The sequence below is a fragment of the Trachurus japonicus genome, chromosome 21 (genome assembly GCF_045865225.1).
Source record: "Trachurus japonicus isolate A0001 chromosome 21, Traja_1.0".
In the NCBI taxonomy this organism is placed as follows: domain Eukaryota; kingdom Metazoa; phylum Chordata; class Actinopteri; order Carangiformes; family Carangidae; genus Trachurus; species Trachurus japonicus.
Genome location: NC_140927.1, coordinates 36,096,483 through 36,240,661, shown reverse-complemented (window position 1 = coordinate 36,240,661; position 144,179 = coordinate 36,096,483). Strand labels below are relative to the sequence as shown.

The 144,179-nt window shown below is 42.8% G+C and overlaps 5 protein-coding genes across 5 annotated transcripts in view; 4 read left to right on the top strand and 1 right to left on the bottom strand.

Annotated features, from left to right (window-relative positions):
- The first annotated feature begins 35,180 nt into the window (after positions 1-35,180).
- Positions 35,181-37,742, top strand: LOC146965734 (GTPase IMAP family member 2-like). The gene is made up of 3 exons (XM_085765113.1): positions 35,181-35,197; positions 36,059-36,162; positions 36,961-37,742. The coding sequence occupies exons 1-3, from the start codon at positions 35,181-35,183 to the stop codon at positions 37,740-37,742; spliced, it is 903 nt and encodes a 300-aa protein (XP_085621239.1).
- Positions 37,743-54,593: 16,851 nt separating this feature from the next.
- Positions 54,594-58,779, top strand: LOC146965733 (GTPase IMAP family member 8-like). Its single transcript, XM_085765112.1, has 2 exons — positions 54,594-55,155; positions 57,911-58,779. The coding sequence occupies exons 1-2, from the start codon at positions 54,603-54,605 to the stop codon at positions 58,777-58,779; spliced, it is 1,422 nt and encodes a 473-aa protein (XP_085621238.1). The 5' UTR covers positions 54,594-54,602.
- Positions 58,780-65,698: 6,919 nt separating this feature from the next.
- Positions 65,699-73,975, top strand: LOC146965732 (GTPase IMAP family member 8-like). Its single transcript, XM_085765111.1, has 3 exons — positions 65,699-66,264; positions 66,466-67,253; positions 73,874-73,975. The coding sequence occupies exons 1-3, from the start codon at positions 65,709-65,711 to the stop codon at positions 73,973-73,975; spliced, it is 1,446 nt and encodes a 481-aa protein (XP_085621237.1). The 5' UTR covers positions 65,699-65,708.
- A 9,445-nt stretch (positions 73,976-83,420) lies between these two features.
- LOC146965731 (GTPase IMAP family member 1-like) lies at positions 83,421-126,304 on the top strand. Its single transcript, XM_085765110.1, is given in 4 exon segments — positions 83,421-83,470; positions 119,150-119,721; positions 124,225-124,925; positions 126,278-126,304. Coding segments are annotated over 3 exon segments (1,290 nt in total). The 5' UTR covers positions 83,421-83,470; positions 119,150-119,159.
- A 16,160-nt stretch (positions 126,305-142,464) lies between these two features.
- The window catches only part of LOC146965730 (GTPase IMAP family member 7-like), a 12,431-nt gene continuing 10,716 nt past the window's right edge, over positions 142,465-144,179 (bottom strand). Inside the window, exon 4 of the mRNA XM_085764758.1 lies at positions 142,465-143,419. Coding sequence (XP_085620884.1) covers positions 142,644-143,419 — 776 coding nt within the window. The 3' untranslated portion in view covers positions 142,465-142,643. The remainder of the gene's footprint in view (positions 143,420-144,179) is intronic.

Genomic DNA, 144,179 nt, shown 5'->3' with positions numbered 1-144,179 from the left:
TGCCAAGCACAAGAATGTTAACTGGGAGTTGTGTCAGTGCAAATACAACAATTGACAGCAATTTAATGGATGCATTTCAGCTGCAGTGTCCGAGGGACCAGACAGTCGCCCGCCATCATTGTTGGTGTTGATATGTGATGTCTAGCAGTGTGGTTCAGGCTACACATTAGAGAGGTGGGGCCATGAGATCATCATTTCATTAAGATTCATTTTGGGTGTCTACATGAAAACTCTGTTGAGATTTACCCACTCTGGGACCAATTTCCAAAAAATACTGTGTTAGGGTTCAAAATGCCATTACCGTGGGGACAAAATGCTGAAAAGAAAACAAAAAAAAAGCAGTCATCAAATCAAAAGTTGTTTTTCTGAGTGTTTTTTGTTTCTCTGTTTCTAAATATGTAAATGAATGGGGAAATAAGCTGATTTTTGTTTTGGTCGGTCACCGAGTACACAGACCAGGAAGTATCACCGGCTTACTGTACCCCCCCCTTATTTATTAATTTTATTTGTCTAACTGTGTTTTTAACTGTGTCCTCAACTTTTTAGTGTCATTGGGCAAGACACCTTCCCCACCTTGCTCCTGATGGGTTGTGGTTAGCGCCTTGCATGGCAGCTTCCGCCATCAGTGTGTGAATGTGTGAATGTGATGTATAATGTAAAGCGCTTTGGGTATCGTTACATGTATAGTAAAGCGCTATATAAATACAGACCATTTACCACTTTACCATTTTAACTGTGTTTTTAACTGTTTTCAATGAAATTTGTATCTCTTTTACAGTAAGCCTGAGGCAATTTTCCACCATGGTGGACAATAAAGATTTATTGTGTTACATTGCCATAGTTTCTCCCTTTTCAAATTCCAGTGGTACCGCTACTGGAACCAGGGCTGAGGCGTTACCAAAATAGTACCTGGTACCAGGTACTAAGCGCTAGTGGAAACACGCAAATACCATGCCGTACTGTGCCGTGACTGTGTAGTGCAAAAGCGCCATTACCGCACATCGGGGTGCTAAAAAGTTACTTTCTCGCATAAAAAATATTAAAACCTTATAAAGTGATGTAATAACAGCACTACAGAACAGCTTTTCGTTTTACAGCTACCGCTGCCGCAAGATGCATTCTGGGTAACTTTTGATACCCCTCCGTTTGAAATGTGCCTCTGAAAAATCTTCATTTGAGGGGGTATAAAGCCCTACCACTTCCCCCTACCCCTATACGAGAACGCACAGAACAGAGGGATAGGGGGAAGTGGTAGGGCTAACTGTGCGTTCACACCAAAAGCATCAAAAGGCCGGGAGTCTATTCATTAGTGTGACTGAAGCAGTCACACTATTGTTCTTCTGTTTGGCCATTTTCTTCCGCCTTTTTACGGTCTTCTTCTAGTCCTTCATACTTTGTGCTATTTCAACAATTCATATATCAAAACGTGCAGCTTTTTTTTAACTTTATCGGCATTACTTTTCTCTTTTTAACTATTTATACTTTTTCAAATATTTAACTTTTTCTGATTTTTTTCAGCTTTATAATGTGTGTGTATTGCGTCTAACGAGCAGAGCTAGAGTGGTGTCAGAGTGGATAGAGGCAAAAAAACATTCTAGAGTTTTTCTGGCTAAACTGTCAGCACGGCCACAAATTAAACTCTAGACAAATTATTTTCTCCAGTTTTGTAGCCACACTTGTCTTCTGGCTAAAATTCTGGTCAAAAATGCAAAGAGACTTAGATAATAACTAGAAAAAGCATTTCCAAGAATGGAAATGGTGTGACTGCTGACAGCAACTGAACGCTGTTGCAGAATTAGCAAATAGTGCAAGCAGTGATCACCATACAAATGTTTGACCAAGGTCGGAATCGAACCCACATCCTCATGGTCATTAGACTTCCACTCTGCCTCTAGGCCACAGTGCACACACAGTTGCAGAGACTGTTGTCTGTTAATGATCTGCACACTGTCAACATCAAGAAAGCTTGAGAGTCAAGCTTGAATGACTTAGAATGAAAATGTCTGTGAATTTCAGGCTGAGCACTAACCATATGGCCACAGAGAACCTGAGTTACAATGAGCTTTATACTATGAGGAATCAAAGACTGTCCAATGACAGCTGAATAATTGGAATCAAAAGTCAAGCAATGAAGTGAAAAGACTGAGGCAGGAATCGAACCCATGACCATATGATCACTAAACCTTTACTCTGCCACTCGGCTACAGAGAGCACACTGCTTTCAAAACTGTTGTCATTCATTGTAATGTGATGATGTGCTGCAAACTGGTATGAGTAATCAAGGAGATAACAAACACCTGTAACCAATTGAAGGCGGGGGAGGAGAGCAGAATTCAACATAACATAACAAGAGTTCTTCCCTTGGATTCGAACCAGTGACCTTAGGGTTGGCAGGCAGTTACCCTAACCCCTACACTACAGTGAAGTTGTGAAGAAGAGAGGTTGAGACTTTGATGAATGTGAGATTTTTTGTGAAAAAGTTAAATATTTGAAAAAGTATAAATAGTTAAAAAGAGAAAAGTAATGCCGATAAAGTTCAAAAAAGCTGCACGTTTTGATATATGAATTGTTGAAATAGCACAAAGTATGAAGGACTAGAAGAAGACCGTAAAAAGGCGGAAGAAAATGGCCAAACAGAAGAACAATAGTGTGACTGCTTCAGCAGTCACACTATTGTTCTTCTATTGTTCGGAAGAAAATGGCCAAACAGAAGAACAATAGTGTGACTGCTTCAGCAGTCACACTAATGTTCTTCTGTTTGGCCATTTTCTTCCGCCTTTTTACGGTCTTCTTCTAGTCCTTCATACTTTGTGCTATTTCAACAATTCATATATCAAAACGTGCAGCTTCTTTTGAACTTTATCGGCATTACTTTTCTCTTTTTAACTATTTATACTTTTTCAAATATTTAACTTTTTCTGATTTTTTTCAGCTTTATAATGTGTGTGTATTGCGTCTAACGAGCAGAGCCAGAGTGGTGTCAGAGTGGAGAGAGGCAAAAAAACATTCTAGAGTTTTTCTGGCTAAACTGTCAGCATGGCCACAAATTAAACTCTAGACAAATTATTTTCTCCAGTTTTGTAGCCACACTTGTCTTCTGGCTAAAATTCTGGTCAAAAATGCAAAGAGACTTAGATAATAATTAGTGTGACTGCTGAAGCAGTCACACTATTGTTCTTCTGTTTGGCCATTTTCTTCCGCCTTTTTACGGTCTTCTTCTAGTCCTTCATACTTTGTGCTATTTCAACAATTCATATATCAAAACGTGCAGCTTTTTTTGAACTTTATCGGCATTACTTTTCTCTTTTTAACTATTTATACTTTTTAAAATATTTAACTTTTTCACAAAAAATCTCACATTCATCAAAGTCTCAACCTCTCTTCTTCACAACTCCACTGTAGAGTAGGGGTTAGGGTGGATGTTTGCCAACCCTAAGGTCACTGGTTCGAATCCAAGGGAAGAACTCTTGTTATGTTATGTTGAATTCTGCTCTCCTCCCCCGCCTTCAATTGGTTACAGGTGTTTGTTATCTCCTTGATTACTCGTACCAGTTTGCAGCACATCATCACATTACAATGAATGACAACAGGTTTGAAAGCAGTGTGCTCTCTGTAGCCGAGTGGCAGAGTAAAGGTTTAGTGATCATATGGTCATGGGTTCAATTCCTGCCTCAGTCTTTTCACTTCATTGCTTGACTTTTGATTCCAATTATTCAGTATAAAGCTCATTGTAACTCAGGTTCTCTGTGGCCATATGGTTAGTGTGTTAGGTGTTGTGCTATTTCAACAATTCATATATCAAAACGTGCAGCTTTTTTTGAACTTTATCAGCATTACTTTTCTCTTTTTAACTATTTATACTTTTTCAAATATTTAACTTTTTCTGCAAATTAAACTCTAGACAAATTATTTTATTTTTATATTTTATTATTTTATTGACTCTCAAGCTTTCTTGATGTTGACAGTGTGCAGATCATTAACAGACAACAGTCTCTGCAACTGTGTGTGCACCGTGGCCTAGAGGCAGAGTGGAAGTCTAATGACCATGAGGATGTGGGTTCGATTCTGACCTTGGTCAAACATTTGTATGGTGATCACAGCTTGCACTATTTGCTAATTCTGCAACAGCGTTCAGTTGCTGTCAGCAGTCACACCATTTCCATTCTTGGAAATGCTTTTTCTAGTTTTAAATATTTTTTAAATGCAGCCAGGGAGCTCTCTGCTCTCATTAAGCTCAATGCATTTTTTTCACATCAGCAGGAGAAGGAGCTCAACTTTGTAACTTGCTGTTAAGTGCTTTTTAATTCATTTTAATTCACCAAAAAATAGTCACAGGTCACAAAAAAGTCCTCTTCTTACTTGGTGTGGCTAATTTATATTAATTTATTTTTGTTTTAAGCATCATTGAAAAATCTCACATTCATCAAAGTCTCAACCTCTCTTCTTGACAACTCCTCTGTAGTGTAGGGGTTAGGGTAACTGCCTGCCAACCCTAAGGTCACTGGTTCGAATCCAAGGGAAGAACTCTTGTTATGTTATGTTGAATTCTGCTCTCCTCCCCCGCCTTCAATTGGTTACAGGTGTTTGCTATCTCCTTGATTACTCGTACCAGTTTGCAGCACATCATCACATTACAATGAATGACAACAGTCTTGAAAGCAGTGTGCTCTCTGTAGCCGAGTGGCAGAGTAAAGGTTTAGTGATCATATGGTCACGGGTTCGATTCCTGCCTCAGTCACTTCACATCATTGCTTGACTTTTGATTCCAATTATTCAGCTGTCATTGGACAGTCTTTGATTCCTCATAGTATAAAGCTCATTGTAACTCAGGTTCTCTGTGGCCATATGGTTAGTGTGTTAGGTGTTGTGCTATTTCAACAATTCATATATCAAAACGTGCAGCTTTTTTTGAACTTTATCGGCGTTACTTTTCTCTTTTTAACTATTTATACTTTTTAAAATATTTAACTTTTTCTGCAAATTAAACTCTAGACAAATTATTTTCTCCAGTTTTGTAGCCACACTTGTCTTCTGGCTAAAATTCTGGTCAAAAATGCAAAGAGACTTAGATAATAATTTAAAATATTTTTTAAATGCAGCCAGGGAGCTCTCTGCTCTCATTCAGCCCAATGCTGAGAATTCTCCACAACTCTGTCTGAAACATGCTTATGTCTGTGCTCTCTGTGGCGAAGTGGCAGAGTAAAGGTTTATTGATCATGAGGTCATGGGTTCGATTCCTTACTTTTTTTTTTAAGCAGAAGCCAGTGATCCTCTTATCAAAGGTTTTCTTTACCCCTCACACACTGTCTCTGTCTGTAGCCTAGTGGTTAGCTTGCTGGTCTGGAGACCTGAAGGTTGCTGGTTCACAGAGCCGGCCCTCCCTATAAGCGAACTAAGCAGCTGCTTAGGGCCCCGCAGCCACTAGGGGGCCCCCAAACTTTGCTCAATCATTTGTCTAACCGTCTCTGACAAAGTGTAACCCTTGACCCAACTGGCAACAATGACCGTGACACGCATACGTAAACGTAACGCAGACTGTGGCCGTTGTCCGGTAACGAGCGCGCACCACCCCTTCCCCTTCTCTCCCCCCTGGCCCCCTCCCTCCCTCACTCACTGAGATCGCGATTTGCGAGGAGGTGATTAGCTTTTGGACAGCGACGATGTCCAAAAGGACATATCCGTCAGGTGCGGAAAATAGGAAAAAGAAGGTCAAGGATGAAAAAAAAAAACAAGGACAAGGTAAGGCTAATTAATGTTATGTTTACTAGATGTACGTTTAGCCGAAAAACATGTTGGTGCTTGTGTTAGCTCACTTAGCTGGCTAGCTGCTACATACCAGCCTGCTGCAGTTAACATGTCCTGGCTGATTTTAAGGTCTGTTTACAGTGAAAAGATAACAGCTGTTTTCCTGTGAGGGGATAAAGGATCAATCACCCATTTATTAATGGCTGTCATGTTGCCACATCCTCATCCCCTGTGGCTGGTTCCAGTCATACAGTTGGTAAGTTTCTTGTTTGTTGCCACAATATGTTTATCTCTGTTGGAAAATTAAATTGTGTGTAAAGTGGCAAAAAAATTCTACTAATCTTCTCCACAGCTCCAATGGTTACTGCTGATGATGCTGCTGACCAACCAACATCCTCTATCTTCTTCTCAACTGAAGTTTTGTTTTAAGGGTTCTAGAATTTAGCTGTACAGATAATTTAAAGAAAATAAATCTGTTCAAACTGTAATCTTTTGTAGAATCTTTTATCTTTCTGCTACATCAAAAGTACTGCCGGTTTGGAGCCACCTATTGCCATTCACAATATTAACATTAACATTCAGACAAAAACAAAGTAGAAGAAAAAATGACAAGTGCAATTAGACAGCTTTAAGTGTTTAGACTCTAATTAGTAATGAAATATCTGCTCGCCATCATGTTGATAGAGGTACAATAAAATATGCAAGGGTTGCATACGGTAGCTGGTTTTATGAATATGTGATGATACACTGTGAGGCAGGGCCCCCAATTTTATCCTGCTTAGGGCCCCCAGATGTACAGGGCCGGCCCTGCTGGTTCAATTCTTGCCTCAACAACAATTATAGTGAATTATTTTCCCAGTTGTCCTCTGTTGACTTCTGATAACTTGCTTCATGTTGAAACTGCTGCTCTCAGCCTGAAATTCACAGAAATTTTCATTCTAAGTCATTCAAGCTTGACTCCCAAGCTTTCTTGATGTTGACAGTGTGCAGATCATTAACAGACAACAGTCTCTGCAACTGTGTGTGCACTGTGGCCTAGAGGCAGAGTGGAAGTCTAATGACCATGAGGATGTGGGTTCAATTCCGACCTTGGTCAAACATTTGTATGGTGATCACTGCTTGCACTATTTGCTAATTCTGCAACAGCGTTCAGTTGCTATCAGCAGTCACACCATTTCCATTCTTGGAAATGCTTTTTCTAGTTAGTGTGACTGCTGAAGCAGTCACACTATTGTTCTTCTGTTTGGCCATTTTCTTCCGCCTTTTTACGGTCTTCTTCTAGTCCTTCATACTTTGTGCTATTTCAACAATTCATATATCAAAACGTGCAGCTTTTTTTGAACTTTATCGGCATTACTTTTCTCTTTTTAACTCTTTATACTTTTTAAAATATTTAACTTTTTCTGATTTTTTTCAGCTTTATAATGTGTGTGTGTTGCGTCTAACGAGCAGAGCCAGAGTGGTGTCAGAGTGGAGAGAGGCAAAAAAACATTCTAGAGTTTTTCTGGCTAAACTGTCAGCACGGCCACAAATTAAACTCTAGACAAATTATTTTCTCCAGTTTTGTAGCCACACTTGTCTTCTGGCTAAAATTCTGGTCAAAAATGCAAAGAGACTTAGATAATAATTTAAAATATTTTTTAAATGCAGCCAGGGAGCTCTCTGCTCTCATACAGCTCAATGCATTTTTTTCACAGCAGCAGGAGAAGGAGCTCAACTTTGTAACTTGCTGTTAAGTGCTTTTTAAATCATTTTAATTCACCAAAAAATAGTCACAGGTCACAAAAAAGTCCTCTTCTTACTTGGTGTGGCTAATTTACTCATTTCTCTTTATTTTAAGCATCATTGAAAAATCTCACATTCATCAAAGTCTCAACCTCTCTTACTCATAACTCTGTCTGTAGTCCAGTTGGTAAGATGTCCGCTTGCCAACCCCAAGGTCACTAGATCGAATCCAGGCTGAGCAATCTTGTTATGTTATGTTGAATTCTGCTCCCCTCCATCACCCTCAATTGGTTACAGGTGGTCGTTAAGAGACGCATTAATTGCCAGTGCCACATCATCAAATTACAATGGCAACATGCTTTAGTCTGTGCTCTCTGTGGCGAAGTGGCAGAGTAAAGGTTTACTGATCATGAGGTCATGGGTTCGATTCCTGCCTCATTCATGTAGTACTTTCTGCTAGAGACTTCATTCAAATTCTGATTTGTAGACAAACTTCTAATGGCTCATTTATGATGCTTTTATAAAGACCCACTCCCGTGAAAATCGTGTTTTTTGAGCTTTTCACATGTTCCTGTGGCATTTTTCTTGTGTTAGAGCACATATCAGCAGAAAAGGAAGTGCAAAATTGCATTTCTGAGTTTTTCTGCCTTCAAACTGCTGTGAACCAATGGCAGACTCAAACTGGCAGTTTCAGGGAGACTGGAGCTGACGTGTCACAGCTCCAGGGGAGGGCACTAGTGCTACAAGCTGCCGCCCCGTTCTTCATCTGGCTCAGAGGTGAAAGGCTTGGCAGCTCAGTGTAGCTGTCAAGGTATAATAGGTATAGCTCACCTGGTAGAGCAGCTATCACTGTGAGCAAGGACTATGCTCCAGTCTGTGATCGAATCCCAGTGTAGAGTTTTACACTAAATGCGCTGAATCTGTAATTATACAATGTCCAGCTGTCAGCAACCGGGGGGCAAAGTCAAAGTCTTCTGACCATGAGATTGTGGGTTCAATTCCTACCTTGGTCAACCATTTGTATGGTCATCACTGCTTGCACTATTTTTACAAAAGTGTCCTCTACTTACTTGTTGTGGTTAATTTCTGCACTTTCCTTACTTTTTTTTCTAAGCAGAAGCCAGTGATCCTCTTATAAAAGGTTTTCTTTGCCCCTCATATACTGTCTCTGTCTGTAGCCTAGTGGTTAGCTTGCTGGCCTGACGACCTGAAGGTTGCTGGTTCAAATCTTGCCTCAACAACAATTATAGTGAATTATTTTCCCAGTCGTCCTCTGTTGACTTCTGATAACTTGCTTCATGTTGAAACTGCTGCTCTCAGCCTAAAATTCACAGAAATTTTCATTCTAAGTCATTCAAGCTTGACTCTCAAGCTTTCTTGATGTTGACAGTGTGCAGATCATTAACAGACAACAGTCTCTGCAACTGTGTGGGCACTGTGGCCTAGAGGCAGAGTGGAAGTCTAATGACCATGAGGTTGTGGGTTCGATTCCGTCCTTGGTCAAACATTTGTATGGTGATCACTGCTTGCACTATTTGCTAATTCTGCAACAGCGTTCAGTTGCTATCAGCAGTCACACCATTTCCATTCTTGGAAATGCTTTTTCTAGTTTAAAATATTTTTTAAATGCAGCCAGGGAGCTCTCTGCTCTCATTCAGCCCAATGCATTTTTTTCACATCAGCAGGAGAAGGAGCTCAACTTTGTAACTTGCTGTTAAGTGCTTTTTAATTCATTTTAATTCACCAAAAAATAGTCACAGGCCACAAAAAAGTCCTCTCCTTACTTGTTGTGGCTAATCTATACTCATTTCTTTTTATTTTAAGCATCATTGAAAAATCTCACATTCATCAAAGTCTCAACCTCTTTTCTTCACAACTCCACTGTAGTGTAGGGGGTAGGGGGTTAGAACTCTTGTTATGTTATGTTGAATTCTGCTCTCCTCCACTGCCTTCAATTGGTTACAGGTGTTTGTTATCTCCTTGATTACTCATACCAGTTTGCAGCACATCATCACATTACAATGAATGACAACAGTCTTGAAAGCAGTGTGCTCTCTGTAGCCGAGTGGCAGAGTAAAGGTTTAGTGATCATATGGTCATGGGTTTGATTCCTGCCTCAGTCATTTCACATCATTGCTTGACTTTTGATTCCAATTATTCAGCTGTCATTGGATAGTCTTTGATTCCTCATAGTATAAAGCTCATTGTAACTCAGGTTCTCTGTGGCCATATGGTTAGTGTGTTAGGTGTTGTGCTATTTCAACAATTCATATATCAAAACGTGCAGCTTTTTTTGAACTTTATCGGCATTACTTTTCTCTTTTTAACTATTTATACTTTTTAAAATATTTAACTTTTTCTGCAAATTAAACTCTAGACAAATTATTTTCTCCAGTTTTGTAGCCACACTTGTCTTCTGGCTAAAATTCTGGTCAAAAATGCAAAGAGACTTAGATAATAATTTAAAATATTTTTTAAATGCAGCCAGGGAGCTCTCTGCTCTCATTCAGCCCAATGCTGAGAGTTCTCCACAACTCTGTCTGTAGTCCAGTTGGTAAGGTGGCCGCTTGCCAACCCCAAGGTCACTAGTTTGAATCCAGGCTGAGCAATCTTGTTATGTGATGTTGAATTCTGCTCCCCTCCCCCACCCTCAATTGGTTACAGGTGTTCGTTAAGAGACGCATTAATTGCTTCTGCCACCGTTTGCAGCACATCATCACATTACAATGGCAACATGCTTATGTCTGTGCTCTCTGTGGCGAAGTGGCAGAGTAAAGGTTTAGTAATCATGAGGTCATGGGTTCGATTTCTACCTCATTCATGTCGTACTTTCTGCTAGAGACTTCATTCAAATTCTGATTTGTAGACAAACTTCTAATGGCTCATTTATGATGCTTTTTTAAGCATCATTGAAAAATCTCACATTCATCAAAGTCTCAACCTCTACTTCATCAGAAGTGTTGGAATGGCCTAGTGGATAAGGTTCCTGCCATCTAACCACAAGGTCACAGGTTCAAATCTCACCTGAGCAGTCTGTCAGTGTGTCAGCCACTTTGAACTTTAACCAATACCACTTGGTCTGGTCACATGATCAAACTTGATAATGCATATGCACCCCCACCTATTCTCTTTACCTCTTTCAATCTTGGTTTGTGTTAACATGTTTCTTGTTTATACCACTGCACTAAGATTGATTTGCACTGGAACTACAGCATTGTGCCTGTTAACTTCAGAGTGAGACAGAGTGCAGTTCATCAACAGACAACAGTCTCTGCAACTGTGTGTACACTGTGGCCTAGAGGCAGAGTGAAAGTCTGCTGACCATGAGGTTATGGGTTCGATACCTACCTTGGTCAACCATTTGAATGGTGATCACTGCTTGCACTATTTGCTAATTCTGCAACAGCGTTCAGCTGCTTTCAGCAGCAAACTTTATCTAGTTTTTATTTTTATTTTTCATCTTCCGGACGATTTTCGATTCGCTACTAGTCGAGTTGCAGGACAAATTATATATCAAAACGTGCGGTTTGATCGGGATCGGTATGCTATTACTTTTCTCAACAGTTTACAAATTTTTCGCGAAAAACTGCCCAAAATTTTGCATTGAAGTCAATGGGACGGGCGAAAAAAAAAGAGCGAAAAAGACCAATCATTGGAGTTTAACAAACGTCTACTGCTCAGGCATACTTTCACCTAGAGACTCCATTTAAACTTTAAACAGTAGACACAAGTCTTGTGTATTGTCGTATTACTCCATGTTTTGATAGGTCATATAGTTTTTGATCAATCCCTGATCAATGACCATGATCATTTTTGGAGAAATTATGAGATTATAATGGTTGTGTATTGCACGGAATGTTCGTGTCAGAGCGCGTGACATCATCAGTTAGAGTGGGAGAGATGCCAGAAAAACTCCAGATTTTTTCTCTTTCCACACTCGGCCCGGCCACAATTTACACTCTACACACATGATTTTTTCAGAATTTGTAAGACAAACTTGTTATCTCTCATATCATGTGCTCAAAATATCAGAGAGACTTACAGAATTGACAGAATCAGCCTCTGAGTGCGGCCACGTCTGTCTCTGCTCCTCATTGAGTCCAATACAAATATTTTCTGAGAGGAGCAGAACGGCCTGATGTTTTAAAACTGCCAGCGTCGCCAAAATATTTACTGTAGAAACACCAAATCGTACCACATTTTTCAGTAAGTCCTTAGAGCAAAGTGATCTGTGTTTTGTTCTGATAGGAGTTACCGTTTTCCCATGCTAGGCCTAATTGTGAGACCGGTTTAGAGGCAGAAAATGGCTCTTTTTCTCCACGTTTCTGTCTGTCTCAGCCTGCGGGGGCCCCTATCGCCGTGGTAACCTCTTTGATCCTCAGGCCAGAGCTCGTTAACTTCATAAACAATCCACCTGGCGCTCGTTTAAATGTTTATAAACACAGACACAGCTAAATCAGACTGACACAGGATGCAGCTCATAGTCTCTCTCTCACACACACACACACACACACACAGACTCTAGAACCAGCTTCATGTGATTACAGTTACAGACACACACACATCAAAACACACAGGTAACATACAAATACACACATACACTCCTCTCCCACACTCTAACACACACAGGTAACTTCATGTGATTATACACACACACACACACACACACACACACACACACACACACACACACAGGTATGTGCAGCCCAAGACCCTCTGCAGTTCGCTTACCAGCCCCATGTCGGAGTGGATGATGCTATCCTATACCTGCTGCAAAGGGCCTACTCTGCCTTGGACAAACCCAACACCATGGTCCGTATCACTTTCTTCAACTTTTCATCCGCCTTCAATACCATCCAGCCTTGGCTGCTGAATGAAAAGCTGGAGAAAATGGACGTTGATGCTCCTCTCATCGCCTGGATCACCGACTATCTGACGGGCAGACCACAGTCTGTGAGGTTACAGAGCTGTGTGTCTGACCGTCTGATAAGTAACACCGGGGCCCCCCAGGGAACTGTTCTCTCTCCATTCCTCTTCACCACCTACACTGCGGACTTTAAGTACTGTTCCAAGTCGTGTCACCTGCAAAAGTACTCAGATGACACGGTTATAGTGGGGTGTGTGGAGAAGGGACAGGAGGAGGAGTACAGGAACCTGGTGGCTGACTTTGTGAGCTGGTGTGGGGAGAACCATCTACAGCTGAACATCAATAAAACCAAGGAGATGGTGGTCAACTTCAGCCGCACAAACACATCACCACTGCCGATCTCCCTCTCGGGAACAGAGGTGGAGCAGGTAACATCGTACAAGTAGCCTACCTCGGTGTGAACCTTGACTGCAAGTTGCAGTGGTCCCTAAACACCGAGGTACTGTACATAAAAGGCTTGAGCAGGCTTTACTTCCTCCGTAAACTCAGGTCCTTTAACATCGGCAGTAAGATGCTCCAAATGTTTTATCAGTCGGTAGTGGCAAGCACCATTTTCTTCGCAGCAGTGTGCTGGGGTGCGGGTATAAAGGCGAAGGACTCCAACAAAATCAATAAACTCATAAAAAAGGCTGGATCAGTCGTGGGGACCAGGCTGGCTCCACTGGAGGAGGTGGTGAGACACAGAATGCTGGGGAAGATCAAATCCATCATGGATAATGTCTCCCACCCCCTCCACAGCACCCTGGACGGCCTGAGGAGCTGCCACAGCCAAAGACTCCGGCAGCCAAGATGCGCACGGGAGCGCTACAGTGCGTCCTTTCTGCCTGAGGCCATCAGACTTTACAACACATAGCCTCCAGACCTGGGCAGTCTAGCTGACCATATTTTTAATGAATGACTGTTGTGTGTGTGTGCCGGTAATATTTATCTGTCTATTTTTATATTGTGTATTTGCTTTTATTGTGCTGCTGGGACAAACAAATTTCCCTCTTTTGGGATTAATAAAGTGAATTGAATTGAATTGAATTGAACCTAATGTGGTTACAGCTCCTCCATATCAGTGCTTATAGAAAGATGATCATGTGTCTGTCTGATCAGCTCTGTCTTGACCTTAAGATCGTGGGTTTGATTCCCATGTTGACAGAGATGGTAAAACCGGCAGTAGCCTCGTGGCCCGTTCACCATTATAATGGTGCAATTACCTTCATTTCTGCTGTTATTGTGGTATATTGTGGTGGGAGGTTGACCACAAACATTATAAAAGTACACAGTACCCAGTGCACACCACGTGCATCACACAATTTCAGTAAAAAAAAAAAAAAAAAAAATTACATATACATATACATTACATATGTGGACTACAAAGCCCTCCCCCGGGTCTCCAGATGCACTTTGAGGAATAAAACACTACTCCAGAGTATTCATCAGCATGAGGGTGAGTTGATAATGACTGAATTTCATTTTTTGGTGAACTATTCCTTTAATGCTACAAAACCTACTAACTGCAATCTCAAAAGATCAAATGTTTTTCTCTGTGGTTGATGAATAATTAAAGTGTGGACCTGCAGCCTGGGAGGTGAGGGGGAGGGAGGAATGGGCTTATCTGGTTTTGATGTTCATATTGTTAAAGGGTACATTATGGCACATTTAGCTCAAGGGCTGTTATTCTTCTTCTTTTTTTTAATTCAATAAAAACAATATTGGTGTGGACCAGCAGCCTGCAGGAACTGTTCAGGTCTGGAAAACCCACAGACTGAAAACAACAGCTTAATAAACGAGGAGGAAAAACTTAGAGGTCAGAGATCAGTCAGCTGGTTGTAAAGTCGGTCTCTACAGCTGTGATATGAATCAATAAACCAGTTAAACTTTTACATACTTGAGCACTTGAGTTTACAGTAAGAAAACAAGAACAAAATGGCAACCACACCCTCTCTGTTGTCAGAACAAACATCATCGTTAGTCAATTTCAGACTTTCTTGTAGAAAGAAATCAGAGCCACAGTAACTTTAACAGAGCAAACACAGGAAACCACAGGGTGAAACCAAAGGTCCTGACAGTGTGGGGAAGTATGTTGAGCTGTAATAATAAAAAAAAAGAGAGAGAGAGAGAGACAGACAGACTGACAGCAGCTCTGTTAAAGGACAAGTCCGGGCAAATTCAACTCGGGCTGTATGTTCCTAACATTTTAGGTGTAAAAGAAAGAATCTGAAGATTTTTAGTTTAATGGCTCCTGTTTTGCAGTAGTTATGGTAGTAGTTATACTAGTTATTACTTCAAGCAAGCCGACATGTTTGTAAAACTATCTAATCATCTAATCTAATCTAAGATTAATCTAATCTAAATCTAATTTAAAGTCTGGCGGAGTCGAGACCCAAGTTGACGCTCGGTGTGTTCAGGTGCAGTGGGAAGCTCCCGTGTCATAAACACAGGAATATCAACTCTGGACTTGCTTGAAGTAGCCTAAATAAACTTCTGGCTGCATGTTTGAGTCTCCATCTGACGCTGTCTGTGGCTTTGAGGGATGGAAACAGCCTAAGCAGCAGAACTTCAATCCGCTCCCATTCATTGCTGCCGTGGCGATGCAGGGACAGACACAACTACCGCAAAACAGAAGACATTAAACTGGAAACCTTCAGATTCCTTCTGTTAGACCTAAATGTTAGGAACATACAGCCCAGAGTTAAATTTGCCCGGAATTGTCCTTTAACACTGATGTCCATACCAGTGGAGTTCATGATTGTAGGCCTACATGTGGACATCAGTAACACAGCACTTGAAAGGACTGTCAGTCTCAGTATTTTCATTTATCACCACTGCTCCGTCCGACGTGGTGGTCGTAGCCCTGAGGAGCGGGGCTCTGCTGTAGCCGCCCTCCTTTGTCTGTAGGCTACAGAAGGCCTGGTCCTGTCTGCAGGGTTACCTCTCTGAGGACGGAGACACCGTGTAGACGTAGCTACCGAGTCTGACCTGTGAGAGGCGACAAAGTGGCGGAAGTCATCCAGACTCAGACTGACTGAACAGCGAGACGAGAGCGGAGCCTCTTCAACAGTCTACAGCAGCTGGACCAAGACCCGGGACCGGGACCGGAGGAAGACCCGGACTGAGCTACAGGTGTCTACTGCTGTCTCTGTCTGTCCAGCTGCGTCTGAGCAGGTAAGAACAGGACTGTCTGTGTTTGTGTAAGATTATTCATGGTGACGCAGTATCAGCCTCGCGCTCCTGTAACTTAGTTGTGTGTTTTTATTTCCGTGCTCGGTTCGTGTGTCGCGGTGGAAGTTGAACCAGTTGCAGTGATAAAGTGTTACAGTGATAAAGTGATAAAGAGTTACAGTGTTAATGTTCCGCTGTTTGTACATGTCTGTCACTTTGATGGACGTTTGTGTCGCAGCTCGCGACGTGAAGTAGAAACCGAAAGTGTTTTTACACACACACACACACACACACACACACACACACACACACACACACACACACACACACACACACACACACACACACTTAAGTTAAAGCGCAAATAATAATTTAGCCTGACATCCCCTTTAGCCTGACATCCCCTACCATTAGCTCCATTTCACCACATTTCCTCCCTCTTTTCCAACTTTCACTTTGTAATTCTTCCCTAGCTTAATCTGGGATCAATTTATCTCCCAGCCAGAGCTGCAGCTCAGTGGTAGCCTAGTTTAACTAGCAACCCAGAGGCCGAAATGCCACAGACTCTGGTTGGGAGAGAGAGAGAGAGTGGAGAAAAAGGCCAAAACACAAAATCAAAACATAAACATGATTTCAGGGTACAAATAAAATGTTTAAATGCAAATATTCTGGTTGTAATAATGTTGTTAGTTAGATCAGTATTTTAAATTAACATGATTCATAGTCTCTGGTGACACATTAGGGATTTTATAATTACTTACCATATGTTCCTTAAATACAGCTCCTTTAAATGGAAACGTACAACTGAAAGTTACAACTGGAAGTTTTATAACTGTAATAAAGCATTCTGAGGTTACATTAGTGACATTGTTTGTTTTGTCTTTGTCTAGCCTATATGCTATCACTTTAGATGCCATGAAAGGAAACCCAGTCTGCTCTACCACCTCAGATGCAGACATAGCACAAGCTATCAAGTGATGGCCTGTGCCCACTTAGTGCTAACGCCGTTGTCCTTTTTTAAACAGTACTTCACAGTTTTCTTGCAGTTTAATCAATCAACCAATGTCTTTATTTGTCCCTAGGGGGACAATTAATGTTGCACCAGCAGGAGCACACAAAACAGAGTATACAGGACACATGGCATAACAAGTGTGTGTGTGTGTGTGTGTGTGTGTGTGTGTGTGTGTGTGTGTGTGTGTGTGTGTGTGTGTGTGTGTGTGTGTGTGTGTGTGTGTGTGTGTGTGTGTGTGTGTGTTGTGTGTGTGTGTGTGTGTGTGTGTGTGTGTGTGTGTGTGTGTGTGTGTGTGTGTGTGTGTGAGATTCAATTCAATTTTATTTATAAAGCGCATTTCATGCACAGGGCAAACAACAATTATAATACAATGCAATAATAGTGCAGACAATCAAGAAAGTGCAAATTTAAAGACAAAACAAAGAAACATCAAAACAGTATCACATACACTTATATAAATGCTCAGGGGACACACTGGTACACACACACACACACACACACACACACACAATCACATGAAGAGTCTCTACAGCCTTGATTAGAATCAGTAAACCAGTTCAAACCTGTTGCTCCCATACCTCAGTTCACCTGTGGATCAAAATGGCCGATATCAGAAAACCAGAACAAAATGGCGCACACCCTTATATCTGCTGCCAAAACAAACACCACCGTTAACAGAGGAAACACAGACAGGAAACCACAGCACAAAGTGAAAGTAAAGACAGAGACAGTAGAAACAGATGGTACTGAAAACAGTATGGGAGTGTGTTGATAGACTGCATGTCACTGTGACTGCCACAGAACAAAGTAACACATCAATAAATGAACCAAAATAATGGAAGACAAAGATAAGATAAACTTTATTTGTTCTTTAACAGGAAACTTGACTTGGGCACTGGGCACAAGTGCTGGCACAGCTGTTTCTAAAAACCACACATATGCATAGCGGACACATGGTATACACATACACAAGCATACAGTATGTATACTAGAGATGGGATTTATGGCTCTTTGAGGGGAGCTGGATCTTGGTGAGCTGTTCCTTTCAGAGAGCCGTTCAAAAAACTTTTTTGACTGATTTTTATAGTTATTAAGTTAATCACTGGAAGGTATGATGGTGTGAGACTTGGAACAAAATAATACAAAATTAGATATTCCACCAATATCTGAGTTTAAATAAATCAAAAATATTGATAATAACCTCATTTGATATGTATGGACTAGATTTTAAAGTCTGAAATGGATTCATTGTAAATATTAAGACAGCTGCAGCTGATCTTTTTTTTTTTTTTACTGGAGCACTCACGTGAAGGCAGCGTGCACAACTCAGGTGGCATCATCCAATAAGCACTGTGTCCTGCAGCTGGTCTGCACTCCTCCCCATGTAACAGGGGAAGTACACTGAGAACAGCCGCGACGTGATACGTAAACGGGGCGGAGCGGAGTCAATTAGGAGGTAGTTTGTGTTTCTTTTTAAATGTGACCTTTGAGGGTAACATTTATGCTTTTTGTAAATGTATGTTTTTTGTATTTTGTTATTATTTGTGTGAAACTTGGACGTCATGGGACGCAAGACAAATTTCAGAGTGATCTGACAATAAAGTATAATCTTATCTTATCTTATCTTATCTTATCTTAATTACCTGCTACACCAGGTACGGATGTGACGCGACCAGGATGTGACAGTTCTATAGTTTTTACCTGTTGGAGGGCCGCGTAGCCGCACATTGAGGAACTAATAGACCAGCTGTGCAAAACAACGATGCCCGCGCGGGTGCACGCCACTTACGTGGCCAGTGGAGCAGCTTCAATTGACTGTTATGAACACACAGTGATATAAAAGAAAAAAAAAAAAGAACGGTTCCCAGCTCCCAGCGCCTTGTAGAGGGAGAGCGGAGCAGGGAGCGGCATGTGGGAGGAGAGCGAAGCAGCTGAAGAGAGCCACATAAATTTCATAATAACACACTTTTTTATTTTTATAAAACAGCTGACACCTCACAGATCCGTCCTCAAATCACTTGCAATTAAAAGAGCAAAACAAAACAAAACAAAAAAATCTCGGGGAGGGGGGGGGGGCTAACACATAGACATTCACATATACACAGAGAGCATGGTACAAATAGTGTTCACTTACAACTATGCAACAACCAGAAGAAACTGCAGTATGGTGCGCCTGGAGCACATAAACAACCATCAACACCGGCATGTTGTTTACTATCACCATTGACTGGCCCAGCTTAGCTAGTTTTTTTTTTTTAAGACAAAACGTTTTCTTGGAATAATGCATTTATTTACTGTAGCCTACTATTCTTTTTATTTTCATTAGTGCCTGAGCAGGACAAAGTCCTGTGAGGACCCTATTGAAATCGTACTGTTTATTATTATTCTCCCGAACATGTAATCCCCAATTTGGCCCCTTTGCCAAGTTTAAAAACTCACCAAATTTGGCACACGCATCCAGTCTGGCGAAAAATTTGATATTTTGGCACCGTTACATGTGGGCGGGGCAAAATAGCTAAATAGCGTCCCCTAGAAAGTTGCAAACGGCGAGCCCCACTTCTGAGTTTTACCTACATGCGTGAACATTGGTGAGCCTATAGAACATGGCGAGGTGCACAAAACCCTTTTGGAGCCATGCCCTAAACCCAACAGGAAGTCAGTCTTTTTGATTTTAATGTTTTTCGTATTTGAACAAACTCCTCATAGGGATTTTGCCCAACCGACTTCAGAGACGTTCTATACTGTAGGAGACAGACCACTCAGATCATTTTGAATGGGGAGGTAATAGCAAAGATGGCGCATATGTCGCCCCTTTCACGAACAGCCAAAAACCTGCCAATCAACAGCTGAACAAAAAAATTGTAGGCCAATCTTGTTTCACCAGTGCATAAACACTTTTATATTACAACATAGTATTTATGGTATGTGGTCAGTTTATCCAAATGACACCTGTTTGGAAATTTGCTTGGATGTTTTCAGAGAAGTGCAGAGTCACAACAGTGCTTCCCACCTTAATCATAGCGCCCCCCGGTGGTAACAGGAAGTGTCCAGTGATTACACTAACATGTAGTAATCTTACATAATTGACTCCATCAACTTTGTTCCACTTATGATGCATGCAGAACAAGTTGGTGAAGCTACATTATGAATGCTATGAACCTACGCCCCTGAGCACACCTGCCCACATCTGGTTACACTCCAACGCCACCTGGTGGATGAACCATCAACTTGTCACAACTCCTTCATGCATTGTCCAATTTGAGAAGCAAGGAGTGGAAGAGTGTCCCAGAGAGAGTGGGAAGCGCAGGGAGTAGGGAGGCATGGGAGCGCGAGACCAGGGTGCGAGGGCCTGATACAGCCGCTTGCGGCTTTAATTAGGGCCTGAGCGACGACGACAACAAGTTCCGGCGAAGGCCCTATTATAATCGCTATGTTTATTATTAGGGCCCAAGCTGCGACTAAGAGTCTACGGCAGGGGTCGGCAACCCTAGGCATGCGTGCCACGGTTGGCACGCCGAGGCATAATCACTGGCACGCTGGCACCTCCACCGCTAAATTTCTCACCGCTATAGGAATTTCCAGCTCCGGAGTCAGAGTTTTTTTTTCCCGGGCTTTCTGCGCATTTATTTTGAAAGGACAGCGGGAGAGAGACAGGGAGGGCGAGAGAGTGAGAGGGGGAATTGACACGTAGCAAAGTGTCCGCCGGGCCCGGGTGGAACTGAACCCAGGGTCGCTGCAGTAGGCATACAAGACGCTCGCGGCTCGGTGTATTTAATCAGAGATTCAGTCAAGCGTTTCAGTGATGGTGAGCGGCCTGACGCTGCGTCATTAACGCCGCCGCTGTGTCGGGGAAGACGCACCGTTACCGTACCGACGAGCTACGTGTTAATCTCCTCTCCTTCGCCCTCACGTTCTCACACAGCTGTTCTGTTATCAATAAACCTGGCGATGACGCTGCAACCCAACTACACAGCTGTTAAATGATTGGCTGTTTGTCTGTCACTCATAGCGTCAGGGATTGTCCAGGTCTGTGAAATGTTGTGACCGTTTCATTCTGATGATATTCTGACAGATACACTGTAGTCTCTGTTTCAGCATTTTCCTCCCACTGCAATATGCTTTAATAGGCCAAGTTTCTGAAAAGCAGTGTTGTGAACTTGGATCAAGCTAGGTCCCTCTTGTGAATAACGGGAAAATATCTTCAAAATATGATTAGTTGTGGGCTATATAGATTAAATGATTTTATCTATCCATATACAAAAACAACATAACCAGTTTATGCTGTTTTTGTATTTTATGTCACATTTTATTGTAGTGGCACAATCATTGACAAGAAAATTTAAAACCGGCACTCCATGTCACAAAGGTTGCCGACCCCTGGTCTACGGGGTTTCTGCAGAGACATTCTATGTTTCTGACCATAGGCATAATACCTCTGACAAGCAGTCAGACCCGGTCAGACCCTTTTAGAACAAATTTCAGCATCTTTATGCATGTAGAGGTGTGTCTGAGTATGTGTAAGGGTATTTCTGATTTAAGAAAAAAATTACCGCTCGAGTGCGTTTACTTTCCGACGATGAAAACAGGTTCTTGAATGTAACTCGGTCAAAGTCAGACGTATCCTCATGTAGTGCTGGGCGGTATACCGGTTCATACCGAATACCGGTGATTTTTTTTTTTATGATATGAATTTTTCATATACCCCAATACCGGTGAGTGTGTAGCGTACAAAACGTTGGGAACACAGAGCGGCGGAACGTCGCGCCGCGGGACATTGTTTGAGAGGGGGACTGTTTTGCAGTTGTACCAAACAAGCTGCATGCCTGGGCTGAGCTCAGCCCATGGATGTATTATATTAACGGCTGAGCTGGTGAATAACATGCACGGAGAAAATGTCACAGCCACAGAGAAACTACTCCGGCTTTTAAAAAAATCTCACGCTGATCAAACAACCATAATCTGTAAATGTTTTTTTTTACTTAACCGAGCCCCCCCCGGGGAGCATACGTCAGTCCGACTGCCCACAAGTCCGACGGCTCATTTCTCCGACTACCCATTCTACAGTGTTGAGGTTAGGTTTAGGGTAAGGTTAAGGGTTAGGGCTACTTAAGTCGGAGAAGTGGGAGGTCGGACTGATGACGCAAAAATAAAGAAATGTATGGTCGGAGTCGGAGAAATGGGTGGTCGGAGAAATGGGTAGTCGGACAGACGTCATGCGCCCGCCCCCCCCCCCACCAGATGGTTTAACCCAATCTGGCATTTGCCGGCATCGCCTGTCAATCAAACAACGGAGTCGGGGTTGACGTGAAGCAGCAGCGCTGCTAAACCACGGAGGGATAAGTGATTAAAAAAAAAAAAAAAAAAAAAAGGCGAAACCAGCGCCGGTAAAATCCCGACATTTACGTCCACGAGTTGCAGCCCACTCGAGCCATCGTGTTTTGTTTTTTTCTTCTGTGGGGAGAAGTTAGCAAACAGTGGCATGTCGGTGAGCCTCCTGACTGCTTCATGAGGAAACTTTATGAATACAGGTTGGTGTTACATGAGATTTTAAACGACAGCATCAAAGTGATCAACTTCATAAAGTCAAGGCCACTAATGCAGGTGTGTTTCACTGCCTCAGTTAACACAGACAGAGAGAAGTCCTCTGGCTCTCAACCTGTTGTTATGATCTGAAGCCACACAGTCCCCCCATGCCACCGTGTTACGAGTCACAGACTGACTTGCAAAGCAGTAGCCCTATTGTCTGGACTTTTATTGTGTGTGAAGAAATGTTTATTTGATGTCATGAATTCATTTTGAGAACAGATATTTATTAGATAGCATTTTAGATGATTATTCTCACGTGCAAAAATCTTTATATATAATCAAGTTGATAATTTTTTTAGTCTGTATTATATTAATAAAGGCTTCTGTATTTTGACTGCAACAGTCATGCATTCTGATTCCTTCACCTCATTACAGTTATGAGTGCCACTGCCACCTCTTTGTGAACAGCAGCATTTTGTGGGACCATTCAAACCCGTGTTAATACTAGTCTGGATACTAATGTTCTTCGACAGTATTCACTCCTCGTGACAGTACAATAGGTCATTCTAAGCCAATTTTAATTTACTGCAGTAATTATTCTCTAAATTATTAGAAAATGGGGTTAACACCCAGTCATGCATGAAAAAAAAAATACCGTCAAATACCGTGAAACCGATATAATTATGAAAAATACCGTGATATAAATTTTTGGTCATACCGCCCAGCTCTATCCTCATGATTTTTTGCAGTTCTGTTAGGTCATGCATGATGGACATGCTGACTGAGTCAGACATGTAAGACTTTTATGGGCTCGGAGAAAATCGCTTTGTTACTTTCATCCCGCGTTACTTTCCACTCCGCTCTCCCCTATAATATCACAAATGTGCAGGAGAACCCAAAAAACTCCCAAGGGAAGTTATGTAGTGATGCAGAGGTGGTAATGCATTGCTCAGCTGGGCCAATAAAAATGATTTATTTTCTTCTTGAAAGAGTTTACACTTAAAGCAGTTTCTAATGTGGACTCGTAATGTGTTCCAAAAGTGGGGACCTCTGAATCTAATTGAGAACTGACAAAAAGTTCGACCCAGTAGAAAAGTCGCTTTTTAACTAGTTTCTATACCCTTCTAAGTTAATATAAGTACACGCTATGCCTTCTAAGTTGTGTCTTTTCTAATCGGGTTATTGCTTTTAACAATCGAAAAGTCAGATCGTCCTATTTTCCTCATCTGAGCGTGTGCAGCTCCCAGCTCACCGCCACCTCCGTGACGCCACTGGAGTGATGCTGCTTTTTCGCTTCTCACTCATTTTACTCTGCTTACACCGTCACTGTATGGACAATTCCTCACATCATTGCGTGGATAATATCCTTATGGATATTTCGGCATACGGCTGAAGGCTGTTTGAATAACACCTGCAATCGAGTGACTCCGGAGAGTGCGACCACCGCAAGCGGAAGCTACCTGAATAACACCTGGCTGCAGCGATTGACTCCGGAGAGCGGAGGCTACCTGAGTTTTCCAACTTCAGCCGTAAGTCTTCGCCTACCTCCGGCTGCTATTTTCGCCCTTTCACCGGCACCTCGACTCTCCGTCCTCGATCAGCTACTTAGTCCTCGTGCTGTCTCTGGCTGTTTGTTGCTGGTTGCTGTTTCTTCCTCTGTTTCAGTGTATCTGGATCACATCCGCATCAATGCCGCCGCTCACCTCGCCACCAGGCTGTGACAACTGTACCCTTCTGGCCGGAAAGATCCGCGAACTAGAAAAAAGAATCTCCAACCTCTACCAGATCCAGGAAGCGGAGAAGTTCATGGACACTATCGTCTTCGGACCAGCCCAGCATGGAACCGGCAGCACGCTGGGAGCAGAGATCACCGTCGCCATGGATACGGCCCCGCCCCCCTCTGCTCCGGAGCCTGTCACCGCTCATCCTCATCCTCTGGCTGTCTCTCCTTTCCTCCCTGCCCCAGGATTACGCCTGGGGGCAAATCTCAAGGCCCAGGCCAGCTCTACCCCGAATCAGGAAAACAACTGGATCCAGACTAGTGGGAAAACAAGGAATAAACCCCCCGAACCTCATCATTTCAGTCTCCACCTGGAGAACAAATTTGACATCCTCAGTGAACAGGATTTCCCTCTTCTGCCCACGCCCTCTCAGTCCATGTCCCCTTTCTCCCAGCTATCACAGGGTTCCTCTAAATTTTCATCACCCCCCCCCCCCACCACCCGCTAGGCCAAAGCACTTCCTCCCGGGGTCCCGTCGCTCCATACCTGTGTTCACCCCAGCTCCCCGGGCAAGTCGAGCAGCCCGTACTGGTTCTGGCCCCGCTTCCTTTGTCCAACCCACGTCTGTTCCCCCAGTCCAGCCCAGGCAGCTGCCCTCAGGACAGCCTGATCCATCGGGACGTCTCTCTCTCTGCCAAGGCAATCACACGTCTGCACCTCCTCGCCCGCTTTTTGATCTCACCACTCTGATCATTGGTGATTCCATAACGAGGGATATTCGTTTTCTAAATGCAGTTACTCACTGCTTTCCTGGTGCTACGGTCCCCATCATCTTAGATAAAGCCCAGAAGCTCCTGCCCTCATTTCCACACTCCATCAAAAGGATTGTACTCCACGTCGGATCAAACGACACCTCCCGGCGTGAATCGGAGGCAACCAAAAATCATTTCAACCTTCTCTTCAACTGGTTAAAAAGCTGTGGCAAATCTGTCTTCATCTCCGGTCCAATTCCCACGTTTGGCCGGGGCGTGGAGCGGTTCAGTCGCATCCTCGGCCTACATTCCTGGCTCCAGTTCACCTGTAGATCCCGTGCCGTAAACTACATTGACAATTTTGATTTATTCTGGGAACGCCCGTCACTGTTTAAAGGTGATGGAATCCACCCAAATAACCAGGGTAGCCAAATGCTATTAGCAAACATCCAGCATGCTGTCCAGTCGGCCCCATGACTATCACCAAAACATGCACCCCGTCCACTTACTCAATCTCAGCACATTATTCCCTGTAACAGCGCCCCCCACTGCCCATACAGGGTATTAACTGCTCCACTGGAGACTCACTCGAGCTCCGTGGTCCTCGCTGGCAGTAGCTTAGTACCTGTTGCCGGCACTAAAATTGTGTCTTGTTCTTCCCACAAAAGGTCATCTCGCCCCCGCAAAGGTGGCGCTAATCACCGCTACCTTCGGCCTCTGTGCCGACCCCCCACACTGTCCCCCCTCCCGGTTTCCGCCAAGTTTGCGGTAGTGAACGCAAGATCACTAACAAACTAGAAAAAACATTTCCAAGAATGGAAATGGTGTGAATGCTGGAAGCAATGCTGAATGAGCTGAAGAAATTGTTGAAAGAAAGAAAGAAAGAAAGATTGAAACAAGAGAGAAAAAAGAAAAGGACAGAAAGAAAGAAAGAAAGAAAGAAAGAAAGAATCAAACAAACAAAGAAGTAAAAAGACAGAAATGGAGTGAAAGAAAGAAAGAAATGGAGTAAAAACAAAGGAAGAGAAAAGGAGAAGAAAGAAAGAAAGAAAGAAAGAATCAAACAAAGAAGTAAAAAGACAGAAATGGAGTGAAAGAAAGAAAGAAAGAAAGAAAGAAAGAAAGAAAGAAAGAAAGAAAGAAATGGAGTAAAAACAAAGGAAGAGAAAAGGAGTAGAAAGAAAGAAAGAAAGAAAGAATCAAACAAACAAAGAAGTAAAAAGACAGAAATGGAGTGAAAGAAAGAAAGAAAGAAAGAAAGAAAGAAAGAAAGAAAGAAATGGAGTAAAAACAAAGGAAGAGAAAAGGAAGAGAAAGAAAGAAAGAAACAATCAAACAAACAAAGAAGTAAAAAGACAGAAATGGAGTGAAAGAAAGAAAGAAAGAAAGAAAGAAAGAAAGAAAGAAAGAAAGAAAGAAAGAAAGAAAGAAGAAAAAGAGAGAGGGGGATGATAGATAGAAAGAGGTAGATGGATGGATGGATGGATGGATGGATGGATAGAGAGGGAAGGATATAAAAAGTTACGTAAAATACAAATGAAGGAGTAGAAGAAAGAAAGAAAGAAAGAAAGAAAGAAAGAAAGAAAGAAAGAAAGAAAGAAAGAAAGAAAGAAAGAAAAAAAGGAGACAGAGGGGTTAAAAAATAGGGAGGGGTATAGATAGATAGATAGATAGATAGATAGATAGATAGATAGATAGATAGATAGATAGATAGATAGATAGGACACATGTTAAAAGCTGCATCCTATGTCCTAGGCTCCACCTGTAATTGTACTACTATTAATAGAATTGGAAAGACTAAACGTCTGAACTTAAATTCATGAGAAAAATATAAATTGTTGGAGATGTTTACATCAAAAGTATAAAATAATTGAGAGGCTGATGAATTTGAGCTGAAAACCTGTGTGTGTGTGTGTGTGTGTGTGTGAGTCTGACGGTCTCTCTGTCTGCGTGTATGTGCAGAAAGTAAAACTGTTAAGCGCCACAAAACTCCTCTCTCCCTAATGATCTGATTGATTGGCAGCCTGCCCTCAGAAGTTGCCATGACGACTACCATGCTTACATTTTACTGTGTGGAACAGTGTTGTGTTTGTGTGTTTGTCTGTTTGTGTATGTGTGTGTGTGTGACTGTGTGTGAGCGTCTGTGTGTGTCTGTCTGTGTGAGTGTGATGCCTGTGTTTGTGCGTGGACATCCTCTGTCAGTCTGGTTTATCATGTGTGTGTGTGTGGGGCTGTGTTTAAAAACATCTTAACGAGCGGCCAGGCTGCAGCTGCACTGTTCTAGACTTTGATAACGAGCTGTCCACTAAAGCTGGACCAACTGCACACAGAGCAGAGCAGAGCAGAGAGATTTGTGCTCTGAGCAGCTTCCCAAAACAGCCCAGAAAAAGAGAACCGTACCTCTTATTAGAATGTGGTCCTCCTGACCATCTGGGCAAGCAGACCTTCCTGAGCACATTGATGTGCATTAAATGTTTGTAGGGCAAAAACTTTTCTCAGGGTCGCAAGGTAGAAAAGGGGGGCATTTCTGCTTTTCTAAAAAAATCAGCTCCTACTTTTATATTGAAGTGGATGAGCCACTGGAGTGGGTCTAGCTGCACAATTAGGCTCACTGAGACAATTCTGTAAGTCTGTCTGCTGTTTTGAGCACATTAAATGAGACACAACAAGTGTGGCTACAAACCGGTGAGGAAATCATGTGTCTAGAGTTTAATTTGTGGCCGTGCTGGCAATTTATCCAGAAAAAATCCTGAATGTTTTTTCGATCCCTCTCACTCTAACGATGATGTCACTCACTCTGACCCAACCCCATACACACTCATTGAAAAGTGTGAAATTTGTCAGAAATCCTCATGTGCTTTTAAAGGATTTATCTCAAAAACGGTGCAAGCTATGAAAAAGTTGTAAATACAGGATGAATACATTAGAAGTTTGTCTACAGCTCAGAATTTGAATGAAGTCTCTAGCTGAAAGTATGTGGACGCTTTAAAGGCTGAAAGAAGTAAGAAGATTTGAAGAGTTTCAAGACTGTTCCAATGCATTCTCTATGGGGAAAAAAAAATCAGAAATAGTTGAATATTGCAAAAAGTATGAATAGTTGAAAAGAGAAAAGACATAGCACACCTGTCCCGAAAAGGCTGAACATTTTGATATTTGAATTGTTGAAATAGCACAAAGTATGAAGGACTAGTTACATGACAAAGAAAGGCAGAAAATGGCCGAACCGAATAACAATAGTGTGAATGCTTCCAGCATTCACACTAATAAGACGTTCATTCTGAAGGATTTTTTCTCCTCCAGGGCCCTGGACTTTCTCCTTGTCACGGAAACGTGGCTGAACTCCGGTGAGTTAAGCTCCCTCTCGGAACTGTTACCACTTGACTGCTGTTATTTTAACGCCCCCAGGATGTCAGGCCGAGGAGGTGGTCTTGCGGTTATTTATAAGGACAGCTATAGTTGCAAACAGCTTCTATCATTTTCCGCTTCATCATTTGAATTGTGTATCTTTGAATTGGGACGGGCTCAGCCTATACTATGTGTTGTTATGTACCGCCCTCCTAAATATAATAAGGACTTCATTAGTGAATTCTCTAATTTACTATCTGAGATCATGCCCAGCTATGATCGGGTTATCATTGCTGGTGATATGAACATTCACGTGTGCTGTCCTTCTGCTCCACTGACAAAAGATTTTTTAAATGTCATTGATGCATTTAACCTGATTCAGTGTGTGTCTGTACCTACTCATAGGGGACAGCTCTCCATTCCGACACCCCTCCATTTCGACACCCCGCTGTTCCGAAATACCCCCACTTCGAAACACCGCTGTTCCGACACAGTCCCCCCCCCCCCCCCCCCCCCCCGCAGCTGTCCAATGTCGAAGGTGCTGAACCGCGTGACGTTGTTTACACTCTGTGTTGCGGCTTGTCTGTGAAACGTGCGCTGCTCAGGGACTGGGCAGATCTGTCCCACTTGCTTTCTCCCCGACTCCGTTATTGGAGATCTCCCACACAGTAATAGAAATACACTTTTTTTCTCCCCCCCCTGCGCCGCTCGTGCTGACGGCTGACTGAGGGAGATGCTTTGGTTGGGCTTTGGCAATGAAGAAAGGAGTTGGTTAAGTTTAGTAAAAAGACCAGGTAGAGGCTAGACAGGCCAGAAGCATAATGAACATAGTGGGCCCTAGTTTCGTCGACCAGGTGAAGTCTAACATCAGCGCAGCTTCGCCACGCCAACGGGGTGTGGCCCAGGTCCATTTCGCAAGTTTGCTGGACAGCGCAGTCAGACTTAGACCAGCGTAAACCCTCCCCTCGTCCCTCCCACCGGCGCAAACGGTGAAGAGGGAGGAGAGAGGGCGGGAGGGAGACAGGAGGAGAGAAAGGCGTGGAGTGGGTTTGACACAGCCGAGTCAGATCTTCACCAATCAAAGGAGCTCCTCTCCTCACCTTTAACTGCGCGGCGGGTGATGCGCGCTGCAAGTTTGTCATTTTATACTTGGACATGGACGGAGGAAACAGCGACGCCAGAGGCCGAACCTCTCCCAGGAGGAAACAGCTGTTTTGGTCCGGAGGTCCGAGCTCAGAGTGACCAATAATGAGTTTACTAATATACTTAACCAGGATTGATCTGATACACTGAGAACGGCTGCCCATTGTAAAAAAACAACAACTAATAAACTAATAAAGAAACTCACATTTATTCAAACCCTGTGTATAAGATGAGAGGTGTAGGCTACACTAATCACAACATAAACAAACACCATGTGGATTAAATCAGCGTAAAGGACGCTCTCTCTCTCTCTCCCTCTCTCTCTCTCTCTCTCTGTCCTCCTCTCTCTCTCTCTCTGTCCGTCTCTTTTTTTCTCTTTTTTTTCTGTGATAGAGATGCTGAGTATACTGTAGTAGGCTATATACTGACTATCTGATACCGAGGCTGTTGTGGTGGACTAAGAGAGATGATGATTTGTGTTTTGTTTTTCATTACGGCTGCGTGATGCGGTCGCACGCGCTTATGAATTAATAAGTAAATAAATAAATAAAGCGATCATCACAAGGGCAGAGTGGTATGGCAGTGACATGCAGTCATCCACCCTCAGTCCTGCTTGGGACATCCACAGCTGCTTTTCAGTGCCAGTTCGTCCCTGCTGTGTTAATTCAGGTGGAGTTTCCTTTACGCGCCGACAGCCTTTGATCTCTGCTTTGATCTGACGTCAGATGTGACGGGACAATCTATATAGATATAAATTCACGTGTTGATTCCGTTAGTTGCATTAAATAGTGGTTATTGTGGATATTTATTGCATTGAAATGTGTCTGGAACTGTGGAGATCTGCCTGTGAGGTCTTGGTGACGTGTGTGCACTGCAGGTCAGTCAGCCAAACTTCCACTGCACCTGCTGCGCTCCGCCCTGCGCTGAGATTAGACCTGGTCTCTGAGAGTAGACCTGGTCTCCGCCCTGAGAGTAGACCTGGTCTCCGCCCTGCGCTGAGAGTAGACCTGGTCTTCGCCCTGCGCTGAGAGTAGACCTGGTCTTCGCCCTGCGCTGAGAGTAGACCTGGTCTTCGCCCTGCGCTGAGATTAGACCTGGTTGGAGGTGGCGAGCTTTCAGCGCAACCTCGGCGGGACATTTTCCCACAAAACTTGCACTGCACCAAGCTGAATCTGTGACGCCTCCCCCTGCTGCGCGGCCACGCCTATCTCAGCGCAGCGCGATCTGCCAATCTTCCAATCTGACTTTGCGCTAGGCTGCGCTGGTCGAAACTTGCATTAGACCGGCTGCGCTACCTTGCGCCACCTGCGCTGCGCCAGCAAACTAGGGCCCTATGCCATTAATATGAAGTATTTGCTTGTTTTGCAGTTAATTATGCACATGATCCGTTTGACCCCAAAAAGGAAAAAAGGATCAATGCGCACTGCGCACTGGGGGTTTCCCCCAATAGCCTTTTCGGAATAGCGGGGTCTTTAGAAAAAATAGAAAACCCCGCTATTACGATGAATGGAAGTCTATTGTCGGAAAGGCGGGGCTTCGGAAAGGCGGGGTGTAACCCTACTCATATACATGGACACACACTTGATCTGGTTTTGTCTTATGGAGTTCCCATCTCAAATGTTCTAGTGAATGATGCTGTTTTCTCTGATCATACGCCTGTTATATTTGATGTCTCTCTGCCCTGTCGTGATGCTTCGGTGCGCGCCCCAGTCCGTAGGACACGTTTGGTAAAACCAGCTACTGCTCCGAAATTCTCTGCAGCTTTTATCCATTCTGTCCAGTCAAATAGTGTCCCTGACTGCCCTACTACAACGCAGTTGACGGCGTCTTTTTTGTCCACCTGCAATGTTGTCCTCGATACGGTTGCGCCGATTAAATGCTTGCAGCCCAAGCGTAAACATGAACCATGGATGAACGAGACAACGCGCTCTGCCAGGCAGGCCTGTAGGAGGGCTGAGCGCAAATTCAAGAAAGATAAACTACAGGTTTCCTATGACATTCTCAAAAGTAGCTGGCAGAACTACCAGAGAATCCTTAAAAAAGAGAGGTGTAAATATCTCTCTGATATTATATCTAGAAATAGCCATAAACCTTGCGTTCTTTTTAATACAATTAATGCGATATTACATCCTCCCCAATCCACGTTTTATGAAACTTCCCCAGAGATCTGCGAAAAGTTCTTACAATTCTTTGTAAATAAAATTGATAAGATAAGAGCCAATATTTTAACTCCTCTATCGGACCCATCCATTACTCCCCAGTCCCCTGCTGCTTTTTACCAGTTCGAACCAGTTTCCCTCTCCTGTCTCTTTGAAGTTGTTTCCAAACTCAAACCATCAAACTGTCCGTCTGATATCATCCCTCCTCGTCTTTTTAAAGAGGTTTGGGACACAATTGGCATGAGTATTCTTGAGATTATAAACAGTAGTCTGACCTCTGGTGTTGTCCCATCTTATTTTAACTCATTGAGTGCCGCGCTCCTTTCCAAAGTTTTAGTCAAGTGTACCGGCAATTTAGACCATTTTTGACTTTTTATGTAGAGCCATAGTGTATTCTATATTATTGCCACCAACACATACTGTAGCTCAATTGAAAGGTTTAACTTTATGCTTCAAATGATCACAAACCGTTTGTTTCTACGTGCCTCCGTTCCTGAGAAAAGTCAAGCTAAACATGGCTGGGTTTCACCAAAATCCCTCCTTTTTTTCTAGAAAAGGAGATAGAGCGTCTTTTATGAAAGGTGCTCTGTTTGTGTCTGTCGCTCTTCTGACACTCGCATTTCTGGATCAAAGGGCTCGTGTAAGATAAATATATACAACAATTGTTGTTCTATTCACAAAACCACCATCGGGGGCGGGGGGGGCGCCACTAAACAACAATAACACAGACGCACCGTGCCGTGTCACAGCCTCTCGCCGCAGAACGTGAGGGTCTGTCGGCCACAGCGGCTCGGAAACACCGGTCCCACCGGTGGTCGCGGTCCGTCTGTGGTTCGGGTCGGTGGTGCCGGTCTGCTTTGGCCCAGAGACCATCAGATTTTACCGCGGGAGGACTTTGGGGAGGACACGGTGTTGCTCCAGATGAAGACCGGGCGGGACTGTGGGCTGAGAGCTTCCTGTTTCAGCTCTGAGCAGCTCGAGCAGCTGGAGCAGCAGCGCAGGTGAGAGCGGAGCAGCTGCGCTGCATCTGCATGCAGAACTCCGTTTGCAGAAGCCGAGTTATGATAAAAACTTCCAGATCATGAGCTGTCATGTGACTTTGATCGTCATCTATTTCAGTTCTCCTCGTCGTAGAGTCCCCAAATTTACATATAATGTGTATTAAAGTGTCTATTTTCATAATTTAAAAAAAAAGCAAAAAACGAAAAATTTCGTTTTTGGCACTCAACGCATGGGAACGAAAAACGAGAAATTACGTGGTTGGCACTCAATGAGTTAAGCAGGTGATAGTACAGCCTCTAATTAAGAAATCAAATTTGGACCCGCTGGTGCTCTCCAACTACCGCCCCATATCTAAATTGCCGTTTATTTCAAAGATTTTGGAGAAGGTGGTCTTTTCTCAATTACAGTCGTTTTTAAATGAGCATGACATTCTTGAGGTGTTCCAGTCTGGTTTTAAATCATTTCATAGCACAGAGTCTGCTCTTTTAAGAGTTTTTAATGACCTTCTTATTTTAACTGACACTGGTGACTGTGCCCTCCTCATGCTTTTAGACCTAACAGCAGCGTTTGACACAGTAGATCATCATATACTCATCTCCCACCTTGAGCACTGTGTTGGCATCAAAGGAATAGCCCTGGATTGGTTCAGGTCCTATCTAAATGACAGGAGTTTTCAAGTGAGCCTTGGGGGCTCTACCTCGTCATCAACCCCACTTTCATGTGGAGTCCCCCAAGGTTCCATACTTGGACCTATCCTGTTTTCCCTGTATCTTCTTCCGCTTGGCTCAGTTTTAAGGAAATATGGCATTTCTTTCCATTTTTATGCTGATGATTCACAGATCTACTTGCCTCTTAAAAACAATGGAAGCCCTTTTAATTTGCTTTTAAACTGTTTTAATGACATCAAAGCCTGGTTGGCCTTAAACTTTTTAAATTTTAATGAAAGTAAAACAGAGGTCATCATTTTTAAACCTAGTGGCAGCCCAAGGAACTTTACAATGGACCTAGGTCCCTTTGGACCCTTTGTCACTCCAGTGGCCACAAATTTAGGGGTAAAAATGGATAGTGATTTTAAACTAGATACTCAGATCAATTCTGTAGTAAAAGCCGGGTTTTATAAACTAAGAATGCTTTCAAAGGTCAAACCGTTTTTATCGTTTTTAGACTTTGAGAAAGTTGTTCACGCTTTTATTACCTCAAGACTGGACTATTGTAATGGTCTATATATGGGTGTTAGTCAGTCCTCACTCTCCCGCCTGCAGCTGGTCCAGAATGCTGCAGCCAGACTTTTGACTGGTGCACGTAAATTTGACCACATAACCCCAGTCATTGCATCGCTGCACTGGCTCCCAGTTCATTTTAGAGTTGATTTTAAGATTTTAATGTTTGTTTTTAAAGCTCTTAATGGGCTCGCCCCTTTTTATCTGACTGACCTTTTAAAGCCCTATGTCCCCTCTCGGTCCCTCAGGTCCACAAACCAACTGCTCCTGGAGGTCCCTCAGACCAGACTCAGGGGTAGAGGGGACCGTGCGTTTTCTGTTGCTGGCCCCAAACTTTGGAACTCCCTCCCCCCTCACGTGAAACAAGCCCCTAGCCTAGCTGTTTTTAAAACACGTCTTAAAACGCACTTCTACTCCCTGGCTTTTAACACAGTTTGAAATCCTAATATTTTAGCAACTATGGTCTTATTATTTATTGGTTGTGCTGTTTTTTATCTGTTGTGCTTTCTTACTGAATGTTGATTTGTTCACTGTTTTTTGTGTAAAGCACTTTGGTCAACTTGGTTGTTTTTAAATGTGCTCTATAAATAAATTGGATTGGATTGGATTGAAAAAGTAGAGATGAAAAAAGTGGGATGAAGATTATTTGCTGACCTTTTGTTGAAATTTGCCAGATCAGGTGTTTAATCTGCTGCAGCTGGTTCAACAACTGACCTGAAGTCCTTTGTTGTCTCCTCTACATAGTTTTTGGTGCATGTTTCTCCTTCATAGATTACTTAAAGTCTCACTGGAAACAGTGTCTTAAAGCATATTTTCCTCTTTTTTTCTTTTTTTACACTTTTCTTCACCTCTGGTCAGTAGAAACACTCTCCTCTCAACAGACTTTTTTTTCAGACTGTCCATTTTTGTAATTTACCGTCATCTCTTTGTTGACTTCTACAGGTTCCTAACCATGGATCCAGCTCTCACCATCGTCCTCCTTGGTAAAGCAGGAGCTGGTAAAAGTGCCTCAGGAAACACCATCTTAGGACGACCAGCATTAGAGTCCAGATTGTCCTTCACACCCGTCACTAAAGAAATCTGTGAGAGAACAGGACAAGTGTTTGGGGAACAGATCAGAGTGATCGACACTCCAGGAATATTAGACACAGAGGACACTGAGCAGAAAATCAAAATCTTCTGTGAGGACCTCATCAAGTCCTCCAGACCCTGTCTGTTCCTGGTGGTGATCAGAGCTGGACGCTTCACCAGAGAGGAGCAGGAGGCCATGGAGGCAGCGATGAGAGTCCTGGGTCCTGAGGGGATAAGGAAGAGCTACCTGCTGTTCACTCATGGAGACGCCTTGAAGAGCATGAGACTGATAGATTTCGTTTTTGGACAGGAAGATGATTCACTTCCAATAGTCCAGTCATTTTATGAGAAAAGGTTAAACAAATTGCAACAGAAGCAAACTCATCTGATTTTGTATCCTCAGCATGTCCTGAGTGAGGGAAAAAAAGCCCCGAAGAATCCCATTAGGGGAAAGTTTAGAAAAACACCCAAACATATCCCATTCATACGCATATAAAAACATTTTTTCACGTGAATAGGGTAAAATTTTTAACCTTTAGATATCTCCATGAAAATTACTGAGTTGATTACTTATATTAAGACAAACAAAAAATGTATTACAAGTTTTTTGAAATTCTTTGTTAACATGAGCACATTTGCATAAATTTGCATAAATTCCACCGTTTTGACGGCACATGTTTATATGAAGTTTCTGTGGTGGTACCGGCATGAAAATTGGAATGAGTTGACTCCATCGGTCAACCGACAAGTTGACCACTTTAAATTTCAAGATGACTGCAATTTTTCAAGACATCCCTTAACCCTTAGTAGAGCAGGTATGACATGCTCCGTCTCTATTAATGCTCATGGGCCTAAATTGGTTCCATTCCTTTTTTAACTGTAATATCATATTACAGTTAAAAAATGTCTTGTTCAATCTTGTTAACATATTATATGTTAACAAGATTGAACAAGACATTTTCACCTGCTCTACCCAATGTTTAGATCAGGTGCTGTATGTATGCAAATTAGCCATACGTAATTGGATTATGCACTGTTGGCTCATGTCATACCTGCTCTACTAAGGATGTGGCTGTCTTGAGAAATTGCAGTCATCTTGAAATTTAAAGTGGTCAACTTGTCGGTTGACTGATGGAGTCAACTCATTCCAGTTTTCATGCCGGTACCACCACAGCAACTTCATATATACATGTGCCGTCAAAACGGTGGAATTTATGCAAATTTATACAAATTTATGCAAATTTGCTCATGTTAACAAAGAATTTCAAAAAACTTGTAATACATTTTTTGTTTGTCTTAATATAAGTAATCAACTCAGTAATTTTCATGGAGATATCTAAAGGTTAAAAATTTTACCCTATTCACGTGAAAAAATTTTTTTATATGCGTATGAATGGGATATGTTTGGGTGTTTTTCTAAACTTTCCCCTAATGGGATTCTTCGGGGCTTTTTTTCCCTCACTCAGGACACGCTGAGGATACAAAATCAGTTGAGTTTGCTTCTGTTGCAATTTGTTTAACGTTGACCCCTTTTTTGGCCTAAAATTACTGGACTACAAGTGTTGTTAAGAAGTTTGGGGGGGGCTATCACCTCTTCAACAACGAGAGTGAAGACAAAGAACAGGTCAGAAAGCTGCTGCTGAAGGCAGGATACCTGAGAACAGGTGAGTCACTGTCTCTATCAAGGCAACGTAATTGTATTTGTATAGCCCATTTTTACCACCAGTTTGTCTCAAAGTAGGGGTGCACCAAATGGCATTTTTTGGCCGAAGCCGAATACCGAATAAAATCAAAACGCTTGGCCGAATAACCGAATAATACCGAATACCAAAAGTGGTTATAAAGTTTTTAAATAGAATATTTTTTCAAACTTAATTTTCAAAGAAAGTAAATGTTTATTGACCATTTCCTGCCACATTTTAATCCAAATAGTAAGCAAGCAAACACCTTGTGTGAATTATTCAATGTACCTCTGGAGAATCATTTCTTTATGTCTCTTTTTAAACAGAATTACACTCGAAATGTTTTTGATTTCAGTACTCATTTCATTTCAGTACTGTACATCCTTATTAAACCTGACGGGCAGACAGGTATAACAGATGTGAACAATCGTCATATTCAGACGCCTTCATGAACAAACAATAGTTAATAATGACATAAACAGGTGAGGATCAGGTAACCAGGTAATGAGAGCTGTTGTTTGGATTAACTGGTTATTAAACCATACTGTAGTTCATTGGTGATGCTGACTTACAGTTTATCTGAGAACTTGTTCTCTGTTCTGTCTCAGCACCAGGTTGTTCCACATGAACATGAACCTCCTCAATCCAGCAAAATATCTGTTTTCACAGCTCCACTGGTTCATTGAGCAGCTGATGTGAAGAACAAACCTCTATGTTAACTGGAATTACAAATTTAAATAGCAACTGGTACTATTTTTCATATGCGTGTCCTTTCTCCAGATGTTCCAGTGGTCCCATCCAGGCTGGAGGAGAGGAGGATCATTCTTCTGGGTCGACCTGGAGTAGGGAAGAGTTCATCAGGAAACAACATCTTTGGATCTGAGAGGTTTACATCAGGATGTGGCTTTAACTCAGTCAGCGCAGAGTGTGTGTCTGGGTCAGTAGTGGTCGAAGGTCGTCAGGTCACAGTAGTGGACACTCCTGGGTTCACTGATGAAGACCTGACTCCTGAACAGCTGTATGAGGGGATCAGGAGATCAATAGTAGAGGCCAGTCCAGGAGCACATGCCTTTGTTATCGTGGTCAAACTGGACAGAGTCTCTAAAGCAGATAAAAAACTGTTTAAGATTCTACCAGAACTGTTTGGTTCTACTGAAGCTTCTAAATACACCATGGTCCTGTTCACTCATGGAGACGGACTGAAAGGTCACTCCATGGATGAGATGATCCAGTCTAACAGACATGTCTCTAAACTAGTCTCCATGTGTGGAGGGAGATACTGTGTGATTGACAACACCCAGAGAGGAAACAGGCAGCAGGTCAGAAGGTTCCTAGATGCAGTAGATCAGATGGTCTCAGATAACGGAGGAGAACACTTCACCTCTGATCTGTTCAGGATGGCTGAGACCTTCATCAGGGAGGAGGGGAACAAGCCAGGAGCATGGGAAAGATTCATTGAATTTTTAAAGCGTTTGTTTAGTAAAAGAATCAGGGGGAGTTCACAAAGTGACAAAAACTCTGACGAAGAACCTCTGCTCACTGACGACAAAAAGGAAAATTGAAACTCAAGTTGAAGGGGGCAGGGTGGGGTGGGGGGTCTCTGAACTTTATGTTAGAGACCATTAAGAGCCCTGAGCTGATAATAATCTTATTAGAGTTTAGTCTCTTTAATTTGTTCTCCATAAGTGGAGACTTGACCTCTGCCCTGAGTGTTGTCTGTGAAGTTACATACACGGTGTCCCACCCTGCAGACTGATTTATATAGTCAATATACACAGAGACTAGAATTAAACATGTTCATGTAATAAATATGTCTTTTTCAGTTTTCCATCTCTCTTCTATCTGCACTGTATTATTCAAATCCAAGAATATGTGGTAACAACAGCTTATTGATTTTATCCCAGTTCCTTGTTTAAATTTTATCAATTGTTATTTGACTCATTCTTTATGTGTTAATAAGACTGTCTTCGGGAGCTTAACTTCCTTCAATAACTCTTTAAATGATTCAAAGCTGTCATCATCATGGAGTTGATGTATGTTAGTGAATTTTTACTTTGACCCATATCTAAAACCTGTATCTATTTTAGAGGTTTAAGAATCACTTATGTCATTTGATAATTATGATCATATTATCAGTGTTGAAATTGTGTGTATTTGTTAACTGTATATTTACTTTAGTTGATGTTATGTTTCCTTTTGATGACTGTATTTCCCAGCATGCCTCAGTACCTCATGAGGTGGAGGCTTCAGTTGTAAATACAACAGTAGGCTAATAATTATTTTACAGCTCACTTTATTTGTATTAACTGTTAATCACAGTGTAGCTCATCATGAAAACCGTTGTATTTTAGATTTATTTACTGTTCCTCTGAACTTCCTGTACTGAGCACACTCCAGAATCCTTCAGCTGCTTTGTTGCTGTGTCTGTCTGTAATAAATATAAAGGTGTTGCAGTTTCAGTGTCACCGTCTCTGGTCTGTTGTCAAGCTGAGGACTAGGTACGATGGTGGAGCTGAAAGTTGTTTTGGTTTTTTGTGATCAATTTTTTATTTTGTTTTATTTCATTACATTTCCATTCACACCCCTTGCCCCAACCCTTGTCCCAGGGGTAACATTAGAACGATTACAGAGGAGAAAAGAAAAAGAGAAAAAAAGAGGGAGGGAAACACACATCAACAACATCAACAGTACATAACAAGCATATTCATTTGACTTTCTCAGCTGCCTTTTGATCACGGGCTCTGGAAATTTCTATTGACAAGATTTTATAAAATGATAGAGGAGATGAAAGCTGTAACATTGTTGTATTTATCACTTGTTTCGGTTCTGCTTTCACACATGTTTCTGAAGCGCACCGAATTACGTCACACAGGTGAAAAGGGCACTCATCCATTGAACAAAATTAGTGCAAAAACAAGCAGCAAACATGGAGCAGCGCGTTAAATTAGCTGTTGAAATATGCCACATGCGTTTTTAACCTTTCAACTTAAATTATCGTGGCTCAGCAGCTGTTTAATTTGACCATCAGGTCAGAGGCAGCGAGGCAGCTGCATTTCACTCTGACAATGAGAAAAAGAAAGGAAAACAGCACCGGAGGAAAATAGGGTCGATGACAGACGACAAGGTGTTTGTTTTGCTACGTTACAGATTCACTGTGTAGGCTACAGAGACTCTCTACATCTGGTCCTGTGTTTGGTCCACTGAGCCTTCACACTGCAGATGTCCCAGGTGACCCAGGTGCTCAGGTGTTCAGGTGGACCAGGGTTTACTTTTTGGTTGCTCCAGAGTTCAGATGAACTCAGGCCCGGAAGCCCCTGCCAGATGGAAGCAGGGTGAAGAGGTGATGTGATGGATGGGTGTTGTCCTGCAGGATGCTGTTCACACAGCGGAGGCAGAGCATCTGAAAGATGTCATCCAGGGAGGGAAGAGGAAGACCAATGATTTTTTCAGCTGTTTTGATTACTGTTTTAATGATATCCTGTTACTGTCTGTGCAGTTGGCATACCATTTTGTCGTGTATGTATTTTCATGAAGGACAGCAAATGGACTGTTTGTCCCTCAGACAGAAGGCTGAGGAGCATTAAGGACTGGACATCATGACTATAGTCCAGCTTCCATCCAGAGGCTGTGAGATTTACAACAGAACCTCTATCCCTCTGCTGCTGGGGACTTTATCTCTTTATTCACTTGTTTACTGTCAGTTCGTCTCGAGCCAGAGAAGAGGACAAATGTTGTTCTCTTTAGGTACATCAACATGTTTAATAGTGGCAATAAATGAACCTTCACCCTTATATTCAGCTGACAGTATCTCTCTCCCAGTCTCTGTCGTAGTGTCCTTGGGCAAGACACCTAACCCAACTTGCCTCATGTGAATGTGTATGAATGAATAGGTAATGGTTACTGTACGTGCTTTGGGTATCAGGTATAGAAAAGCGCTATATAAATGTAATCCATTATTATTATTATTATTATTATTGACAGAATAATTCTCTCTGGGTCATTAGATCATAAAATAGTTTTGTATGTTGCTATAGAGGGTTACTATCTCATTTAATGAGACGTTTGCTGACGTTTCCTCAGATCAGGTAAATCACATCCACTAAAAGCAGTTGTGAAAAGTAAAGCATTCATCTGTGTTTATTTTTATTAGTATGTAACTCAAGCCAAATGATCATCAGATCAACACAATAAACCAAACCACCACCAGACAGAAACAGGTTTAATAATCATGTTAATAATCAAGAAACTCAGACATCCTGTCTCTATAAGGATGTGACAGACTATGACACTGATGGAATCAAACCAGGAAAATACAACAATTCCCATGATGCCACACTGCTTCATGACATCACCTTTGAGTACTGTCGTTGTCCAGAGACCCCTAATAGCAGAAGTTACAGATTGTGGCTTTTATTGTATTTAAATCTTTGGGATAAAATAACATGATTTAGTAAACATGAAAAATAATGACTTTAAACACATTTTAGTGTACAGAAACCAAACAATCCTCACTGTTTCTCAGTTTAAAACTGAGACAACAAAACAAGAATACATTTACAGCTGAGCCTCTGAAGGAAACTGCAACCAATTTTTCAAACTTACTACAAAAACACAAAAAGAAGATTAAGGTGAAAACAGAATCAACCACCTCACTCAAAGAAAGGACCAAAACCAGTTTTTAGAAACACAAAAATACACAAAATCTGTGTATTATTGACCAAAATGTGAGATTGGTCTCAGGAGTGACGTCTCTATAGCGACTTACTGTAAGGAGTTTTTAAATCTAAACATGATTGAACTTTGTCTTAGCTCTGTGTTCATGTTCAGGAATAACTGAGGTTTTTATAGTCAAATATTGAAGAAGTCACCACCAGGGAGAACCTGAACCTGAACCACCACAGGAGCTGATTAACCTGTTCTCCTGCTTATGTCTCCACTCAAGGGGAACGTTCTGGCACCATTTAGTTTTGACACGCAGATGTCATTTGCCTAACTCCACTGTTGTCTTCACTGATTGCCGTGAGCAACGGTATGAACCACACAGAGATTTCATCCCAGATTATTTCAATGATCTCATCCCATTTGAAAGAAATCTTCATTTTTAGGATTCTGTCCCAATCTGCACACTCGATCACACTTACACACTTGGCGTGTGCGTTCATGTTCTTAGTGTCAGTGTTCAGTGTGTCCCGTTTCTCCAACGACTGAAAGTGCAGCGTGTTGATTTGCACTTCACCCACACTTAAGGTAAGACCGCATCCCAGCGGTATTTGGCCAAGTATAAATCCCACAATGCACCACGGTGAAGTCTGCTGTCACCGGGAGCAACAAGCCACGTTTAGGAATACGATTGAATTAATCTCAATAAAATGAAACTAACTTTCCATGTCATAATTCTGACTTTTTAATGTCATGTTTTATATTCATCATCTCTGTTCATGGTTTTATTTTTTAGTTTTTCTTGTTTGTTTTATTTAATTAAAAACAAACAAACAAACAAAATTAATCAGATGTATGATCTGAATCTTGCGCATAGAGACACTTTAGGAGCAGATGAGACTGTGATCCAGCAGCACTGTTGATTAAAACTGTTGCTGTGTGTGTGTGTGTGTGTGTGTGTGTGTGTGTGTGTGTGTGTGTGTGTGTGTGTGTGTGTCGTAGTTGTGCTCCTGTGCACAATGGCACAGGCTGCACTTGTCAAGTGTGTCCCGATTGCTTTTAAATCTACCCACACACGCTTGGCCACTTAATCCATGCTGCACACTATATGTAAATATACGTTCCGCTGGCAAAACGTGACCAAAGTGTGGTAACCAAGCGCACTGAGCCAAGTGTGGAGAAATGGGACAGGCTCACTGTATCTCCCTCCACACATGAACCCTTGAACCTGTGGAGACACCTGCTGGTAGAAACATGGAACAGCAGAAGTCAACAGACAGATACAGTAGATAGAGCACTCATGTGGGTTGCAGTAATAGTATCCAGGAAGGTTTTCAAGGTCAAGCTGTGTAATGAAACAGGATACAAACAAATTTAAAAGCCTTTGTTGAAAGGTTAGTTCAGGCGGCGATATGTGTCGTTCCAGTGGGTTAATACGGCCCCCTGTCCTGTTGACTTTTCTGTCACAGAGTAAAAAACTGAATATAAAGTTAAGTCATTAGTTTGCAATGACTTCATAGTCAGCCCTTCAAAAAGCACCTACTTTTTTACAATAGGCCTACTCTTAATGACAGGAAGTGCTTCTTTCTTATTGTGTTGTTTCATATTTCAAACAACTTCCTGTTTGTACTGTAGCTTTTTAAAAAAAAATTCACATCAGGTTGTAGTCGTTTTGTAGTTTTATTTCTCTTTCTTGTACATTGAGGTATCTCCATCCATATACATCCAAGCTTCACTTAGATTGCTCACACATGAAGATATTCCACACAAGGTCCACAGATGAAGCTTAAAGGGACAACTAGGAGTTTTGGAAAGCAAAGTGTTTTCATACTACATTTACCATGAGCCTCCGCGCGCACGGTAATATTCTTGGACCGGCGCAAGACGGACGTCTTGCCCAGAATGTTTTTAATAATCGAGAATTAAAGTCAGAGGTTCAAAGACGATCAGATACCGTCGTAGTTCCCACCATAAACGGCGATTCGGCGGCGTTATTCTCATGACTCGCCGGGCAGCGTCCGCGAAAGTAGGAAATGCTGGTCGGCTCGCCCAGCATTTCCACCACTACTAATAATAACAAAATAACCATAGAGACAAAACCATAGATTTATCTAAAATGGGCCCATTAACAAGTGGTAACGGAGATTCATCCACATTAATATGAGACTTTTTTATGCTGCGTTCACATGGAGTCCGGTAAACGGCAGACCGGAATGGTAAAAACAAACAAACTGACGGTATGGCACAACTGCGGGTCGGATGCGTCACCATGTTGCTATGACAATGTCAACATACTCGTACTCACACGTCATGTTCGGTTGAGTTTACCGTTGCGGCAGACGGCAAAATTTTAAATATTTGAACTCGGGACAGCATTGCCGTTTGCCGTTGCCTCGTCCACTAACATGGAGTCCAGCATGCCGTCTGCCGTTTACCGGACTCCATGTGAACGCAGCATTAGAAGCAAATACAAACTCCTCGTTGTCCCTCTAAACAACTACAATATCCTAATAGTCACATAACATAGTGTAATGGTCAAAAAAACCTTTTTGCTCTGTACGTAGCACTGCTGCTAATCCACATTCTGACCCCTGAACTGCCCTCCAGTGTGTTGCAGTGTGCATGTGCAGTGCCTACTTCAAGTGCTATAGAACAATTGGAAACTAAGCAAAAAGGGCAGTAATGGCAGCACACAAAAAATACCAAAGTATAAACACACCACCTACACAGGTTGTCAGCCTTTACTTTTTGAACTTCCTGTTCAGTGATAATTATGTTTCTCCAGGCCACTAATTTATTTATTTATTTATTTTAACATTTTTGCGGTGGGGTATTTCACGGTGTGAGGTCGACCATGAACATTATCCCTGCACAGTCTAATATGCGTTTAATTAAATCATTGTCATTCAATGTATACCCTCAATGGCAAAACGATTTTTATGCACTCCAGCATCATCTGTGTCTTATGAGCGACTATTGTCCAAGTTGTGAGCTAAAGAGAAACCGTCTCACTCCAAAAACTCTTGAAAAAATAATGTAGGCTACCTCAATAAAAATCTTTGAGTGTTCCCCATCCCACATAATAACCCCCTGCCATAGTTCCCCAGCATTCTCCTCAATAACACAAAACACACAGTCATTAATCTTTATTTGTAAATACAACATGATATACAGTCTTAGTGTGTGTGTGAGTGCGTCAAAACATTTTAAAACAACGTTACTTTAAATCCAGGGCTGATAAAAGCAAAGATGCTTCAGAACAAAAAGTGTTTTCTACAAAAGAAGTTTCTCCAACACTACTCATTGAGGTGTGTGTGCATGTGTGGATGGGTGTGTGCAATTACAGTAAAACCCTCCAGTCCCCCCCCGAGACTGCCTAATTCTGACTGCAGCCTCGCACTTGGCCAGCAGAGGTCGCTCTTAATAAAGCTTTGAGTAATTGAAACAACTGGCTCAAGTGGTTCAATTCAAGTGTGGACCTGCAGCCTGGGAGGTGAGAGGGAGGAAGGAATGGGCTGATCAGGTATTGCTGTTTATATTCTTGTTGTATGCCTACATTATGGCATTATTCAGCTGAAGGACTGTTCAGAGCAGAAAAACCCACAGACTGAATCAAACAGTTAAGGAAACGAGTATGCACATTTTGACCACAGGAACCAGGAACTCATTTCCCGGTGGTATATTCAGTTCCAGCAGAGTCTCTACAGCTTTAATCAGGATCAGTAAATCAGTTAAAAACCTGTTGGTTCACATACCTGTGCACTGTAAGACCATCAAGAAAACAAGAACAAAATGGCAGCCGCACCCTCTCTGTTGTCAGAACAAACATCATCGTAGTGAATCTCAGACTTTAACTTCCTCTTTTGTAAAACAGAGCCACGGTGATTTTAACAGAACAAACACAGACAGGAAACCACAGAGTGAAACTAAAGGCAGCTCTGGCAGTATGGAGAAGTCTGTTGGGCTCTAAATTAAAAAAAGAGAAGAGCAGCTCTGTTAACACTGGTTTCAATACCAGTGGAGTTCATGGTTGTAAAGCTGGAGCTTTTCATCCGTGGCCCTACTGAAGCCGCCCTTCTTTATCTGGATCTGACTGCACCTCTCTGTGGAAGAAGACACCGTGGAGACGTAGCTACCGAGTCTGACCTGTGAGAGGCGACAAAGTGGCGGAAGTCATCTAGACTCAGACTGACTGAACAGTGAAGCGGAGCCTCTTCAACAGTCTACAGCAGCTGGACCAAGACCCGGGACCGGAGGAAGACCCGGACTGAGCTGCAGGTGTTACTGTCTGTCCATCTGCGTCAGAGCAGGTATGAATGAGGACTCTGTGTTGTCTGTATGTGAAATAAAGTTGTATTATTATTGTTAGGGTATCATTATTATTATTATTACAATCTGATTATTATTCATGGTGACTTTTTTTTCTTTGCACACCAAGTCCGTTTTTTTCGTATGTTTTTTTTAATCCTTACACACAGAGTCCGATGTTGTGTTATTACAAGAGTTTTTATTTTCTGTTACAAACTTCGGAGACAAAAGTGGTCACACGTTGAGAATTAACATGATCACATCAACAGTTTATTTCAGGATGTCAATGGTCCAGATTATTGATTATTAGCTCTACTGGAGCCACATGTGAAAAACAAGACAACCAATTTCCATCATCATGAACAGTGGATGACGCACACGCACACACACGCACACACACGCACACACACACACACTCAGTGCAGGCAGCTCAGCTGGGATGTGGTCAGAAAGAAAATCAAACCTGTTCTGAAAACTCTAATCACGGATGATTCAGTGTAAACATGATCGACACAACAAGAGGTCAAATTTATTTTGAATGAAAACGGGCTTGTTGTGTAAAGGCCTTAGTATTGAACTCTCACAGAGACAGAAACCATCCAGACACAGAGTCCTGGAACTTCTTTAGTTTTAAACATGAGGGGATTCATTTCAGATTTTTTTATTCATGTACTTAGGAAAATATGATCCACAAAAAATACAGTTAACAAGCAGATGTACATGACCATCAACCAAGCAACAGGAGCATCATCACCCACACCCGCCCCCAGGTTATTTGTCCTGTCCGCTGTTTGTTCATATATCTGTCACTTTGATGGACGTCTGTGTCGCAGCTCGTGATGTGACGGAGAAACTGAAAGTGTTTTTACAGGAGTGGTGACATGACCTTGGAGAGGAGACACACACACACTTACATGTGTGTTACATTTACATTTCCTGTATTTACAGTTTTATTTAACAATAAACCAACCAATCACATCACAACAGAGTGGCACCACACATGAGAACAAACACTGTGTGTGTGTCTGTGTTTAAAGTCAGAGTCTCTGTGATTAGAATCAGTAAACCAGTTCAAACCTGTTGCTCCACATAGCTTACCTGAATTCACCTTTGGATCAAAATGACAGATAGGAAACCAGAACAAAATGGCGGCCACATCCTCACATCTCTTGTCAGACCAAACACTGTCGTTAACAGAGGGAACACAGACAGGAAACCACAGCACGAAGTGAAAGTAAAGACAGAGACTGTAGAAACAGATGGTACTGAAAACAGAGTGTGATATGGGAGTGTGTTGAAGTGTCTGAACATCACTGTGACTGTCACAGAACAAATAAGCCAAAAATAACACCCGTTAAACAAGGTAACAGCTGTTTAAAGGTCAGACTGACACTGACCTGAGGTCTGTGACTGACACCTCTCAGCAGCTTAAGAACAGCAGCACTGATACCTGACAGAGGTTAGGAGGTGTATTCTTTCCTTCCAGTAGGTCTAACATCATCATCATCATGAAGACGACTTAACAATGGAAGGAGTGTGTCCAGTCCTGTCAAAGATTCAGACCCTCTGGCCTCAGAGCTGCTGTCCACACCTTAACCTCTGTTCATCATTTAGGAGTCTGTACACAGACCATAATAACAACCCAGGGACACAAGGTGATAGTTAACATACTGTGAAAAAGTACTTCTCCCCTTCCTGATTTATTTATTGGCATATTTGTTAAATGTTTAATATCATCAAACAAATTTAAATATTAGTGTTTTTAACTGAAAATGATTAATAATTAATTCAAATGAACTTAAATAGTATAACTGACTGATGGCAGCTATATATAGGCTACTGGAGCTAAAGGCATTTCCTCCACGCCTAATAGTCACAGTGTTTGCCATAAATCATCATCGAGTATTTGAAAACCAAGTGAGAAGAATGAAAAAAACCCTGCTGGGAGCAATAAATAAAAACGCTGATTCATTCACACCTGCAGATCTTTTCTGAGTTTGCAGGTGTTGTGGTGTTTGCATATGTTGTGACCCTTCTCGGCCACCGTCGAGGACCTTCAAAACTTATGTCAAATTTCAGCCAAATCACGCAATGCATGATGGAGTAATAAAGACTTGATGTTCCATGGCAAGGGATCAGAAGTCACCACTGCCACGGGCTATTGTATTTTGAATTAAGGTCCAGTGAGGTCTGCCCCTTGCCCCTGCTTCTTGTTGGGGCATGGTTCAGGTGGGTCTGGATCACAGTTTCATTGTCTGCATCTGTGGCCTTGATATTCCATCTCTTCACAGCAGCTGGAGAGAGGGCACACGAAAAAATTAAACATTTTTACAGAGCGTCGATTCAGATGTTAAATGCACTTTATAGATGGCAGGAACCCTTTGTTTTGGGAGCTGAAAGAGTAATGACAGAACCACTTCTTAGTCCCACACAGTAGCCTGAATCTGATGTTTCCTATGAAGGCAAGGCGAGGCGAGGCGAGGCGAGGCGAGGCGAGGCGAGGCAAGGCGAGGCAAGGCAAGGCAAGGCAAGGCAATTTTATTTGTATAGACTGTTTTTACAAACAGTTTGTCTCAAAGGGCTTTACATGGCATCATAACATCATCCTCTGTCCTTAGACCCTCACATCCACTGAGGAAAAACTCCATGGAAAACCCTTTGGAGAAACCTCAGGGTGAGCAACAGAGGAGGGATCCCTCACAAATGTTAGCAAGAGTTGATGAAGGCAGCTTCTGGTGGGGGGTGGGGTGCTCTCTCTTCCTAACTCCTGTCATAAAGCCTATAGGTATTAACAGTCTGTGCTATGGTAGCCCAGCTGAGTCCAGGATAGCCACATGCAAATGAAACCCATTCAGTAATTTCAGTAATGCCAATCTTAGTTTCTTACACTTGATCATATGACACATTAAGTTCATTTTTTCTTTTTCAGGACAAAGTGGGTAACATCAGCTGATAAAGCACGTCACTGTCTGACATCACAGTGACAGTTCTGAGGAAGGCGGAAGAAAACGCAGAAACCGTCAACAAGGTATGAAAAAAAGTTAAAACACTTGAAACACACCTGAAAAAGAAAAAAATAACTTAATTATTCCATACGGACATAATGAACTTTGATAGTATCATATGACAGTTTTGTGGCCATAAAGGGAAGTTTATTCTGTTGTCCCCCTCCATGCATGTTGTAATTTGACATAACTCCATCTGTCATGAGCCTGTAAGACAAAATCCCTGTTATTGTACATATGTAACAAAATAAAAACAGCACCAAAAGGCAAGGCAAGGCAATTTTTCAGATAGGTTGGAGCTTTATCATTAAGAGCCTTATAAGTCAGCAGAAGGATTTTGAAGTCTATTCTAGATCCTACAGGAAGCCAGTGGAGAGAAGCTAAAGTGGGAGAGATGTGCTCTCTCTTCCTAACTCCTGTCAAAACCCTCGCTGCGGCATTCTGGACCAGCTGGAGACTCTTTAGAGAGTTTTTCGGACATCCTGACAGGAGAGAGTTGCAGTAGTCTAGCCTAGAAGTGATAAATGTTTGTGACACTCTGCTCTGAAAACACAGTACGTCTAACTAGATCTGTTACGAGGGGTGAGTGCAGTATTCCTCAACGTAGAACTCAGTTTGGCAGCACTTCTTTTTCCTGTGTGGCCATGAGTCAGTGGAATGTCCTTCCCACAGAACTTATTCTATGTACAAATCCTCACACATTCTCATGCTTGTCAAAGCGCTGGTTACTAAGTAAGCAAGTTTGCACACATTGTTGAGTATTATGTGAGTGTGTGTATGTGTCTGGCTATGAGTGTGGTTATTAGAGGAGGAGGATTGTAATCTGTGTATTGTATGTTACATGTGTTTGAATGTGTGATAAGAGTGAGAGAGAGTGTATGTGCTGTTGGTCTCTATTGTGCACTTTATGACTTGGCGCTCCTGTTTCCCTGCTTTTATTAGTGCATTCTGTCAATTTTTTTAAATATTATGGTTATTATGTCTTATTTCAATTAATCTTAATATTGTATCTGTTTTGCACTTTACCTGCCCAGGGACTACAGGCGGAAATTAGCAATTGTTGCTATAACCTGGCTCAAAGCATCTCTTCTTGTTTTACAAGATTAATGTTTTTTTTTGTGCATTGTCCCTGTTTTAAATAAATAAATTCAATCAATCAATCAAATGCATGCACCAGTTTCTCAGCATCACTCTGGGAGAGGATATTCCTAATCTTAGCGATACTGCGCAGATGGAAGAAGGCGGTCCTAGTCACGTGCTTTATGTGGGAGCTAAAGGAAAGGTCCTGGTCAAAAATGACTCCAAGGTTCCTCGCGGTTGTACTCGGGGTAAGGGTGATGCCATCTAGAGTAGCGATCTGATTAGAGAACGAGTCCCTGAGATGTTTAGGTCCAAACACAATAACCTCAGTTTTATCTGAATTCAGTAGCAAGAAGTTAGAGGACATCCAGGATCTAATGTCTTTCAGGCAGTCTTGCAGATTGATGAGGCGGCTTCTGTCATTTGGTTTCATGGACAAGTAGAGTTGCGTATCATCCGCATAACAGTGAAAATTGATTGAGTGCTTCCGGATGATGCCACCTAATGGGAGCATGTAAAGAATGAAGAGGATTGGCCCTAAGACTGAACCCTGTGGTACACCATACGTAACTCTGCTATACTCTGAGTGGTCGTTATTAACATTAACAAATTGAAACCTGTCAGATAAGTATGACTTAAACCATTTTAGGGCAGTTCCTTTAATCCCAATTTCATGATCTAGTCTCTGCAGCAGGATGCTGTGGTCGATGGTGTCGAATGCAGCACTGAGGTCCAAAAGTACAAGAACAGAGACGAGACCTCTGTCTGAAGCTATAAGAAGATCATTAGTAGGGGTGTAACGGTATATGTATTCGTCCAATGCCGTCACGCTACAGGGGTCACGGTTCGGTGCACACAGTCGCACGAGGAATACGTCTTAGTGAATATTTTTTTTAAAAAGTCGAGTCCTCACTCCAATCTAGGTGGCGGTAATGAGCCTCAAAGCTGCCTGAAACTGTCATAACAGACGAAGAAGAGAAGTGATGAGAGTGTGAAGTTAGAGGAGCTGCTGCTTCATTTATGTCACCGTGGCTTCTCAATGAAACACAATGGCGACGGCTCTCGACCATAGACTGTGTAAAGCAGCTTGCGACTGGTCCCGGACAAAGTCCGTCAGCGCTATTTCACGGATGCGCGGCACGTCGCTAGAAACACATCAAAACTTTAAATATGGATTATTGTTAATATAATTCAATTTTTTGTGGTTTTATTTTTGTATTTCTTTCATCTTTACAAACCCGATCTTTTATTTTGAAAGTCTGCGGATATGACGCACGTCGCTCCCTTCTCTCTCGTCAGTCTGTGGCTGTTCCTGACTGAAAGAGGTATGTAGTTGAGGCTCCGGGACCGAAAAGTTACATTTGTTGAGTTTTATTGCCAATTTAATGAACAAATGTTAATCTAAAACTGTTTGGAATGGTGTTTTCTGTCGTGTAGTGTGTTTTAAGAGCTGTTTTGAGCAAGAGAGAGACAGTTATTTTGCCGCGATTTCTCCCTGTGTGTGTGCGTGCGTGTGTGGTGTGTGCATGTGTCAATGCGTCCTCCATGTACTAGCCTACATGCTAAATGTATTTTATTTTTTGTGTGGTAGGACTTTTATGGAGAAGATGACCATTTCATTCACATCCATTTAGTTTAATGTGGCCATCATACAGGTATGTGTGTGGTTGCTCAGCCTCCATTGTTTTGTTAGAGATGTTTACTTGTATGTTTTACCATGTGAAGAAATGTGATAGTTTTTTGGGAGAAATAGTGCTGCATTTGTCAGTCTGCACTGTTCCTGACTGAGAGAGGACTTTTATGGAGAAGATGACCATTTAATTCACATCCTTTTTGTTTTATGTTGCCATCATACAGGAATAAACCTGAGTGTGAACCCAGCCCTGCGTCCCGTGTTATTGTGCACAGAACACAACGCAGCCCCGCCTCTCGAAAAGTAATGGCTCGATCAGGACCAAACACACATCTACGCATTCGTCTTGGGCCCCCGAACCATATATTACAAAATCAGAACTGCACGACTTTTGGAAATGTGTTTTGTCTATTTCGGCTTTTCTGACTAAGAGGGTCTCTCAAGCTTTAAGTCTGACAGACTCTGAGTCAGAAAAGCCGAAATAGACAAAACACATTTCCAAAAGTCGTACAGTTCTGATTTCGTAATATATGGTTCGGGGGCCCAAGACGAACGCGTAGATGTGTGTTTGGTCCTGATCGAGCCATTACTTTTCGAGAGGCGGGGCTTCAAACAGTCGCATTCCTCTGTATCCTTGAGGCCGCCGTTTCCATAGAAACCGACCAAATCACTTGAAACTTGGCCTGTGGACTCATGGTGAGGCCCTTATCCATCACCCTGAGACCCAACTCTGTGGGAGCATGGGAAAGCCAAGTGGCCCCCCGGGGCCCCCTGGGGCCCCTAGAGCAACGGGACCAAAATATTCTGATAGAGGACTCTCTGATATACAACATATTAATATTTCATGATGATAACTTAAAGCGTGTATGTTTTGTTGAGAAAAAGCAGGAATGGCTGGATTCACTTTGATGTTTGACCCCTGTGACCTTTGACACTTACCAATTGGCTTTATGCACAGCTCCCCTACTTCCTGATCGTACACCAGCTCCTTTAGCTAAAAATTCAGCCTGATAGGCCAAAGCATCTGGAAGCTCTTAAAGAATTGCATTTCTCCTTTAATATGAGGTCAGAGAAAGGAGCATTGCTTTTTGGCTATTTGTGACCCTTCTGAATGTCACAGAGCTCTGAATCTTTTGCACACACAATCTACTAGACATTCTGGACAACCTATCAAAATCTCAGCTTCCCGCATCAAAGTCTTGGTGTTTTATTCAAGGAAACAGGGTCAAAAAGGTCACAAATCAGTGACCTTTGACACTTGTGAAGGTCGCACGGGTTTGAAATTGCACATGGTGGATGGCCTTAGGCCCCCGGACAAATACATGAAACTTTCAGCCTTATAACCCAAAGGATGTAGACGTTATTAGACAAAAGGCTTCTAAATCTAGGCTTTGAAGGCCGAGAAACGAGCCTGGACAGTCAGCTGTGACCCTTCTGGACGTCCGACAGGTCTGAAATTCTACAGAAACTTTGTCCCTAGTGCTCTGAACAAAATCAAATCAAAATCTCAGCTTCCCGCATCAAAGTCTTAGTGATTTATTCAAGGAAACAGGGTCAAAAAGGTTAAATTTAACACTAATCAGTGACCTCTGACCCTTGAATTCATAATAATGTTTTTCAGATAAAAAATAAAATGTCACTCATTGAATTAAAAATTACAATAAATATGATGTGATGTGGACCAGAAAGATGCTGGTGAAAATTATGAAAAAAAAGAAAAAAAGAAAGAAGTCAAGCCAACTTTTATGCACTTTATTGTTGAATTTTAACAATATAGCACCATTTTTTTATTCAATGTTGAAAACAAAAAAGATGTTAAGACCTTTTAGTTACTAAGAAAATAATATAAGCTCAATTTGTTTTATTTTTTCATTTGCTGGCAACAGCAAGCTCAACCAATCAGACACGTCGCTGATAAATATGAGGATTATGGGTAATGTAGTGCTTCTCCGTGATATGACATTGGAAACAAAGCGTGTTTTCTTAAAATAAAGTTGATATTACAAAGGGCTTTTGGACTCAGCAGAAGCACATAATATTGTTACACAGTCTTCCTTGGATGGTTACAGCGTTATGGCTAATAATCAGATCTTTCTTCAGAATATTGATTAAACAGAGCAGCTTTTTGAACGCGGAAGTGGTCTTCACCTGTAGAATCCACAACCCCCCCTCCTGGTCTGACGCAGCTTCCGACAAGGACGTAATTTATTTATTTATTTATTTATTGATTATTCTGCACCAAACACCATGATCACTAAATAAATAAATAAATAAATAAATAAATAACCGAAAGGACGTCCTTGCCGAAAGTTACATCAGACACAGCAGCATCAGGTTCAATAAAGATTTAAGGAAAAGTTAAAAAAAAAAAAAAAAAAAAAAAAGTTATTCTCTGCTCACAGCGTCCGTCAGTGCCGCAGCCGGCTCGGCTGGATCACTTGCTCTGAGCGTCACATATCGCCGCGAAGGGAACTGCATTGGAATCAACTGAAAGCCGAGCGCGTCAAAACCTGACGAAAAACGGGCACCTAATGAGTCAGGCATGTGACGAGGAGGGACAGTGACCGTTCGTCAGGCTGTTGACGCACTGGGAGTGAGGGAGAAACGGCCCCGCCCCCCTTCGTCAAAATCCGACGATGAGGGATTTGCATTCAAGTCTATGAGTGGCCCTATTCGTCGAGAAACGACCTCGAGGGTACCCCCTCCACGTCAGTATATTGACGTAAGGGGCCTTGACCAAGCGTCAACCGTTTGACGCAAAGGGGTGAGACTGTGTTGTTGAAACCCACTCAGGGCAGGTCAGACAACATCGGTCACATCTGTACTTCCTTCTTCTCCTCCCTGCTTCCCCCTGACTTAAACAGGAGCTTTTTCTGGTTGAGGAGTTGTTTTAGCTCTGGGGGCACCCAGGGCTTGTTGTTCGAAAATACTTTAATTGTCTTTTTGGGAATAATCATGTCCTCGCAGAATTTAATGTATCCTGCCACAGAAAACGCTGCGTCATCAATGTTGTCACTCCCATCAGTCACTACATCCCAATCTGTGCACTCCAGGCAGACCTGAATCGCAGCGGAGGTCCAGCTTTTAATCTCCACCCTTTTAGCCTTCTTGCGTCGCAGACGGGGCCCATAGGCAGGCATGAGTCTGACCATGATGTGATCTGAGCTGCCCAGACTTGGCAGTGCTTTGGCATAGAAAGCATCCATGATCTTACCGTAACAAAGGTCAAGGCATGCTTCATTGCGGGTGGGGCAGGTGACGTACTGCTGATATCTTGGTAAGGCCAGGCAATTTTATTTGTCTAGTTTGTCTGAAAGGGCTTTACATGGCATCATAACAACATCTTCTGCCCTTAGACCCTGTAGGCAGATGTTCATCCAGCCTGCACGAGTTGAAGTCTCTTAAGATGATTTTCGCTGTGTCAGTTGCCATTTCACGTCTTTTTTATGTTCTATGTTGGATTTGTTCGCCAGGTTAGGTGTTTAATCTGTTTCAGCCAACTCTCTGCTGGTTCAAGAACTGTGACCTGAAGTCCTTTGTTGCCTCCTCCACTGTGTTGTTGCTGCATGTTTCTCCTTCATAGATTACTTATAGTCTCACTGGAAACAGTGTCTTGAAGCTGCCTCTGGTCAGTAATGGTGGTCCAGAAATACTCCCCTCCTCTCAACATGAGGCCTTTTTTCTCCCATGTTTTTTCTTATTTCCTGTCATCTCTTTGTTTCTACAGGTTTCTAACCATGGATCCAGATCTCACCATCGTCCTCCTTGGTAAAACAGGAGGTGGTAAAAGTGCCTCAGGAAACACCATCTTAGGACGACCAGCACTGGAGTCCAGGTTGGCCTTCACACCTGTGACCACAGCAATCAGTGAGGCAGCAGGACGCGTGTTTGGGAAACAGATCAAAGTGATCGACACTCCAGGAATATTAGACACTAAGGATTCAGAGCAGAAGATCAAAACCCTCTGTGAGAAGCTCCTCAGGTCCTCCAGACCCTGTCTGTTCCTGGTGGTGATCAGAGTTGGACGCTTAACCAGAGATGAGCAGGAGGCCGTGGAGGCAGCGAGGAGAGTTCTGGGTCCTGAGGGGATAAGGAAGAGCTACCTGCTCTTCACAGGTGGAGACATCTTGAAGGACATGACACTGATTGAGTTCATCTTTGACCAGGAAGATGATTCACTTCCAAATGTTGTTCTGAAGTTTGGGGGGGCCTATCACCTCTTCAACAACGAGACTGGAGACCAGGACCAGGTCAGAAACCTGCTGCTGAAGGCAGGATACCTGAGAACAGGTGAGTCAGTCTGTCTCCATCACCAGGTATTGTCTCAGTCCTCACCTGTTTGTCCTGATTAAACCTGACTGCCAGTGATCAGATGTAGAGTAGGAGTCAGGTCTTAATCAGCTCTGACAGATGTGAATCATCGTCATCATCAGAACAAACAATAGTTAATACTGACATAGACAGGTGAGGATCAGGTAACCAGGTAATGAGAGCTGATGTTCAACTGGTTATTAAACTATACTGTAGTTTATTTATTTATTTATTTAAAAGTTAGTTAGAGTTAGCAGCCTGCTAATTTGCATCCACAGTCCCTTGGCAGGTAATAAACAAACAGACAGAGCAATACACAAGAATTATACAGTGATTCACAATCATATACACATTCATACATATACATAAAGTGCATGTCAGCATGAGATCTATAAAGCGCCAGTTTCTAAAGTGCAAGTGCAAGTTTAAATAGATAAAGTGCAAGTCTAAATGGATGGATCCAGAATGTGATGGCCCTCACCCGCCGCCTGGGGTGGACCAAGACATTGGAGACTACAGTAGCAGAGTTATATAAGTACCATTCACACACATACTTACAAAGACAAAGTGCAGTATAGAAAAAAATAAGACAAATGCAGTGCATGCATGTTGCGTATATGTAGGCATGCACTGCACAATAACAAGAAAACCAGACGAATGACCACACAAAAAAACAAGGCAAGTGCAGCGCACGCCTACATACATATATGTAGACGTTGTTCGCCGGACCGACATAACGCTGGACCGACGGAGCACCGGAGCTCCGGAGCTGCCGCGGCGCCTCACACAGGCAGAGCCCGTCTGCAGGCCTTCTTGGCCGGGCGGACGTCCGTGCTCATCGCGGTAATGAAAACCATCGCTAATAAACATACCCGCAGGTTTTTTAGACGTTTACCACCGTGTGGTTATTCTTTTTAGGAGATAAATGTTGGTCTCATTGATGAAATCTTACAATTGTGGCAGTTGAATTAGTTTGAATGAAAAGTGAAGCTGTGAGAAGGAGGAGGAGAGGAGCAGTGCTGCTGTAGTCTATGTGCACAAATCACCACATTTACATCAATAAATAACTGTTTTACAATGAACTGACCAGTCTGCATATATTTTAAATTTATTTTATTAAGTTATATTACATGTTACATGGTTACAGTAGCCTACATGGCAAAGACTACTCTATACCATCTTTGGTTAGGGTGAGACTAGGTCATGGGCACATTTCATTACACAATGTAGACAGATAGCCCACTGCAGATTTTGCTTTTGTTTGCATACTACATTTTGGCCAAATCAGTATAGGTACAAGTAGTAGACATCGTCATGGTAACACAATGCTGAGGGAGGGGTTCATTTGCATTTAAAGGGAGGGGCCACTGAAACAGACCGTTTTGCACAGCCCTGTTTTTGAGAATGCTGTGATTTTTGATCTTTGGGGTATTTTGACCGAAGCACATCACAGACATGTCTTTAAGACACCCAGGAACTATTTTAGTTTGTGCAAAAAGGAGCATAATAGGTCCCCTTTAAGAGGTTGTGTTTCTCAAGGATATGGCAGTGGTGATAGGAGGACGATTTATATAATGATTCTTTTGGTTTGACTATGGTTACCCAAGTAAGAGAGCAGTTAGTGAAACAATATTCAATGTGGGAAAAAATCATGATATGCAAAAACATTCTGGTTGCATCTACTGTCAGCGATAGCCCCTCTCTGTTTAAAATCAAATAGATTAAATTTGATTGTTTTGGAGATTTTAACATGATTTTTGAAAGTAAGAGATGAGTCGAGAATGACTCCAAGGCACTTGAATTATTTTACCAGCTCAAGTTCCTCCCCTCTCAGAAATACATTTGATTGTGTGACCTTTACTGGTTGTTTGGAGAACATCATACATACAGTTTTTTTGGTGTTTAAAAGGAGACATGATTTTGTGAGCCAAGCCTGGATATGGGACAATGCTGATGTGAGAATGAAGGCAGCTTCTTGGGTGTTTTTTGCTGGTAAAAATTACAACATAATTTGCGTACATTTGTATGTGAATGTTTTTGCATGCATCCGGTAAGTCATTGATATAAAGGGAAAATAAAACTGGTCCAAGTATGGAGCCTTGTGGGACACCTATTGCACACTCCAGGTATGGTGATTTGACTCCGTTGACAATGACACACTGTTTTCTGTTGGTTAAGTATGATTCCATCCACTTGATAGCATGTTCAGAAAAGTTATAGTGGATAAGTTTGGCTAATAGGATCTTGTGGTCAACGGTGTCAAATGCCTTTTTTAGATCTAAAAACAGAGCACCAACACAACCATTTTTATCCAGGAAGTTTTTAGTTTTCTCTAAAAATACAGTGACGGCCGACTCAGTTGAGTGGTGGGCACGGAATCCAAACTGCATGGGATGCAGGGGGGTATGACCCTTGTTCAGATGTTCAGTTAATAGTTTTACTACCCATTTTTCTAATATTTTTGACACTACTGGTAAAATGGTGATTGTTCATTGTTCATTGGTGATGCTGACTTAAAGTTTGTACTCATTCTCTATCTCTGTTATGTCTATGCTATGTCTGTTTTCTATTTCAGCACCATGTAGTTCCACATCAAATGAACTTCCTTCATCCAGCTAAACTCGTTCATGAAGCAGCTGATGTGAAGGACAAACCTCTGCCTTAACTGCCATCATAAAATCGAATAGCAACTGGTACTATTTTTTCACATGTGTCCTCTCTCCAGATGTTCCAGCTCTTCCAGTGGTCCCAGCCAGGCTGCAGGAGAGGAGGATCATTCTTCTTGGTCGACCTGGAGGAGGGAAGAGTTCCGCAGGAAACACCATCTTAGGTTCTGGCAGGTTTACATCAGGTTGTGGCTTTAATCCAATCATTACAGAGTGTGTATCTGAGTCAGCAGAGGTCGAAGGTCGTCAGGCCACAGTGGTGGACACTCCTGGGTTCACTGATCAAGTCCTGACTCTTGAACAGCTGTATGAGGGGATCATGGGATCAATAGTAGAGGCCAGTCCAGGTCCACATGCCTTTGTTATTGTGGTCAGACTGGGCAGAGTCTCGGAAGCAGACATCAAACTGTTTGAGATTTTACCAAAACTGTTTGGTGCTGCTGATGCTTCTAGATACTCCATGGTCCTGTTCACTCATGGAGACGGGCTGAAAGGTCACTCCATTGATCAGTTGATCAAGTATAACAGACAGGTCTCTGATCTGGTCTCCATGTGTGGAGGGAGATACTGTGTGTTTGACAACAACCAGAGAGGAAACAGGCAGCAGGTCAGAAGGTTCCTAGATATAGTAGATGAGATGGTCTCAGATAACGGAGGAGAACACTTCACCTCTGACCTGTTCAAGATGGCCGAGACCTTCATCAGGGAGGAAGGAAACAAGCCAGCAGCATGGAGAAGACTCTGGGAATTTTTAAAGCGTTGGTTTAAGGAAAAATTCAGGGGGAGTTCACAAGGTGGCACACACTCAGCTCATGAGATGACAGAGAGGAGTTCACAAGGTGGCACAGACTCAGATCATGAGATGGAGATTGGGGAGACGGCGAGTGCCTCTGACATAGAGCTTCTGATCCCCCGTAGACAGAAAAAGGAAAATTAAAGCTCAAGTTGAAGGGGGCGGGTGGGGTGGGGGGTCTCTGACCTTTAGAGACCATTAAGAGCCCTGTAGTAGGGAGGTTAAGACCAAAAAATAGGCCTTTGACTTCAAGTCATGATGCAAAGGTCCCCTTTGGCATGGAAGTACCTTAGGGTCATACAAATAAATCTATCCTAAGACACAAGTGAGATCACACTTTGTATCCGAAATAAACACGTTTTTAAAATGCCTTTTTTAAATTGAGAAAACACATGTTAAAAGCACATTTCGTTTAGAATGTCCATATAAACTCAGGCAGATCCCCTGATGTTTTCAGCTCCTGGATGTGATCTACAGCTTCTGAGACAACATGGAGCTGCTTGTTTGACAGGATATTGGGTTTTATTAATGTAAAAACATTAATAAAACTATACTGATACTGATTTGTTGAACATCAGACAGAGTGCAACAAATATAGCCTACAATAGTTAAATAATAAGATGTAATTCATATCACAGTAGTGTCAGGAAAGACCAATTAGCCAAATATTGTGTTGGTCAAAATATAGGCCTACCTAGAACTAGTTACTGTCTGTGTATGTTGATTTAAAAAAGTTGAATTTACATGTATGACCCATTCTGGGTCATATTATACGTCAACTTAAAGTCAAAGGAAAAATGTTTTTACTGTTCTCAAATGTAAAAATGGATCACATTGGACCCTCTACATTATTTAAGGCTTATATAACCTAATACTGAATACATTTTACATTGTGCTCCTAAAGTAAACTAACAAATTTTAGTGTAGAGCGCCCTTAATAAGGAATGTTCAGCTTTTATGTACATATAGGGAAGTTTAGGTTCGCAGCTCTCACATAAAGCATATGATTAGGACTGACTTATTTCACCTGTGCAGTATAGCTGGCTAAGATCCTCTCTTAGAGTAATGTTGAGAAACTGGTAAGCTTCATTATTTTGGTAGATTTTTACTTTTGTGAATACTTGTTAATGCTCATCTTATCAATCTCATGATGTTACAGTATCTTTATTTCTTATTTCAAATTAGCCATAATGGAATGTCGTGACTGGACTTTATGCTTCTTATGTCAGTCCACCCTACAGATTAAAAGGCATTAGATCCCTGTTCATCATTCAGACTGAGAAACGATCCTGAAATATTGCAATCATGTCACAAATCCAGGAGCTGAAAACATTGTAGTTTATTTCGGATACAAAGTGTGATCTCACTTGTGTCTTTGGATAGATTTATTTGTATGACCCTAAGGTACTTCCATGCCAAAGGAGACCTTTGCATCATGACTTGAAGTCAAAAGTTGCTTAACCTCCCTACTACTGAGCTGATAATAATCTTATTAGAGTTTAGTCTCATTTCATTTGTTCTTGATGAGTGGAGACTTGACCTCTGCCCTGAGTGTTGTCTGTGAGGCTACATACAGGATGCCCCACCCTGCAGACTCTGCCCAGGCCTGATTTATACAGTCAATATACACTGAGACTAGAATTAAACATCTTCATGTAATAAATATGTCTTGATCAGTTTTCCATCTCTCTTCTATCTGCACTGTATTATTCAAATCCCAGAATATGTGGTAACAACATCTTATTGATTTTATCCCAGTTCCTTGTTTGTATTTGTACCAATAGTTCTTTGCTCCTTTCTGTTTTAATTAAAAATTAAAAGATTAAATCTGTGTTTGGGAGCTGAACACTGTGTTTTGGGAGCTGAACACACACACACACACACACACACACACACACACACACATATATATAGGAACTTATGGCTCTGGAGGCTCAATTCTGGAGGGGCCTCAACTTATGTCACAACCCAGCTTCTGTTTTAGGGGGAAAAGGAACAGGGTAAAGTGAATGCTGTCAATCAAAGACCCAAACCAAACCATCAGGAGTTATTTTATGACCTCATACAGGAAATAACTGCTCTCGCTGCACGTTAAACCACAGCAACCGTGATCACAAAGGTCACAGCAAAGTCACAGAGACATCAACAGTTCACCACAGACTTACAACTCAGAGCTGCACTTTACCACTTTAATATACAGTTAAATATTAACATAAAATATATATATATCCAATATAGCTAGCTTTATTGACAACAACACAGGAGTATACACACAGATGAATTCAAACAAAAATAAGTGTTTAGCCTAATATATATATATAATCATAAACACACCACACAATAAGTACAATTCAATGACTTTATTGTTTCTTAACACAGAGACAATACAAAACACTAAAACAAGACCGACCATCAGACAGCACGTTTTACAGAGTTAGATAAGAAGAGGTGCAAAATGGTCAAATTGACCAGACAACGATAATAATGACATCATGAATAATAATAGATAGATAGACTTTATTATTAGACTCAAGGTCCATTAAAAAAACAAAAAAAAACGAAATAATTATAATAATAATAATGAATGAATCTGGTTCATTTGTCACCATGGGGAAATTTGTTTTCACAGACTGCACATTACAACAAAGGACACAGCATCATACATCACAAGACAGACAACGATGGTATACACAGCAACAGTAACAACATGCACAGCACCAGTGACAACATATATGACGACACAGTGAAACAGCAGACAGACAGATAAATGTTAGACAGACAGATCAGCGGGGCCTGCTGTTCAGGGCAGCTATAGCTGCAGGGATAATAATCAGGCTTTTTCCCAGGCGAGTCCTCCTGAACTTGAGGGTTCTGTACCTTCGTCATGAGGGAAGTGGGGTGATGCCTATTGGTGCAGTGGGTGAGTGGTGTCTTGAACTATGGAGTTAGCTAAGCGGTTGATGGATTTTTCGTTTATTTCTGTATGGTTGGGTGTGGGGAGACCAATAATAATAATAATAATAATTGTATTAAATTGTTTTTTTTTTTTAATGCAGCTCTAATGTAGGTCATTGATGATGATCCCGTAGTGCCCAGTAGGGATCGCACCCTGTTCGGGTTATCAGGGTTCAGTTAGTTCTGCCTGCTAGGCTAAAAGTAAGGCCCAATTCCGATTCTATTTTTTCATCCCTAGCCCTACCCCTAGCCCTTAACCCTTGCCCTTGAAACGGAGCTACAAGGAGTAGGGTTGAAAGTCAACCCCTACGAATTGGGACACCACTTCAACCATCACATATGTCATCAGTCGTCTCTGCTGGCTTTCACATAAGCAGACGTGACGAGCTTTTGCCACAAATCCTCTATTCAGAACCACGTTAACTTAATAAAATAAAATAAAATTTAATGAAGAATGATCGGTTCATTGTAAAACATTTATTTATTGATGTAAATGTGGTGATTTCTGTATAGGCTACAGATCCCCCAGGCAGTGCTGCTCCTGTGTCCAAAACACATGAAGCTTCACTTTTAATTCAAACAAATTAATGCGACAATTGTTACATTTCATCAATGAGACCAGCATTTATCTCCTAAAAAGAATGAAACCAGCCGGCGGTAAACCTTTAAAACCCTGCGGGTAAGTTAATAAGCGGTCGTCTTTTCTACCGGGACGAGGTCGGGAGGTTGGCCGGCTGACCAGCTCTCTGGACGGGTGGTGTCTCTGTGACGAGCCGCTGATCTGCTCCACAGGTGGAGGCTCCACCGTGGAGCTTCACTTCTCCCAAAAACATGGGAGCAAACGTCTAAACAGCCTCATGTGGATAAACCGACCGCACATTGGGGATCTAAACAGCTACTTTCTCTCATGAAAAAATATTAAAACTTAACAAAATGACGTAATAACAGCGCTACAGTGAGAAATAAAACAGCTGACGGTTGCCGCAAGATGCATTCTGGGAAACTTGCCATAGCCCTCGGTCCGTAGTGTGCCCCTGAAAAATCTCCGTTTCGAGGGCGAGATAGCCAGACCACTTCCCCCTAACCCTCGTCTGGACCAGAATTGGGACACCCCTACCACTTCACGTGAACGCACAAAACGAAGGGTTAGGGCCAAGGGCTAGGGCTAAGGGGAGAATCGGAATTCGGCCTAAGGCTTCCACTCTATGCCCTCGGAGTTTAATAAAAATACACTCTCTGGAGATATGTGTGATCCTTGAACTCTCTCTCTCACACACGCACACACACACACACACACACACACACATACAGACGAATCTACATCTAATTAATTTTGTTTTTTAATCATTAAAATACAGCTGAGTGAAAGAAGATGGATGGAGCTCTAGTTTGTTTCCAGTCTGCAGTATGTAATCATGACTTGAGGGTAAACAGTCATCAGCAGCCTGTTATTCTGCGTCTCTGAATTTGAGGGTTGCAAGAGGAGGCCTTATTCCATTTAGAAAACAGTCTGTCCATCAATAGTTTTCAGATCTGCAGCCTATATAATCTAGGAAGGGTGTCCAAAAATAACTAGTCCTTACTGGCAACTTCTCATGAGGGAGGATATTAAAGATCTACTGTACCAGAGGGTGACACTAGGCAGAAGAGTTTTGATCCAGTCTTGCAGGTCTATACACTGTTGAGCAACTAAGGAGTTTTTCAAAGAGTTTATGATGTGATGCAGTGAGATATAGGTCCCTAGAGGGAAGGCCTAGGAAGAAAACCCCAGGGTCTTTATTAATTTTTATTTTAAATATCACTGACTACCTTTGAAATAAGCGTCTAAGACCTGGAAATCAGTTTACATTCCGAAAAAAAATGTAAATAGCCTACATCCCCTTTTCTACGTTATTCAATGAATAATAAAGCTTCAAGAGATACAATGTTTTAGAAGCTTTTTTTATTTTCACAAGAAATGTATTGTTAAACATACACAGACATTTCTATAAGTTTTGACTTTTTGTCTGAAAATGTTGATTTATGTTTGTGAAATTTGAATACAAAACAAATAATTAGGCCATCTCACTGTGTGTGACGTCGCCGTCTCTGTGAAAGTGAAAGTAAAGTGACTACGTGACAAAGACCGAAGACACTCCGCCTCTGTTTGTGTTCAGGAGTGGAAAGCGAACCAGACTCTCCGGACCGCCTCCTGTCTTCACCGCGGCTCGGTTCCAGCTCTCACTTCCTGCTGCTACTAACACCAGAAGCCAGAGACGGTGAGAGCACCGACTCAGAGGACGAACACACACACCACGACCAACCGAGAGTAGGCTTTTATTTTCATGTTCAGCGTTTCTCCTCTTCTTCCTCTTCAGCTAAACGTCACTTGATAAAACCTGTCACATCGGACACGAGACGCGACGAGACGGTTCAACTTCACAGGTGAGTGTGAAACTACCCCCCGCACGCACGCACGCACACACACACACACACACACACACACACACGGCTCTTTTTCTTTGTTTCTTCATTGTCGTCGTGATCTGAGTGAATCTGATAACTCCAGGTCCTCGTAACGAGAAAAATATGAGTCTGGCGGCACCTGGCGTATATATAGGATATATATATATAAAACATATATAATGTTATTATATTTCTTATTTAACATCCGGTGACATTTAATCATTGAGCTCCGTCCTGTGTTTTTCTAAAAACGTGTCAGCAACCAATCAGAGAAAAGAAGGAAAGACTAATCAAGCTGAAAGCCAGTGGTATGGAGGACTAATGTGCCAGACAAATAGATAGATAACCCCTCTTTATTTATGCCACACAGTGACAGGGACAGCTTATTGTATTTATTAGTGGTTTCCTGTAGTTATAAATACAAAATAAACAAACAGTATATGTAATACCACACAAAGGAATGCTGTGATCAACATTTGAGATCAAAATAATACACAGAACCTTGGCGTGGGAGTGCATCAGACCACAAAATCACAGTAGAGCACGGTGCTATATCATTGGATATTTAAGTATTATTAGTTATAGTATTAGGCTACATGTCTAAAACAGGGGTGAGAACAAAGGTGAACATTAACTAATACACAGCAATATATCGAACATAAACAAAGTCTGTGTAAACAGATGAAATAAAGTCACGCACAACTGATACAGTACAACGACATAAGTAGTTTGCTCCATTAAAGGGATAGTTCACCCAAAATTCAAATGTCCCTCATTATCTCCTCCCCCTCACGTGGACTAAGGGCTGGGAGAAGTTTCAGAGTCCTCCGTGGCTTCTCTGAGTTACAGGGGGTCTCGGCGTAGCAGTGCATGTCCATATGATGGTTGAAAATGGATACCAACTGTCTTCGTAACAAAAAGACACACCAAAAAACATCCAAATACCTCCATGCTGCTCGTATGTAATGTCCCTGGGCATCAGTGGGCAGCAGTCCCCACGCACTGCCCCCCACCTTCCAATGTCAGCTGCAGGGTATTTAAGATCAGCCGCCCAGGTGAACCTTGTGGAGCTGTGAGGGAAAAGGGAGAGAGAGACATACACACACACACAAGGCCGAACCCCTTTCGGCCGTAACAGTCCTTGAGAGACTGGTATGCAAACATCTGTCCAGCATCACGCTTGACCCCTATCAATTCGCTTACAGAGCTAACAGAAGTGTGGATGATGCAGTTTCTCTCTGTGTACATTCCATCCTCCGACACCTGGAAACCAGATTCACATATGCTCATGTTCTTTTTGTAGACTTTAGCTCTGCATTCAATACCATCGTTCCTGGGGAATGATTCACTTACAAAGTTGTTGGGGCAAGATTCGAACCTGCAACCTTCAGGTCATCAGCCCAGTGAGCTAACCACTTGACTTTAATTACATTCCATGAAAGACAGATAAAAGAAATCCCTGTCACTGACTTCCGCTTAAAAAAAGCAGAAGTCACCTGAGTCAAGAGGAATCAGCTGAGCTGAACTTGGTTTGAGCAGAAACATACAACAACAGGGAGCAATGGGAAGTGATCGTGTTCAGTAAGAATAACTTGCTGAGGAGCTTTTCAGAAATATAAGCATGTGCAAAGGAACTGAACTTTCTTCTGTCTCCACAGGTTCTTCTGTTCCTCATGGATCCACACCTCACCATCGTCCTTCTAGGAAACACTGGAGTTGGTAAAAGTTCCTCAGGAAACTCCATCCTGGGACGACAAGTGTTTGAGGCAAACTCAAACTTTAAGGCAGTCACAAAAGAAACCTCCAGAGTAACAGGACTTACTGATGGAAGACAGATTGAAGTGGTGGACACTCCAGGAATATTAGGGTCAGAGCAGAAGATCAGAGACATCTGTGAGGAAGTCCTCGGGTCCTCCACACCCTGTCTGTTCCTGGTGGTGCTCAGACTTGGCCAGTTCTCCGAGGAGGATCAGGAGGCCGTGGAGGCAGCCATCGACATCCTCGGTCAAGATGGTCTGAGAAAAAGCTTCCTGCTCTTCACAAGGGGTGATGCACTGATCCACAGATGGTTGGAAGATTTCATACGTACAGAAGGGGGCGGGCCACTTCAGGCTGTAGTTACCAGGTTTGGAGAGAGGCTTCATGTGTTCAACAACCGGCATGGAGGACAGGAGCAGGTCAGAGAACTACTGGAGAGGTCAGACCATCTGCACAGATCTGCCTCAGCAGGTAAGAGTGTGAGAGGATCCACAGCTCCCTAAGGCCTTTACACAGCTGATCCCTGGAGAAGCTGCTGTCGCTAAGGTTTCATATTGTAGCACATAGTCACACACATGGTGGTTAATGTTGTTACTGCTGGTATACATAACTTGACCCTTTGGAATAAAACTGGAAACTGAGGTTTTGATGAAACTGTCTCCTCATTTTCAGATGTTCCAGTGCTCCCAGCCAGGCTGATGAAGAGGAGGATCATTCTTCTTGGTCAACCTGGAGGAGGGAAGAGTTCAGCAGGAAACACCATCTTAGGATCTGACAGGTTTAGAACAGGTTGTGACTTTGTATTAGTCAGTAGAGAGTGTGTGTCTGAGTCAGCAGAGGTCGAAGGTCGTCAGGTCACAGTGGTGGACACTCCTGGTCTCACTGATCAAGTCCTGACTCTTGAACAGCTGTACATGGAGATCATGAGATCAATAGAAGAGGCCAGTCCAGGTCATCATGCCTTTGTTATTGTGGTCAAACTGGGCAACGTCTCTGAAGCAGACAAGAAAATGTATAAGATACTTTCAGAGCTGTTTGGTTCTGAAGCTTCTAGATACGCCATGGTCCTGTTCACTCATGGAGACGGGCTCAGAGGTCAGTCCATTGATCAGTTGATCCAGTCAAACCAGCAGGTCTCTGATCTGGTCTCCATGTGTGGAGGGAGATACTGTGTGTTTGACAACAACCAGGGAGACACAGAGAGAAACAGGCAGCAGGTCAGAGAGTTCCTGGGTAAAGTGGATCAGATGGTCTCAGAGAACAGAGGAGGACACTACACCTCTGAGATGTTCAAGAGAAACTACAGACTACTACAAAAACAAAGACTGCTGGCATTGTTGATGTTTGTGGCAATAGCTGGAGTGATAGGTGGAGAGAAAGGTGGAGTGAACGGTGTAATGGTAAGTGCAGCAGTAGCTGGAATTCTAGGTGGAGTGAAGGGTGTAGTGAAGGGTGTAATCGTAAGTGCAGCACTAGCTGGAGTGATAGGTGGAATGATAGGTGGAATGATGGGTGGTTTGAAGGGTGGAGTGAATGGTGTAATGGTAAGTGCAGCAGTAGCTGGAATGATAGGTGGAGTGAAGGGTGGAGTGAAGGGTGCAATGGTAGGTGCAGCAGTAGCTGGAATGATAGGTGGAGTGAAGGGTGGAGTGAAGGGTGCAATGGTAGGTGCAGCAGTAAGTGTAGTGATAGGTTTAGTTTATTTAAAGTTTATGTGAGAACCAAAATGACAACCATTTTCCCACCATATGGATCAGAATTGATCAATGAGAATCAGTGCAGCAGGTGCAGTGTGATTAATCAACAGTTAAAGGAACAGAATCAATGCCAAAGCAGTCAGTTGTCAGTGGGTGTGTCGTCTGTGACATCACAGACTCAGAGGTCACAGTGAAGTGTAGAGAGACCACGTTTGCTTGTCTTCGATAGTCTGTCCTGGTTCTGTCTCTCTGGTTGGAGCTGTGTGTTAAACTGAGAGCTGCTTTGTTTGAAATATATCTGATCAATAAAGTTGATTCGAACATTCCTCTGTGGCTATTGTACTTTTCTACATTGCCCCTTCTGTGACTCCAATTAGTACAGTAGTATGCTAAACCAGGGGCACCGCTAGGGATTTTGGGCCCCATGAAAACAATCTTTACAGGGCCCCCAACACAGCGGCAACATTTTCTGATTCTATTTTACATACAATTATGCATTTTAATGGTATTTTTGACTATTGTTTTGAGATTGTAGTAAATGTATTATTATTATTATTATTATTATTATTATTATTATTATTATTATTTCAACACACACAGCTGCTAAACATTTGTGAATATATGCAGTGTTGGGAGGGTTTCATTTAAAATGTATTCCCCTACAGATTACTGATTACATGTCCCAAAATGTAATCTGTAATGTAATTAGATTACTCAAGTAAAGTAATGTAACTTCATTACTTTCTGTATTACTTTTAGATTACTTTAAAATCGCCTGCCTAAGCGCCTTTGACTGGGACACTGAATTTGCTTTGAATGATCTTACACATGATCTTACTGTAGGCTACCGTGGCTTTAAACAAAAGCATTAATAGGCTACATGTGTTTGAATTTGTCAAGCCACAGTTTAATTTGTTATTGATCATCCAGCCACATTTAAATGTTTTTTTTTATCGCCAAACACATTGAATTAGTGGGCTTAGGCTATATTAAAACTGAGCAGCTTTCTCTGCTCTACAGTTCAGACTACAGCCTCTGAACCTCCTACTCATGCAGAATACCCTAAAAAAAATACATGTTTTTTAAAATAGGTTTTGTTTGTGAGTGTAGAAGCACGGGCGATTTTAGAAAATTTTGGGGGGCCCGTACAGCGGGGGCCCCTGTCGTGCCAAGGTGGTCTAGCTTGCAAGCAAAAAGACATACAATGTCTAGACATCCAGAGGTCATACAGACTGCAAAATAAACCCCAATTACACCTACTTGTGTAGTGTGTGTGTAGTTGTATTCTTTGCCACTTACATAAGTGCATATCAAACTGACATCTGACACCACAGCACCTCTGCTCTGTCAATCTTGCTTAACATTTAATTTTTATAAGATTAGAAAACCCTCATATAGATATAAATAACAATCAAGCTACATTAGTAGAGCAGAATCAAAATGTACTTATTATCTTTTAAAACCTACAATAAAAACAAGCAAATACTGTAGAAGCGATATGCCTCTGTTTTGGACATATAGCCCCATTTCTCACAACCGGAGCATGTATCTGAAGCACACAGACCATAATTTCACCGATCCATCAAGTATCAACTATCCATCCTCTGCTGTCTCTCTCCTCTGCTCTCTGGTCTGGGCTGCCTGGTTCTTTTGGGCTAGGTGATGGACTGTCCAACCCGACCGGACGCGCTGGTTTGACCCTGGTTCGTGCCGAAAATCTGACTTGTCAGGCCGGGCTGGGCCTCGGGCGTCATCTCCTTTTTTATTTTTTCTGTATTACCATTTCATCATCATTAGGGGCCTCTCTGGGCCCCCCTCAATCATGGGCCCCTAGAATCCGTCTCCGTCTCCAGCCGTCAGTCCAGCAAAGATGGCTTTTTGAGTTTAGAAATATTGAGGATTGACAGATCATTGAGAATCAACACACATGTAGTCACAGGCACTAGTTCATCTATCAAATCAGACAGTTTGGATGCAACATTGCCCCAGAATTGTGCGACAGGAGGACAGTCCCAGAACATGTGAATGAATGTGCCCCAAGCTTTCAATGAGCAAAGATTACAACATGGTTCATTAATAATTTTCATGTGATGGAGTTTAAAGGAGTCATCACCCGGAAATCGCATTTTTCCTTGTTAAAACATGTATGTTGGTGTTGGACCTCAGTGGAAACTTGCCTGAAAACCTGGGGTTTGAAAGTGGCTGAGTTTTTTCGTTTGGGCTCTTTGTTTAAGCCAGAGTAGCTCATGACTGAGGCTGCGCACCTCAACATTACGAGATTTTGATTCGTCACCGTAGGGCTTACATGCTGCTATTCCGACATGCCGCTATTTCGACATTGACTTCTAATTGTCGGAATAGCGGCATTAACATTATTTTTTAAGCGTCCCACTATTCCGACATTTTTTTTTTAATTGTCGGAGTAGCGGCACTTTACTATTTTTCAAACATCCCGCTTTTCCGACATTGATTGATTACGTTATAGTCAGACGTGTCCTTCTGATTTTTTTTTTTTTTTCCCCATCTGAGACACTGTTTCTCATACACAAATACATAGGCCTATAAGAGAGAAGAAAAAACAAACCCGCCAAGTTTAAAAACCGGCAGCAGCAGTACACTGATCTGCAGCTACTGAGGGGCGCATGGCGTCTGTCCGACTACCCATTTCTCCGACCATACATTTCTTTATTTTTGCGTCCATTAGTCCGAGCTCCCATTTCTCCGACTTAACTAGCCCTAACCCTTAACCTTACCCTAAACCTAACCATAACACTGTAGAATGAGTAGTCGGAGAAATGAGCTGTCGGACTTTTGGGCAGTCGGACTGACGTATGCTCCCCGCTACTGAGACTGTTCTTATTCTGTCACCTGAGTTAATGAGGTGCACGTGTGTTTGGAGCTGACGAGAGAATAAAGAGCGAGACAACGCGGCCCTGAGGAGGAACTGTGAAGGACTCGGTTCCAGGGTGCCATTCCGAAGGGCCGCCACTCCGAACGTTTACTTTAATTTGTCGGAATGCCGACCCTTAATTATTTATGGGAAAAGGGTGCCATTACGAACCTGAAAGGTTCGTAATGGCATTCGGTGGATCAGGGTTCGACTCCCGGGGGAGATACATATTAACTGCGATTTTATTGGCCTCTACCTAACCTTTTTACTAAACTTAACCAACTCCTTTCTACATTGCCTAAACCTAACCAAAGCACAGAGCAAGGACATTTATTTTCAGCAGGAGTGCCGCGGCTGCATCAGACCATGGATGTAATGCATCAGACTCGCACCTGGGTGAAACTTTGGAGGCGGAGGGGGAGGGGGAGTGGGAGGGGCCGGTCGGGTGCTGTCCCCGCGGCGCGTCGTGTCAAGCCGGGCAGGAAGTCAAACCACGAGAGAATCCGGTCAATTTTCAAAATAAAACACATTCGGAACGGCGGCCCCTCGGGAAGTTCGAAATGACGGACCTTCGGGAATTTTCGGACTGGCAGACCGTCGGAATGGCGGTCCTTCGGAATGGCGGTCCTTCGGAATGGCGGTCGCCCCCCGAAGGACTCAGCTGTAATGGAAAATGACCTAAACCGAGTCCAGTAGAGCTGTAGCCTAACTGTAAAAGACAGACAAAACATAGGTAAAAGAAGAAAAAAAGATTTTCTGGGATAAACGGGCAGATTACATATGATTCTTCTTCTTTCTGCTCCCTTTTGTTGAGATTTGGGAGGTTTTTGTTTTTATTGTAGCTTATTAAAATGCAAGATCATTTTTCTGACTGATTTATTGCCCGATGCCATGTATCTCGCTTTCTTTCCCCCGCCCTCCGCCCGTTGTCTTTGTTGTCACTTTGTAGCCGCTCCACAGAGCGCACATGGCTTATTAATATGCACGTGCTGACCATATATGGTTGTGTTCCGGTGGCGGAATATGAGGTGTGTTCAAGTGCGCACCATTCTTGGATCCAGTTTGATTTAGAGAAATTGCGGAGAGTTGTGCACGCACTGTTTGATAGATCTGAAAAAGGTGTAAATATTTTGGGTGTCTTTTCGCCGTAGGCCTAAGCAAAACATTTAGTAGCAGCAGTTTTACACTGCTTACTTACAGTTTTGATAAATGAGGCCCCAGGCCCTAAGCCCAGAGCCCAGACGCTCACAGCTGCAGCTCCGCGGCTCATCCGCCACGCTGTCCGTGGTGCTGAAGGTGACAGGTTAACTTGACAAACAAACTGCAGCATAGTTCTGTTTGTTTATCATATGTGTCAGTTTTGTTTGCGACTTGATAGTTTAGTTGTTGAGATTAAGAACATCACTCCCTCATCAAACCGGTGATAGGCATGCTGAAAAGAAAAGAGAGAGAGAGACGCGCTTGGGTATCGCAGCTGTGTAAAAAAAAAAAAAAGATGACGTGTCGGAATAGCGATACCAAAAAGTGTCGGAATAGCGGCATGTCTAGATAGAGACATGTCGGAATAGCGGGATGTCTGAATAGCGGGCGGACCCCCACCGTAGGAGCCTGCTTTCATAAACACACCTCTCTTCCACCACCCCAACTTCTGCCGCGCCGCCATTACGGGTTGTTTTATTTCCCACTGTAGCGCTGTTATTTCGTCACTTTATTAAGTTTTAATATTTATTAATGCGAGAAAGTAAGGGTTTAGATCCCCACTGTGCGGTTAGTTTATCCAAGTGACGGCTTAGAAGTTTGCTTCGCGTTGGGAGAAGTGCTGCAGCGAGGCAGAGGAGCGGAGAGTGACTCGTCAGCAACCCGCCTGCAGCTGCTCGTTAACCGGTCAAACTACGTTGTCATACCCGCGGAGGAAACGGTCGTTAATTAACTTACCCGCAGGTTTGTAGAGGTTTACCGCCGACTGGTTAAATTCTTTTTAGGAGATAAATGTTTGTCTCATTGATGAAATCTAACAATTGTGGCAGTCGTATTAGTTTGTTTGAATGAAAAGTGAAGCTTCACACAGAGCAGCAGCAGCTTTGCACCGGGGCTCTGTAGCCTACGTACAGAAATCACCACATTTGCATCAATAAATACATGTTTTACAATGAACCGATACAATTTTGTTTTATTTTATTAAGTTATAACATGGTTACGGTACACGACAGAGCAGCATAGTATGCGGTTTCCAATACAGCCTGCATGTAGCCCACTGGGCCAGGCACCATTCCGGCTCTGTCCTCCCTGCGTCCAATCAATGCGCGCCTCATTACATATTAATACAATGAACATCCGGACCAGTCAAAACCTCGCGCCTACTCTCACGAGAGAAAGTTGCCATATGAAAAAGTGTCAGAACAAGCTCTATGTTTGATTTAAAAAAAAAAAAATTCCAATAAGTTTTAAGAACTGATTCAAAGCAATTTAAGAGGGTTTGGATATGTTAAAAAACTAGGTGATGACTCCTTTAACAGGGGTGAGGTATTGTAGTGGCAAACGTAGATTTTAATTCCAAAGCCACTCGATTTATTAGCAGTAGGCTGGTACAGCTGGCTCGACTCGTATGTTACTGTCTTGTGTTCCTTAACTACTCACAAACCACCGGAGAGTCAGCTCGTAGTTTCGTTGTTTTATTTCTCATTGCAGAATCCAGGTATTTGCATTAATACACACCATTCCAAGCTTCTCTTGGTTTTCACAACGGTCCACAACATCTTAACGTAACGGTAACATCTGAAAGTGACGGTCAAAAAACCTTTTTTCCCTGTACCTATTACTCTGCTAATCCACGTCTTGTACTTTTCACAAGTTCTTCAAAACAAAACAATGCGCATGCGCATGCATGAGCAGCGCCTACTTCAGGTGCTGTGGTAAATTTTACCTCTATGCAATAAAAGGCAGTAATGTGATAACACAACCAAACTAATATAAAACACGCTATAATCTACAGTAAAACTCTCAACTTTCTTTAACATAATATTGGCTCCTACATATTCCAGCCCCTAATTGGAAGGCAGTAAGGCTTTCAATTACTTACACAATAACTCAGAGGAGCCAACAATATACAGTAAATATAAACACACAAAGTGTACATTTTTATCCCCTTTTTTTTGTATTTCAATGTGTCACATAGGAGTCTTTATGAGTCATTTTCACATACAAGACACAGTTTTTCGACAGGTCTTTCCAGAGTGTTTGATTTTGTTTTAACCAACACTCTGCGCACGAGTCCTTTTGCATCTGGAAGGGTTTGGATGACACGACCTAAGACCCAAGAATTTCTTGGTGCAGAGTCATCAACAATCATTATTACGTCTCCAGGAGTGAGGTTCTGTTTCACTTGGGTCCATTTTTGACGCTCCTGTAGAAGAGGGAGGTATTCACGTACCCACCGCTTCCAGAACAGGTCCGCTAGGTACTGTACCTGCTTCCACCTTCTTCGTGAATACAGATCCTCTTTGTCAAACAGTCCAGGTGGCAGCAACGGCTGCCTTTTCAGCAAGAGGAGGTGATTAGGAGTCAACGCTTCAAGGTCGTTGAGATCATCAGATGATGTTGTGATCGGCCTGTCATTTATTATTGCTTCAATTTCACACATAAGTGTCTGTAGGGATTCGTCATCAATAGTCTGTTCTTTGAGTATGGACTTTAGGAGTTTCCTCACTGACCGTATTTGCCTTTCCCAAATACCTCCAAAGTGTGAGCCTGTAGGAGGATTGAAAATCCACTCTACTTCCTTTTGTCTGAGTGTGTCTTGTATTTTGTTTTGATTCCAATGTTGTATGGCATCGCGTAGTTCTCGTTCTGCAGCAACAAAGTTGGTGCCGTTGTCTGAACGAATTATGGATACCTGACCTCTTCTGCACATGAATCTTCTGATTGCATTCAAACATGAGTCAGTGTCTAATGAATGAGCAATCTCTATATGCACAGCTCTTGTAGTTAGACATGTGAATAATACTCCGTATCTCTTCACAGTCGAACGTCCTCTTTTAACCAAAAACGGTCCAAAATAGTCTGTGCCAACATGTGTGAATGGTGGCTTGTCTGGCTGAAGTCTGTCTTTGGGCAGGTCAGCCATTTTTTGTTCCTTTCCCCTTGATTTGACCTTTCTGCAGATGACACATCTTGATAGAAATTTTCTTACAGTGGAATTTGCAGTGGGGATCCAAAATCTTTGGCGCAGCTGGGATAACATATAGTTTCTTCCACAGTGTCCAATTCTTTCATGGGTATCTCTCAGTATCAGAGTGGTGAGAGTCTTTAGGTATGATAACTGGGTGCATAGCCTCTGCTGGCATGCAGGACTTGCCAAGACGGCCTCCGACTCTTAACAATCCGTCTTGAAGCAATGGATCGAGTTTACACAGAGGGCTGCTTTTCTTTACGTTATGGTTTCCTTTTTTCAAATTTGAGACTTCATCTTTAAACTTTTGGTTTTGACAGAAACTGATTATCTCATGCTCTGCTTTTTAAGTCTTCAACAGTTAGAGCTCTTTTAGCTGCTGTTGCTTTGTAGGCTTGTATCTGCTCTTTAGCCTGTTGTCTCTCTTTGTCAGTGCTGTCTTTGTTAAGCAACACCATTTTCTGTTTCCTGATTTGCATGAGTATTTCCTTCAGCTTGAGCATCCATGCCACCGCCTTTTTTAATTTGTACCAGCTAGAATAGTGGTGAATGAGCTTGTTTACAGGGTCTGTGCTTTCAGCTGCAGTGATGAGGTTAGTGGTAACTGACTTTCTTACCTCTGTATCATCCTCTTTAACCTCCAGCTGTTGCGGTTTCTCTGGCCACAGACACTCTGGTTCTTGCAAAAATGATGGACCTTGAATCCAGCTGAGGTTGCTCATTAGCTTGGCTGCTGTTTGGCCTCTGGATGCACAGTCAGCTGGGTTTGTTGCTGTACTGATATAGCTCCATTGTGCTGGCTTGGTCAATTCCCGAATAGTGGAGATCCTATTGGCTACAAAAGTCTTGAATCTACGTGTGTTGTTCTCAATGTACTTCAAGACAGTTGTACTGTCTGTCCAGTATGCTGATTCCTGGAGTATCATTTGAAGTTCTTTTTTCAGCATTTTGTCGATGTTCACGGCTACTACTGCTGCTGTTAACTCCATTCGTGGAATTGTCATTTGTTTTAAGGGTGCAACCCTTGATTTTCCTAGCAGGAATGTGCAGTGTACTCGTCCTTCACTATTTGTTAGTCTGAGATATGATACGGTCCCGTATCCACTCTCGCTTGCGTCTGCGAAATGATGAAGTTGGGCTGTTACAACATCTCCGAATCCTGCAGGCTTTAAACATCTTCTTACAGTGAATGTAGACAGCTGCTTCAAATCATTTAGCCATGCAAACCACTTCTGAGCAAGCTTGTCTGGAACAGGCTCATCCCAGGTGAGTTTTTCTTTGATCAGCTGCTGCAGCAGTGTTTTTGCAGGGAGGGTGAACGGGGACAGAAACCCTAGAGGATCATAGATGGAACTCACTGTAGATAGGATTCCTCTTCTTGTGACAAGTTTATCCTGTACTATGATTCTGAACCTGAATGAGTCTGATTCTATGCACCACAGAACTCCAAGCGCTCTTTCGATTGGAAGTGCATCTTTACTCAAATCAACTGCTCTTACCTCCTTGGCTCTCTCATCTTCTGGCACAAATGCCAAAAACTCTCTGCTATTGCTTATCCACTTCGTTAAGTTGAATCCTCCTGAAGAACATATTGCTTTGAGGTCTTTGTACAAGGAGATGGCTTGAGCTGCGCGCTTGACAGACTGCAAGCAGTCATCAATGTAGAAGTTATTGAGGATAGTATCCACAGCCTCTGGTGATGCTTTGATGCAGTTGTCTTGTGCTGTCCTTCTTAGGGCATAGTTTGCACATGATGGGGAGGATGTAGCGCCAAATAAGTGCACAGTCATTTTATATTCCTCCATGTCCTGTTCAATATTTCCCTCAGGCCACCATAGGAAGCGCATGAGGTCTGTGTCTTCTTCAGGGACTTTTACCTGGTAATACATCGCTTCAATGTCTGCCATTATAGCGACGTCCTCCTTCCTGAAGCGTGTTAACACTCCAACCAGGGAGTTCGCAAGATCTGGGCCCTGCAGAAGCTCATTATTCAGTGAAGTTCCTTGGAAGCCAGCCCCGCAGTCAAAGACCACACGTAGCTATCTCTTTTGAGGATGATAAACGCCGTGATGCGGGACGTACCATAATTTACCATCCTGGCGGCTTAGCTGGTTCTGTGGGACTTTGACTGCGTAACCCTTTTCAATCATATCCTTCACGAAGACGCTGTACTCTTGATGGAAGTCAGGATTCCTTTTGAATTTCCTTTTCAGTGTAAGAGCTCTTTGTACAGCAACGCTGTGATTGTTGGGCATTGTGACAACAGCCTTCTTCTTTGGTAGACCAATGACATAATGACCGTCAGCGTGGTAAGTAGAGTCTGTCACACAGCTCATAAACTGTTGATCCTCCTGTGACATTTCCACCTTTTCATCACACAGACGTTCTGGAAAATCATGATTGTACTGCTGTAACAAAAGCTGCTCTACATTCTCCACTGATATGCGGTTTACTGTAGCTTGTGAATGTCCACCATTTTCTAAGTCAGTGTTTGTGTGATCTCTCAGTGGACCATTGACTGTCCATCCAAGAGCAGTTCTGACGGCATATGGCCCATTGCCCTTACTGTTGATCACATGCCATGGCTCTAATGCTTTGTGCACATTGCTCCCGATGAGAAGTCCAACATCTGCATTAATGCTGGGTATTCTAACCTCGCTAAGATATGACAATTTTTCTATATCTTCCTGTGTTGGAATGTTTTCTCTTGACACCGGGATGCTTTTCTGTGTATATACTTTGGGCAAGTCAATGAAGTTGTTGCTGTCAATCCCACTGACTTCCAGATCTGTGAGCAGATAGCTTTCCACTTGATGCTTAGGGCTCATGGTTTTCAGCTCCAGTTCAGTACGTCTGCCTTGTAGGTTCAACTGTCTGGCAAGTGTGTTGGTGCAAAATGTTGCAGAGCTACCTGAATCCATAAAGGCGTAGGTCTCCACTACTTTGCTGCCTTTCTTTGCCTTCACCTGCACTGGTACAATTGAGAGAATGCAGTCGTCCCCAGCCCCAGTATATGCACTTGTTTCGACACTGGCAGCCACCGACACGCTAGAAGCTGCTGAGCTTGTGGCTGCACCATCCTGCACTTTTGTCTCGGCTACTTGTGAAGTGGTGAAACTCTCTTGTTTTGCAAAATGTAACATACTAGGATGTTTCAAAGCACAAACACTACATGTCATCCTTTTCTTACAGTCTTTACTCACATGTCCTTTAGTTAAGCATCCAAAGCATAGTCCTGCTTTCCTGAGGAAGTCAATTTTTTCCTTATGCGGACTGCCTACTATCTTTTGACACTCCTCCAGAGTGTGATGACTTTCGCAGAACAAACATGGTTTACTGAAGGCACTGTTGGGGCGTGTCGGTTCAGTTTTTGTCTTTTGCGTAGCAAATTCCTCAATTTTAACTGGAGTAGCATTAATGACAAAACTACTTCCCTTTTTTCCTTCTGGTTTTGTGCGTCGCTTGATGTCAAACTTTCCTTTGTCCTTCTTGTCATCTGCTGTTCCCTCCAGCAGGTTGCCAAACAGTGGATCTGTGGTGACTTTAGCTTGCTTGTCCACAAACTTTACAAGATCAGCGAACTTGGCTCTTCTCCCACGCTGCTCCTGTATCTCATATGCCTGGGCACGCCACTTTTCCATGAGCTTGTATGGCAACTTTGATGCCACAACCCTCATGTTAGTTGGATTGTCTAGCTCATCCATGAATTCAACATCATCCATAGTGTTGCGACAGCTCAGAAGAAATAATGAGAAAGCTCTGAGTGCTTTGCCGTCTTCTGACTTGATTTTAGGCCACTTAAATGCCTTTTCCATTAAAGCAGAAGCTATTTTGACTTCATTTCCGTAATGTTCTTGCAAGAGTCTCAATGCTTGATCATATCCACGACTTGCTGGCATATGCTGGCAGCTCTTTACCAAATCTCGTGGTTCACCCCTTGTGTATTGCTCCAAAAAATAGAGCTTGTCTGCATCATTGTCTGTTCTGGAATCAATAGCGTGATCAAATGCCTTTATGAAGGATCTAAATTCAAGTGGATCACCGTGGAACAAAGGAATGTCTCTTTTTGGTAAGCATGACAACCGTTGGTTTTTTACAAGCAACTCTGTAATATCAGTTTGACGTTTCATCACTCTGTACAACTCAGTTGTGTCGTCATTGTGCTGTCGTGGATCAGCTGTATGTGTAGAGCTTGGTCTCTGATGAACACGTACCTTTGGTTTTGTTGCTGGTGGATTTATTGACATCACTGGCCTGTCTCTGTATTTCTGTCTAGGTGGTGATGTATCATGCCTGTTTTGACCATCATTGTAGTCCTGCTGAACTGAATATGATGATGCAGTGGCACCACGCTGTTGCTGAGGTGATTCGTAATCTGCGTATATTTTGAGTCGTGCAGCAGAAGCTGCCAGCTCTGTGTCAATCTCTAGTTGTTCTTTGTCCATCTGTAGCTGAGCTTCTTTCAGTACAAGTGCTTGCTTTTCCTTTAATGCTGTTGCCTTTGCAACAAGTGCTGCTCTATTTGCTGCCTCTTTCAGGAGTATTGTAGTAGCTGAAGATGCTGATGAACTTGCTTGACTGCCATGTTTGGAAAACTTGCCAGATTTTTGTTTTGCAGACACATTCGAAACACTGTCCATTGGAGTTATGTAATTTCCACTTGTCTCAGCCAAGTCTTTATGAAGTTTTACTTCATCAATCCACCTCTCAGCTCTTTTTATGAAGTCTAGGCAAGTGGACATTTTGGGCTCAAGCCAGTAGGTTTGGTCATCCTCACGTTCTTCCCCTCTCAGGTAAAGTTTCACTGACTCGTTGGCTTCAATGAATTCCTCATACAACTTGTAATAACTCCTCATTTCCTTTTGTTCAATATATGTCATGTTATTGTCATCTTCCATGAAACGTTCTATTTGATTTGATTTTGTAGTTAACTGCCTTAATTTGGATCTTCTTGCAGTGATATACTGATGCAGTTTCTCCTCAATACCTTTTTCTGTAGGCATGACTGCCCTCTTGTGGTCATCTTCGGTAACTGCACATTCCTCATCGTCTTCGATCACTGTACGTTCCTCATCGTCACAACTTTGCGGCTCCGCCATTGCCGTTTGTTACAATGTTTCAATAATGACGTGATGAAATCCAGCGACAGGAACAACAAGGTAACCACTCAGCTTTAACACGGGGATGGTTATCAGGCTTATCCCGGTTACCTTCACCCAGCTGTCCGATCAGAGCCTTGTTTATTCCCACAGCGTGTCCCCCGCCGCAATATAATCATGTCGGGCACCGTCTAATTCCTGGATGGGCTGTGTCCGCGACGTGATCCGGGTCGATGTCAGACAGAGGTTTTTTGACTTGATGTAGTGGCAAACGTAGATTTTAATTCCAAAGCCACTCGATTTATTAGCAGTAGGCTGGTACAGCTGGCTCGACTCGTATGTTACTGTCTTGTGTTCCTTAACTAGCCTACTCACAAACCACCGGAGAGTCAGGTCGTAGTTTCGTTGTTTTATTTCTCGTTGCAGAATCCAGGTATTTCCATTAACACACACCGTTCCAAGCTTCTCTTGGTTTTCACAACGGTCCACAACATCTTAACGTAACGGTAACATCTGAAAGTGACGGTCAAAAAACCTTTTTTCCCTGTACCTATTACTCTGCTAATCCACGTCTTGTCCTACTTTTCACAAGTTCTTCAAAACAAAACAATGCGCATGCGCATGCATGAGCAGCGCCTACTTCAGGTGCTGTGGTAAATTTTACCTCTATGCAATAAAAGGCAGTAATGTGATAACACAACCAAACTAATATAAAACACGCTATAATCTACAGTAAAACTCTCAACTTTCTTTAACATAATATTGGCTCCTACAGGTATGTTCTGTGTAAGAAATTAAAATGAATTTGCTGATGGTCTGGATTACGAGATGCTTCATGAATGCTGCACCACACCGCATCCCAATCAAAATCCTGAGCTATGTCTGGGCAATCTCTCCTCCAGACCCTCTCCACAGGGAGCGAGACAAGGTCTGTTACCTGCAAAAAATGGTACAGTTTGGATACCATACCCTTAGCTCTGTTCTGTTTAATAAATAAATCTCGGAGTGGGTGGGTAGGTAAAGAACATTGACAGGGTACACCATGTGCTTTAAGCGCTGACCTCAACTGTTAATAAAAGAAAAAAGTGGAACCTGGCAGGTTGAATGCATCCTTAATATCAGCAAAAGAACGTAATCCAAAATCATTTTAAATGTCTCTTAAATAGTGAACACGAGCAGAAACAGGTCTTCTTTGCCTTATTATTGAATATTGGAGAAAAGGTGTGCCACTTGCGGGAAAGATGACAATGTGTTTCAACTAATCTCCATACCAGCACAAGATGAGAAATAATGGGGCCAAGGCGTAGTTGATACTGAATTGTTACTAAAGAGAACATCTTGAAGTGTCCATGGCTGAACTATATTGCTCTCTAGCATGCGCCAAGAGAAAGAGCAATGAGAATCAAACCAAATTAGCACGTCTTTTATGGGTGATTGAGTTCAACATCAGTAACGCTAACCGCCACACACTGCCTGTCACTTCTCCTTACTGGTACCTCGTAACTGTGACTATACCTGCTGACCTCCGTTACACATGACAGAATGGTTCTCTCTGTGGGTCATTAGATCATAAAATAGTTTCATGTGTTGCTGTGGAGGGATGCTATCTCATTTAATGAGACATTTGCTGACATTTCCCCAGACCAGGAAAATCACATCTATTCATCATTAAAAAGCCAATTGTAAAAAAAAAAAAAAAAAAAAAATCATTCATCCATGTTTATGTTTATTGTTATGTTATCAATGAACTCAAACCAAATGATCATCAGATCAACACAATAAACCAAACCACCACCAGACATAAACAGGTTTAATTATCATGTTTCACATTACTGAATCAGAAACAGAAACTCAGACATCTTGTCTCTGTAAGGATGTGACAGATGACTGTGACACTGATAGAATCAAACCAGGAAAATGCAACTCCCATGATCCCACACTACTTCCCCTCAGCAGAAGTTAGTTTGCCAGGCAAATACAGAGACTGTTGATGAAAAACTGTCCCTGAAGGCAACGCGCATCAGTGGTTTTGCATGTATTTACCTCTAAAACAACTCTGTGTGGTAACGTTGTGTTATTATCTCATAGCGTGGTGAATGTGCAGCTCACAACTTGTCCACCAGAGCGTTGTGGAGTTGTTGGATTGTGTATTTGATGAGTTTGATGAGGGAAACCAAGAAATCCCATAATGAGCCTCCGTAGCGTAGCTCTGAGCAGCTCACGGCTCTGCTCCACCGTTCTAAAAATAGCTTGCACCGACAATTAAAGGTAACGAACCTACTGCTATGACTATAGGGATTATGGCGGTGGGCCAATTTGACAAAATGTTGAACTATCCCTCTAAGGTGAAAACTGAATCAACCACTTCACTCAAAGAAAGGACCAAAACCAGATTATGTGTTGTTGACCAAAATGTGAGATTGGTCTCAGCAGTGACATCTCTAATGACTTAAAGGGGACATATTATGCAAAACTCACTTTTTCATAGCTTTAGTATGTGTATTTGCGTATCCAGATGCCTCCTCACCCCTTAAACGTCAGTTTTGACAACTACGTCAATATTTTGTAAACTGCCATAGTAAGAAAATGTGTCCCTTAACAAGCCGTTTTAATTTCACCCGGCTTATTACATCACAAGCCGGCTGATTTGAATATTCAAGCCCCCGCTCCCATGGTTACTTCAGCTACCAGAGCGAAGGTTCCAAACCGACCGTTTAGAGCAGGGCTGTGAAACTGGTATGTAGAGAACCCAGCTGTGCTCAATCTTTTGGTTTTTCTGACCTAAGCATGTTACCAACATTACTTTTAGACATCAAGGTACCATGTCAAGAAGCAGAAATGAGCAGAATATGTCCCCTTTAAAGGAGTTTTTAAATCTAAACATGATTGAACTATGTCTTAGCTCTGTGTTCATGTTCAGGAATAACTGAGGTTTTTATAGTCAAATATTGAAGAAGTCACCACCAGGGAGAACCTGAACCTGAACCACCACAGGAGCTGATTAACTTGTTCTCCTGCTTATGTCTCCACTCAAGGGGAACGTTCTGGCACCATTTAGTTTTGACATGCAGATGTCATTTGCCTAACTCCACTGTTGTCCTTACTTGTTGGGTTATGTGTGTGTGTGTGTGTGTGTGTGTGTGTGTGTGTGTGTGTGTGTGTGTGTGTGTGTAAATAATGTAATAATAATATGTAAATAATGAATGGAATGATGAATGTGGACCTGCAGGAACTGTTAAGGGCTGAAAATCTGATTTCAAAAAGACAAAAACCAAAAGCTATAAAATTAATTTGTTAAAGTGTAACAGTGCATTTCATCATCCATATACAGTATTATTGCTGTGTCTGCCTTATCTCACTCATGTTTTGTTTATTTAAAGTCTGGATTAAATATCAGCAGAAAAATATTCTTCACACCTCACATGTTCCTCCTAAAGCTTCTTTTGTCTCTGACAGCATGGAGAAGCCTGGTGACAGACAGAGAGTGCAGCTGTTGATATTGATATAACATTGGTTTCAACACCAGTCGAATTTATGATGAATCTGGATATGAGTAACACAGCGCTTGAAACGAACTTTAATCTATCACCGCTGCTCCGTCACCAGGTCTGTGGTTATGATCGAGTCTGGCCTACGCGAGGCGACAAAGTGGCGGAACTGTCATCTAGACTCAGACTGATTGAAAACCGAGACGAGTGGAGCGCACAGCGCAGAAGAGCAAATCAGTCTACATCAGCCGGACCAAGACCCGGGACCAGAGGAAGACCGGACTGAGCTACAGGTGTCTACAGGTGTTTCTGTCTGTGCAGCTGCGTCAGAGCAGGTAAGAAGAGGACTTGTTTGCGTTGTCTGAGTCTGAAATAATGTTTTATTATTATTATTGCTATTATTATTGTTCATGGTAACTTCGTATGAGCCTCGCGCTCTCACGTAGAAACAGAAACACGGCTCACTCGGTAACTACATTATTTTTCAAATGTGTAGGCTTTTTCCTAAACCTCTTCAATGTCCAATGTCAAACAAAAAGAGCTTGAGAAATAATATTTTTTATTGTGAAAAAACAAAACACGACAGACAATACAGTGAACATGCATTGATGACTTACATTGACATAAAATGTGAAAATTAGGTGTGTGTGTGTGTGTGTGTGTGTGTGTGTGTGTGTGTGTGTGTGTGTGTGTGTGTGTGTGTGTGTGTGCGTGCGCGTGTGCATGCGTGTGTAAATCAGTGATAATATATTATATAAATGGTGATCATAATAATGATGAACAAGAAAATTGGTGAATATTATTAGTGACATTGGTCATAATAACAGTATTGGGGAAAAAGTAATAAAACATTGAAAATAATAATTAATAACAATAATAAATACAATTGTGACAGCAATAACTCAACAGCAATAATGAAACCAAACAAGCAAACAGACAAATAGAACAACAACAAAAAAAAATAATAGTAACAGTGATTATTCTAGAAGTACAGGGGAGAGGTAAGAACCAAAGGTACAGGAGCAGTGTGGGAGCAGAGGATAAATAAATACAATTTTTGGACAGGGAGAAAAATAAATAAATGAAATACAAATAAATGATAAAGTAAGTAATGATAATAAATGAATAACCATGACAATAGTGGTAACAATAGTAGCAACCATAATAATAGTAATAACTAAATAAAGAGAGAGAAAAGATCTATTTGATCAGCGGGGCATTGGCCTGTGGTCCCCCATCCCCACCTCACCCAGCTTCCCAGAGCACCAGCAGCAGCCCGCCTCCCTGCCTAGATGGGAAGGTTGTTGTTTTTCCTCCCTCTTCTTTTCATTTGTTTGTGTATGTTTTTGTAGTGCAGTCAAAAAGGAAGCGGGCCGTACGGCAACTGCCTGAGCAGAGAGCCGGCGGAGCGGGGATGCCCGAGGGGAGGGCAAACCCTACAAATAACCATACCAATACCCATAAATATATATATATGATCCATTTGTTAATGTTTTAAGATTAAATGTCGACTGGGCTAAAAAGAAGTTTACACTCATAAATATTTATACACTTTATGAGTCTCATGAATGTGAGGATGCATTTTTGAGTAGATTAGCAACCATACATTCCTTCATTGAGGATAACGATTCATCTTCTGTCTTTTTTTTAATCTTTTTTATTTATATTATCCCACCACCACCACCCCCTAATGGGGACCTTTTTTTCTCCTTTCTTTCTTTCTTTCTTTCTTTCTTTCTTTCTTTCTTTCTTTCTTTCTTTCTTTCTTTCTCATTAATTCCTTTTTTTTCATTCTAAGAAAAGAAAAAATACACAATAATCAGGTGGCAGTAACATAAAACCCCATCAACACCATAAAACATAAAGGAGGACAAAATACAAACAAACCAAAAAAACAAAAACCAAACAAACAAAAGGAACCTACATTTAACAGCATAAAAACAATAAAAACATATCAGTAAGTGCATACACACACACACCACCATAAAAGAAACAACAGCAATCACAAAAACATGCAAAACAATGAACTATATTGAATCTTCATCCCAAGTTGTTGTTATTGCGAGGAGTTCCCATCTTTTTCTCTCTGCACTATTTTTTCTTGTTTTTTGAACATATAGCTTCATATAAGTTTTCTTCATTGATAGGGCCTTCACACAATAACTTTTGTGGGTTTGTAAGTTTTGGATAGGAGCATGGCTTCATATACTCAAACAAGGAAGTATTTGTTGAATGAAAAGTATCATTAAAAATCTCATTATAATACTTCATTAATGCCTTAAGTATATCATTTGCAGATGTAATATTCGTTATATCATCATTTATCAGTTTTGAGATGTTCTTCCTAGATATATTTCTATTTTGAAGCTGTAAGAAATATTTATTACATTTTTCTCCATGCTCCATCCATGTTGCGTTATTTCTATATATGATGCCCTTTATTTTATTCTGATACAGCCTCTCCAATTCTTTTTCTTTATCATCTAATAACTGTAGGTCGATACAGCCAGATTTATTTGCATCTATGCCATCCCTAATATTTTGGACCTCTTCTCACAACATTTTTTCTCTCCACTCCATAGTGGGTTTGAGCCTAGTTTGTCCGCTTTTGCGTACTGTATTCAAAGCTGGCGAAGCAACATGACAGCCTCCAGTGGGTGCACCGCCACCTATGTATTTGCAACTCATTCTAAGGTACGAGAAAGCTTGGTAAATACGTATTTTTTAAAGTAATATTTGATTTTTGATCATAAAAAGCCAAATAAGTTGCACACTGTCCCTTTAAACTCTTTGTTTGACATTGAATGATTTATTTGGATTGATTTGATACAAACGTAATTCCATAGGAGTGCTACACCTGTGGGAGTGGGGTTCTGGAGCCGCATGACATAAGTCTTTCTGATGGACGTTTCTGTCGCAGCTCGCGACGTGACGTAGAAACCAAGACTGTTTTTATAGTAGTGGTGACATGAAGTAGGAGAGGACACATACTTTAGTGTAAGATAAAAGGTCTTGTATTTACAGTTTGGGTTAGGGTTAAGAATAAATCAACAACAACAACAACAATCAATAAACCAATAACAGAGTGGCACGACACATGTAATGTAAAATGATGGTGTAGCTACTGAACAAACACTGTAACATGGCCTGTTTAATAATGCTACAAAATCCCCTATGCTACAGAGTTATGTGCTTTTGTGTGCGTGTGTTTAAGTTTGAGTTTTTACAGTTCTCATTAGAATCAGTAAATCAGTTCAAACCTGTTGCTCCACATACCTGAGTTCACCTGTGGACCAATCAACAGGAAACAAGAAAAAATGGCGGCCACTCCCTCACCTCTGTTGTCAAAACAAACACCGTCAGACTGAAAGTAAAGATAGAATCAGTAAGAGAGTGTGATATGGGAGTGTGTTGAAGTATCTGAACGTCACTGTGTGAATTAAAACAACTTGTGTCCCACCTTAAATCACATGACCTGTTAAACAAGGTAACAGCTGTTTAAAAGGCAGATTGACACTGACAGGGCTGCACGATTATGGCCAAAATCCCGATTATTTTTTATCAATATTGAAATCACTAGTCCAGGCCCGGCCTGGTCAGATGCGTACATGAACTGATGAAGCCTCTTGTCTTCCCAGACAAATAACCAAGTTCAGTTGCATTCGATTTAAATTTCTTTGAGATAACTATGACCTGGACAAATGAGAATATTCACAGGCTTATTGAAATCACAATTATTAATCACACTTATACATTATGTTAGATAAAACATGTTTTTATTGCAGTTTCTATTTGAAACAAACAATATGTGAACAAAGCTTCCAGTTCAAAATGAAACTTAAAGCAGAAGTAAGTGGTCCGGTCGTTTTCGCTAATGCTGCGTTCCAGGCAGGCTTTTGAAATCGTAAATTACAGCTTCAAGTCACATCTTACGACTTTGTAGCGTTCCAGGCAACCCACTCGTGTTTTTCCGACCTGTTTTACCGGTGAAAGTCACTATAACGGCCACTCGTAACTTCTGACCCGTGAACTCGTACCAGATCGAACTGGTACGACTTCACGGTCGGAAAAATACGAGTTTCCTTGAACGCACCATAACAGTCCTCGTCCCTACGTCGCCACATTCACGGCGTCCCTTGGCTGCACACACAGCCCTGCATGCCGTTCTCTCTCCTCATTGGATAAAGGTTGTAGGATACAAGGAAAGTTTTCTCCTGGGCTCAGAGCAGAGCAGAGTGACTGACAGACCCGTGTTTCAGACCAAACACTCTATAGAAGTGATTGCTGTCGGAAGATACAACTATTTAAGACTTATATTAACACAAATATATCACTTACTTCTGCTTTAAAATAAAAATAAATAATAAAATAAAATTTCTCAAGACAAAGGGCTAGTGAAAAATAAAGAGCAATATTTTATAGATATAGATGTAAAGGGACAAATGTTGTCTTTCATTTAAGCCATAAACCATAGTTGTGGGATTAGTACTTCTGTAGTTATAAAGCTTTAATTGCAGTGATACAAAAACAGGCGGAAATTGCGAAAAATGGCCTCTGCATGAAGACAGGGCCGGCTCTAGCCATTTTGGTGCCCTAGGCGAGATTACTCTCAGGCGCCCCCCCAACAATGATCATAATGATAACATAACAGTGTGTATCTCTATGTCCCCTCTGACCCTGAGATACACAATTTGCACAACAATCAGTAAAATTGCATTGAGTAAATCCTGGGTGAAGACATGAAAAAATGAGTCTCTTCACAATCATGAGAACAAACTGCTGTGGTGCTTGAAATGGGTATACGAAAGTCTGGGCTTCACAAAAGCAGTGGAATATACTGTATGATATAAGGCGATAAGTGTAGAAAAAAAATTGTGAAATTGCTTTTTGAGCATAAATGTTAGGCCTAACTGTCATTCTCACCAAATGTCTCAAATGTGGGATAACAGAAGCTAAATATTGACTTCACGTTATATTTCAAACTTCATGAGATGTGTGTAGCCCGAAATGAGAAATTTTCTCCAAATATCAACTAAATAGACAAAAAACCACACAAAATTTACAATATTTAGCCTATATAATGTATCCTATATGTGTTGTCACTAGGGGTGTCACGATTCTCCAAATCCTCGATTCGATTTGATTTTCGATTTTAGGGTCACGATTCGATTCGATTCTCGATTTTTTTCCTTTTTCTTACAGCACAGACGCCTATGCTATTTTCAGACTAGTCTAGTCTACGATCATTGGTTTTATTCATCAAATGTTGTACAGTAAATCTTATTTCAAAAGATGGGATACATATAAGTGATGCAATTTCCATAATGTATCACATTAGGCACTAATGGTCACATTTAAAGAATTTCTTTACAATATAAAGGTAACATGCCCCCAAAAATCATGATCCAGGGGCCAAAATTGCCCCCAAGGTTTTGAAACAAATATATTTATATCTGTACATTATCATAATTTTATTTTCATTAATTTACCGTGTCTCATTATTCTCCTGATGTCGGCTTAATGTAATGTAAACGAGATTGCGCTGATACGGAGAATCATGTGACAGACAGCGGGGCAGAGCTGCAGCTGCAGCTGCTGCAGCTGCTGTGCTGCCATGGACCTGATGATCAGGTCCTGATCAGACTGGTGGTGGCCCACAGTCAATCAGTCCCGGATCCTCCACCGTCACCAGATCCCCCAAAGCCCCCGCAAATAATACATCCACAAAAAGTGGCAAGTTGCACCTTTTCGTCGGCTTATTATTTGCGGTTTTTTTTTTTTTTTTTAATCTTATAACGTCACTGCAACATGCGGCTCTCAGTGCTTGTCGTGTTGTGTAGTTAGAGCTGTGTCTCCCTCCTGTTCCCCAGGTAGGAGGGGGACAGTAGCCCACCAGGGCTGGGTGATAAAACATTATAAATTGTGAAATAACTTTTCTTCGATAGAAATATGAGACGTGGTCGATAGTTTTCATTCCTCCATGTTTTGGCAAATAGCCAATGATATTGAGAGTTGCGCCGTGCCGAACCAATCACGTGGCTGGAATAGAGCCGGTCAACATGTGCATTTGTTTGGGTTGCTGCAGACGTGCACATCAGCTGACACCGCCGGTAAAATAAAAAAAGAGAGAGCGAGGGAGAGAGAGAGAGAGAGAGAGAGAATGAGTGAGTGTTGTCTCGAAATAAAAAGTAAAGGAAAACTCGGACCAGTGACTGACAAGACGCTTGGTGCGCAATGGGGACAACGGGCAGTTGTAGCTTTGCGGGCGGCGGCGGCGGCGGGGGGGGGTCGTCGATCCTCTCTTTGACTTCGATGCTCGAGATCGTGACGTAATTTCGATCGATTTCGATAAAAAATCGAAATCGTGACACCCCTAGTTGTCACTGTGGTACTGTTTGAGAGGTAAAAAAAAAACAAACTAGTTTGAGAGCTCAGCAGGTCTGAATACAGAGCTGGAGCTGATCTGGAGCTGTGGCCCACTGGCCCTGCTGTCTGAGCAGGCTGAAGTCTCAACTCTCTCTTCTTTTTTCATAATCTTCCTCATCAAATTAGTCAGAACTTTAAACCTCTGAAGCACCTCTCTCTCTCTCTCTCTCTCTCTCTCTCTCTCTCTCTCTCTTACACAGAAAACACTAAGTGAGGGGCGCCAGGGGACATAAATCATTATTATCTTTTTTTTTTCTCCCCCCTTGACTGGCGGCGCCCCTCCAGCAGTTGGCGCTCTAGGCGACTGCCTATATCGCCTATGCCTAGAGCCGGCCCTGCATGAAGAGGTTAAGACTTGACTTTCAAACGTGCTAAATAAAGATGTTCTTCCCCCGCAATCTGTTTCAGGTTTGGTAAATCACATTGTGTGCGCTAAATAAATCTATGTGCATCTACTCCTCCCAATATATTTTTTTTAAGTATATTTTTTGGCGTTTTTGCCTTTATTTGATAGTACTGTAATATAAGTGGGTTTTACCTTTGGCAACGAATGCCAGGAATGTCAGAACCTTGAACAAACACACCGTGGAGAGAGTGGCGTACAAAAAGGACAATTCTTTATTAACAGCAATAATTCATAAAAAGGAGTGGACAGTTACGGCAAGGTAAGGATGACAGTCAGGGGGGAAACACATAGGCTCCCTTTAAGTTGAATCTCAGCACACAAATTGAAGAACCACTACACACAGGGCTAGTCACTACTTTAAGGCACACCTGGGAACACGGCACGCTAAGTTGAAGAATCACTACACACGGCTAAACTTTTAGCATAAGGCATAAGGCATGCTACACCCTCTTAAGGCACTGCAAACACACACCAAGGAGAGCCATAAAAGGTCCCGCCCACGGCTTGCCTCTACCCCCCCCAGAACTTCTCCCTCACACTATTAAAATCAGACAATAATAAGACAACACATTAGACACAATATGTGAAAAAATGGACATGTGTGGTGTAAGTGTAATGTTACTTAACTCGCCCACTAGGCCGGGGTCTGAGTTTGTGTCGCCGTCCAACTCCCCGGGGCAACGGCTTCGCTGGACGGCGAAGACAGGACTGGATTCAGCGTTGCAGCAAGCACAGCGGGCAGAAGAGTCAGTGCTGCAGCAGAAGCAGCAGCAAGCAGCAGCAAGCAGCAAGCAGCGAGCTGGTGCTGTAGCAAGCAGCAAGCAGCAGAGTCAGTAGGCTCGTTCGAGATGAACTGCGCCTCGCCTGGTCGGTCGGCGAGAGCAGGCGGCAGCAGCAGGGGGCGGTGACAGAAAGCTGCAGTCAAGTCGGACAGTTTCCAGCCGCCGTCAATACAAACAGGAAGTCACCAAAGTATATATTTCTTATGCTGTACTGCAATTGTCCAATAAATAACCAATATATTTCTCAGGATATAAGTTTGATTCAGTGTGAATATATTTTTTAAGCAGTATAGGCCTACAACATGAGATTCATATAATCTAGCATTATACAACAACACGTAGTGTTTGCAGTCCTAACTAAGAGCCAATCAGCTCATGATCCGGTGCGTTTCCCATCATGCCCTGCAGGCTGCAGGCGGTTGCAGTCGGTGGAGAGCGACTGCGGCGCCTGGCTCTAAAAACTGCGGCCGCCTTGATCTCGTGAGGTTATCGTTGCAGGCGCGTGCATGACGTCAGAGCAAGTCGGGATCAAGTCGGACACAAATCTAACCGGCATGCATTGTGCGCTGGTCACCGGCGATCGATTCTGCGCACGCCTGGCTCATCTCGAACGCACCTAGTGTTACACAGGGAGCTGTGGCAGCCCAGCACTCTCTAAGGTGGACCCTAGTCTGGCTAAAGGAGGCACTCAGCCTCCCCTCCTAGTCTATGGGGCTAACTCCCCTGGCTACCTGTCTTCATCGCCGGCAGCTCTAAATCACTGCGAACGACACCCTCCCCCAGACCCTCCTGACAGAGTGCGTGCTGCTCCAACCCCCACCTGCTGCATCTGTGAGTCTCTTCACTGCTCCTCTCTGTCCCCTCTCCGCCACACCTGCATGAGAACAGTAATTAAGGAGTCCTTGCTCCGCCTCCCCCCTCCGTCTCACCACAGCACATAGTGAGATAGACAGGAAAGGGGGAGGCAGAGAGAGGGGGAATGACATGCAGGAAAGGTCTGCCCGACGTGGGATTCGAACCGGGGACGCCTGCGTTGAGGACTGTAGCCTCTGCATGGGGCGGCCGCCTTAACCACTGCGCCACGCACCACCCCTCCTCTCAATATTTTAAACATACTGAAATATAACACACTCTCATCAAGACGGCGTGGCCTGGCCTTGAATGCGTTTATTATTTCATCAAAGTCCAGTTTCTCCATGAGCTCTTTTTCAAACATGAGCAACCAGACAGGTCAGATTGACTGATCAGTAACATGTTAGTAAGACTATAACAAAAACAAAAAATGCATCAAATTTTTGGGTGTGCCAGCTGCCTCTGTGGGTGGCACTGGCACACCCATGGCTACGCCATTGGTTAGGCAGCTTCATGAAGCCCTAACCTTTTGTTCACCCCATGGTAGGGATGGGAATCGAAAACCTTCCTCTTCGGAACCGGTTCCAACTTGGATCAATTCTTGGAATCGTGTGCGTCTGCTTTAACAATTCCCTTATCGATTCCATTTGGTTCAGAAACCCGCGCATTAATTGATTAATTACGTGACGTTACGTTAAAATCAATCTTCATTATAAATGAGGGTGCTTAGTGTTTATATCCACATGTCACCGTTTGTTCTCACATAATAAAGTTAGTGGCGTGTCTGTGTGGAGCGGAGCTGCTGACAGATGCAGTTTCCTCATCACTAACCTGTGAGCCTCCCTCACGTCGTGAGGACAGGACAACGTCTCCTGAACAGGCTACATGTCTATTCTTTGTGTTTTTCTCTCTTCATTCTAACCACTTCCTTTCAGGTTTTGCTCGTAGCCACGTGAAACGGTAGCTGCGCCCTGTGTCTTTTCTCTCGCGTGCTCTCTCTCTCTTTCGCTCGCTCGCTCACTCCGCATGAAAACGAACGTTATGAAAAAAATAACTAGTGAGAAGAATACAGATGCATAAAAACCATGTAATGGAAACATTGTTAAATTCCTCCTGTGAGCACCAAAAGCTGCGTCCAAAAGCTTCCAAAGTGTCCAAAGTGTCACCAGATGAAAAGTTGAGCCAGGTTTAACTTTAGGGTAATGAGCTATAACGCGGTCAAGTGGCAACCGGCGGCAGCCTGTCAGAATAGAGATGTCCGTCGGCTGCCTTTTTTTTTTCTTTTTTTTTTGTATTTCGTCTCCCCAATGAGCAGCGCGATCGAACTTTGACGTCAGTCACGTGACGAGCGGCCAAAGCGGCTGAAAATATTTGCCGTTTTGGAAGCTGTCTTGTCTGACGCCCACCCTCAAGCGTTTTTGATGCTTTGGAAGCTTTTGGTGTGAACGCACAGTTAGCCTACTTCTATTTTGCACTTGCACTTTTTTTTCTGCAAGCCATGTTAATGTGCACCCAATACCATATTAGCCTCAGCCTACCAGTTCAGAAGTCATGACTGAAATTGGTCCTGAAGGCGTGCAGGCTTCTCTACTGACTAAATAGTAACTGTAATTTATTTTAATTTATTTATTTTGATATTAAGGCCCGAAAAAATTGTACATACTGCCCTTTTCTGATGTTGAGCCCCTGCCCCTCTATAGTTATGTGCACGTCCCTGCCCCCTCTGGTCATTTATTATTATCCCCGGTGGGGATACGTGTTGTCCCCGCCTCTGGTCAGACAGAGTAATAGTCCCTACTTTAGATCAAGTTTCCATCATTAGGGCCACAGGCAATCGCACCGGGCACTGATCCCTACAGCTATGAAATAGCTGCAGGGATCAGTGCCCCAGCTATGAGCTCGAAACGTTACTAGTAACGTTACTATTAATGTGCTAATAAAATCTGCACATAAGGGAGCTGATGTGTGCGGTCTCCTCTTTTTGCTTTTCATGAGTTTGATGAGGGAAACCAAGAAATCCCATAATGAGCCTCCGTAGCGTAGCTCTGAGCAGCTCGCAGCTCTGCTCCGCCGTTCTAAAAACAGCTTGCACTGACAATAAAAGGTAACGAACCTACTGTTATGACTAGGCTATAGGGGTTATGGCAATGTGCCAATTTGCCAAAATGTTGAACTGTCCTTTTAAAAGAACAAACCCTCTCGAGTGAGTGGCTAACTCACTGGCAACTCACAGGGCCTAATGATAAGAGCTGACATTAACTAAACAATCTTAAAGGAACTTGGTGCAGGATTTGTGGAGAAATACACATGCGTTTTAAGTTTGTTAATGCGGGTAATAAGGGTGATGAATCGTTCAAAACCAGAAAGAATGAGCCCGTATCTCTCCGTTGCCTTGAACAGGCTGTGTGCTGCATAATGCGCTGCAAATCGGGGCTTTCATAAGTCTCAAATTTTAGCTGTAGGCTAGTCTAACTTCATCATTCGGCTACAATGATAACTTACCATTACATCACTAGCCAACAGATGTGCTCGCAAATATACCTATATTTAAAATGTTAATTTAACAACTACAATGCTACTCTCAATAGACATGAGACATCAATACTCAATACTGTTGATGTTAAGCTTAATAGCTTAGCTAACATAGCTAGACTGTGGTTATATCTAACGTTAGCCAGATGTAATGGGCACCAAATACCCATATAAATTATAAATACAAATATACAAAGACACAACTACAGATATGGTAGTAATATGTAATAAGAGTATACCCAACACAAAAACATAAAGATCAACTCAATTTTCTTGAGCTGGAGTCTTTTTTTTTTTTTTTTTTACCTCAGAGCTCTATGGCGATCATTGAGCACTGATTACCACTTTATCCAACAAAAACAGATGTGCGGTGGCACCCCTAAATCATCATGTATTGGAAAAATATTTTGCATGTGTTGTTTCTACATAATGGAACACTTTTAGCACCCAGCCATATCAAAATTTAAGAATTGTGTTTTTTGATGCACCCGTGCACTTTCACAGGCAACAGGTCGGAGAAACACGAGTTGCGGGTTGCCTGGAACGCTACAAAGTCGTAAGTCATGACGTGAAGCTGTAACTTACGGTTTCAAAAGCCTACCTGGAACGCAGCATTAGCCAAAATGACCGGATCACTGACTTCTGCTTTAAGTATTGCTGTTATACAAAGTGCTTTTTGTGTTTCTTTAAGTTAATTAATACAAGTATGCTGGTGTTTTCTGGCTAAAGAAGCAAAACTCACAGTTGTATGTTGTGGATGAAACTAATGCATTTTGTGATGTAGATTGATGGAGTCGGGCCTACAGAACCTCTCAACCCCAGGGCCTACCATTAGGTTAAGGCGGCCCTGGTGTCCAGTCCTGTCAAAGACTCAGACTCTCTGTCCTCAGAGCTGCTTCACCTCTGTTAATCAACATAGAAACAATCCAGGGACACAAAGTGGAAGTTAACATCATTAAAATTAAAGTAGCTTTGTGAACACCACCTGGTGTTTGTCAGTTACTCCTGACATTTATCACAACCATATCAGTACCAGGTCTACATCAAGTGTTGTGTGTATACTTAAAGAAAACTGGTCAGTAGTGGTCCAGAAACACTCCTCCTCTTAACTTTCATATCTGAAACGGACACTTTTGTCCATTTTTGATTTTCACTTTTGCGACATTTCATAGTGGTTTTAGCTAGAGCCTTCAACATTGGTAAACGTTCATCATTTTTCATATATTTTTGAATTCCAAACCCGATCCTGTATAACACCTTCACACTCTACATTGGTCAAAAGTGTCCAATGTGTTTGAAGCCATACAAAAGACATTTTTTTACAATTTTTTTCCAGTTTTTTTTGCATGAATCTTCTTGTCCACTTCTCCTCTATTGATCCAAACCATTGATTTAATTATTTTCAGACTTTTAACCCCTTCAATGCCAGAAAATAGAGTCCCTGGAAAAAAAGTGGTGAAAAAAGCACATAAAAAGGGGGTTATTTCCAAAAAAAATGAATGCAAATTGAATTTGGTTTGGGGGGATTAGATCAGTCTTGGATATGTCATCGATGCGTAGCAACATTGATTTTCTGGGGTTTGTAGTTTTTTGTACACGGGACGCTCAGAAAAAAACTGACACATGTACTACATAGGACAAAAGTGTCCAATCTGTTTGAAGCCATATAAAAGGCATATTTTACAATATTTTTCCAGTTTTTTTGCATGAATCTTCTTATCCACTTCTCCTCTATTGATCCAAACCATTGATTTAATTAATTTCAGACTTTTAACCCCTTCAATGCCAGAAAATAGAGTGCCTGGGAAAAAAAAGTGGTGAAAAAGCACATAAAAGGGGGTTATTTATAAGATACTGAGTGAAAATTGAATTTGGTTTGGAGGGGTTAGATCAGTCTTGGGTATGCCATTGATGAGTAGCAACATTGATTTCCTGGGGTTTGTAGTTTTTCTGTAGTGCCATTATAAAAAAACAAATGGAAGTCTATGGGGAAATGGAGTAAAATGGTTATTCGCACACAACACAGACAGACAGATGCATGCGTGCGCGGACTCAAAAACAAACACACACACACACACATGTACACAAACACACACACGAACACCTGTGCCTTTGAAGTAAGGCCTTGTTTACATAGAGGCCCGGCAAGACCCCGGCAACTAAATTCTGACATATCAGAGGCCTGGAACTGGTACTTTGTTTATAAATACAGGGGAAGAGGGTATAAATGTGGGCACTGGGCAGCTGCACATTTCTCGCAGGCAAAATGGATCCAGCATGCAGCTCTAGACTCAAAGACATAATCAGAGAAATACAAAGGGATAGTGACACTGAAGAAGAGGCAAGGCAAGGCAAGGCAAGGCAATTTTATTTGTATGGCCTGTTTTTACAAACAGTTTGTCTCAAAGGGCTTTACATGGCACCGTAACAACATCCTCTGTCCTTAGACCCTCACATCAACTGAGGAAAAACTCCATGGAAAACCCTTTTAACAGGGAAAAATCGGAGAAACCTCAGGGTGAGCAACAGAGGAGGGATCATCACCCAGGACGGACAGACGTGCAATAGATGTTGTGACAGACAAGAGAACAGTTTACAGTTTGTCACAGCATTATGCGAAATATGGAAATGTTAGCAGGAGTTGATGAAGGCAGTCTCTGGTGAGGGGAGGGGGGGGGGGGGACCATGGGCTGAATGGACCCCTCCCCTAGAGTCCAGCTCGTCGGAGGAGGAGGAGGAGGAAGAAGATGAGCCACAGCAACTTGACCAGGCTCGGTGGACTGGGAAAAATGGTCGACAGTGGTTGCCTCATCATGAAGAAACACTCAGATTTTTCCCTGGTAATATTCCACCTCCAGGTCCAACTACAGTGGGAGCCACATAGAAATTCCCCTGCCATGCTGCTGCCATGCTGTTCCCATGAGAGTTCCAGCAGAGCTCCAGCAAAGTCCCAGCAGCTGGAGTGACCCCCTCCTTTTCCTGGGTGTAACTAGTGACTCTACATTTAAATAGGAAAAAACTAAGGGAGTGATGAAAGCCTTTTTAAGATGTTTGCAGTTGCAGGTATTCAGTGCATGCCTTCGACCAGGGAATTAGCATTATCATTGCTCAATCTTTTGTTTGCCCTAATGGGCCACCTATTGGTCACCCATTGTCACACAAATCGCACAGAGCCTGCAATGGAGCTGGCTGTTCAACTTTGAAGGAGGACCGGGGGAGGGGAGGTTATGTTGGAAGGCTAGCTGGACCAGACTCTCTCCTGAGCAACAACACACCCCAAACCCCTGAACATTCACACCTGCTCCAGAGCATTACCATCTCCAAGCATCCCCCACCGCTTTGACTATGAATTGATTAGAAAATGAGCAGGTATTTCCTTAAGGTCCTGCTTTAAACATTTTTATTTTCATGATTATCTTACATTATTATCTATCTTACAAAAAATGTTGTAATTTTGCATAATTATGGAGTCAGTGCTGGAATTTCATTTAACTCTGTACTTCCTCTGGATTAAATTTATTAATTAAATGTATTGATTTTTCACTATAATTTACTAGTTATAGGCAGCACTAGCCTATACTGTCAATCCCCCTATAAACCCCATTCCGATTTGATATCACAACTTCACAAAGTTGAAGACACCCGCTGCACCTAGTCTAATCTTTGTATGACTGAATTATTCTGCATAAGACCCATACTAATACTGCATTAGCATCAAAACAAAGTAGGCTAAATAAAAAATGATCATACACTTAGTCTAAGAAAAAAAGTGGAAAAGTCAGGGGCCCACTTTAGTATTCTTTCAGGGTCCCCAGAATTCCTAGCAACGGCCCTGATTATCTGACTAAACTTGCTTATTTCACTCAGCGGACCGGCGGATCAGCTGGTGTGCAGTGCGCACTGTATAGCCTTCTCTCTCTCTCTCTCTCTCTCTCTCTCGCCCTCTCTCCATCGCGCTGCACGTCTTCACAAGACACAGGTCGACGTGTGTGGGGTGAGAAATAAGAGCAGAGCGCACCTTCGCTCTCATGTTGAGTTCCATATTAAGACAGGTGCGTCAGTGCCAGTAGATCGCGCGTCAGGCTTTTGGCTCTAATGGGAATGGCTGGTTTGACGTGACTTTATCATTAAAAGTGGAAAAAAAAAATAGAGAGAGAGAGAGCTGTCAACCACTAGACGCGTCAGGTCAGCATAGCGCAGGGGGAGGGATATTAGTATTCTGTGGTGAAAAATACACTCATTCATTAAATTTTATTGAGAATTTTACAGAGGTGCACAGCGCATATTTACGGTGTCCAGCGACTCTGACCCCTACACCGCAGTAGCCAGCAACAGACTTGTCATGTTCGTGTTCCAAGGATGAGGCCGTGTTGATAGCAAGTAACTTAGTTTATGTCTCACGTTCTCAACAACATACATGTGGCTCCATGCAGTCTTGCTCTACTCTGTTATATGGTACGGTAAGCTGACTACTAACCAGTACTGCCGCCTAGCGGTCAAACATGTAATAACATCTAATCATAACATCCCCCCTTTTCTAAGGTAAAATGCATTAACATGAATTATCACTTTAGCTGTGTCAGTTATTTCAACCATTTCTCATTCAGCATAACTCTGCAACACATAAGCAGTATAACAGTTTATATCAGATTGCATAACTCATATCTAAGCCAACACTAGACCATTTAGAACACATTCACAACATCAATCAATATACATTTTGTTCAACATCTTTAACATGCATATTGAATTTTCTTTGTTTATAAGTTCAGTCTATCAGGCTTTCTGATTTCTCTTGTGGACCTTCTTAACTCAGGTTGGCTTGGAGTAGGTGTGTGAGAGTCAGTGTTACAGTCCATAGCAGGTGTGGGAGTTACCTGAGATTCACCACAGGTTACACTGAGCTCACCAACAGTCCCTTGAGGAGTCTTTAATAGACTGCGACGATTGCGTCTGAGGATTTGTCCATCATCAGTTTTCACTGTGTACGATCGTGGAGCAACTTCTTGCAGGACAGTTGCTTTTGTACTCCATCCATCAGCATCCTCAATCCTGACTGTGTCATTGGTAGACAGTGGAGGGAGATGCTTGGTTGTTCTGTCATAGAATGACTTTTGCATCATTTTCTGTTGTCGTAGCTTATGTTCAATCTTTGAGTGATTCTTTTGCTTTAATTTGTCATTTTGATGACTCGGCAATGTTGTTCGTAGCTTCCTCTTCATCAGCAGTTCAGCTGGTGATAGGCCGCACTGAAGAGGTGATGCTCTGTAGCTCAATAAAGCCAGATAGGGATCCGAGTCACTGTCAGCTGCTTTCTTTAGGAGTTGCTTGAGAATGTGAACTCCTTTTTCAGCTTGCCCGTTTGACTGTGCATAGTGTGGGCTTGACGTCACATGCTTGAAATCATATTGCACTGCAAACTTCTGCCATTCTTTGCTGCTGAAGCAGGGGCCATTGTCGCTCACCACGGTGTGTGGGATGCCATGCCTGGCGAAGATAGATTTAGCATGTGTTATGACACAAGTTGACGTTGAGCTTGCTAGTAGCGCCATCTCAGGGAAGTTTGAGTAGTAATCCATTACCACTAAATAGTCTTTACCTCTGAGATGAAACAAGTCCATTCCTACTTTGTGCCATGGTGCTGTTGGCACCTCAGCTACCACCATAGGCTCTTTGCTCTGCTTGTTCCTGTGTTTCTGGCATGTTTCACATTTACTTATAAGTGTTTCAATGTCTTTATTCAGTCCGGGCCAGAAAACCGTGTCTCTCGCCCTCCTTTTGCACTTTTCGATGCCGAGATGGCCTTCATGTATCCTGTGCAACATGTCCATTCTCAAAGCCCGTGGAATAACAATCCTGCCCTTTTTCAACAGCAGACCATCCACAGCACTAAGCTCACCTCTAACATGGTAAAATTGTGGACACGAACCAGCTGGCCATCCCTCATCCATGTTCTTCATGACATGCTGTAGCTCAGCATCCTTTGCTGTGGCCTCAGCTATTTGTCTTGACTTTGTGTCAGACACAGGCAGTGTAGCCGACACCATGTTCACATGACACTGTATGTCTTCGTCTGTTGCACTCACACTGTCGCCTGTAGTTGCTCTGGATAGGGCATCAGCAAGGTCTAGGTGTTTACCTGGAGTATATATCAGTTGATGCACTCTTTCCACAAGCCCCAGTTCTTCACAGGCTCTGTCACCCAGAAGTGATTCCCGTCCCTCATTCACAACAAAGAAGGATAGGTGGTGCACTTTTCCTTTAACTGTGACACTCAACCTGCATGTGCCCAAACATTTGATTGGCCGCCCATTGTAGTCTTTCAGTCCAGATTCTTTTCTTCTTATTTGTGGCTTATTTTTCATTGCCTTTACATCACACATGCTTATGAGATTTGCTTTCGCACCAGTGTCCAGTCTCATGGTGACTACAGTCCCATTTATCATTAGAGGAGCTATCCACTTATCTTCTCTAGTGACATCATTTACATTGTCTGGTTTATTTATTTGTTCACTTTCACAATTCACCATTCCAACAAAGAACGTGTCACTTAGATCAGGCTCGTCTATTAAGTTTACAGTTTTTTCTTTTTTCCACTCTTTCCGTTTGGAGAAGCATTGTTTAGCAAAATGATTCTTGCCTTGGCAAGTGGAGCATTGCTTACCAAACGCTGGACACTGTCTAGGCTTGTGCTGTGAGCCGCAGCGCTTGCAGTTTATCATCACGTCCTCCTGCTGTGCAGGCCGGGTCTGTGTGCGCCGTCTCCGCTGATACGACACTGCTCCAACCGCTGTCGCTCTGCGCCGAGGCGACTACAGACATCTCGCTGAACGTCCTCACGTGCCTTTGGGACAGCTCACTGGCCTGGCAGATCTTAATGGCTCCTGCCAGCGTCAGCTCCATCTCCCGTAGTAGCCTCTCTCTGACCTTTTTATCCTCCACGCCGAAGACGATCTGGTCCCAGATCATGGAGTCCTTCAGCGTTGCGAAGTTGCAGGACTGCGCCTTTAGCCGCAAGTCCGTCAGGAAGCTATCGAAGGGCTCATGTTGCCGCTGTGTACGAGACCGAAACACGTACCTCTCGTACGTCTCGTTCTTCTTCGGAGAACAGTGAGCATCAAACTTGCTAAGCACTACATCCAACTTTTCATTATCTTCAGGACTGTCAAACACGAACGTGTTAAATACTTCTATGGCCTGTGGCCCTGCTATTGTTAGCAGCAGCGCTACCTTTCTTGCCTCCAGCTTTGCCTCGAGTCCCGTAGCAGCAACATAAAGGTGAAACTGTTGTTCGAAGGTGCGCCAGTTCTCGTCGACATTCCCTGTTAGTTTCAAACTTTCCGGTGGTTTTAAATCCATGTCGTTCATTCAAGCTTACTCCTGGTACCATGTCATGTTCGTGTTCCAAGGATGAGGCCGTGTTGATAGCAAGTAACTTAGTTTATGTCTCACGTTCTCAACAACATACATGTGGCTCCATGCAGTCTTGCTCTACTCTGTTATATGGTACGGTAAGCTGACTACTAACCAGTACTGCCGCCTAGCGGTCAAACATGTAATAACATCTAATCATAACATCCCCCCTTTTCTAAGGTAAAATGCATTAACATGAATTATCACTTTAGCTGTGTCAGTTATTTCAACCATTTCTCATTCAGCATAACTCTGCAACACATAAGCAGTATAAACAGTTTATATCAGATTGCATAACTCATCTCTAAGCCAACACTAGACCATTTAGAACACATTCACAACATCAATCAATATACATTTTGTTCAACATCTTTAACATGCATATTGAATTTTCTTTGTTTATAAGTTCAGTCTATCAGGCTTTCTGATTTCTCTTGTGGACCTTCTTAACTCAGGTTGGCTTGGAGTAGGTGTGTGAGAGTCAGTGTTACAGTCCATAGCAGGTGTGGGAGTTACCTGAGATTCACCACAGGTTACACTGAGCTCACCAACAGTCCCTTGAGGAGTCTTTAATAGACTGCGACGATTGCGTCTGAGGATTTGTCCATCATCAGTTTTCACTGTGTACGATCGTGGAGCAACTTCTTGCAGGACAGTTGCTTTTGTACTCCATCCATCAGCATCCTCAATCCTGACTGTGTCATTGGTAGACAGTGGAGGGAGATGCTTGGTTGTTCTGTCATAGAATGACTTTTGCATCATTTTCTGTTGTCGTAGCTTATGTTCAATCTTTGAGTGATTCTTTTGCTTTAATTTGTCATTTTGATGACTCGGCAATGTTGTTCGTAGCTTCCTCTTCATCAGCAGTTCAGCTGGTGATAGGCCGCACTGAAGAGGTGATGCTCTGTAGCTCAATAAAGCCAGATAGGGATCCGAGTCACTGTCAGCTGCTTTCTTTAGGAGTTGCTTGAGAATGTGAACTCCTTTTTCAGCTTGCCCGTTTGACTGTGCATAGTGTGGGCTTGACGTCACATGCTTGAAATCATATTGCACTGCAAACTTCTGCCATTCTTTGCTGCTGAAGCAGGGGCCATTGTCGCTCACCACGGTGTGTGGGATGCCATGCCTGGCGAAGATAGATTTAGCATGTGTTATGACACAAGTTGACGTTGAGCTTGCTAGTAGCGCCATCTCAGGGAAGTTTGAGTAGTAATCCATTACCACTAAATAGTCTTTACCTCTGAGATGAAACAAGTCCATTCCTACTTTGTGCCATGGTGCTGTTGGCACCTCAGCTACCACCATAGGCTCTTTGCTCTGCTTGTTCCTGTGTTTCTGGCATGTTTCACATTTACTTATAAGTGTTTCAATGTCTTTATTCAGTCCGGGCCAGAAAACCGTGTCTCTCGCCCTCCTTTTGCACTTTTCGATGCCGAGATGGCCTTCATGTATCCTGTGCAACATGTCCATTCTCAAAGCCCGTGGAATAACAATCCTGCCCTTTTTCAACAGCAGACCATCCACAGCACTAAGCTCACCTCTAACATGGTAAAATTGTGGACACGAACCAGCTGGCCATCCCTCATCCATGTTCTTCATGACATGCTGTAGCTCAGCATCCTTTGCTGTGGCCTCAGCTATTTGTCTTGACTTTGTGTCAGACACAGGCAGTGTAGCCGACACCATGTTCACATGACACTGTATGTCTTCGTCTGTTGCACTCACACTGTCGCCTGTAGTTGCTCTGGATAGGGCATCAGCAAGGTCTAGGTGTTTACCTGGAGTATATATCAGTTGATGCACTCTTTCCACAAGCCCCAGTTCTTCACAGGCTCTGTCACCCAGAAGTGATTCCCGTCCCTCATTCACAACAAAGAAGGATAGGTGGTGCACTTTTCCTTTAACTGTGACACTCAACCTGCATGTGCCCAAACATTTGATTGGCCGCCCATTGTAGTCTTTCAGTCCAGATTCTTTTCTTCTTATTTGTGGCTTATTTTTCATTGCCTTTACATCACACATGCTTATGAGATTTGCTTTCGCACCAGTGTCCAGTCTCATGGTGACTACAGTCCCATTTATCATTAGAGGAGCTATCCACTTATCTTCTCTAGTGACATCATTTACATTGTCTGGTTTATTTATTTGTTCACTTTCACAATTCACCATTCCAACAAAGAACGTGTCACTTAGATCAGGCTCGTCTATTAAGTTTACAGTTTTTTCTTTTTTCCACTCTTTCCGTTTGGAGAAGCATTGTTTAGCAAAATGATTCTTGCCTTGGCAAGTGGAGCATTGCTTACCAAACGCTGGACACTGTCTAGGCTTGTGCTGTGAGCCGCAGCGCTTGCAGTTTATCATCACGTCCTCCTGCTGTGCAGGCCGGGTCTGTGTGCGCCGTCTCCGCTGATACGACACTGCTCCAACCGCTGTCGCTCTGCGCCGAGGCGACTACAGACATCTCGCTGAACGTCCTCACGTGCCTTTGGGACAGCTCACTGGCCTGGCAGATCTTAATGGCTCCTGCCAGCGTCAGCTCCATCTCCCGTAGTAGCCTCTCTCTGACCTTTTTATCCTCCACGCCGAAGACGATCTGGTCCCAGATCATGGAGTCCTTCAGCGTTGCGAAGTTGCAGGACTGCGCCTTTAGCCGCAAGTCCGTCAGGAAGCTATCGAAGGGCTCATGTTGCCGCTGTGTACGAGACCGAAACACGTACCTCTCGTACGTCTCGTTCTTCTTCGGAGAACAGTGAGCATCAAACTTGCTAAGCACTACATCCAACTTTTCATTATCTTCAGGACTGTCAAACACGAACGTGTTAAATACTTCTATGGCCTGTGGCCCTGCTATTGTTAGCAGCAGCGCTACCTTTCTTGCCTCCAGCTTTGCCTCGAGTCCCGTAGCAGCAACATAAAGGTGAAACTGTTGTTCGAAGGTGCGCCAGTTCTCGTCGACATTCCCTGTTAGTTTCAAACTTTCCGGTGGTTTTAAATCCATGTCGTTCATTCAAGCTTACTCCTGGTACCATGTCATGTTCGTGTTCCAAGGATGAGGCCGTGTTGATAGTAAGTAACTTAGTTTAATGTCTCACGTTCTCAACAACATACATGTGGCTCCATGCAGTCTTGCTCTACCTTGTTATATGGTACGGTAAGCTGACTACTAACCAGTACTGCCGCCTAGCGGTCAAACATGTAATAACATCTAATCATAACAAGACTTTTATAAAATAAAAGCATGTGAGCAAACTGCATTAATGCGCAATAAAATAAATGTTGGCGTAGATAGTTTAATGAGTTGCCATAACGCAACTTGCACAGCCCTAATAAATACACAAATGTAGCCCGTGGTTCTGAGACGTGACGCGCTGTGGTCACTAGAAATGTATTTATTTATTCGCGGATCGGGAGTGAATGAGCAAGCCAGAGATGCACAGCAGATTTCATGGTTGCCGACTGGCAAAAACTGAAAGAGGGGCAAATAACTATATTACAGGTATAGGAGCCTAAATGCTATTTTTAGTTGATTAGTATTTGGATAATAATTTAAGTTTACATTTAAGAAGAGGTTGTTGTTAATTATGATAAAAATGGGTTATTTACATTATTTACAGGTGAACAGTTAATATTAATAAGTTACTATTTAATTCATTTCACTTAAAAATGTGTGGATGTTTAGAGGTTAAAAAATCACGCATGTAACCTTTAATGCGGATTGATACGTGTGTGCGTGATTCACGTGAAGCAGTCAGTCAGGTCAGTCGTCATGGAGTGGAGCCACACAGTTTTTTGACCTCTGCCTTTACCTCTGCCTTTACCTCTGCATTTACTCAGCATTTTCTAGATATTTTGCTCTGGCCTTTTTTATTTTCATCATGCTGGATTGTATCTTGCTTTATTTTTGGAGTAAACTATGAAAAGGAACGAAAGAACGTGTGGAGTTTTTTTTTGCCTTTAAAGTGGATGTTACGAGGGAGGAGAGCGTCAAGCTCATGGCTTCATTGATTAGGAACCTACATTAGTCAAAAAACTTGCTCTTCGTGGATTAATGGAACGTGGAACTGCCTGACGGAAAACGGAGGACAGAAGAAGGAAATGTCACGGAGACTTTTGGAAAAGAAAAAGTCACAAGCTGCATGAGGGAGCTCGTCAGCCTGGCGTCGGATCGTCAACTCGCCGGCGCATGTGAGTAAAAAAAAGGAAAAAGAGGATTGTTGTTCGGCTGAATAACAAAGTGAGACTTTGTGGTGCTTTGGCATTTAAAAAAAAAAAAAAAACGTGGAAATACTGGCTTACTATGGATGAACAAGACAGTGAAAAAAGGACAATAAAAATGACTGAGAAGGCCATTGAAGATCACAAAGCCAGGAAGGAGCAAGCACGCAGGTACAAGCTTTCACAGATAACTAGCTTGACAAAACATATTGAACAATTAATGGAAGACGATGCAAATGTGGACACTGTAAAAAATAAGCTCCGTGTTGATTTTACTGGCTTGCATCAGGAATTTGTGAACCTTAAAGCTGGGGTCTGTAGTCCTGTTCAGAAGCACTTTTCGTTATACTGGGGGAAATGGCCCGTCTAATTTCAGAGGAATCAGTACATTATGTCATCAGGAAAAGGAACGGAAAAAAACAGAGCTCTGTGACAGCCGCAGGACTGAGAAAACTCCGCCCAATCCGTGCTCTTCAGACCGAAGGGCACGGATTGGTCGAAGTTTGCTCGGAGAGTAAAGAACCAATCAGATGCCTCCGTGTCTCGTTCTGCACCCGTCCCCCTCCTACGCGCGCGTGCACAGTCTTCACGTCTCGCTGTTGTTGCCCGGCTGGAAAAAGTCAGCACTGCTCTGCAGAAGAACGGATTTCATGCTCATTTCTGAGCAACGGCTGAGAAAATGCAGCCCAAATCACCACTTCCACTGTTACTTGTAACGACTCGCCCTGAGAAAAAGGCAAGGAAGAGAAAGCCGGAGGAAGAAAAGGCTGGCTGCTGACAAAACGGCTCGGGATCAGTCTATGCTCTGGATGCAGCAAGAGGCTAAACCAGAGTACATCGGTGTAGCTTCAGGTCGGGATCTGGGCCTGAAAAGTGATGCCGAGGTTGCTGTCTTTCTGCTGGACAGGTAATTATTTGTTTTGCTTCGGGGAGGATTTCTTATTTTCATGAAATATGTAGGCTAACTTTTGCTAACGTAGCTATTGTAGCTTGTATTAGCCAAATGCTAATATTAGCTTCTCTGTGGGTTTAAAACTGGTCGGTGACGCTAGTATTGAATAGATTCTAGGGGAGAGTGGGGCAATGTGAGACACCGGGTAATGTGAGACACCCCCTATATCTAGAAAACGGAACACATTTATGGTCATCTGACCATTATGTTTTCAAGCCCCTTCCATTTCCCCATGGTCATGGAGGAGAGGACCTCATGATGCTGTGGAAAGCATGTTTTTTTCACAAAAATATGATTTTTGCAAGTAAAAGTAAATTTTCTTGCTGTCGACTTAATCAACTGTTGTGCTAAAGCAAATTGATTCAGGTAGAAAAACTTATATGATACATGATGATGAACTACCAACACATAAAACCATGTGATGATGCTAGCTGAAAATTAGCCTGAATTTCTAAGAGAGGTCATTTTTTCTACAATGGGGGTGTTGGGGTAAAGTGAGACAAATGCTGCGGGGTAAAGTGAGACCATGGATGTATTATAATAAATCCAAGAGTGAGACACTGTGAGCACCACACACAAAGATTTACACTAGAATCTCGTCCCCCAAGCCAGAAATCTTGCGTGATCAATGATCTGTAGCCACACTGCTTTGTTATGCTAGGTGCTCTCAGTCAGCTCACTTCTTTATTGGTTACATTCAATTTTAGTCACATTCCACTTTGTCGGCTCCCCCCACACACAAGAGGACTTTTGATCAAAATGGTCACCATTGTCGGGGCCTACAATCTGACCCCCAGACTATCTAACAGGTTCTATCTGTCATTTGAATGTTAATTAAAACATTTTGTGTTGTATTTGATTTTGGTTTTGAGTCACTTTGTGTTGAGAAAACAAAAGTGCTTAATTGACCAATCCCCATGATTCTGCTACTAGTCCGACATTAGTTCTGGGGAGTGTGGTTGTCAAGCTGTCAGGACTCTAGCTGTTACAACATGTGTTGTTATGGTAGTTTCAGAGTGGAACAAGTAAGTGGATCAGTTTACCCCATTGATTTTTCTAGTTTGTCTCAGTTTACCCCTGACCTGGGGTAAAGTGAGACACGAGACCACTTTTTTTAAAACAATCATATTTTCACTGTCCTTCGTCCTAAATATATTCTATATAATTTCCATTGCTAGGCAACATCCCGAATTAATGGGAAATGTGTAAATTTTACTGATAAATCATTTTAGCTCGCTTAGAGGGGAGCAAATGTAAAAAGTGTCTCACTTTACCCCACTCTCCCCTACCATAGTCGTCAGTGTCTGCATTATTATTGTGATAAAAGACGCACATATGTTGGCTTTTACGTTTTACAACTGTTGCGTATTTATGTTTTCATAGTCATGACATGAGAAGGATCGATCAACCTCGACGCAGTCTGAACACGGATTGATTAGCCCCCGCTAGCTTCAACTACTGTTTCCAAGGCTCTGTCCACTGTGAGTTCAACTTGCTGCTGCTGCTGCTGCTGCTGCTGCTGCTGCTATTGCTATGAATATGAATTTGACCAACGTTGTCTTTGGTGTGGTGTAAAAATCTGTCTTTCATATCTAGCCCTTTCTGTTTTATGTGGCTCAAAGTGCTATTTGAGGTACTTCAGAAAAGTATTATTGCACATATAGTATATATACATTGTATGAAGTGATATCTGCCGTATCATTATACAGACATTGAGTAAATGTTAGTGATTATCTTTTGAGAAATATGATGGCCTGAGGATAAAACCTGTCCTTCACCTTAGGAGGTCCAGCACTCCACACAGAGTTGTTAACATCAACTACAACAACCACCAACACTAAAATAAAACACAGCTACCTTAGGTTGTACCTCTAACTTTGTGTGGTGTTGGTGGAGTAATTGATCATGTTACAAGCTTGTCTATGGACTATACTGTTAGCTGCTGTGCAGAGAGGATAGGGGAAAACTGAGGATTTCTCAACAGTTTATATCAATCTTTATGCCTTTTTGTTCTGTCAAAACATCTTCCTTTCAACTGCCAAACCCAAGATTTCTATTTCTACATATAAGCAGTTCTGTGTTTTGTGCTCTATGAATGAAGGGTAAATATATGTTGATGCTGCACTGACAGTATTCTCTAATTTTGTAATCTTCACAGAGATGATGACTTCTCAGTAGCTGGGGTTCAGGAATCAGACATTAGCTGCCCAGAGGAGACAGCTCTTCAGCAATTGGATGCAAGGTATGTTACTGTGACAACCATCCCTGCTGCCTTGCTCTCTCTCTCCTCACAGTAGCAGGGTGGTCAGTGGCCAAAGCTGCACCTGGGCTCTGGGGAGGCTGTGGTCTACAACTCCCTTCTGGAGTCAGCTGCTCTCCCTCTCTCCTGCCTGCAACACCTCCTGCTCTTTGGTTGATGTTTTGGTTCTGTTTTTACACTCTATAACACCCCACACACACATACTCTTCCATCCATACACCCACTTACATTACTGATCTTACAGATCACACACGCCATGCTTAGTTTGTTCTTTTTCAATCCTTTTTAATCAGGAAAAAAAAAATATTATTGGCATTTTTGAAGAGGACACTTTTGTCCCTAAATGATAAGAACGTATGTTTTTCATAAGGGTGTAGGTTATAGGTTGTATCACAGCCACCACACTAGACAGGAGTTACCTCCTGCTCCTTATGATGTTGCTCCTTTCAGACGTTGTTCAACTGGGGCAGAGCTTTATGCTTCAGACCTTGACGCATACAGCTCCACCCCGAGTAAACTGTAAGCTAATATGAATGTATCACACAAAGCTTATTATCTTTTCTCTTATTACAGATACGGCAAGGTGTACAATAAAAAATTGAAGAAGTGGAGCCTTTCCACAGAAAAGGTGGAGATGGACTACAGTTACATTGCAGATCAACAGAGCTGACAAAACACTTCTCACACACAGCCTGACCTGTCTGCCTTCCCTGGAAACACCTTTTCCATGTAAACACCTTCTCCAATGTGTAGATATACTCATGTTGAAAATGTACAGATACTTATGTAACAATAAAGGGTTATACCAACTTTGTTGTAATTTTTCTGTAATCACTTATTTTTGTTGTGGTGGTGAGAAAATGTATAGCTTCTTTTGCAGAAATACTAAAATGAAAGGCATTCATCACTTTCAAATTTTTATTAAAAACAATATAAATAACAAAAGACAAAATTTAAATATAAGTCAAAAATATAAATAAGAATAATAAAATAACTTTGGAATGTACAGACTGTAAACTTCAGTGCAAATTTGACAGGAATCTAATGTAGAACACAGTATAAACGGCAGGGCTCTAGTAAATCTTACAGTGTGTTTACACTCTACAAGGGACAAAACATTTATGTCCATGAGGATCTGGGTAGCGGTCTCTTTATTTTCCAGACACAGGAACTAGGTAGACGTGAAGCTGGAGGGCCTGGTGGAGGAGCATCTCCTGATGCTGACATCTGCAGGTATCAAACAGGAGGTTTGGGTTGATGAGATTCTTCCAAGCTCAAGTCGTTCATTTCTAGCCTGTAAAGAGAATAGTTCATCAAGGAGATTAGACTTTCTCATCATGTTGTCCTTTATTATTACTAATATTACTGGAATTTCATTTATTATTTTTTGTATGTTTATATTTTTCCTTTTACAGTTTATGAATGACAATGAACTCTCTAACAGAAATGTAAATGGCATGTCATTGTTTACAGTTGTTTACAGTTCTTGATTATGTTGAGATCAAGAGAAAAAAAAAGGCTCAGACTGTAGCTCGGTCTGAGCCAGTGCTGTCATCGTGTAAACTCTAACAATCAAACAACAAAGATATCGTTATCCTATTAGCATATCTGCCTAACTAATTTATGTAGCCAAATTGAGATATTGGCCTAAATTTACTTTCCTAACACTTCTGCATCACCCTGCATAATTTTCAATGAAAAACTGAGTTAGGCAGATATGCTATGTGACTATTAAAAACACTAAATACACGTTTGTCAGTGAAAAACACATCACAATCAGGCTAACTGTTACAATGTAATTTAGCTGATGGGTCTGAATCCAGCCGGATCCTCAGGAAGATTCAGCAGATTCAGACCTTCAGACCCGACCTGCCCCTGGGTCTGCACAGACTGATGTGCTATAAAACAAACAAAATAATAATAATAATAATAATATAGTTTACTTACAGGTACGGTAAGTGAGACATGACTGTTTGTTGTCGTCCAAAACTACTCCTAGCTCGTTAGCTCGTAGCTCGTAGCCCTTAGCTCGTAGCTGTCCTCTCCTCCATGCTGCTTCTGTGCGCGTGCTAGTGTGTGGGGGCGTGGCTTGGACGGACTCACTGACGGAAGGGGGAGCAGGGGGGAGGAACTTTAGGAGGTGCTTTTTTCAAATCTTGCTCGCTCTCTTGCTAGTTTTCCAGGATTACAGACCCTAGCTTTAATTCTGACCTTCAGAAATTAATGGAAGAGGTGGAATTTGTGGATGATCAAAGGAGCTGGTTTGATCCAAAGATTAAAATAATGGATGACTTTTTCTGGAAATGTGAGGATTGGATGAAAGATGTTTTGAAACGTGTTGAGCAGGCTGAAGAGTGTGACAGACAGGTAACACCTGCAGACAGTAGGTCTACATCAACAAAAGTGACCACTAGAAGTCGAAGTAAAGCTACATCACAGAGTGGAAGCTCACTTTCATCAGCATCTTCAGTCAGATTAAAGGCGGAAATGGAGCAAGCATCATTAAGAGCAAAGGCTGCAGCTTTACGGGAGAAACTGGCAATAGAGCAGGAAGAAGCAGACTGGCATGCAGAGAAAAAATGCAGGGAGGCTCAAATTCAAGCTGAAGAAAAGCAGCGAGAAGCAGAGTTTGAGGCCCAACAAAAAAGAATCGAAGCTTCAATAAAAGCTAGAAAAGAAATGCATGCAATGCAAACTGCACTGGCTGAGTCTGATGCCAAAATGGAGGTCTTACAAAAATATGAGAACGTACAAGAAGAGAGTAGCACAGTTAAAGCTTATGATAAGGATGGTAAAACAGACACAAAACCCATCTTTCAACCACCATCAAGACCCACCTTATCAGCACCCAGGGTTAAACAAAATACTCCAGCAGCAACTGATCAATTGTTGTGTTGTTGTGCCTCCCAGGATGGAAAATGAAAAACAGACAGTAGCAAAAACACAACCTGTCTCAGTCGACGGTTTCAGCAAACCTTGTGTTTATTGTACTGGAGAGCAACACAGTCTCACAGTTTGCAAGAAGTTCAAGAGCAAGCAACATAAAGACAAGATTGGTTTCTTGAGGAGCAAAGGTTTGTGTTTTGCATGTTTAAAGCATGGTCATATGAGCAGCAGCTGCAAACAGAAACTTCAATGTGAAGAATGCTCCAGACTGCATCCCACACCATTGCACATTACCATCAAGGACTCAAGAGAAGAAGCAGGAAAGGACTATTGTGAACAGCAATCTGTTTCAAGTGCCCTTGTACAAACAGCTGAAACTTTTGGAGTCACAGGGGCCGGTAAAGACGATTGCGTTCTTTCGATCATTCCAGTGTGTGTCAAGGCACAAAAAGGAACCAAGACAGTGACAACGTACGCGTTTTTGGATCCCGGTAGCTCGGCTACTTTTGCTACAGAGTCACTGATAAACCAACTGAACATGAATGGACGCAATGTAAGCATCTCATTGCGAACTATGGGGACTGAATCGATCGTGAACACGCGCATTGTGGCTGGTCTGGAGATCAGCAGTTTGGACAGCAACCAGTTTGTTGAACTTTCTGAGGTGTATTCACAGAAGGACATTCCCGTAGCTAAGGACAATATTCCCCGTCAAGAGGATATTGACAGTTGGCCCCACCTAAAGGAGGTGAAAATCCCCACTATCCAAGCAGAAGTTGGATTGCTCATAGGAGCAAATGTTCCCAAGGCGATGGAGCCGCTGCAAGTGGTCAACAGCGTGGACAATGGACCATACGCCGTAAGGACGATATTAGGCTGGACAGTGAACGGACCACTCAGAGGTGGAAGTGACACGGTGGAGGCAAACACACTGACAGGAATTACTGCAAACAGAATCTCAGTAGCCAAGCTTGAAGAGCTCTGGCAGCTACAATTCAAGCAGGACTTTCCTGATGCTGGACAAGACGAAGACATCGAAATGTCTAAGGACGACCATCAGTTTATCAACATGGTGTCACAGTCTGCTGTACTTAAAAACGGTCATTACGACGTTTGTCTTCCAGTGAGGAAGAAATGTTTGTGCATGCCGAACAACAGAGCAGTTGCGGAGCAACGTGCATTGAACTTACGGAAGAGGTTCTCAAAGGACGGCAAGTTCTATGGAGAATATGTGGCTTTCATGGACGACCTGCTCAAGAAAGGTTACGCAGTGAAGCTTGATGGTGATGAGCGTGAACCTGCTGAGGGGCGAACGTGGTATCTGCCTCACCATGGAGTCAGACATCCAACCAAGCAGAAGTTGCGCGTCGTGTTTGACTGTGGCGCGAGCTTCCGAGGAATGTCATTAAACCAGCAGCTCCTACAGGGTCCGGACCTTACAAGCTCGCTGGTGGGGGTCCTCATGAGGTTCCGCCAGGAGGCTGTGGCGGTCATGGCTGACGTGGAGGCCATGTTCCACCAAGTCAGGGTGAGTAACGAAGACACGGATCTCCTCAGATTTCTATGGTGGCCCGACGGCAACTATGAGCTGGATCTCGTCGAACACAAGATGCTGGTGCATATCTTCGGCGCAACATCTTCGCCAAGTGTCGCCACCTTTGCGCTTCAGAAATGTGCAACAGATTTTGCAGAGGAGTTTGGACAAGAGACGGCTAAAACAGTTCGGAAATTTTTTTATGTAGACGACTGTCTTAAGTCGGCTTCTGATGAAGATACAGCCATCACTCTGTGCGCTGAGTTGAGAAGCATGTTGGCAAAAGGAGGATTCCGACTGACAAAGTGGTCAAGCAACAACAGGAAGCTGCTTAACTCAATCCCGGAAGAGGAAAGAGCCCAAGGGTTTCAAGATCTGGATTTAGATGAGGACAATCTGCCAATGGAGAGAGCATTGGGCATCCAGTGGTGTGCCGAATCGGATCAGTTCAGGTTCAAGATCAACCTCAAAGATCGACCACACACTAGGAGAGGCCTGCTTTCCTTGGTCAGTTCAATTTTTGATCCGCTGGGCTTTCTCGCTCCAGTAATATTGCCCGCGAAAAGAATCCTGCAGGATTTATGTCGGCAGAAGTATAACTGGGATGAAGACCTGCCAGACACTGTGGTCAAAAGTTGGAATAAGTGGATCTCAAGTTTGCCACAGCTTGAGAAATTTGGAGTCGACAGATGTGTCAAGTCGAAGCAGTTTGGTGCGCCAGTCTTCGCGCAGCTTCATCACTTTGCTGACGCGAGTGAAGATGCCTACGGAACCACAAGCTACTTACTGCTGCGCTTTTCAGCTGGTGAAACTCAATCCACCTTGATCCTGGCAAAGACAAGGGTCGCGCCCTTGAAGTCCCCAACTATTCCCAGGATGGAATTGACTGCGGCCACAGTCGCAATAAAAATGGACAAGCTTCTGAGGAAAGAGCTTGAGTTGGAGCTTCATGAATCGATCTTTTGGACCGATAGCACGGCTGTGCTAAAGTACTTGAACAGTGAGAGCACCAGATTCAAGACGTTCGTTGCAAACAGGGTTTCAGCAATCCTGGATCACTCTCAAACATCTCAGTGGAGATACATCAACACCACTCTGAATCCCGCTGATCTCGTCTCAAGAGGACAGACTGTGGAAGCGTTTTTGAAAAATGAGAGCTGGCTTTCAGGACCAAGTTTCTTGCTCAGCTCACAAGACCAGTGGCCTAAAAATCCAGATCCTGGCATGCTGGATATCAACGACCCAGAGGTCAAAAGAGTGACTCAAGTGCATGTCATTCAGGCACAAGAGCTTGAGGATTCCATGGATCAGTGGATGAACCACTACTCTCCCTGGACAGCGTTGAAGCGCGCTGTGGGATGGTTTCTGAAACTTAAGGATTTGCTGAAAGAGCTAAAGGAAAAGAGAAAGGAACTACGAGCAGTAGACGGAGAAAGCAGGATGACGGAATTCAAGAAAGCCGTTAAAGGAAAGTATCTGACTTGTGACGACTTGACTGAAGCAGAAACAGAAATTGTGAAGTATTGTCAGAAGCGAAGTTTCAAAGAAGATTTGGCTGCGTTAAAGGAACATCAAAGAGTAAAGAAAAGTAGCTCACTCTTTAAGTTAAATCCAGTACTCCAAGATGGAGTTATGAGAGTCGGGGGAAGGTTGAGCCGCGCGGCGATGCCTGGTGACTCCAAGCAGCCAGCCATCTTGCCCAAGGATTCACACATCACAAGGCTGGTGTTAAGACACATTCATGACATTACAGCTCACGCTGGAAGGAATCACATGTTGGCTCAGCTACGGCAGCGATTCTGGATCCCTGGAGCCAATGGAGCCATCAGAAGGTTCCTGTCCAAGTGCGTTGTCTGTAAAAGACTGCATGGAGCCGCAGGCAAGCAGCTCATGGCAGATCTACCTACATGCAGGGTCCTGCCAGACGATCCTCCTTTTACAAGAGTCGGCGTCGACTACTTCGGTCCGTTCCTAGTGAAAAGAGGAAGAGTCCAAGTAAAGAGATACGGCGTTATCTTCACATGTCTTGCTATACAAGCCGTGCATCTGGAAGTTGCATCTTCACTCGACACTGATGCCTGTCTTAACGCCATCAGAAGATTCCTTGCCAGAAGAGGACAAGTAAGAGAGATGTATTCAGATAATGGAACCAACTTTCGGTCAGCCGACAGTGAGTTGAGGAAATCGATCAAGGAATGGAACACCCACAGGATTGAGAAACACTTGCAGCAGAGAGGTGTTCAGTGGAATTTCAACCCGCCGGCAGGTTCTCACCACGGAGGCAGCTGGGAGCGGTTAATCCGTTCAGTCAGAAAAATCTTGAACATCACAGTAAAGGAGCAATTGTTGGACGAAGAGGGTCTCCATACCTTACTTTGTGAAGCCGAGGCGGTCATAAACAGCAGGCCCATCACAAAGGCATCAACAGACCTCAACGATTTAGAGGCCCTCACACCCAACCACCTGTTGTTGCTCAAAGTCAAACCCGAGTTACCACCAGGAGTATTTGATAAGGATGACCAATACGTTAATCGCAGATGGAGACAGATTCAATACCTTGCGGATGTCTTCTGGAAACGCTGGTGCAAAGAATATCTGACACAGCTCCAAGAACGTCAGCGATGGTCTTCACCTGGAAGAAACTTCTGTGTCGGCGACGTGGTGCTGATCGTGGACGATACGTCACCCAGAAATTCCTGGCCACTTGGAAGAATTGTGGAGACTTTTCCTGATGGCAACGGGCTTGTTCGTCAGGTTAAAGTGGATGTTACGAGGGAGGAGAGCGTCAAGCTCATGGCTTCATTGATTAGGAACCTACAACAGGTTTCACACAAACAAACACAAAACATCAAGTAGCCTATGTCAACTCTCAGCTGTGCCATGGCGATTTAATTTATGAACCTCATAATTGTTTCTTTTTCCTCTTGTTTGAATATAAGGGCGGTCACATAGGACCACACTTTCATTTTACACACACAGTCTCATGCGTGTATATTCACGGACACGTCGGCATGTTTATTTATTGGTTAGGGTTTATTTGCGCACCGTATGCTTCAGTGTTAACATTAAAACCACCACAAGGCAAACATTTACTAGAATGCAAATTATGTAGACAGGTAAACTGCGAGTGATATACATTTTTATTTGTGCTCTGTCGGTGTTTATTTATCTTTGAAGCTACTTATAGATCGCCTGTTTTGGAGGCAATTATAGCAATTCATCTGAGGGAAAAAAGAAAGGAGGAGGAAAAGTGATTGACAGATTAACTCGGGTCAAAATCACTGCTCCTCCCCGTGGACAAATGAGACACTGCAGCTGATTTTCACACGGGCTGCAGAGGGGCGTTAACAGTCGTGGCTGCGTTCGCTACGTCATCGCGGCGATTAAATTATCGCCATGGGCCAAGCGGGAGCCCATCACGGACCCGCCACGGACCCATCACGGTCCCACAGTGGTCCCACCAGGGACCAGGGGGAACTTGTAGGTGGCTACATCTGTAGATATGCGGTCGCCCGTCTCACCGAGGACCCGAGGTCAGCATGGGACCTCCTCATGCCCCCTGATCTGGTGGAACATGTCCGGCAAATGACCAATTTGCATGGAAGACGCACTAAGTCAAGATGGCGAGATGTGAGCCAGATTGAAATGGAGGCGTACCTCGGCCTGCTGCTTTTGGCTGGGGTATTTCGCTCGCACGATGAGTCAACTAAGTCGCTGTGGGACCCTGTGACCGGACGAGGTATATTTATCAAGACTATGTCCCATGCAAGGTTCGAGCAAATCTCTTCGACCATTCGGTTTGATGACCGTCTCACTCGCCCCCAACGCCAACGGAGGGACAAGTTGGCAGCAGTGCGAGGAATGTGGGATCAATGGCAAAACCGCCTGGCTCTTCTCTACAACTGCGGTAAAGAGGTAAGAATAACAACAACAACAATAATAATAATAATAATAATAATAATAATGATAATTCCTCATGTTTTATAGAGTGTTTTTCTAACTAAATGGTATTTAGCATTATCGTGATTTAGCATTATCGTGATGTTTGTGTCCACTTTTATGTCATATATGTGTGGTAAATGTATGTTGAAATTTTAAAAAAAATTTAATTGCACATTTGGAGTTTGGGGAAACGTAATTTTGATTCCCTGTGTAACAGTTACATTGTGTGATTGACAATAAAGTTTACTGAACTGAACTGAACTGAACTATTTTATAATGGTCTTCTCATTCATCCACAGATTTGCATCGATGAGCAAATGGTCCCGTTTCGTGGACGCTGCAAATTTCGGCAATACATGCCGAAAAAACCACACAGGTATGGGTTAAAGATCTGGGTGCTGGCAGATGTTCGTACCTCGTATGCCTGGAGGATGCAGCCCTACACTGGGAAGCCAGAAGCCGTGCCTGGACGGCGCAGGGAGAGAGAGCGCAATCAAGGCCAGCGCATTGTCCTGGACTTGACTGATGGAATGAGTGGGCACATTGTCACATGCAGCCTGCTGCAGAGGGAGCGACACCAAAACGCCGGGCAGGCTGCAAGATGTGTGCCCCTGGAGCTGCACGCAAGAAGTGCATGCAGAGATGTGCACACTGTGGAATTCATGTGTGCAAGGATCACTTGAAGATCTGTTGTGCAAGCTGTGCACAGAGAGTTGGCATTGTGAAGGGGAAGAAGTAGGCGTTGACTCCTTCTCCATGAAATGTTTTTGTTTTTGCTGCTGTTGTGTAACCTTATGCCAGTTCTAACATCCTGCTCTTGTTATTGATGTTGTGATTGATGTTTATATTAAAGATGTTGAATTTAAAGATGTTGATATTGATTCATTTCAATTTCAAATGTATTGCTTTGAAGGGTATAGGACACCTTTGCAAACTTATTGAATTGACCTATATTCCAATTGATTATAATGGAAGTCTATGGGAGCCATTTCTTTAATCTGAAACTACAGAAAAACTACAAACCCCAGGAAATCAATGTTGCTACTCATCAATGACATATCCAAGACTGATCTAATCCCCTCAAATCAAATTCAATTTGCATTCAGTTTTTTGGAAATAACCCCCTTTTATGTGCTTTTTTCACCACTTTTTTCCAGGGCCTCTATTTTCTGGCATTGAAGGGGTTAAAAGTCTGAAATTAATTAAATAAATGGTTTGAATCAATAAAGGAGAAGTGGATAAGAAGATTCATGCAAAAAAAGGGGGAAAAAATTGTAAAATATGCCTTTTATATGGCTTCAAACACATTGGACACTTTTGTCCAGTGTAGTACATGTGTCAGTCTTTTTCTTAGAGTCCCATGTACAGAAAACTACAAACCCCAGGAAATCAATGTTGCTACTCATCAATGACATATCCAAGACTGATCTAATCCCCCCAAACCAAATTCAATTTGCATTCAGTTTTTTGGAAATAACCCCCTTTTTATGTGCTTTTTTCACCACTTTTTTTCCAGGGACTCTATTTTCTGGCATTGAAGGGGTTAAAAGTCTGAAATTAATTAAATAAATGGGTTGGATCAATAGAGGAGAAGTGGACAAGAAGATTCATGCAAAAAAAAATGGGAAAAAACTGTAAAAAAAAAACTGTGTAAAATTGTAAAATATGCCTTTTCTATGGCTTCAAACACGTTGGACACTTTTGTCCAATGTAGTACATGTGTCGGTAAAAAGTTGCAGGGCACAAAGGTTAACATGAAGCCTTTTTTCTCCCATGTTTTTTTCTTATTTCCTGTCATCTCTTTGTTTCTACAGGTTCCTAACCATGGATCCACCTCTCAGCATCGTCCTCCTTGGTAAAACAGGAGGTGGTAAAAGTGCCTCAGGAAACACCATCTTAGGACGGCCAGCGTTTGTGTCCAGATTGTCCTACAAACCTGTGACCAGAGAAACCTGTGAGTTAACAGGAGAAGTGTTTGGGAAACAGGTCAAAGTGATCGACACTCCAGGAATATTAGACACTGAGGACACTGAGCAGGAGATTAAAACCTTCTGTCAGGACCTCATCAGGTCCTCCAGACCCTGTCTGTTCCTGGTTGTGGTCAGAGCTGGACGCTTCACCAGAGATGAGCAGGAGGCCGTGGAGGCAGCGATGAGAGTCCTGGGTCCTGAGGGGATAAGGAAGAGCTACCTGCTGTTCACAGGTGGAGACGCCTTGAAGAACATGAACCTGACTGAGTTCATCTTTGGACAGGAAGATGGTTCACTTCCAGATGTTGTTATGAAGTTTGGAGGGGCCTATCACCTCTTCAACAACGAGAGTGGAGACCAGGACCAGGTCAGAAAGCTGCTGCTGAAGGCAGGATACTGAGAACAGGTGAGTCACAGTCTCCATCATTGTCTCAGTCCTCACCTGTTTGTCCTGATTAAACTTGACTGATGTAGAGTCTACTGAGGTCTTAAAGGGGAATTTACGTTTTCTACAACCTGGACCTTATTTCTAGCATAAAATCCGATCATTGTCTCACCCAGATGACTTTGGTGTCATTACAAGTCGTTGTGATGAAATGAGCTCCAGCCGAGAGCCGCGTACGAGTCTACAGGGCAGCAGAATGCAGTCTCTAAATAACACATGACACAACGACCAATGACATTTTGGTCAGCTAATATTTTTTTGGTCGACCAGTGCTTGGTCGACTATTTGGGGGCAGCCCTAGTTGCTACCACTAATGCTACGGTTCGTTTCTGCGTGTTTCTGACTTGTCAGAACAAAATGAGCAGCTGGATGAAGTTCAGCTTCCACAGACTTCCTCTCCTCAACCTGGACTCACTAAAGCTCCGGCTAGTTGAGAAGCAGAATGATTATTATCAGAATGAGCCGGGCAGTGCTCAGAGATGACATCATCCAGGTCAGAGGTCAGTAGGTCAACCTACAGACCCCGGATGTTGATAACAGCTAACCCCGGACTCAGAGGGGAATAGCACTAGCCTAAATATTGGTGAAATGAAGGAGTTTCTCTGCAGATAATGTGTTATTTAGAGGCTGCATTCTGCTGCCCTGTAGACTCCATTATACGGATACAAGGCAGTAGTGTTGGGCGATCTTGACGTTCTCAGATTGTCCCAATCGCCCTCCCAGGAGATCGCCGATAGACCTATCTATCGCCGTGCTTTTTCACTGCTGTCATGCATGCACGCCTCTCTCTCTCTCTCTCTCTCTCTCTCTCTCTCTCTCTCTCTCTCTCTCTCTCTCTCTCTCTCTCTCTCTCTCTCTCTCTCTCTCTCTCTCTCTCTCTCTCTCTCTCTCTCTCTCTCTCTCTCTCTCTCTCTCTGTGAGGGCCAGTAACGGAGAAAGAGCGCTATGATCAAGAACCGGAACGCTATTGCGTTGCTGAAAGCCGAAAAATCTATTCGTGGCAGACGTAATTTATTTGTGGCATTAGTGAACACCTCGTCGGGCTGTGACATAGCAGGGCTGGCGTCGGCAGCCTAGTCACAGCCACAACACCAGCTAAACGTGTTTCCTCACCCTGTTTACCACAGACATTTTGTGTGCGGTCATATGACTACCTGGCTCGCATTGGATCAATAAAAAAAGTAGCGAATATGTGTTGTGACAGCCAGCCTGTCCACGCCCTCGTAGCCTACCCTCGTTGCGCGCTGTCCAGCGCTGATTTGCCGCTGCGCCTCTGTGTCATGGCGCCCAATACAAATGTATCCGCCTCACCTGGCATTCGGGTCCTCAGAGTGTGTTGCAGCAGCGTCGGAGCTCTCATGCTCATGCTCGTGCTAATTGCTACAGTGAGCCGCATCGTCCTCGTCCGTAGTAAAAGCGTCCTGCTCGTCCACGCACCCTCTCGCTCCTCTGTATACCGGACCCTGAAAGCACTCCACTCCTCTCCTCTCCTACTGTGTCCACGCTGTCCCCTGGATTGATCTCGATCTCGATCTCGATTTCCCCTCGGGGAGACAGACTGACTGACCGACTGACTGTCGCTCCCAGGTACCGAGTTGTGTTTTTTTTCCCTCTTCCGCAATAGGGTTTTTTTTCCGTTCCTACTTGGCCTGGTGTTTTTTGTTTCCCTGGAAACGGTGGGTTTTTTTTTTTGTCTCCCGAAGAGTTTTTTTTACCTTCAAAATAAACTGCAGAGTTGAACTGCGCAAACAAACTGAACTTTCGATTTTTGCTGTCTGTTGTATTGTTGTTATATTGTGTCAATACAGTTGTTTTGGGTTACATTTTGTGTTGCATTGAGTGTTTGTTATTATTGGTTTATTGGTTTTTCTGGGTTTAGGGAATATATATTTATATACATATATACATTTATACAGTGGCGGCTGGTGAAAAATATTCTAGGTGGGGCTGTTTGTCCCTGAAGTTTTTGGTGACCATCTTGATAAAAGAACCCCAAACCCATTTTTAGGGATAAACATTAATTATTTATTTGCCTTTAACAAAAAAATCAGCAGTTTGACAGATAATGACAATGAACAAACAGTAGTCTTTCACTGGTGGCACACAGTGGACGTGAAATATACAGCAGTGATTAATGTTAACTATAGACAAAGTGTGACAGGAACAGGAGGAGGAGCATAACGTGATTAAGTTTGGTCTGACCTTGCTGATGTGAGATGTTAACTTAACTGCTGCATTATCAGGTTTGATGACGAGTCTAACTGTGAACGTACTGGTCACACCTGTAAACATATTGAACAGTGCTGCAGCCTGATGCTCCGCATCACAGACGTCCTGTCACAGCCTGGGTGAGTAGTTTCCCCTGGTGTCACTCAGGAATAACAGTGTCCAGTCCAGTGTCCCAGAAGCTGGATGAACTAATAAAAACGCTCTCGGACCAACTGTGAACGCACCGCGGACGAACCAACAGCATGTAGTCCAGAAGTTTGCTCCGAGCATCAAGAGAGAGCAGTCTCTGACGTGCCGGTTAACGGTGCTCCGGTCCTCCGGTGCTCCTCTCACACACTACGGCCTCCTGTCACATCATAACAGCCTCCTGCCACCGGCCCACAGAGTTTTATCCACCTGTTGGTTGTATTTCCTCACCGTGAAACTGTGTTTTTCATCCAGCTGTGAAGCTCTGCTGCTAGTCCTGACTTCTGCCTAGCTTGGCTAACGTTAGCTGACAGCACCGTTCATGTGTCCCTTGAGAGTTCATGTTTTGTAATCCGTTCAGATAAATAGGTCTCTAACTCCAGTAACAGTCCGTGTGGTATCTGTCCTCACTGTTTTAAAAAAGTAAATTATACGGGAAACAGAATTTGAAACTGATGAAAACTGCGTAGCCATCCTGGTACCGAGGACAGCTCCTCGGTTCATTTCCCCCTCGATTTCTGGTTGCCACGGGAGACCAAAATGTTTGGTTTGGGGCGATATTTTCTGCGCCCCAAAGGCATAAAATCCGACGACGCTGACTGGCTAAATTACCTGTTGCTCCATATATTTTTTACTTAGCAACAGTCACTGATTGGCTGAGCCGGTACACTGCTCGGGCGACTTCTCCAGCGCCCCAGACACAGAGCGATAGATATAACAGAGACAGTAAATGAACCTGTAGGCAAATTAGCCTCTAAATAATGGTTTTATTTTATATGCAGCTCGATTTTAAGAATTCCTATCACATTCACAGGTACAATAAGAAGAAAATATTAATTTTAAATTATTATTTTGGAAAAAATAATAATCATTAAAATTCGCTTTTCATCAGGGGGGGCGGCGCCCGAGCGCCCTCTATTGACCAGCCGCCACTGCATTTATATATTTATATATATATATTTTTGTGTATGAAATTAACAGTGGGTAAACGACAAAACAAAGACTGACAAACTAAACATATCTTACGTACCAGGAGAGAGACCTGGTTGGCACCCCCAAACCCCCCCCCCCAACCCCCCCTCCCACTGAAACTCCTACCGAAACCGTCACAGTGTGTGTGTGTGTGTGTGTGTTAAATCGGCCTTTCATTCGCCGATAGATGATTGGATTGCCAATCGGCACAACCCTACTACACAGAGACTCAGTCGCAAAGTGATCACACAAGCACAAAACAGTCCAAGTTCCAAAAACCTTTGCTGGAGGGCAGGCAGGGTCATACACAGGAAGGCAGTCCAACAAACAGGCAAACAAATCCAAAAAAGGGCAAGGCACATCTCCAAAAACCAATATGACAAAAACAGGTCATACACGAATGGTTTCACAAAAGACAAACGCGAGAGAGCACAGCACACGAAGGTAACAATGACAATCTGGCAAAGGAAAGGGTGTGACACATGGGCTTAAATACAGGTGTGGTGATTATTGGCAGGAAACAGAACAAAGGAGCTTGACAGGAAGTGATGAGCCAAAATGGGAATGGACACAGAAACTACAAAATAAAACAGGAAGTCCAAAAACATACAGACAGCAACATACAGACAGAGACCTGACATATACGCGGCTCTCAGCTGGAGCTCATTTCATCACAACAACTTGTAATGACACCAATGTTATCTGGGTGAATAAATGATCGGATTTCATGCTAGACATAAGGTCCAGGTTGTAGAAAACGTAAATTGTCCTTTAATCAGCTCTGACAGATGTGAATCATCGTCATCATCAGACACCTTCATGAACAACAATAGTTAATACTGACATAAACAGGTGAGGATCAGGTAACCAGGTAATGAGAGCTGATGTTCAACTGGTTATTAAACCACACTGTAGTTCATTGGTGATGCTGACTTACTGTTTATCTGAGAACTCGTTCTCTGTCTCTGTTATGTCTATGCTATGTCTGTTTTCCATTTCACCACCATGTTGTTCCACATCAACATGAACTTCCTTCCCCCAGCTAAATGACTGTAACAACTATTTTTCATGTGCATCCTTTCTCCAGATGTTCCAGATGTTCCAGTGGAGAAGAGGAGGATCATTCTTCTTGGTCGACCTGGAGGAGGGAAGAGTTCATCAGGAAACACCATCTTAGGATCTGAGAGGTTTACATCAGGCTGTAGCTTTAAACCAGTCACTACAGAGTGTGAGTCTGAGTCAGCAAAGGTCGAAGGTCGTCAGGTCACAGTGGTGGACACTCCTGGGTTCACTGATGATGTCCTGACTCCTGAACAGCTGTATAAGCAGATCCTGAGATCAATAGTAGAAGCCAGTCCAGGTCCACATGCCTTTGTTATTGTGGTCAAACTGGGCAGAGTCTCTTCAGCAGACATCAAACTGTTTGAGATTTTACCAGAACTGTTTGGTTCTGCTGATGCTTCTAAATACACCATGGTCCTGTTCACTCATGGAGATGGACTCAGAGGTCAGTCTGTTGATCAGGTGATCAAGTCAAACCAGCAGGTCTCTGATCTGGTCTCCATGTGTGGAGGGAGATACTGTGTGTTTGACAACAACCGGAGAGGAAACAGGCAGCAGGTCAGAAGGTTCCTAGATACAGTAGATCAGATGGTCTCAGAGAACGGAGGAGAACACTTCACCTCTGACCTGTTCAGGATGGCTGAGACCTTCATCAGGGAGGAGGGGAACAAGGCTCAGTCTGGTGGAGGCAGTGGACCTGATGCTGATGAAAAGACAAAGAGAAGTGTATTGGAAAGACTATATTTTTTTCTGTTGGAAATAGGTAGAGTGGTAGGTGCAGGGGTAGGTGCAGTGATAGGTGCAGTGGGAGGGGCAGTGGGAGGTGCTGTGGGAGGTGCAGTGGGAGGTGCAATGGGAGGTGCAGTGGGAAGTGGAGTTGGAGGTGCAGTGGGAGGTGCAGTGGGGGGTGGAATGGGAGGTGTTGTGGGAGGTGCAGTGGGAGGTGCAGTGGTAGGTGGAGTGGGATGTGGAGTGGGAGGTGGAGTGGTAGGTGCAATGGGAGGTGCAGTGGTAGGTGCAATGGGAGGTGGAGTGGGAGATGAAGTGGGAGTTGCAGTGGGAGATGAAGTAGGAGTTGCAGTGGTTGGTGCATTGGGAGGTGCAGTGGGAGTTGCAGTGGTTGGTGGAGTGGGAGGTGTAGTCGGAGGTGCAATTGGAGGTGTAGTCGGAGGTGCAGTGGGAGGCAGAGAGGGAGGTGCAGTAGGAGGTGCAGTGGGAGGTGTAGTAGGAGATGTAGTAGGAGGTGCAGTGGTAGGTGGAGTGGTAGGTGGAGTGGTAGGTGGAGTGATTGGTACAGGGGTAGGTGCAGTGAGAGGTGCAGAGGTAGGTGCAGAGAGAGGTGCAGAGTTAGGTGCAGAGGCAGCTGCAGGGCTAGCTTCTCTGATATATATGATGAGAGGCTCCAGTGATGATGCCTCTCATCAGCCAAAACCAACGTGCCTCAACAATAAGGGGAAAAAAATCCTATGAATAAATTACAACTGAGAGACATTAACAACAGGGTTAGTGATACCATAACTGTCTCAGCAGCTTTTTTCTTTGTTTTTTTAAATCTCTTTTTCTTTTCTTTTTTTTTTCAATTTTATAAGCACAAACAAAATAAAAATGCAAGGGCAGTCCTCATCTTACTGCAATTTCTGTAGGAAGGAATTCAGTGGTTCCAAGATCTGTGATTAAGGTCATGAGTTAAGGTCATGAGTCAGCTTCTGAAGAGGAATAAGAGCAGAAATCTGCGATATCCACATGTTGACTGTAGCGACCTGGGGAGTTGACCACCACAGCAAATTACATTTTTAGCCAGATATAAAAAAATTATTAAAAGAGATTTGGTATCCGTGTCAGAAACATATGGCTTAGAAGACAGAAAGAAGGACCCAGTGAAAACTGTTTTCCAGGGACCTCCTAGATTACAGAGTGAATCACTTCCAGAAAGTCTGGATGCTGTTATATTAACCAAGTGGACAAATGCAGTGATGTGTTGTGACTTTCATTGATAGGTAAGCAGAGCCCAGGACACCCACCACACAACCAGAAATGACTAATTCAATGTGTGGACGTGATGGTCTCCACCTGAACAGGTTGGGGAGTTGCATGCTCACTTCTAACTTCTAGCACGCAGTGACCTACTCATGTGATTGACTGTTTACTCCACAATCCTGTGTAGCTGATTTCTCTTCCTCCCCCAGACCCGAAACAAAGTCCCCTACTCCTCCAACACAATCTATCTATCTCTACCGACACCACTCCTCTTCATCTCTCAAATGGCAGATGAAGCAGGGTAAGCTATTAATTTGTCTCAATATGACTTCCTCTTAACATTAGATGATTAATGACAACGGTGAAAGACTCAATACTGCCAAAGAACAAAGTAACTTTGACATTGATCTTACACCTAAACATGAAAATGCAAAACATGGACTGGTAACTGCTGTCCCTTTAACCCACTCATGCAATGTCCGCAATGGCAGTGTTGTAGCAACAAAACAACAGAATACCAAGATGTTTCAGATGGTAAATCACATGTGCTAAACATTTACATATAAGCAGCTTAATATCCAAATTGGAGCAACTCAAACATCTACTGTCAAACTCTAATGTTGATTATTTGTGTTTATCTGAAACGTGGCTGACACCAACCACTCCCATCAGGTGCTTACAATATTCCAGGATACCGTGTATTCAGACGAGATTATAAACATGGTAAAGGGGACGTGTCATGATTTATGTTAAAGAATCTATTCAGTGTCAACCACTCAGTATGCTAGATGATCTTGAATGTGGTGGATTTACTATAACTCTCTCTCCTGAAATCTCTTTTAATATTACTGTACTTTGTCAACCACCAATCCGAAAATTATATGTATTATAATAAACCTTCTGCTATACATGAAGCATGTAAGGGTAAATAAGTGTTTAAAGAAATGAATGGGTGACTTCAATCTAAATTGGTTAGATAAAACATGAAGGAAAAAGCCAAATAGTATTGCCAATACATTCCACTCAATTCAGATAATAGAGAATCTAACAAGTATAACAAAATCGACAAAGACTCTACTCAATTTTCACAAATAACACAGAACATATATTGAAAACTTACAACTTAATCACTGGTTTATCAGACAGCTATCTGAAATAGTGTATGATAATGGTGTTGACATAACCCTTTAACTGCCCGCTTGACCATTTGGTTGAACTCATTTTGGGTCACTATATCTCAATGCAAGGAGTGCCTAACTTGGTTCAACCTGGTCAAGCCATCTCTATCAGGTTGAGGTACGCTGTGCTAAAGAAATCCACTAGAGGGCACTTTGTTCTTAAATAGTATTCTTCTTCACACCCCCTACAACCAGGAAATCCAAAACACAAAAATCATCTGCGACATGTTGACTGTTTTCAGTAAAAATTTGAAAGGTACAGATAGTTTTCTGACATGTATGTGTTTTAGAGTCCTAACTAAACAGATTTATGCCACATGAAATCATCTAAAAACCTAAATTAAAAGTAGCAAATTAAACTAATGTAAGTAAAATTGACTTTTTTGCTATAAAATCTACCAGAAATGTGACTGTTATGTCCCAAAAAACATGACTGCTGGTGCACCAACACAGACAAGGTGTGTCAAATATTAAAACGAGAATTTTTTTTCTCCCCTATTTGAATGCAAAAATGAATGTTTTCAAATTTCAAATGTATTAAGGGATAACCCCTTGAGATGCATCATCTCGTCTTCCAGGGGGTCCTATACATCAAAACAATCAGACAATACAATACAATCACATATACACAACACAAAACATACACTTAAAGTGTGCACAACAGCTCCCAAATCCCTCCCGCCCACCCCACCATACCCCATCAGCCCATAACCCCATCACAAGGGCAAAAAAAAAAAAAAAAGGTAAAGATACATGAAAATAAATAAAAAGAAAATAAAAACTAATAGCAACAGCAGGGGGTCTGAAACAAGGACATTAGTGAGGTCTTGAACAGATGGAAAGAAGTGACAGATCTAATAGATAGTGGTAAATTATTCCAGTCAGAGGGGGCTTTGTTTGAAAGCACGTCTACCAATTTCTTTTGAGGTTCTTGGGACGGAAAAAAACAGCTGATGCGAGTGTCTGACAGAGTAAGATGGTCGGTAGGGAACTAGATATTGTTTTAGGTAAAGTTTTGCACTGTTACATATAATCAGAAGTGTATTGAATGTGAGAATTCTGTGCTCTTGCACTTTAACACAGATAACAGTACAGATGGGAAAATTAGAAATGTTCAAAGAAATATTTTTTTCGTGGTTATAATAAAAACCAGAGGTGTTTTGTGGCATACTGAAAGAAATAGAGTGTATTCAATGCAACCGGCATTTTTTGTTGTTTATTTCTTCGTAAATTAGCATTTTATGTGAATTAATCTACTGTCCCTGTATTTGTATAAAGTTCTGTACTTAAACCATTAAAGGGATTGTTCACCCTAGAATGATATTTCGCTCATTATCTACTCACCCTCATGTTGACTAAGGGCTGGAAGAATTTTCAGAGTCCACCATCCCTTCTCTGAGTTACAGGGGGTCTTGACGTAGCAGTGCATTTCAATGCCACGGTAGCAAAGGGACACCAGAGCTCTTCGTAAAAAAACACACACAAAAAAACATCCAAATACCTCCATGATGCTCGTATGTAATGTCCGTCTTGTGCTGAAGCCCCAAATTGCGTAATTGTCCCGAAAAAAATTAAATAAGTCCAAATTCCAAGCATGTTTGTAGCATTAGCTCCTAGTGTTGTTGTCCGGTATTCCGCTGCCAGCGCGCATGCGCAAGGTTCGCACTGAGACCGACTCAAGTCTCAGTCGGTCTCAGTATCAGTGCGAACCTTGCACATGCGCGCTGGCAGCGGAATACCGGACAACAACACTAGGAGCTAATGCTACAAACATGCTTGGAATTTGGACTTATTTAATTTTTTTCGGGACAATTACGCAATTTGGGGCTTCAGCACAAGACGGACATTACATACGAGCATCATGGAGGTATTTGGATGTTTTTTTGTGTGTGTTTTTTTACGAAGAGCTCTGGTGTCCCTTTGCTACCGTGGCATTGAAATGCACTGCTACGTCAAGACCCCCTGTAACTCAGAGAAGGGACGGTGGACTCTGAAAATTCTTCCAGCCCTTAGTCAACATGAGGGTGAGTAGATAATGAGCGAAATATCATTCTAGGGTGAACTATCCCTTTAAGTGACATCTCAACCGTTTGGTAGAGATCAGTATTTTAGAAACCACAGGGTCTGTTGAAAAAAAAAATCATTGATTGTGCTTATGATTCACCCAAGTGTAAAAGAAATGTAAAGAATTTTTTTTTTCCCACTGGTTTCTTCTTGGTGGGGTTGTTAAAGGGTTTGCAATTATAACTATAGAAAGTGGCAGGTACCATAAGTCTTTCTTCATCCATCACCTTTTCATTTATGGTGATTATGTCTGCATCATGTAAATATGTGCAATCATGTGAAGTATGTAAATCATGAATGCAATAAATCGAAATGAATGAATAAATGAAAAAGACGACATTCACAGAAATCAGAATCAGAGAGAAATGCAACACTTCTAAAATGAGATTAGACAAATTGGGAAAGCATCATGAAAAGATAGTTAACAAGCCTGCAGGGACTTATTGGATACCATTTAGCATTTTATATCTAAATTTACTAAAAGCCTCCACTGCAAATGTAATATAAAGCAAACAGTGCCATGGTTTAACAACACATTAAAGCAGATATCAGTGGAATGTTTTTGTTAATATAAGTCCTAAATAGTCCTATTTTCCGTCAGCAATCACTTACATGAAGTATTTCAGCCTAAACACGAGTCTCTCCGTCACTCTGCTCTGCTGTAACCCGAGGAGAAAATTTTCCTTGTGGGATACAAGTGTTATCCAATGAGGGGAGAGAACGGCATGAAGGGCTGTGTGTGCAGCCAAGGGATGCGCGTGAATGTGGTGACGTAGCACGAGGACCAATTGATGCCTGACAAGGGCGGGGGCTGCTAACTCATGGTGCGTTCAAGGAAACTCGTACTTTGTGTTTTTCCTTCCTGTGAAGTCATACCAGTTCGATCTGGTACGAGTTCACGGGTCGGAAGTTACGAGTGGCCGTTATAGGGAACTTTCACAGACAACAGGACGGTAAAAACACGAGCTACGGGTTACCTGGAACGCTACCAAGTCGTAGTTGTGACTTGAAGCTGTAACTTACGGTTTCAAAAGCCTGCCTTGAACACAGCATTAGCCGAAACGGCCGTGCCGCTGTTATCTGCTTTAAGGCAATATAAATGCATTAGAAATAAAAACATATGGTAACTTAGGAAGGCCAAAGCAACCCTTTTCCTGGATTCTATAACACAAGGAAAAGGAAAGGAAAAGGACAACCACTCAACAGATACTGCATGTTGCTACTTCATAGAATAAATAAAGGCTAACCTTGACAGGGGTGGGGTAGTGGGTGCATTAAATAAGATCCAGTCTTATTTGAAGAAATGGTTTTAAAGCTCCCAGTCTTGCTAGCACTCATCTTATTAGACATCATGCTTTCCCTACTATATAAGTTTGTATATTGGGTGGGTGGGGGGGGGGTTCTGACAAGAGTTCCCCCAACATAGATCTTCTTCTTTTTAGGCTAACAAAAGATTCTTGCTTCAATGTCATGTATATCTATCTTCACCAAATGCAGATATTCTTGTTGAATAAACATACTTTAATTTTATGTTGCTGTAATTGTATTTGATGCTCAATAGATTGATGATGAATAAAACAAAGACTACAGCCTGAATGTCATGTGAAATGTTTTTTAAAATGTGTGTGTGACACGTTTTGTCACATCACAATATTGTAAAAGTGTTTTTTCTACATCTGAACACAGCATACTGAGCCTTGTTGTGGAAATTATTTTGTGGATTGTTGTTGGTGAATAATGAAATAGAGACCGGCCCGACAAGTTTTTATTTCCTTGCAAGGAAAGGCCAGTCCTCACCCGAGCGTTGACGGTAAAGGAAAGACCCCGAGAATGGGGAACCTAAATATTTATGCCTGAGGAACGCCCCCTAAAGTATGTTTCATATCCCTTTATCTGCTGCAGGGGTCGGCCCCATACCCAGACAGTGTTTTCACACCCTTTTGTCAGCTGCAGGTATTGGCACCGACCCCCGAGGGTGCGTTTCACTCTTGGGGTATCCTGGCATTTATGGAGTTCAGATATTACATAGGCAGCAGCATTGGCGCCACCTGCTGTTGCATACACGAACATGTGAAGAAACAATCTGAGTGGAAACACTGGTTTGAAAGTGACTGAACTCCAGACATGACATGGGGGAAATATACATATAACATTCGCACAAAATACTTATTTGTGGCCACGACATAGGTAGCTTAGCTATAACATGTGCACGAAATACTAACACATAACATATTATCCCTGGACAGCTGGGTAAGCAAATTGAGTGCCCCTAGAAACTGCAGTAGCCTATGTGATGTCCAAGGTGAGTGTCTTTTCTTATTCTGTTTTTGTCAATACCTTCTCGATATGTCCCACATATAGATTTACGGAAGAGGATTAGGGCTGCTGTGGGGAAAAAAGTGAGTTCTGACTGTTCTCAGAATTCTTTCTTAAAAAAAAAAAAAAAAAAAACATCTCTGGATCTCTGGAGATTTAAAAAAGAGAAAATAAGAATCTGAGTGGCTATGGCCATACTAATTGACTTCATAGAAACCACAAATTTAGGGTTAGGATTTAGGAGATTTAGGAGGTGGAGGTGTACTAAAGCTGCATTTTGGTTGCTTCAGCTATACACATTTTCGCAGCCAATTTGACAACATTCTCACAAGCTCAGTGTGGGTAATGGATGTGGTAACAATGTCAGGGGTGTGGTGTAAGGCTGGACCCAAATGCAGACTCAGGGTAGGGTATGGGAAAAAAGGGTTTTATTCTCACCGAAAAATCTCCAAGAACACAGGGATCACAAGGATTTGAACACTCAGGTTGACACTCGGGTTGACAATGACGCGACATGAGACAAGGGAAACACAGGGATTATATACACAAGGGAACGAGACACAGGTGGTGCAATCAAACACAGGTGAGACACATGAAGTAATCAAACGGGCGGGAAACTTAACAGGAAGACAACACTGACTTCAAAGTAAAACAGGAAACAGGAACATAACAGAGAATGAAAGGCAGGCCCAATTCCAATCCGACCCCTCACGGACTCACTGATTTAGAGGCGCGTTCACGGGAAGTCCGTGAGTGTGTGAGGGCTGTTCCATTGTCAGATCATCAAGTCAGTGAGTCAGTGAATGAGCCCTTACTGCCCCCCCCCCTTACCGTCAGTCAGCACCGATGTTGACTTTGGGTAGGGGAATTACCCACAGTTCATAGCGTTGTGAAGTCAAACACATGAGATGCCGTCGGAACGCAAGTGTTAAAAAAAAAAAGAAGTAAATTAACACACGTAGTCAGAGAGAGCTCTGCTGTCTCTTTATTGTTAAAGCAGAAGTGAGTGATCCGGTGGTTTTGGCTAATGCTGCGTTCCAGGCAGGCTTTTGAAATCGTAAATTACAGCTTCAAGTCACAACTTACGACTTTGTAGCGTTCCAGGCAACCCACTCGTGTTTCTCCGACCTGTTTTACCGGTGAAAGTCACTATAACGGCCACTCGTAACTTCTGACCCGTGAACTCGTACCAGATCGAACTGGTACCACTTCACAGGTCGGAAAAATACGAGTTTCCTTGAACGCACCATAACAGTCCTCGTCCCTACGTCGCCACATTCACGGCGTTCCTTGGCTGCACACACAGCCCTGCATGCCGTTCTCTCTCCTCATTGGATAAAAATTGTAGGATACAAGGAAAGTTTTCTCCTGGGCTCAGAGCAGAGCAGAGTGACTGACAGACCCGTGTTTCAGACCAAACACTCTATAGAAGTGATTGCTGTCGGAAGATACAACTATTTAAGACTTATATTAACACAAATATATCACTTACTTCTGCTTTAATGGACAGGAGCAACAACAAAAAAAAAGAAAGAAAGAAAAAAAGAAGAAGTTTACTGTCAGTATTAACGTGCAGTTTGTGATTATTGATGATGATTTGATCAGATCTGATCCAGGAACATTTTGTTTTGAGTCCGCGTCCCTCACACACCTTGTGCGCGTTGAAAGTACGGTAAATTATCGGCCCAAGACCGGAGTCAACAACATGTTGTTGTCAAGGTAACGTGTGGTGAGAGTGGGTAAGTGCTGTTCCATTCATGTTTACAGCATCTGGACCCTCACACACTCTCACACTCTGTCACTTAGAGCTGATGTCACTTTAGTCAGTGAGGGTTCAGGGCCTGAGTCTTTAGGGGGCGGATTGGAATTGGGGGACAGACCAAGACACACAGGAAAACAGGACACAGAACTACAAAATAATACAGGAAATAACTACACTGAGAACATAACACTGAAACAAGACACAGGGAAATGGCCACACAAGACAACATAACACTAAGGGCCTGTCCCAATATGCACACTTGATCACACTTACGCCTGATTTCCACCGGGGCCGTCAGCGCCGCGGAACGTCAGCGTCGCGGTTTTGCTCCGTCCTCTGCCCGGCGTCAATCCCCACCGGACGTGTTACGGCAGCGCAGCGCTGCCTTGCGAGCCAGCCGTATTCACGCGAGAATACGGAACGTACGCGAGATCGTTGCTCTTGATACAGTGTAGAGCGGTTGATATTAACAAAGTGGCGACAGCTTTTGATGTTTCACTATTTTAATTTATTTACAGCTGCGTCACCTTTACTTTGAAAGTCCAGTGGAGCTGGATCAGAACGGAGCGTTTGTACGGAGGGAGAGATCAGCTGATCGCTGCTGCTGACTTTCTCTCTGAGCGTCTCCGCCGAGAGTTGTCTCCGCCTCCTCACCCGTTGAGCTGAGCGTCAGGAGCTCATTATATATTAGGCTATATTTATTTTATATAGCCTACAGTCAGTCACCACCTTTATACAGTATATGGTCACCACTGAAAGAAGTTGTCCGCTCGCAGCAGGACAGACAATCAGATGGATAATCAGTAAAGTTAATAACTTAACTTAATGTGGCCATGAATAAATTAATTCCAGTGTTTTGCCTGTTATATTTCAGTGTTGCCCAAACGCAAATCTTGAATAAGTCTCCGCTGTTTTCACATTTAAAAAGGTCTTTGTTGTCTTTGTACAGAGGCAATATGAGATTTGCTTGTAGTGCAGCACCTAAAAAAAACCCCACTGTAACCTATTCAGCCTCGCTTCCAATAAAACACACACTCGCGTTATAATTGCGATCAGTGGAATATAACAATATAAAACACAATTTAAAATGACAGTTGATGTTGCTCTAGTTTATTTAGTTTAAATGGATAAAGCTTCATATAATAGCGCAAGAGCTGTCAGAAAAATTAAAAGCAGCCTCCTCTCGTCGTATTTGCAGCAACACTGTTGCTTCAGACTGCGATCGTGCTTTTTTTTTTATATATATATATCGCTCATACTCTCTCCATTAAAACAATTGCACTCCTCTTGGCTGAAATCAGCCCGTTGTGGATCAATTTCGTGCAGAAGTTGAATCATATTTCATTTCATTTCATTTCTTTATTTATTGAATTGGGACAGTGCACATTCATCAACACTGACGCATTAAGTATCAGTGTAAATGTGCCGGACTTAGCACAACTGCTAAATTTCAGCCGCAGTCCCAAGGCAGGTTTCTAAAAAACATAACACAGAAGACTTTCAAACCTTGTGATGACAAGTCGTCATACAGTGGACAATTACAAGACAGAACACAGACAGACAATATCAAGGCAAAACAGACGCAGACAAACAAAATAAGAACAGACAAATTTGACCCACAGTTAAAGAACAATATACCATACATGCCCGGGAACAGACATCAGTTTTAAACAGTATTTAAACTATATGAGTGCATGTCTGATTTGTTTTTAACCAATGTTTGAGATGTTTTTTAAAGACTAAATAGTTGTCACAGTTTCTAATGTGTGGTGGTAACTTATTCCAAGACTGTGTACCTCTTACAGAACTAACCATTTGACAAAATTTTGTTCTGCGCCTTGGTACATTACAGTCACCTCTTGTTAGAGCTCTGGTTCTTCGTCCTTCATTATTTTTTCTCTGAATAAATTTATTCAGTGGAGGTGAGGCAAGTGCGTTTAAAACTTTGAAGATGAGACAGACATCCATAAAAATCTGATAGCTGTCTAAATCAAGAATGTTAAACTTTTTTAAAACATTACAATAATGAAAATGAAGAGGTTTCCTGTCCAAAATCTATTATTATTAATTAATATGACGCCAAATGCCCCCTTTGATATGAACACGCACAGACCATAAAGATGAGAGCCGGACTTAACAAACCGACTTGAGGTTTTGTTGAGCTGGAAGATGAACACAAAGCCTGGCCATGTTGAGCCTCCTTCGCAGTACAGTTTTCCATGACGACCGCTTCTGCACCTAGTCCAACACAGCTGACTTTTATTCTCCGACGTAATGTTGTTGTGAAGTTAGATGACGTGCATGTTGTGTTTTATTTTGAAAGGGAGCGGAAGTGTTTTACTTTGATACAGTGTCTGACTTCCTGTCTGGTGCGATCGGCTCTGTTGAGCTTGACGCGATTTAGCAACGGGAGCGTCAAAAATAGAAGTGCTACGGATTGATAGCGCTGCGGCGCGGAGAGCCGCGGCTGGGACGCTGCTGAGACGTGTCGCGGCGCTTCCAGTGGACATATTAATATTGATTAGAGTGACAGCTATCGGCAGCGGTGACCGCGACGCTGACGTTCCGCGGCGCTGACGGCCCCGGTGGAAATCAGGCGTTACACACTTGCCGTGCGCGTTCATGGGCCTAGTGTCAGTGTTCAGTGTGTCCCGTTTCTCCAACGACTGAAAGTGCAGCGTGTTGATTTGCACTTTACCCACACTGAAGGTCAGACCGCATCCCAGCGGTATTTGGCCAAGTATAAATCCCACAATGCACCACGGTGAAGTCTGCTGTCACCGGGAGCAACAAGCCACGTTTAGGAATACGATTGAATTAATTTCAATAAAATTAAATTAACTTTCTATCTCATAATTATGAGTTTTTAATGTCATATTTTATATTCATCATGCTCTGTTCATGTTTCTATTTTATTTTTTTCGTTTTTCTTGTTTGTTTTATTTACTTACGGAGTTGGGCTTACATGTTTATGATCTGAATCTTGCGCATAGAGACACTTTGTGAGTAGATGAGACTGCAGCAGCATATCTATAAACTGTTGCTGTGCTGTGTGTGTGTGTGTGTGTGTGTGTGTGTGTGTGTGTGTGTGTGTGTGTGTGTGAGTGTGTCGTAGTTGTGCTACTGTGCGCAACGGCACAGGCTGCACTTGTCAAGTGTGTCCCGATTACTTTTAAATCTCCCCACACACGCTTGGCCACTTAATCCATGCTGCACACTATATGTAAATATACGTTCCGCCGGCAAAACGTCACCAAATTGTGGTAACCAAGCGCACTGAGCCAAGTGTGGAGGAATGGGACAGCGCCTCAGACAAGACATTGGACCATGACAAATGCAAACCTGGTGGGAAAAACAGACGGTTTATTTTGTCACTTACCACTGAACTCTGACCATTGTATTCCTATTCTTCCTAAAACACACCTGTTGCAGACTGTATTACTCCGGTTAGTGCCAAAAGAAATGACTACTTTATGAGAAGGTGAAGAGCTGAAAATATTCCAAATATAGCGTACAGTTACAGTTCTACAAACTGTGAGTGCTGAGTGCTGTCGACTGCAGATACACTGACTAGGCGTACAGTTGCACTTCAAAAAACCTGAACTATCCCTTCAATGCAGAAAACTATTTTGATACCAAAATCCAATTGATTGTTTTACATTATTATTACAGTTGTTTGTTGCAACCCCAGAATGGGAGCCTTGACTGTTGTTTTCAAGGTGTCTAAGAATTATTGAGTTGTTTATACGAGTTGTTAAAACTTTAAAGATGAAAGAAGAAAACTGTTCTTATCCTGTTATTACATACAATATACATTTTTTAAAAGATCATTAAACCATCCAAGTTTGTACAAAATTTTGATGTCCTCTCTGTTCCATTCTATACATCTTGAACATTTAACACCACTCATAGTTATATTACATCTCACTTTCAAGTGTGTGTAAATGTGTTGTGATTTGTTATGGAAGACACAATACTTGATCTAACATTGGATTGTTTTAATCTCTTCCACTGTTATTATATAAAACAGACGCTCAGGAATCATAAAGAGCTATGATGATACAACCATCAAAATGAGACACAAGATAATCACAGAAATATGAAAAGTAATATGTACAATATGCTGTAAAAACATGTATTGAAGTCCATGTTTTGTATGTAATTCTTTGTATAAACGCTGTATTGTTGAAATAATTGTTTGATTTAATGATAGTCTTCTTCTTTACGAGGACTAATGGGGATCCAAAGAATACAATAAACAATAAACAGTAAACAATAAACAGTGCATTTTTTTTAAACAATGACCATTATAGGTGAAATCTAGTCCTGTTTATTTTCTGCCTTTGCATATGGCAATGCAATAAAAGTAGCTTAAATTACAGTGTGGTGTGTCTTATTTTCACAACAGTCAGTAGTTAGTTACATACTACAATAGTTACATCACACACATATTACATAAACATAAACTCAAAGTGACTGAAATAGTTGAAAGTTTCTGGGTTTTTTTGGGGGGGGGGCGTGATGTGAGCCTTGTCAAAGACATATTTCTGCTAAACTTTGGGTCAGACAAACAATGTATCTATCTTTTTTTATACTTTCTTTTTATTGTTTTTCTTTAGCAGTGTATAAACATTACACAAGGGGGAGGGGAGTGGGGGGGAACTAATAAAAAACAAATATGAAAAAGAATGTGTTGGATCACCATGCTTCTACAGTTTGATCCTTTTTCAATGTCAATGTGATCTTGTGCCGTCGTTTTTATGTACTCAGTCCATTTCTCCCACTTCTGGCAGGATTGATCCTCTTGAGTCCTTATTTTATAAGTCAGTTGTTCCATAATATGTATTTCGTCCATAACTTTTTCCTGTTGGTGCGGGTCTCCTCATAGTTTGGTATTGTTTTATTGTTATTAGGAAACAGACATTAAAGACGGCACCCTCCATCCTGCATTAGCTCCCTTGGTTTGTGGAACAAGGTATGTCAATTTTGGGCTATTACTTTATTTTTGATGTATTGTTTTATTTTTTGTTTTGGGTTGTTTTGTTGCCCTCTGGCAGATGCTTCAGGTCCATTTCAACAACAACAACTCGGTTCAAAAACAGCTTTTTTCCCACTGCCATCAGGCTACTGAACTCCACTCATCTCCAAACTCCATCTGTGTTAAATGTATGTAAATGTCTGGTCTGATGTTGATGTCTGTTCATGTATGTTAAATGTATAACTGATGTCTGTTGCCACACAGGACTATGTGCTGCTACTATGCTGTGCCGAAAGCAAATTCTGCCGACTTGTTGTGCGGTCCTTAATAAATGAATTGAATTGAATTGATGCTGCTCACATTATATTTTAATTCCTTAATCAGGTTTTGGTAATATTGTAATGGTTCAATAAAATGTAGTTGTTGTTTTTTTTGTTCGTTTTTTGGATAGTGATAACTTTGGCGCGTTTTGAATCTGTGTTGGGGAAATTGTTTAATGTGTTTAAGCTTTTCTTCTTGTGTTTTTTTTTGTATATTTCTCTATTTCATAGTTTTCACGATGCTACATTGAGGGCAATAAACTTATGCACCCGTATGGAACTCTCCGTCTCCATTCTTTGGGAACCAAGGGTCCGCTACAGAGCGCTCTGATTGGACCAGATAGATAGATAGATAGATAGATAGATAGATAGATAGATGAGTATTGATTTTAGTGCAGTAAAATAATGTGTGATGTGTGTAGAAACAAAGTGTGCAGTGACTGTAAGTTATGACCAGAGTTTTCATCTGTTATTATACAGTGTGATGGCATGTGGCAGGAAAGACTTCCTGTATCTGTCCCTTGGACAGTGGAGCTGGAGCAGTCTGTGTGAGAAGGTGCTCCGCTGTCTGACCACTGTGTGATGGAGAGGCTGCTGGTCATTGTCCATGATGGAGAACAGTTTATTCAACGTCCTCCTCTCCACCACCATCTCAAAGGACTCCAGCCTGAGACCCAGTACAGAGCCAGCCTTCTTGATGATCTTATCAAGTCTATTGGTGTCGCTGGCTCTGATGCTGCTGCCCCAACACACAGCAGCAAAGAAGATGGTGCTGGCAACAACAGACTGGTAGAAGATCTCCAACATCTTGCTGCACACGTTGAAGGATCTCAGCTTCCTCAGGAAGTAGAGTCTGCTCATCCCCTTCTTGTACACAGCCTCGGTGTTGGATTTCCAGTCCAGTCTGTTGTCAATCACCACTCCAAGGTATTTATAGTCCTCCACCTCCTCCACCACCTCCCCTCTGATCCATAGTGGCTGTGAAGGCGTCTTCTTCCTCCTGAAGTCGATCACCATCTCTCTGGTCTTGTTGACGTTCAACCTCAGGTGATTCTGTTCGGACCACTCTACAAAGTTGTCTATCAGTGTCCTGTACTCCCCTTTACTTCCTTGTGTGACAGTTGAGGTTCCTGTCACTATGCCAGCACTAGTGGTGGGTCCATGGATTCCTAATGTGTGGCAGCCTGCGCGGAGCACGAGGACGTGCTTGTGAAAAGAGAGGGAGATGTGACAGTTGAGGTTCCTGTCACTATGCCTCCAATTGATCATGTGCCCTGGCTACTTGGCCAAGGGGATGTCCCTTTGGGTGACTGGCAAGCGCGCATGACTCTTACCCGGGTGCGGGTTCAATCCCTGTCCGGGCCCTCTTCACCTTGCCACACTTGCAAAGAAAGGTCAGTCCTCACCCGAGCAGTGATGGTAAAGAAAAGACAAAGAGAAATGGGGTGACTAAACATTTATACCTGAGGAACGTCCCCTTGTCTGCTGCAGGGGTCGACCCTCTACTCCTGCTGTAGGTATCGGCACCGACCCCCGAAGGTGTGTTAAAATACACAAATGGGTAACAAACAAAAGGAGACCTGATATCTTGGGGGGAAAGCGGGGTGTGGGGACGTCTCAAGTGATTAAAACAAAGGAATATTCAATTACCATTACACTCTCTAGCTAAATCTGGCATATTTACATCAAATAATTGTTTTTGTATGTTCATGAATATGTGGAGTCCCATTTCAAATAAACGTGTAAAAGTTTGAGTCTGATGTTGAAGAATCTCATATTTATAATAGAGTTAATGATCAAAGTACCGACTGATACTGCTGCTGATCTGGGAACTGTTGTTCTAGGTTTATTTAACCCTTTTTGTCCAGGTCACACAATGAATTATGGGACATGAAAAAGTTCAGCCCAGGACCGTCACTGGAGAGAGTCAGAGGAGTTGGTTGGACATGGTTCTTCATCCTGTCAACTGAATCATTTCTACAAAAAGTATAAAACACACACAAAGGTGAAGTTACAGCAACATTTATTAAAACATATAAACACAACCACAAACTGACTCTGGGTGACACTTTCAAAATAAAAGCCTGGGTCCAAAAGGTGGACACCTTCTTCTTAGTATGTATTTATGATATCTTCCTCTGCTCATGAACATACTTTTGTTTATATATTCATTATGTTTTTATTCTATAAAACATGTATTACTTATTTTATTACAGTTATTTCTGATGACGATGATGGTTAGTCAGTGTCGTGTCGTCAGACTGTGTGGGAAATGACATGGAAAATGATGACAGAGTGCTAGCAGGCAGCAGCCATTTATTAGTGTGCAGGCAGGTGGACATGAACATAAACAGCACCCCTCACTGCCCTGAGGAGGAAACCCCGTAGCACTCTTTACTACAGACTTCTAGCGCCCTCTAAGGGACATAATGTGCAACACCTGGAACAGCAGGGCACTGTCTAACCTGACACCCTTTTAATCTTACTTTAACATTTGCTGTGCTTTTCCCTTAAACACCACAGTCAGTAAGTCAAAGATTTATGCTACTTAGCTCGTTCAAGGCCTCAAGCTCATGTAATTAACCAGGACCACAGTTTGATCAGCTGATTATGTCAGAGTGCTTCAGTTCCTAAAAATATTTTCACTAAAATTAGCACCAACTCTGTTGCCATGGTCTGTACATCAAGGGCTGCTCACTAAAATGATGAAGGCAAGTTTTTACAGTTTGTCTCAAAGGGCTTTACACAGCATCATAACAACCCCCTTAACATCCACTGCAAAAACTCCTTAGAAAGACCAGGAGAAACCTCAGGTACCCCATTTCCATCAAGCTGGTTCCAGTGCTGGCCTGGTGCTGGTGCTAGTTCGGTGCTTAACTAGTTTTAAACTCTGATGCCTCCAAAGAACCAGTTTGCTTTTCCACTGTTAAAGAGCTAGTTCAAAGCCACGCTCCCCATACAGGAGCTGCTCCTGTCTTTGCTGCTGCTACAGTTATAAACAGACCTGAAAATTAAAACCTGGTCTGACCTGCGGGTGTTGAAGACCGGACCTGATGTGGTCTGTCTAATTAGTGATAATTTTCTTAAACCTGGCTGAAAAAAGAAAAAAGTAAGCTGTCGCTGATCGCCGCGACCGGCGGCAACTACGTTTTGACGCCGATATGTTTTGATATGAGCGTTAGCTGTTGTTAGCCACTGCCTGTAGCTCAGCTAGCTAGCTTCAACTGTGTTTACATTGAGCAGCAGATAAACAAACTTAATAGGATATCAATAGGTCCTGGAGGAACCGGTTCTTAGCTCTAGACCAGCAAGGAGTTGGTGCTGGTCTGAAACCAGTTTTAAGAACCAAGAACTGGTTCTTAGGCGGTGGAAAAGCAAAGAACTGGTGCTAGTCAGGCAGTGGCTCCGAACCAGCACTGGAACCAGCTCAATGGAAAAGAGGCCAGGGTGAGCAACAGAGGAAAGATCCCTCACCCAGGTCGGCAGACGGGACAGAGATGTTGTTACAGACCACAGAAGAACACAGTTTATAACACATAATATGGGAAAACAGGGAGATGGTTATCAAGAGCTGATGGAGGCAGCTTCTGGCTGGAGGGAAGGCAGAGCAGGCCAGCCTAATGGAGCTCTTGAATGGATCTGAATATCTCCTAATGACACCAAAGTTATCTGGATGAGTAAACAAATTTTCCTGGATTTTATGCCAGGAATAAGGTCCAGGTTGTAAAAAAACTAACAGCACTTGTCCTTCAATGGGAGTAGTGGAGGACAGACTGGTTCAGTTCATGAGCAGGGAGAGAGGGCGTCAGGCAGTTGGTGCAGAGGGTTGGAGTTCTCAAGATGGAGGAATCAAGAGGTCAGTTTTAGTTTCTGAGTCTGATGGAACTCCTTGAGGACCTGTTCGAAGGAGTCCGTCGGCACAGTGTTCTCCACCACGTGTCTGACTCCTCCCTCTAGGACCTGGTAGTACCTCCTCAGCTCCTTCAGCTCAAGCTGCAGTCGTTTCTCCACCTGCTGTCGTTCCTGCTGAGCTTCCTTCAGCTTCTCCTCGTACTTTGACTCCACAGCTTTCACCTCCTCCTGCAGCTTCTTCTGGTAGGACTTCCTCAGCTCCTCCTCCCTCTGGTTCAGCATCTCCACCACCTGCTGGTAGGTGTAGTTGGAGTAAAACCTTCCTCCGTTGGCAGACACCATCCTCTCCACCTTCTCCAGCAGCTCCAGGACCTGTCCTCGCTCGTTCATTTTGTGGTTGTTGAGGACGTGGAACCTGTTGTCCACCTTCTTCAGGACCGACTCCAGCTTACCCCCCTTCTTGATTATCTGTTGTTCAAAGTCTCCCTGGACTAGGTCTCCATGGGTGAAGAGGACGATGGTGTATCTCCAGGCGTCCGGTCCAAACACCTCCTCCACCTTCATGACAGCTTCTCTCTCCTCCTCAGTGAAGGCCCCCACCTTGATGACCAGCAGGATGGCGTGGGGCCCCGGGGCCGACATGTTGATGCACTTGGAGATCTCTCTCTTCACCGTGTCATCAGGTAAGGAGGTGTCGAAGAGGCCGGGGGTGTCCACGATGGTCACCTGTCTGCCAAACACCTCCCCCCTCTGTTTACAGCACCGTCTGGTCACTACAGGGGAGACAACACAGGTATTTAAAAAACAGCTCACTGCTGTTTCTCTGCAGCAACAGAGTAATACCAGTGACATGGGTAATGTTGTGAGGCACCACTGTTATAGAACACAGGGTTCTGCTGTACAGACACTTGCTTTAGCTTGTAGCCAATCGTTGCTCAAGCCTAGAGTATAAAAGTAGGCCGTGTCCCTCCTCCTGACCTCTCGCTTCCTGCTTCTTCGGCCCGCCCACTGACGGTCGTTGCATGGCTGCTCGCAGCAGAGCACAGGTAGGCACACTTTAGCGTGCTGTTTGTGTACATTTGTGAGCGTTGTTTTAATTTAACTCAAACCGTAACTCCTTAATAGATCCGGCGTCTCCGCCGCGGTCGAGGCGACATAATGGGTCGTTAACTGCAGCCGACCGGCGCGTAGGTGAGTCACTGAGAGTTTCTGTTTTTAATCGCTGTAAGCCAGGTGCTAAGTTTCTTTTCGCTCCTCTCCCTCTAACAGCCGGCCGGTTGTATGGCGCGTGGTGGCCTACTCCCCCCGCCACGCCGACCCTCTTCACCCCTCTCCCTCTTTGGATGGGACGTTAAGTGACTGGACTGAACCGGGGTTTTTGGACGCTAAAGCTGAGTAAGAAGAGCACTATCCGTCATGGATATTTAGCCACGGCTACATGCTACCGCTGCTTCGCTGCCAGTCTGCTGCTACTATGTTTCTGCCCTCCTTGCTGCTTCGGCTTGGTTCGGGGTCCTGTCGGCCGACTGACCG

Bases quoted from the DNA above. Each gene is read 5' to 3' on its own strand.
- LOC146965734 (XM_085765113.1), top strand. The intron at 36,163-36,960 runs GTGAGTCACTGT...TCCTTTCTCCAG, and splicing joins GGCAGGATACCTGAGAACAG to ATGTTCCAGTGGTCCCATCC.
- LOC146965733 (XM_085765112.1), top strand. From the start codon at position 54,603: ATGGATCCAGATCTCACCATCGTCCTCCTTGGTAAAACAGGAGGTGGT. The intron at 55,156-57,910 runs GTGAGTCAGTCT...CAGATGTTCCAG, and splicing joins GGCAGGATACCTGAGAACAG to CTCTTCCAGTGGTCCCAGCC.
- LOC146965732 (XM_085765111.1), top strand. From the start codon at position 65,709: ATGGATCCACACCTCACCATCGTCCTTCTAGGAAACACTGGAGTTGGT. The intron at 66,265-66,465 runs GTAAGAGTGTGA...CCTCATTTTCAG, and splicing joins GCACAGATCTGCCTCAGCAG to ATGTTCCAGTGCTCCCAGCC. The intron at 67,254-73,873 runs GTAAGTGCAGCA...TCGTGAATACAG, and splicing joins GTGTAGTGAAGGGTGTAATC to ATCCTCTTTGTCAAACAGTC.